The following is a 112,386-nucleotide window of genomic DNA, read 5'->3' as shown; positions in this document are numbered from 1 at the left end:
CTCCACAGCTGTTCTATCATGCACAGCTGCTAGGTGGCTTTCATCTGCAAAACAGAAAAGCCATCTGAGTTGTCTGGGTAGTAGACATTAATATTCAACCTTTCAACCTGACAGACCTAGACGCATTCTTGTCGATATAGCAGACATCCTTCTGGGGCAGTAGGGAAGCTAAGTCTAGAATACCAGTTGTATTTCCAGCTCATGGTCCCTAGTAGCCCTGTTGTAACTTCTGCTGCAGGGTGTCAGCTGTTGCCTTGCTGAGGGCCATGTTGGGCCTTGCAGTCATGCTACAGGAGTGGCTGACCTAAGGGACAGATTCTTAAAACCACCCACAAGTTTGAGAAATTTCAGGTTTTGTTCTTTGTTTTCAAAATCTGTAGTATCTCATTGGCCAAACTGTGTTCATGTCCACTTTGTGGCTTAAGATATCTCTGTCTTGCCCTGACTCCAAATCAATCTCTTCTTGAGATGCCTTTCATCTTATCTGGTCTATATGCACCTCATCCATGTTGCCTTTGTTCTTCATCATTATCTCCAGGTCTGTGTCTGACTCCTTCCAAGGATCTACTGTTACTATCTCCTCTTCCTTCTCCTCCTGCTCCTCTTCCTCCTCCTCCCCGCTCCTCCTCCTGGATGTATTCTAGAACCTCTATTTTCTCTTCTTTCCTTTCCTAGGGTTGGTCTTCATGGACCTGGAAAGCTTGGAATATCCTAGGAGGGTATCTTCCTCCAGATGGGCTTTCTTCACTTACCTGCTGTGTTCGCTGGAGCTGCCCTGCTTCCATTTCTGCCCCAAGGCTGCCTGCTCCTCAGCCTCCTTCTCACTATGCATCCATAAATACCATGTTCCACATCACACAGCCAAGGGTTCTGGACAAAGCAGGCTATAATATCCTGGTCCTTTCTTTCCTTCTTGTGTTTTTTGGCTTGCCAACTCTGGGTGCCTCCTCACCCAGTCTGGGGTCAGCGGAGATCTTTACCTCTGAGCCCTGTGATGTGGCCAAAGGTAAAGACTTTTTTTTTTTTTTTATTTCTCCCCATTGAAGGACTCTGAGTGGTCAAGGGCCTGCTTCTTGTGACTGAGTGACTTCTATGTCTGGCTCAGGATATGGGCTCAGATTCTGGAAGCTCCTCATGAAAGGTGCTATGGCCTGTCTTTTTTCTTTTTTTCTTTTTTCTCTGCACTAAGGGTATATGGGATGCCTGCTCTTGGCTTACAGTCCTAGAGAGGGATGTGGCCTCACAGAAGAAGTACCAGCAAAATAATTTCTATCATTTATAATTGTTTTTTAAGTATCTGGTTCTTTGATAATTCTGCTGCTGCTGCTGCTGCTCCTCTTCCTCCTCTTCCTCCTCCTCCTCCTCCTCTTCCTACTGCTCCTTTCTAGAAAGCCAAGGCCCACATGCCACATGTGCTTTCTGTGTCTTGGTGATCATTTCTTCAGGACAAACAACCCCATCTCTATGTGACAGCCTGTTCTACCATGACCTCTCTCTCCATTAAATTTAATAGTTTTGCAGGTACATTAATATGTGTTGGAAGCTGTTTTCCTTTAGGAAGTGAAATATCTCACTCCAAGCTCTTCTTGATTTGAAGGTCTGTGTTGAGAAATCTGCTGTGATTCTGATGTGCTTTCCTTTATAGGTGATCTGTTTCTTCTAACAGCTTTTTTGTTTGTTTAATTTTGAAACATAAAAGCAAAAGAACAAAAATCAGAAACAAAGACAGAAAGAGCAACATACAACAATATATATGTTACAGATTTTCAAACCAATGATAGCTGATTAGCAATAGTAGATATATTCTCTATTTTTATTATCAAATCTGTTAATCAGATTAACAGATAAAGTTATGTAAGACTGGACATATAGCTTCATGCTACTGCACGCTTTCAAGAAACCTTAAATTTTGGTTCTTTTTTTTTACCCTTTTTAAACAAATTTGTTTTAAAGATAGTAATAATTGATATAACATTAGAAATGGTACACATTTAAAAGACCAAGATGACAGGTATCAAGCATGGTTTTTGTATTACACATTGCTGTCCTTGATGTATTTGCCTAGATTGTAGATATCAGCATACAAAGTCAAGGTGAAAATTCAACACATTAATGCTATTTCAAAAAATTGGTGACTTTTACTACAATTACCTCAGCCATCCTGGATATATACTTGCATGCTTTCCCCTAGTTTTTTTTCTTATCTTTTCTCCTTTTCATTTTTTAATCCTTGAGTTCCATTTCTATTTTACTATATCTGTTATACGTTTCAGGTACCTCGTATAAGACCCTGAAAGAAGATATAAAATCTATTAACAGTTTTAATATTTTGTTCTTTTGCTAAATTTCTGGGATCTTCACCATTATATATCAGGGTAAAGATTTATTGTGATTATGGCTAGCTGGAGTTCTATATGCCTCACTTAACTGTATGTCAGATTCATTTCCCATGCTTGGGAAATTTTCTGCTACAACTTCCGCAATCTTTTCATGTCCATGAAACCTCCAGCTGTTTCATTAATATCAACTAGTCTTATAGTATTTTTCTTTGCATATCCTGTAGCTATTTTATTTTTATTTACTGCTTCCTTGACATCTTTAGGAAATTTTTCCTTTTGTGCTTACTAAGTGCCAGGCTATCATCAGGGTCTGAAATTCTACCTTTTGTCTCATCGAGCCATTTTGCCAGTTTTCAACGGAATTCTTAATGTCCTGGATAGCTGTTTGAATCTGTTTTCATGCATTTTAGTTCTTTCCTGTACTGTTCATTCATTTTTCATCATTTACCTATTCCCTTATTTTTTATATCTAAGTCTTAGATGTACTGAGAAATTCTTTCATCATTTTTGTCATTTCCTTTTTTACCTGAGATCTGATTTCTTCTATAGCCTGATGAGAGTTGTTTCATTTTACTTATCATTTGCAAAATTTCAAGTGTGTGGCTTTCAACTTTTCAAAATTTTTCTCTGATTTTGTCTCCTGTACATGTTTTGGGTGGGATAGAGGTCAGAGATTGCCTTCTATTCTTTCTGTTTGTCATTTTTGAAGCTCCCAAATGTTCTGATTTTGCAACAATGGTATGGAGGTAGGCTGTTGGTGAGCAAGATTCTCAGGAGATTGGGAGGGCAGGCAGGGTAGGTGCACCAAAATTCCCACTGTGTGGGGTTCAATGTGGTTTCCACCTCAGTGATGGGGGGACATACCACAGCTCAAGAAGTATTTGATGATGAGTGCAAGCTGAAGTTCTGCAAGGCTCTCTTGAGGATGGTTTGGTGCAGGCTAAGGCTCCCACTGGTTTCTGTGGCAGTTTTCTAGAACCTAGTTTCAGGTCCTGGAAGCAGTCTCCCTTGGTGATGATGGAGGCCTAGTGCTCAGCCAAGCTCTGCTGAGTGCAAGGAGGTTAGGGCAAGCCTTAGCAGGCGCCCTTGGCAATCCTCCAGGGAAGGGCAGGCTTCTGGGGCTCAGCAGAGATCCAAAAAGGGTGGAAGGGTGGGAGAAGCCCACTGGGTCTACCTGGAAGTCTTTAGGATGAGGAGGAGTGGGCAAGACTCAGGATCTTCAGAAATCCTACTTTCCTATCTCTGTTTTTTGCTTCCTGTGCTTTGGGAATATTGTCCAAAAGAAATCCTTCATTGGAGTGGGACAGCCCAGGGTCCTACAGACACTCACTCCAGGCAGCTCACAGAGTGGGAACACCCAGGGTCATCTGTACCCTCACTCCAGTCAGTACGCAGGCCCAGTGTGTGAGGGGGACCACCCAGGGCCCTCTGGATTTTCACTCCAGCAATAGGTCCAGTGTGTGAGTGGGACTGCCCAGGGCCTTCAGGATCCTCACTCCATCCAGCACCCAGGCTAGGTTGTGTGTGTGAAACTTCCTCCATCAGACTGGCCCAGTGTGTAACCCTGCAGCAGAACTCCCTGAAGAAAGGCTAGAGGCAAGACCCACCCAGCTGATCCAGAGGCAGAACATCTTACCAGAGTGTCACAGAGGAACATCTTCCAAGGGCTGCAACAGAAAGAAGTGGAGCAAAGCAGCCAAACCCAAGCCACACTCACCTGGACGAGTTTGAACTTGGTAGATCCAGACCAGGTGTTAAGGTAATAACTCTACTACAGCTCTGCACCAAAGGTCAGAAGACAGTGCTATACAAAATGACAAAGAGAAGGAACAAAATGCATGCTTAGGCCCCAAGACCACACAGAACAAATGCAGGAGACAATAGCATAAAAGAAATTGGAAAGCATACACCTGAAATAATAGTGTCTGAAGTAAAGAAACAACTGCAGAAAGATATAGAGGAAATCAGATCAGAAATAATTTCTAACATAAAAAAATGATAACTATAATGAAAGAAGTTCTAAGTGCTTCTAAAGAAGACACTGATTAAAAAATAGAGGAGAATATAAAAATGATGTACTCCTTGAATGAGCAATATAGGAAAGAAATAGAATGCATGAAGTAGATTCAAAGTGATATACAGGAAATTAAAACCTTGATCATAAGCTGGCAAAAACCGTTTGAATGGAAGTGAAAATAGACTTTCAGACCTTAAAGACACCACTGCAGCTAGTGAAAAGATACGAAAAGATCTCTTAAAAACAACTAGAATGCAGGAAAAAATAATTCAACATCTGCAAGATGATGCAAAGATGGACAACATAAGACTAATAGGCATCAATGAGAAAGAAGGAGTCAATACAAATGATTTAAAAAGAATATGGGCAGAAGTAATTTTAACTAAATTCAGAAATTTTAAGTCTTTAAATATTTATTGCTACCCCTTTCTACTTTGAAAATTCTAATTATATAAATATAAGTTTCTTGATTTGGGCACAGGGAGAAACTCTTTGTCTTTATGTTTATTTTAGACAATTATTATTGTTATATTAATTTAATTTCGTAAATAATTTTTACAAATGTGTAATCTATTATTAATCTCATGTTATGTATTCATTTCAGAAATATTTTTCTAAAATTCACTGTTTACATCTTGTATCTTTCACATTTCAGTATTTGTCTATAATTTTAATTTGCCAATTATTATTAATTTTCAATAGTTAATGAGAAAAAGAAAAAATCCTACACCAACCAAATGTCTTTAAGTATTCCCTCTGTGGTTTTTTTCCTAGTAGCTTCTTTTTTTAAAATTCGGTTTATTTATTTACAAATTTTTTGTAATTTTTTTAGGAAAGGGTCTATAGGGTGTTCAGGGTCTCACTAGATCAGACACATAGTGATTCACCTGTTTACAGCCTCCCAAGAGCTGGGATTACAGGCACACATCACCACACCCAGTCTAAACTGCTCTCTCAGCATGCACCAGGGGCAGGTTTGGCACAGCAGGCCCAGGGATCAAACCCCCAACCCATGTGTCTGTTTGCAGGTGCTTCAATCTGCTGAGCTATTTAGCCAGCCCATTTCTAGTAGTTTCATACTTTCAGATATATTTTTAAATAGAATCTCAGGAACTCACATCCAAGATGGGCATATTATGACTTATGGAGATAAGTGATAATCATGTATGACTGATGTATAGTATTTAAGATATTTAAATTATATAAGGGACTAGTGAAGAGTTCAGAAATTTAATGTAATTTAAATGAAATAAAATTCTCTCTAATTTAGCCATTGTCACAAGAACTGTCCTAATCAATGCCCCAGTGCTGAAGTTCATATATGATACAGTCCTTCTCCTACACAGAGATCTTGGAAAGGTCTTTTTCATTATTATTATTGTTGTCCTTACTATTTGGTAGTAGGTTATTTCCTAGCAGATACTATTTTATACTAACACTACTATAATCAAGCTTCATTAATTATAGAAGGAAGATTTATTCTGAAATTTTATGATGTTCTTTCTGTACTTTAAAATGATATTAAATCTATCTTCAAAGAATGTTTTACTTGTTAATCTTAAAATTACATTATAAATATTACTCATAGTCACAAGCATCAAATAGATTCATGTATTTTGGCCCTATTCCTTAATAGCCAAAAACCGTATTGACAAAATCAGATGAAATAATTATGCCTTAGGGGACAAAGTAATGGTTGAGTAAGAGGAATAGGAGAAACTGGGATGGGGTGATACAAATTGTGGTAGTTTCATTGATATGGATTTACTATAATTTCACATCTTTCCTTACAAACAAATTTTCCTTCAACTGTGTCCTTGGGTTTATCTAATTTAACACATTGCTTTATTCAACTCCAAACATTTGAGCAGAAATGATTCATTTCCTTCTGTATATGCCATAAACTCATGTCCAAGGCAGCATTTTGCATATGGATTATAAATTTTGATTTACAAGCAATGTGAGGCAGAAGGGACACAGCTTGAGTTTTCAGTTTGCAGGTTGAGTTTGCAGCAGGAGAGATAGAACAAATTTTGTACTTTGAAATAAATCTGACCTGAAAATCACCAAGAAAACATAAAATTGAAAGTTAGTAATTAAACCTTCCCAGAACTAACCTGCAGGAAAGCTGTGAAGTTTTTCACCTAAAGTCTTCAGTTTAGATACCTCCTGTCCCATAAAAGATTCTGCTCATAGCCTTGTAATGTCTGGTCCCTGATACCATTTTTTGTTTGCTTGATCTGTTAGCACTCTTTGCAGACTAGTCAATAACCCTTGCTAGCACCAATTTTCTAAAATCATCTTTCATCACATTTGTAGTTAATCCTATATGCATTCTAGCAGAGGACTATGCATTGTAATTCATTCTGGAATAGTGACTTTGACACTAATATTTTCATTTGGTCATAGGGGAAGCAATCTCCCAATAGGCTGATAGTAAAGGAACTGGTAAGGAGTCATTTTGAGCAATCCTGCTATTACACGGTGGTCAGCTTCCATACAGCAGGCAAAGGAAAGGATAATATGGTATTAATTTTCTCAAGTTATTTTGTTAATGATCTTTCTGTTAAGCAGAAAACAATACTGACACTGAATAATCCTCATTGTTGACATATACGGCACTATGTCATCAAAAAATTGTTTCTTGCCTCTTTGCCATGTTAATCTTGTAAGTCTGAGGACTAAACTGTGTATCATTATTTGATAGATTATATGCTTCAGTAATAAAAAACAATAACTTACAAAAAACTCAGGAAAATTTTAGATCCTCTTGTTCTGTTAGTGTTCAACTGTGGCAAACTATCAAATTTCTCTGAGTCTTAGATTACTCATCTGTAAAATGAAAATTTAAAACTGTATTATTAGGAATCGAAAGAATCAACATAAAAAAGGCTTTGTGAAATAAAAATTCTACATTAATAAATCACCAGGTATCCTATTTCTATCTCCAAAGGAAGTTACATTTGTACTAACGTATCTACTTCTCAACCAGTCCTTCTCCTTGAGAATGGTTTGTGTCACTAATTGGTAAAATAAATCAACGGACAGATATCCTAAGTTAGGGATATAGCAAGCATAAAGGTACTATACCAAAAAAGAATTGGATCTGTCACAACTTTAGCCAGTAAGACCACACAAGGAAGCAAGTGGTCTGACTGCCCTCATATTTACAGGTACACTTCACTTTATTATACTTCAATTTATCATGCTCAGAAATTGTTTTTATAAACTGGTTTATTGCAATTTTGAATCAACAAGTTTATTGGTGCTATTTTCCAATGGTATATACTTATTTTGTGTCTCTGTGTCACATCATTTTTCGCACTATTTCAAACCTTTTTATTATGAGTGTATCTGTTATAGTGACCTTTAATCAGTGACCTAGTGTGTTACTATTAAAATTGTTTTAGAGTACTATGCACTGTGTTTATATATGATGGTGAACCTAATAAGTGTGTTTGGACTTCCCTATGCACCAAATGTTTTCCCCTCTTCTTGGACTTCTCTATTTCCAGAGATAGAAAAAGAATGAAATTAGGTCAATTAGTAATCCTATAATAGCTTTTCAGGGCCCACATCAAAGAAAGTCTCACATGTACCTCACTGAAATCAAAAGTTGGAAATAGTTGAGCTTATTGAAAGACAGTCACAAGCTGAAATAAGATGAAAGGGAAGCCTCTTGTATTAAATAATTGAATTATAAACGTGAAAAAGTCCTTAAAAGAAATTAAAAACATACTACCTTAATGAACACTAGAATTATAAGTGAAATGGACATATTGCTGCTATGAAAAATGTTTTATTTATCTTAGCAGGTCAAAGCAGCCAACACATTCCCTTAAACCAAAGCCTCATCTAGAGCAAGGCCCTAATGCTCTTCAATTCTTTCGAGGCTGAGAGAGGAAAAAATCTGCAGAACAAAAGTTTGAAACTAGTAGATGTTGGTTCACGAAGTTGAAGGAAAAAAGCCATCTCTACGAGATAAAAATGCAATGTGAGGCAGCAGTGCCAATGTGGAAGCTGCAACAAGTTATCCTTGAAGACCTTGATAAGGTAATGGGTGAAGGTAGGTACATTAAACAGATTTTCTATATAGACTAAACACATCTATAAGAAGATGCTGCCTAGTGAACTCATAGAGAGAAGTCATTGTGTAGCTTCAAAGCTTCAAAGGACAGGCTGATGTATTGTTAGAGGTTAGTGACTCTAAATTGAAGCTAAATGCATATTCATTGACTCAAAGATCCTAGGGTCCTTAAGATTTATAAATCTACCAGTTCTTTATAAATGAAACAGCAAAGCCTAGGTCATAGGCCATCTGTTTACAATATACTTTTCTTAAATATTTTAAGTCTACTGCTGAGACCTACTGCCCATCAAAGAAAGTTTTCTTTCAAAATATCCCTGCTTATTAACAATGCACTTGGTCACTCAAGAGCTCTGGTGGCAATACACACTGAAATAAATGTTGTTTTAACACCTGTTAATATAAGATCCAGTCTTCAGCTGTTTTCACATTCAGGTCTTACTACTGAAGGAAAACATTTTGAGTGGTTTGATCTGCCTCAGAGAGTGATTTCTCTGATGGGCCTGTGCAAAGTAAACTGAAAGCTTTCTGAAAAAGATTTACCAATCTAGATGGCATTCATGATACAGGGAAGAAGTCTAACTACGAACATTAGTAAGTTTGGAAGACGGTAATTCCAATAGTCATATATGACTTTGATGAGTACAAAACATTAGTGGAGAAAGTATTTACAGGTATGGAAATATATAGGGAACTAGAACTAAAGGTGACTCCTGAAGATGCAGCTAAATTGCTGCAATCTCAGGTAAAACATCATGGATGAGAAGTTGTTTCTTGTGGATACGAAAAGTACATTCTTAACATATAATGTACTCTTGGGGAAGATATATTTCAAAATATGCTCTACTGTGGGTAAAATGCTATCAAGTACCATTGAATGGTACAGAGAAACCTCATGATACTGAATAGGCAAGAAAGGAATAAAGAAAATTTCTTTCTTTTTTCTTTTTTTTTTTTTCCCCCGGAACCGGGGATTGAACTCAGGCCCTTGCACTTGCCAAGGAAGTGCTTATTCTACTGAGCCATCACCCCGGCCCTAGCAAATTTCATTGTTGTCTTATTTTCAGCAATTGCCAATATTTGACAACCACTGTTCTGATCAGTCAGAAATCACCAACATTAAGGCAACCTGCTGCCAAAAAGAAGAGTATGATGCATTGTCAGGTCCAATGGTCATTACTATTTTAGAATATTTTAAAATTAAGGTACTTACACTATTTCCTAGACATATTGCTATTTCCCACTTAATAGACCATAGTATACTATAGACATATATATTACTGGGAAAACAAAAAATACTCTGTTGTAATACTCACTTTATTGCAGAGATCTGGAATTCAACACACAATTGATATGCCTGTATAGTTTGAAGAACCCCTTAAATTGTATGAACACTTAAGGGCTCACTAATAAAATCTGCTTATGTACAAACAGTTGGTTCTTATTTGTGTGATGTCTTTAGATCATTAACATCTAATAGTACATGAACTCAATGTCAGGGTGAACATGTGTCTCACAGCTGAGGACTGCCACAGAGCTGACATACAAACGTGAACCTTTTTCGGAACCGGGGATTGAACTCAGGCCCTTGCGCTTGCCAGGGAAGTGCTTATTCCACTTAGCAATCTCCCCAGCCCACAAAAGTGAACCTTTTTTTTTTTTTTCTGGAATAAGCTCTGTATCACTTAATGGTACATGATAGCATTAGAAAACTTCACTTTAAGAGAAAAATTTGTCAAATGCCTAAACAAGGCACTTAGCAAAACCAAGACTGAATATACCACTGGAAAAGTCAAAAGGGGGAATTTAGATTAAGTTTAACTAATGAGTGACAGTGCATAGAATTCAATATGAGAACCATAATTAGGTCTACACATTATCCCAAACAAAGTGAACAATCATTGCTACAATTACAATTAGTTAGCCCTGGCATTGAGTGGACTCAGCCAAACTAAAACTAAATTTTCAGCTCCAAAAACTATAAAACTATCAAAGATATCCTTTTAAAGCATAATATGCTTTTAAACGCTGAGTTCCAAATTACACTTGCAGAAGAAATGTTGTATCAAGTCTTGCATTTGGTAAAGCAATCCATTCTCCCATGAAAAACAACTTTACTTGTGCACTTTTCTAATAGCACATTTTCCAACTTGCTTTAAGATATCTTGGCCAAGCCAACTGATTTCCATCTAAAACGGCAGGGTATAGTTTACGTGGATAGTTTCTTTCAAGCTTCTTTAGAGATCTTCTAAAGTCTATGCTAGGTAGTGGGTATGTGGACTACTTGGATTGTCCCAACTACAATGGACGTTCTTTTGGGCAAGAATGTACTTAAGTGCTTCCGCAATCACACACTCCCAGATGGCAGTCCACAGGAGTCCGTTTTAGGTACACACTAATCATTATGCTCTATGTTTCCCCGGAGTTATTTTACTGGCTTTTGGCCCTGAGGCCTCAAAGTGTCATGGCAAAGTTAACTAAGTACAAAATTTAACTCTATGAAAAAAGGTAGAGGAGGAAAAAAAAAACAAAAACAAAAACAAAAAAGACGCCTAAAATACTGGAAAGCTAGCGTCACAGCTAGTTTTTCTCTTGAAATGTTGACTTACATTTCTGTTGAAAGTTTTAAACTTTTGAGGGAAATAGGCTTCACTTGTACCTCATTAGTAGTTGGTTTCTTACACCAATAAAATAAATATTTTTGAAGAACTCTTTCTTGTTCTATTATTAGAGCTACAAACCTTTTGAAGCCATCTCTCGCTTCAAGGGTACTCCGCCTCTCAGGCGAGGAGTTCCGCCCATACCTGCTTACTGCCCCGCCTCCGGCGGCATGGCAACCAATCGCGTAAGCCGTAATGGCGTGGGCGCAGAACTATCGCGAGACTTTCTAGGTTTCCTCGGAGGGCTTTAACTGAGCGCACTTGCGCAGAAGAGATTGCTGAAGCCCATGAGGGTAAGGAGGGGCGGGGCGCCCCGACGTGCGCGTTCACTTTGACCTCACGTTGCAGCGCGCGCCCGGTGTCAGGACGCTATGGTTTCTGGGCCCCTCCGGGAAGCTCAACAAAAACAACCTGCAGCTTAGAGCGAGCGCGCCCGCCCGAGGCGGGTGTTCGGTGGGTGGCGAATGCCCGCCCGATCTCTGCGGGGTTCTAGCGGGGCCCGGCCCGGCGCGGAGAGACTGGAGAGGTTTGGAGACCCAGCCTAGGTGGGCTCCCGGGTGATGGAGGGTCAGGGGTCAGAGGTAGGGAGGGAACAGGTCTCGGGCCTCCCCGTGCCCCGGCGGACGCTCGTCTCGCGCCGGCGAGCTCTAGGGCTTGAGGGAGCCGCATCCCGGAGTTGGGGCCTCGGCTCCCGGGTCGGGCGGGGACCGCGGGCGGGAGGCCGCGCTTCTCCCCGCAGCGTGCAGGGGCGCGCGGCGCGGCGTCAGCGGATCTGTCGCCGAGGTCCGGGGCTTCTCCAGAGCCTGTTTGCCTGACGCTCGGAGCCTCTTTGGGGTGTTTTCGGACGAATCCTAGATGGCAGTATCCTCTGGCATAGATTAAGCCCGGGAAGTTGGAAGCGGGCAGCCGCGTAGCTTCTTGTGTGGAGCTTAAGGTAGAGACTTCTAAGTTCGTCTGCTAGTTCACAGCTTTGCGGTCTGATTAATTATGTTGGCTTTGAGAGCCACTCTTGCGCGTTGTTCTTTTGGCTCAGGAGTAGTGCTAGGTTCCCGAACGAAGGGGTGAGTTGATCTAATGATTGATCGGCCCTATCAGAATTATTAGATAATCGCCATGGAATGGGTGCATTGTTCTAGACGGCTGGACATCAGCACCAAGTGGAAGCGCCAAGTGTTTCCTTGCTTGTACTTAACTTGAGGCTTTCACGTAATTTAATAACGTAATTTAAAAGTTAGTACTGCTGTTTTCAGTTTTTCCGGTGGGTGGTAGCAGGAGTGAGAAATGATCATCTTTCTTTGAATGTTATCCATAATGTCTCTGACATAGGAAAGACTTTATGATCGTAACCATGCTGCAAGCCTAGTATTGAGATAATTCAACGCTGGGTAACTGTTTCCTACAGTTTCGAAGACCAATTATATAAGCATTTGAGACTATGAGTTAATTTCTGAAATATAGTATTATATATTCTCTTTGACTAGCCTAAAGGAAATGAAGTTGTAAATTTATTAAAACAAATCTTTTATTAAGAGTTGTGGAAAACAAACTGATGAAAAAGCTTCTTATTAGGGCATTTTTCAAATTTGTATAACTAACATATATTTTAGAATTTGGGACCAGGGATATCTGTAGCTCAGTGGCATAAGTGCCTGCCTGGCAAGCACAGGGGCCTGAGTTTGGAATTAAAAAGAAAAGAAACACTTCCCTGCTAGAGTTATCACTACAGTAAAGGTAAAACACTGGGAGGTTGAGGCAGGATTATAGCAAATTCAATCCCAGCCAAAGCAATCTAGCAACTTCATAAATACCTGTCTCAAAGTAAAAAATCTACATTGGGAATGTAGATCAGTGTGAGGGCATGGATTCCCCACTAGGGTGGGGAGGGGATAGAAAAGAAAAACTTGGTTATGCTTAAGTGATTAGAGCTTTTCAGTCCTCTGTAATGATTGGACTTTGTTAGAACAGCCAACACTTTGGACAGCTTTGTGGCAAATGTGTGTACTCCTCATTGTCTGAACCATGATTTGTCATTCATTTGTTAGAAAATTCAGGACCTTGGATTATCTTTTAATAAAGATACAGTAATTATGGTGAGAAAACTGCATTTAAGTTGACACGCATTCACATGTTATATTCTCTTAATAACTACTACCCATGTTTGTCTTCAATTAAGATAAAGTTTGGTCATGTTTCTTTGGGGTTTGTTTGCCACATTTGGGGGCAGAAATTGTAAAGAATAGTTTCCTATTTGCAGTGGTGGCAAACATTTTAGTGGCTTCAGTGTACAGACAGCCTGTTGTGCCGTGCAGGCCATAGGTTCTCCACCGCTGATCTGCGGTCTAGTAGAAAGTGGATAAGAGACTTCTTTCTGTGAAAGGAAATTTTTAAGAAAGTTCTGTTAGCTCTTTGAAGTAAGGGGAGCTATTTGGGTAGTTAAGACATCATTGTTTCACCCTATTTTGTGCTGTGTGCAGTTGCATCCTGGAGCAGACCTGGCCTGGAGGGTACAATAGTGAATAAGATATGCTGTCTCAGTTAGGATCTGGGAGGAGAGTTCTGTTCATTTGAGGCTTTCTAGGAAAGATGAGAGACACAAGTGGCAGGACAGGCATTTACAGCAAAGGTCTTTCTGCATTTAAGTTGGAACATGAAGAACATTTTTATGTAATCGTGTTTTGCCCAAACACTAGATTTTTAAGAAGAAGAAAGAAGTAGAACCACCCAAGGTGTGATTTGTATGGTTTGGAGATAAAGAAGACGATGGGGTATATAAATGCAGAATCATAGGATTTTACCACTACTAACTGTCAATTATCATTTTGATTGCATGCTACTTTGGATAATATCTTCTTTAGTTTAAGAAGTTAACCCTAGATAGAGATCCCTTGGGGAAAATGTCAACCAGAAGTTTTTTTTTGTTTTTTTTTAATAATAAATGTTGCTCAGTTGAGAACTGGATAAAGGAAGAACTTCGCTATAAATGCTAGTGTTACTTTTATCTAACTTATCATTTTCATAAATAATACCCTTGAAACTCATAATACCAGAAAAGTCAGATTGAAAGGCAACATCTGAAAGAATGTGCAAATTATCATACATAATTTAAAAGACACCAGAAAACAGAATAGTTAAGGAATGTATGGTGATAATAATATCCGTGTTACAATTTTATTGTAAAAAATATAGCACATATTACTTCTGCACACATCCCATTGGCTAGAAAGAGTCTTGGGACTGTGCTAAGCTGGTCTGCCATTTCCAAACTGATCTATCCTTTGGAAGGAAAGAAATGGATTTTACTAGGCAACTGTGTATCCATAATGTAGTTTCTTTGGCTACACACTGGAATATTTTACAAAGCCTAAAAAAAAAAAAAAAATAAGGAAAATAGTGCCTGTGACCCCCCCCCCAGACATCTAATTTAATTGGCTAGGGTGCCACTTGGGCATCAGGATTTTTAAAAGTCATCTTTTAAAGATTTGTTAAATTTAACAAGCACTGGTCTTTGGTTCCTCGTCCTGTCCCATTAGAGTTTGGTTATTGTAAAGTGTAGCTTAGAGTGTTCTCAGGATGATATTAACTGCCACTTAATGAATATATATTTCTGGTACTCAGCTATGGTACTTCAGTTATTTCTAGCCACTATTTTCCTGTCTTTTTCATTTTAGCAATGAAAAAACTGGCACAGAGGAATGAGGTACTTTATCTATTTCAATGTCATTGCTAATAAATGTGAACGCTGGAATTAGAATGTAAGACTAAGAAGCCCACACTCTCCTACACACCTCGAGGCTTTGCAGATGTGAGCTTAAAAGCCAGTTGCTTTTGAGCTCTCAGAGTTATGGCTGTTGTGATTTTTGCAGCTGGCTCAGTTCCTTTCACACAAGCATACAACCCATATTCACGTACTTTGCATGTGTTGTTCTACCCAGGAAAGAAATGTGGCATATTTCCTTACCTCTTGATTTTAGGTCCATCAATGGGATTTATTGGCAAACCATATTTCCTGGTGATTTTTCTAAGTAGTTTTCACACACTTTACATGATTGGAGTTGCCCTTTAATTCTTCGCCCTTTGCCATAGGACATTTTGAGATGTTTCTTTGCTTCCAGAAGGATAAGAACTATAGTAAACAGAAAAACTTACTGTTGTAGAAATAGCTTGTTTCACCTGCAGATTCATCAGAGGAAAAAAAAAAATGATTGCTTCCTTAAAGCAGTGAGCTTTTCAGTGGTGTGTTATACAGCACGTTGTGGCAGTAATTAACTGATAAGCTGGTATAACTTAACTTCTTGACTGTTCGGCAGGTCACCCAATTCCCACATTCCAGTTAGTGCCCTCAGGATAACTGGACACATCTTAACACTTAACAAAAGTAGGGGAACTTTCTATATGTTACTTCTCTGAGATAAAATTACAGAGGATAAAATGTGTGCAAAGTAGTTACCCATTGCCAGAGACTAATTATAAACCTTTATTAAATTATAAATTATAAACCTGCATATTCATAAACTGAGCGTTGGCTAGGGGTCTGGTGCTCTGTTGATTAACTGAGACCAGCATAGACATTCGCAGAGACACAAGTGTTCTATGCATGGACCTTCTGGTAGTGCAGACACCAGTCACACATAACATGTAAACACTTGCTGTGGAACTGGTGAGATAGAGGAGTTGCATTTCTTGTAATATTGCATTTTATTATTTTAAGTTAGATATCCACAAACAGCCTTCTCACCACCTTTTTGGACTTGCTTTGGCCCGTAGTAGACAGAACTACTTCTTTGTGGCTCCTGAGGACAGCACACGAGGTGACCCCATGAAGCACGGGGTCACCAGCCACCATGTTCCTAAGTAAGAGATATGGGCCTTCAGCAAAGTGGGGTAGATCTTATGAAAGTAAGTAGTATTTTTATTTCAGTTTCTTTTATGGTTATCAATCTACTCAGATTTCCTATTTATTAGGCCTTTTCTTTTTCATGTATAGTATGTTAGGAAATTGCTTCATAAAGATTTTAAGTTTATTGAAATAAAGCTGTTTTTAATATTCTCTTATACTTGTGAAATCCCTCCTACGTCTGTTCTTTCATTTTGCTTTTTAAACTAACTCTGTTGAGACATAATTTATATATAGTAAAATTCAATGTTAGATGTACAATTTGATGAGTTCTGACAAGTGTGTAACATGCAATCATATAAACACCCTGCATAGAATATTTTTGTCTCCACAAAATCTTTCCTTCTGCTTGTCTGCTCTCAGTCACCTGTGCCCATATTGTGCTTTCTACTACTCAGGTTTGTGACCCTTCTAGCTTTCATGTAAATGGATGTCTGAGCTCTCTTCATGTTTCCTGTGATGCTGTGTGCATCAGTAGTTTGTTTCTTTTTATCATAGGATAGTGTTCCATTGTGTGACTATGCTATAGTTTTACCTTTTTACCATGTGACAGATAGTTGCTTCTAGTTTTCATCCCGTTTAATTTTATTAAAAACTGATAAACTTCCAAAGCAACTCAGCCATGTTGTAATGCTTGAAAATTCAGTTCTGGTTGCTACCCACCCCAATTGTAACTGTTCTAGGAGACAAATTGAGGCATCTTGTTGTGGTTTGTGATTGACTTCATGTTGTCTCACTAGCGATGCTGAAGATACCTTTATGTGCTTATTTGGCATTTATAAGTCATTTTTGGTATTTGTTCTGAATTTTGGCCCATTTTAAAAATAAGGTCATTCATGTCTTTTACAATATGCATTTTACAGTAAAATCCTGCCTCAGATACTTCTTTTGCTAATATTATTCTTCACATCTATGGGTTGCCTACTTATTTCCATAGTATCTTATGAGAAGTCTAATTATTTAATTGTGATGAAACTTATTGTCTTGCATAGTCCGTTTTGTGTCCTACTTAAATCTTTTGCCTTTTTTTTTTAACCTAATGAATATCACTTAAATTTTTATTTTTTTTCCTAGGAGGTTTATAGTTTTAGCATTATATTTTAGTTTTTGACCTTTTTTGAGTTAATTCTTGCATGTAATGAGATAAAGGCCAAGTTCTTTTTATTTATTGTTCATATGGCTACCTCTTATGAAAAGGGATAAGCTGTGAGAAGGCCACACACCACTGTGGTTTGCCTGTACTGAAAGGTTAAATGAGAAAACTCCCAGGCAAAACAGGAAGTTTGCTCAGCGTGTAGGGGAATTTGTCTGCTCTGTAGTTATACCCATTCTGCTATTGAATCAGTGACCCATTATTTTTCTTTTTCAAATTTTAGTAATATAGTTTGCTTTTCTAAAATTGCTCAGCATCCTAAGCAGGAGTTATTACTAGTTTCTGCTTCTCTGTGTTAAAAACAGCGTGTACTCTCCCTAAAGATGTGATGATTTTAACTCTGTATTGGAAAGTCTTATTGAAACTGCAACTTCTCGGGCCAGCGAGATAGCTCAGCAAGCACAGGGACCCAGGTTTGATCCCTGGTCCTGCATACTGCACCAGCCCCACCCCTAGGGCATGCTCAACTGGAGACTGATTCCAGGTGTGCATAGTGAGACCCTGTACCAAATACGTTAAAAAAACAGACTTCCGCTTCTGTGTTGTAGGTGACATTTGTATTTATTGATTGTTTTTCTTCAGTTAGAGATTCCCTAGAAGTCTGTCGTTCATTGTGAGTTCACTTTCATGGTCTGCTTGTAAGGTTTGCTTAAGCTGCTGGACTTTTTTCTGCTGTCTTTAGTGAGAGTAAGGATTGATGAGACTCTTCTAATACAGTCTTCTATCAATGGCTTTTCCTGTAGTAGTCAATAACAAAAGACAGCTAGCTCTCCAGTTAGCACAGCTTCCATCAGAAAATAGATGTTTCCACTTTAGCTACCTTGGCTAGGAAAGATAGAGTAGGTCCCCATGCTGAGCTTTGTCTCTGACCCCTCGCTTGGCCTCCCCCATGTGCACCAACATTGAGTGTGGAGATCTTCTTGGTGAGTTGTTCCTGTCTTTTACACTAATACCTGCCTTGGGGTTCCTTAGCGTTTTAGATTCATTTTGTATTCTTTAGGAATTTCTCAAGTTTCTGGGCAACTCAGATTTCTCCTGTACTTTAGTCCTTTTTTAAACAAGGCTTTCTGCACTCTTCATTAGTTTCTTTAAAAGACATCGCTCATCTTTCCTGGGTTTGGAGCAGATAAATAGGAGTACAGAGTTAGTAGGGGTACAGCCATATAGTCAGACTTCTCTGTCTGCTCTGTTTGTTATCAAGAAACCAGAACTTAAATTTTTTACCTGTTCTGTTTTACAGCCTATGATTTGATTTATACTTATTTTGATTCTTCTCCCAAAATACTGAACAGTGCTGACTCCTTGGTATAGACTCAGCAAATACCTAATGAGGTTTTGTTTAAAAAATGGAATTGTTCAGAATATGTTTTAAAGGGCTTGAAGCCAAATTTTAATTTTTACCCTCTTATGTCACCAGCTACTAGTCTGAAGTGGATACCAACCACCGAAAGAATTCCTTATTTCATTCATATGAGTTCTGTGTTTCATACACAAATGGCACAGTTTAGGGCTACATTTCAGCCTCTTTCCTCTTTTGAGATGACTAAGTCCTCTTTTCTTTCAACCTTTTTCTTACATTCTTTCACTCCCCCATTTCTCTCAACACCATCTATACTTTCTTGACCAATTGTCAGTCTTTTTTTTTAATCTTCTGATCCAAAACAAATATAATTTTTTTTTTCATTTTTCCACCTTTGGAATAAAAAAGATTTTTAGGGGTTTGTAAGATATATAAGGGTCAAGTGGAATTTTTTTTAGTATTTTGGGATTATAAATCCACACTGAAATTCTATAATAATTATGAGTTTAGATATTACTAACACATTCCATTTATCATTTCCATGCCATGTGAGAATTTTACTTTCTTATTGTATTACTTATCAAATTATTTTTAGAATGTACTTTACACAACAGATCATCTTTACTAGGTTTATCCAGTAGAAGCCAGTAAAATCATTAGAATTTGATACATGAGATTATGGATAGTATATTTCTCAGATATATCTAATATAAAAATTACTCACTGCTTTTTATGAATTCCTCCAAAGATTTTGTATTATGTGTATAGACAGTGACTTTGTAGTGAATTTTTCAGCTAGAAGCATTTACATATTAAAATCTTCACTTGGCGTTCCTGCTATTTCATTTCTTTTTTAGAATTCACATTTATTGAACAAGGAAACGTGAAAATGAGCAGCCGGCGGAAACGGGCTCCCCCAGTGAAGGTAGATGAGGAGAAGCAGCAGCAGCTTCGTTGGAACATGCACGAGGACAGGAGAAATGAGCCGCTGTCCCTAGCCGAGGATGAGCAGCACTGCCCAGGGCCCGACTCCTCTCCACAATGCATCCTCCTGGATGATGTGGATGATGGTCCTCAGGAAGAAGTGGTTCACAGAGATAAGAAGAGGTGTTCCAAGGCTGTGAGCTTCCCAATGACAAGTGAGAAAGAAGAAACTGATCTTCCCTCTTTGTGTGTGAAACTGAATATTGTGATTTTTCCGTATGACTTCGACACATGTTGGAAGGCATTTCTGGGAGAATTAACTCTTCGGCTTCTTCCTGAACAGAGTTTAGTTGAAAATTTTTCCAAGAGGAGTTTTACTTTGATGAGTTCAGAGTCAAGCAGTCAGTTCCTGATACATACTCATTCTGAATGCGAAGATGCCGAGAAACAAGAAAAGGGACTCAAAGAATCAGTCAACATTTGTGACGAGGGGGTTCGTGTGGAATCATCCTTCAGTGGTGAAATGTTAGAAGACCTGGGATGGCTACAAAAGAAGAAAAGAATAAAACTTTATCAAAGACCAGAAGGAAGTCACATTATCAAGGTACTGAGTTTCTGCAGTGTTTTGGGCTTCTGCTCTGTCGCAGCTCATTTTGAAGATAACTTGGAAGACCTGAAAAGCCCCTGGCTTGTTTGGTCCTCATCATGTCTTCTCGGATGGCAGCAGCCATGTCTCTCTCCTGACTGGCCTTTTCCAGTGCCTCCTCTACCTGATTTCCAGAGCAGTAGCCCATGATGCACTCCTTTCCTGCTTGCACTACTAAGAATGAGCTTTCTAGTCCAGCACACAGGTCACTCCTTTGCTAGGTCCTTAAGCCTCATCCCTTGTATCTTACCCCCGAAACTCCAAGGTGATGTTTCTTGCAGACATCCTGTCATTCTGTGTATTCGATGTGCTCACACAGTTCCGTCCACCTGGATTGTCCCCTTACTATCCTCCTGGAAACTCTTGTTTGTTCTTTAGTATTCCATTCAGAATTTACTGCATGCGTGGGGTTCTCTTTGTAAGTCCTATGGGTGGTAGTAGGTGCCCGTTCTCCAGAATACCTATTACTTAATGTGTGGTACTTCATTTTAGGTGCTTCTCCCTTGCTAGACTGTGAAGTCTTATCTTCATAGTCCATTAAATTGTCTGATAAGTAAGTGGACCTTCAGTAAATAAATGGATAAATATATAAATCAATTTAGGCTTTGCCATCTTTAGCCACTAGGCATATAATTTTATGCAGATCATTTAAATACTCTTAATTTCAACATGCCTCTGTATGAAAGATAATGTGTATTCTTTTTTTCTTAGTTTGTCAAAAGTCCTAAATAACTAAAGCTCACAAAGAGCTTGACATGCTTTCGTGATAAAACTTGAAAAAGTTTCAAATTGTTTATCTTTGTTTCAATGAAAATTGTTTCATATACATTTCTCACATTAAAAATAATTGGATCAGTAGTCTTATTCATATTTGCAGAATTAAGGAAAGGAGAAAATTTAGAATGCCAATTCTTCCCTGGGCAGTGATGTACCTGGCCAACCAATTCCTTGTCTTCTGATTGTTAGTGCCAAATCATGGCCTAGTGGTGCCAAGTATGTTAGAATTCATAGTTCTGTTTACATTCTGTCACTTTCCCACTGCAAACCAAGTCTTGATCTATTCCATTTTTATCTGGCCTTCTTTTCCATATTTAAACATTTATTGAGATACAGTAAACCATCTCTGAACACAAGGCAAGCACAATAATAAAATCTAGTTTTGTCACTCATTCCTATGTAATACTGGTGGATTCTTGTCCTCTGGCGAAAGAATATGAGAACTCAGTGGTTAGGGAGTTAGGCCCAGAAAATCTGAAGAAAGGATGGAAGCTCGTATTTACTGTCTGCTATTAGAACCTTTTAAAATTATATTATTTAGGCTTTCTCATTTGTGAATGAGGATATTTGGATTAAAATAAAAGTTATTTTATATTATTTCTGAGTTAATTTAAGTCCTAAATATGATTGCCATTACACAAATTTGAGTTTCAATTGCAAAACCTCATACTCTATTGTTTTACTAGACTCGAGATACTTAACATTAACCAAGGTTCTCCTACATATTTGACTATTAAATCCAGTAATAATATTTCCCAAGCCTAACTCTGTGCGAGAATCTTAGCTTGTGCATTGGAATCTTCCAGGGACGGCTACATTTTTAACAATCTTTGTTAATCATGTCATGCTCATCAGATTTAGGAGTGAGTGATTTCACTAGGTAGAATTTGTTCTTTCATTTCCTAACTAGAACTGAGGTTAGTTTGGTTCCACTTAGCGACATATTCTTTTCCAGTAATTCAAGTGGTACATCACACAGAGTAGGTATTTGCATTTGTGGGATGAATTATTGAACATGAAAATGTATAGAGATCTTGTAGGTATGTATCCGGTGTTTATGGGTACAAATACTATAAAATAGTTTCACTAAAAATGTTTTTTTTCCTCCCTGATCTCCTCATTAAGAATGATATATTTCAAGTGAAATTACTTTTATGTTGACGATTCTTTGTAGGTTGGGATTTATATCCTGGAAGATGGCCTAGCAAAACTGGATTCTTTCAGTGACGCAAGTTCAAGAATGAAAAAGTTCAATCAACTTATGAAGAAGGTGATGGAAAAGTTATATAATTTTATTATTCCAGGTAATTTTTAAAGTACATTTTAAAAATTGCTACTATTTGGAGTTGTGGATTTTTCTCTTAATACCTACACATAACAAAAAAACATAATAAGAACTGTATAAAGTGGCCTACATAAAATCCTCTATATATGGTATGGTTTGACTAATCTGAACTGTCCGCATTAAGGTCTCTTTACTGTGTTTGCTTCGCACTGTCTTAACTTGAATGCAGTCCGCATTCAAGAAGCGTGTGCAGGCAGCAAGCTCTTCCAAAGGCAGAGCTGAAATGGGCTGAGCTGGCTGGGCCATTTGAGTCACTCCTATGCAAAATTTTGTCACAGCCAGAGATCCTTGGTGGGTCCTGGTGCCCCCTCTCCTCTGCAGTCTGATGAACAATCTCAGCAGCCTCATTCCCAGAAAACCAAATAGCCTTGTACTTGATCAGAACTGCGGTTTCCAAGGTATCTGCCATTGGCGGCCAAGGGAGAGCACAGATGGCCTCTTGACAACTGCGCTATTTGGCAGACAGTTCAGATTCTCCAAACCATACTTGGGGTATGAGTAGGTTAGCATTATTTCTAGTATATATTATTGGTCATTTTTATACTGCAGTATTTGTTACATCAGTTTTTAAGCTTAGCCATTGAGTTTATTCTGTAGCACTTTATTTCAAAGTGTCATATTCTTAACAATACTGAATTATTTTTGAAGGTAAAAAGAAAAATCTTTGATTTCAAGTATGTCTAGAGCTTTGAAAAATTGTAAGAGGGGCCAGGGAGATAGCTCAGTAGAATAAGTGGTAACCTGGCAAGCACAGGGTCCTGAGTTCAATCCCCAGTACCACAAAAAAAGTCGTAAGAATTCCCTTTTGTCAAAGGCCAGCCAAATAGCTCAGTGGATTAAAGCACCTGCAAGCAGGCTCGGGCGGGGGCTTCGATCCCCAGGCCGTCCATGCCATCCATGCCAGGGCACACTGAGACAGCAATGCACACCAGTAATCCCAGCTCTTGGGAGAGTGTAAACAGAAGGATCTCTATGAGTCCCATGTAGTAGTGAGACCCTGAACATCCTGTAAACCCTTCCCCAAAATACAAAAAAAAAATTCCATTTTGTCTTTTAAAATTACATTATTTGGACCAGGGAGATGGCTCAATGGAATAAGCGCTACCCTGGCAAGCGCAAGGGCCTGAGTTCAGTCTCTGGTTCCGCCAAAAAAAAATAAAAATAAAATTACATTATTTGAATTATTAAAAACAGATTTCTAAGGAAAACCTTAAATTTAGATATTAATGCTAGATTATATAACTTGTAATGATATGAATAATTATACATTAATAATATGACAAAGTAGTATTATAAAGTTTTGAAAATCCTACATGGCATTTTTTTAATTGAAGAAAAGGATGTTATGTATTTGTTGCTTGAGCTCCTAGAACATACTAAATATATCCTATAAAATTATGTAGGCCTCTCTGGAAGCTACTCAGAAATATAGTACACTTCTTCAGCATGAAAGAATGATATTGTTAACACAAAATCAGCTGCTTTATTTAGGATTTTAATTTTTATTTTTTCCTGAGTGTTCCAGGGGGCAGTTGTGCCCACCAAGTGGGTCTGATAGTCTTATATATTTACATTGATAGTTTAAGCACTTGGAGGTAGACGTGGTGGTACATGCCTGTAGTCCCAGTGCTGGGGAGGCCAAGACAGGACAACTGCCACGAATTCAAGGCCAGCCTGGACTGCATAGTGAATTCAGGCCAGCTGGCATCATATAACAAGACACTGTCTCAAAAAGCAATCAAAAAATCGAAGTACTCAATTCCTAAGTAGTTCTCTTACTGCCTATACCTTGTCTTTATTTTAGAATGAGAAGTATAATGAGAACCCTTGTCCTTAATAGATAAAAAATTATATCTGCGTGTGGACTTTTTATATTCAGCTGTAGATATAAGTTAGCACTTTATGAAGTGCAAAAGCATATTCCCATTCACTTCCTCACACAGTTATTAAATACCCACAAGTGGGCAGGTATGTGTCATCTTCTCTGAGGCTGTGACAACAGAAGATTGCATTTGCTATCAGTGGGGAAGAGAGTCACATGGGTGACTCTAATACCAGATAGATTTCATTGTAGTATTGTATCTAGAGTATGCAAAGTATGTATAAACATGGAGGACAAACTTAGTTGCAGCCATGGAGGGTAAAAGAAAATGACATAAAAGTCAGCTGAAGGAGCTTGTAGTGCTCGGGATGTAGCTGAGTGGCAGAGCGTCTGCCTGACAAGCACAAGGTCCTGAGGTTGATTCCAGGTACCAAAAAATTAAAAAACAAAGAAGGTCATAAGTTTGTCCAGAGCTTTCATTTTTATTTTTTGGTATATGTATGAATCTTCCAGAGGGTGGTTGTGCCCATCATTTGAACTTTCTTGAAAAATGGATGGATAGATTTTCAATCTGTGAAGATTTTCATACATTAGACATATTGAGCAAGACACAGATTTGGGCGGGGGGAAGGTAGGTATCTTTACAGAATAAGAATTGTTTGTGATTATAAAAGGCAGAGCAAGTTATAAATGCACTGTTGATGGTTACACAGAAGTGTTAGAAGATGATGAGGAAGATTCAGATAGTGAGCCGGAGGGCCAGGACGTCGATGAGCTCTATCACTTCGTGAAGCAAGCGCACCAGCAGGAAACGTGCTCTGTGCAAGTAGATGTGCAGCATCCTGCCCTGACCCCCGTGCTGAGGCCCTACCAGAGGGAGGCTGTCAACTGGATGCTACAGCAAGAGCGCTTCCGCAGTGCTCCCACTGATGGCAAGTACCGATGCTTGGTTAGAGACGCAGTGTGAGAGAGAGGGAGGGCTAAGTGATCATTTAAAAAAGCAATGAGAAACATAGGCTAGGAAGGGTATTGCCATGACCAGAAGTATTTTTTTTCTTTTTTGCAATATTAGAAACTGAATCCAGGGCCTCACACATGCTAGTGTGAGGCCTCACACTCAGGGCCTCACACTCAGCCCTTGCCACTGACCTTACGTTATCAGCCCTAAATTAAAGTATTTTCTTTCTAAGAAGTCCTTCAAATTAAAGTCTAGAAAAATTATGACCTCTCATTATAAAAGTTTGGGCTGGCTTTTCCTCCCAAAATAAATGCAGCCTTGAATTTTTGAAAATCATGGTATTTGTTTATATAATTTACCAACAAGGAATTGTTTTCAAACGCAGATAGATAGGAATCTGTAGTCAGTGGCAAAAAACAATTTCATGATTAAGTTAGCAATAGCAAATTTATAAAAGGAAGTGACTTCCTAGATGTGCATTTTTCTTTGCTCTACAAAACAAAGTTATGAATAAATTGTCATCTGTTAATTTTTTGGAAGTTATAGATTTCTAGGGTCATTTATTCTTTTTTTTTTTTTCTTTTTGGTACTAGGAATTGATTTTGTTGTTCTGTGGCGTGTGTGTGTGTGTGGAGGAGGGTGTTTTGGTTTGGTTTTTGGGTTTTTTTTGTCTTTTTGAGACAGGGTCTTGTTATGTGGTTTAGGCTGGCCTTGAACTTAGCCTGGAGTCCGGACTAGCAGCTAGCCTCCTGCCTCAGCCTCCGCCTCCGCCCTCTCAGAGCTGGGGTCTCGGTGTGCCAGCATGCCTGGCAGTCGTTCACCTGTCATCTTTAGGGGTAGACACAGTTGATACTTATGCATAGTTCTAGAAGTAAAGTGTTACCTAGTTCTCATTCCTGTTTTATTTATGTATTTTGCATAATAACAAATAGCTGTTATTGCTCCCAAGTATTCCAGTTTATATGTTTTTATCTAAAATATTTCATTTTTTAAGCTCTTCAGTTTGGATAATAAACGTCAGTTCAAAACCAGTGTTATTCTCAATCCTAGTCTCATATTCTATTTTGAAGTAAATCCTACTATATACGTTAATATTTCAGTTTATTTCAAAGTTTTCAAATATGTGAAAATATGTACATATGTAGAGATTTTCAAAGCCCAGCTGCTTTAGTATCAATAAATCTCTTTCCTTCCTGTTCCTCCCTCCCTCCCTCTCTACTCTGCCACGTCTCCCTCACACGCACATGTGGACACACACATGCACACACAGAGTTCTAATCTGAAACCAAAAAGCATCAGGCATTATAATTGGTTGCTATTGATTAAGTTTCATAACCCATACATTGTGTCTCCCGTCTTTTTATTTTCCTTTCAATTCTTTGTTAAAGAAATTATTGGTTCTGTGAAATTTCCCACAGATCGTATATTTTTCTCTAAAGTAAAATATTTGCCTTCAGGTAAATGTTTAATAAAAATATAACTTGCAGTAAAAAGTGCTCGTCTTAAGAGCACAGATTGAATGCAGCTATCTGTGTTACCAACAGCCAAATTAAGCTAGAGAGCTAGACTTTTGTCCGAGTGCCATTAGCCACCTATGACTCCTGAAGGTTGAAACAAGATTGCCCAGAATCAAATGTACTTTGAGTATGAAAATACATCAGATTTCAAATAATATCCCCAAAAAAATCCCAAAAAATAAAAAATAAAACTACCCTATTTAACTATAAATTAAATATGTATCTCCATTATATTTCTGTCAAACAGTACTGCTGTAAAAGATTTCCATAGCCCTTGACAAATCTCTCAGCCCAGTCACTTCTCATCCTGCAAAGCCCTTCAGGAGCCAACAGCCATTGTCACCTGTGTTTCCTGCTTTTGGCACAGTAAATGACATCATAAAATATATACACTTTCCAAGAGAGATTTGTTTTTTTAAACAAAGTGATTTAGTGATGTATCCATGCTGTATGTATCAGTAATTCTTTTTTTTTTTTGTCCCCAAATTACATTTTTTAAAATTTATTTACTGCAGGGTCTATAGGGTCTCTCTACACTGATTGGACGTAATGATTCTCCTGTTTTCAGCCTTCCAAGCGCTGGGATTACAGGCGCACACCACCGTGCCCAGTCTCAGTTGCCATCTCAGTGCGCCACAGGGGTGGGGCTGGCACAGCACACTAGATTTTATTGATTAAATTTCCATGTGGCATTTTACATTTCTTCTATCCCTTATGGTTACCATAAATTTAAATTTTTTATCTTTTAATTCTTTTTTATTCTGTGATCAGTATGTATTTGTGTTGTATCTTTTTATTTGTTTTTTGTAATGTTTTTGGTTTTTTTGGTAGAACTGGGGTTTGAACCCTGGCCCTTGCACTTGCCAGGCAAGCACTTATTCTACTGAGCTATCTCCCAGCCCCGTGTCCTAGCTTTTTAATCCCTTATAAAAGCAACAAAAAAAAAAAAAAAAAAATGGCATTTCACGATTGAGTAAAGACACGTGCCCTATTTGGGGCAGTAGTTGGTTTTAAATACCTGAAATATGAAGGGGAAAGATAGTGAAAGATTCTGGTTGACTCAGACTGCGTACTTCACTAGTGCAGCTTCAGATTTGCCTTCCTCAGTGAAGTAATCCTTCCCTCCCACTCTCTGACCCAAATAGGGCAGATACATTTTGGGTAAATATGTGAGTCCGTTAGCAACATCTATGGAGTTATTTTAAAACTTTATGCAACTTCTTGACTTATAAAAGATAAGCTAGTTTCCATTATCAAGTAGGAGTTGCCTGTGTATAATAATTTTCTTTTCCTGTTAACCATCTGTGATCTTGCTACCCTCCTCCTCCCCTTCCTTCCCCTCCCCTCTCCTCCCCTCCTCTCCCTTTCCTTTTTTTTTTAATTTATCTTACAACTTGCTTATATAGAGTTGTGCCCAAAGCAAAGGAAGCTAAAGAATAATATTAGAAAAAAAGAATCAGAGGAGTCCTTAACCTTTTACCCATGTGTTACATGTATGGCTTTTCATATGTAAGATTTCTCAAAACTGTGGGTCTTCTGAATCAGTATCTCAGGGTATCCTAAGTGTTTACTTATTTTTAACTTAATCGCATCTGAAAGAAAGGGAGACAAACAAAAACTTATGATTATATTTTTCCTTAGAAAGTTCCCTGCACTTCTTGTGGCGAGAGATTATTACACCTGAGGGTTTGAAACTGTATTATAATCCATACACAGGCTGGTAAGGCAAAATTTTATTTATTTGCTTGATTTAAAAAATAAATACATTAACAAGCTGTATGAGATTTTAAGATATTGCCTTAGTTTCGTAGTACTTCAAAAAAGAAATACAAAGTGGAAGTCATTTTTTTAAAGCTAGAATGCACTTAGAATTAACAATTAGTCACTTTTCCAGCAAATAAATATTTCATAGTAGGTACTTACAAAGATTTAATAATTTTTTATACAAAGTAAAAATGTTACCTTGTTCATTATGAGATGGTTTTTACACTTTTCATTAAATTTGTCAATTTATGTTATAAGAAGTTTTAGGAATCATTGATAATATATTTATTAATTAATGAATAATAGTTACTCCTCTTTATACTTTACTCATAGATTGACAAATGTCATAGGAAGAACCCAAATATATTTCCTTTGAATTATAGGAAAAAGGATTTGACTAATATTTATCAGCACCACTTTCATTTCTGCAGACAGTTCAGCTCAGTTTTTATTTTAATTAGAATTCTTGTATTTATGAATAGGGATCTCTAATTGTTTCACTCAAAGGTTTACTTTGAGTAAACAGACTTTATACATTTCTCCAGTTATCTTTAACTAAGAAGAGTGTTTTTTATTTACACTCCTGTGGTGTACTGTGCTTGTTTTTCCGATTAGCATCATCCGTGAGTACCCGTGTTCCGGGCCACAGTTGCTTGGTGGAATCTTAGCAGATGAGATGGGTCTTGGAAAAACAGTGGAGGTTTTGGCACTGATTCTGACACATACTCGGCAAGACGTCAAACAAGATACTCTTACTCTTCCTGAGGTAGGAGTTCTGCAGTACTTGAAAAACCAGGAAACATATGTCCTCAAAAGGCATCAGATGGTGAACATTTGCTTGGTGCTGAAATCAACACTTTGTTCACTGTGGCTAATGATTTCTATTAGTTGACTTCAGTGGGCAGAGAGATTGGGCTGTTGATGGACCTAGGAGGTTTTCTCAAGTGATGTTGGCCAACTGGGGAGAGGATGTGCAGTCACTTAACCAGGCTTCCCACTAGTTGGCAGAGAAACCCCTTTGTGAAAGTACTGTACTAGTGACTCCTCAAATATTTTGTCATTATAAGACATCACTTTTACTAAATATTTTTAATGACTTTGAAAAAATTATACAAGTGTCAGATATGTAAATATTCAAATCTAGAAATTAGAACTCTGTTAAAGGGTACATAGCTTACTAGGAAGAATGTATGCAATGTGTTAATTATTGAAACTGTCCTACCAATTTAGTTTGAAACTGTCCCATTGCTACTTGTTTCTCAATAAAATTATGGGGGAAAAAAAGGGTACATAGCTTTGTAAATAGATTGTTAGATGAGACAGATTTTTAAGTCCTTCTACGAAAATATACCATTTTTTTTAAATATAAAGTTTAGAGTTTACTTCAAACTCTTGCCATACTGAGGCAAATACAGTTAATTCATGACTTGTATTTTCCATGGCTTGTATTTTTGGGTTTATATTGAAACCCAAAATCAGTATGTTAAAATCCTGCTGAAATGAGACTGGTAGTTAAGAGCTTGACTGTAATTAATCACCTCTAGCATTGCTCAGGCTTATAGTCTGTTTTATGACCTGTGGATAGGTCAAGTTTGTAAAACTAGTCTTTCAAACTTGAGTAGATGTTTTGGTCAGATTGCTCTTTGCCATGACACAAAACTGAACACCCATAACTTAAAGGAGATTTAATTTGGCTTATGATTTGGGAGTACTCCATCCAAGGCCCGAACATGATGGAAAGGTGTGAAGAAGCAAAGTGACTTAGTTCTTGGCTGCATAGAAAGAGAGAAGGGAAGAGTCAGGAAGAGTACACCCTTCCAGCTCCCATCCCAGTGACCCCTCCTTCTGACCGGCCCCACCTTCTACCAGGACATGTAGCTAGCTGTGAATGATCAGTGGATGAATAAATATTGCCACCCCACCCGCCCCCGATCCAACCACCTTCCAGATGCCCAACTCGGAACAGGGTACATTTGGTGGGCATGTTAGAGCTAAACCATAATAGGATTAAAAAAAAAAATACTTCTTTTGCAGAAAAGTGAGTCACAGTTTGTAGTTTTAATTATCAATTAATACTACCATTCCTCCTCTACTCATTATATATTTTAATTCCAAATTATTATCTTCAGTATTATTATAAATTCAGTGGACTAATTCTACTGTTAAGCATGACTTAAATATTTTATTTCAGGTAGTCCCACTTAATTTTTAGGTAATATAACATGAATAATTTTAGGTAATGTAAGACAGCATGAACAATTTGAAAAGCAATGACTACTTGTAAAGTTGGAAATAAAAAATAGGTTTGTGTATGTGAATAGTATAGTTAGCCCTTTCTTTTAAAATTGTTTACATCTATTTTATTTCCTTAATGAAAAAGTTTTAATAAATAATTCAGAATACTGAAAGCAAGTATGTGACTGAAAGTTGTTCATGTACCAGGGAAAAGAGGTGAATTATTTCATCCCATCCCACCGTTTTGGAGGATCAGTAAAAGACACAGAAGCACCGAATATGGAATTTGAACCAAAAGAAAAAGTTCAGTGCCCCCGTAAGTATCTCTCAAAAAATGCTTCTTATTTTGATCTTTGTTCCAGTTCCTTAATATCCTAACAAAAGCAAAAAAGTATTCTTTGACTTGGTCCAAGTAGTTCTGCTTCAGTATGTTATATTTAAGTTTCTTTAGCTTACAGTTTTAACTTGGTTTTGTTTATTCTCAAGTACAGCTACTTAAAAGTCTAGTAGCAAATGAATGTTTCCTCTAGTAATGATAGCATCCAGAAGATAGAATAGCTAGAGGAACTTTCTAAAGTAAGTTTGAATGATTATCTTTTTGGCAAACTAACATTAACTTGAATAATTCTTCCTGAGATTATTTCTATTATAGTAATCCGTTTAATATATTGAGATAAATTTTTATTCTCTGTTCCTCAAAATGGTACTGTCTCACAGTAAATTTTATGTTCTCTTAATTCCATCCAGTGTGGATTAACTGTTTTGTTTTCATTTCATTTTCATTATTTTGACTGAGTTAGGGTATCCTTTTGTATTTAGCTACACGTGTGATGATCCTGACAGCTGTGAAGGAGATGAATGGGAAGAAAGGAGTCTCCATCCTTTCCATCTATAAGTATGTCAGCTCTATGTACAGATACGACGTTCAGCGCAACAAGAGTCTTCTCAAACGCATGCTGAAATGTTTAATTTTTGAAGGTCTTGTGAGACAGACCAAAGGTCATGGTTTCTCGGGGACCTTTACATTGGGGAAGAATTACAAAGAGGAAGATATATGCAGCAAAATAAAAAAGCAGGTACTGGAGCATCTATTAAGTACTTAGGTCTGTATGTGATGCCTTACAGAATAAGTTGACAGATTCTACCGTGACACCTAAAGTCTTACAGTCTGAAGATTAAAAAACAAACTATAGATATTCCTTGTTTAATGACCAAGTTTTGTTCCTGCAACTAGGTTATTGAATAAATTGATCACGGGAAACTCCACTTTGATGACTTGGTTTTCATATGCAGTCCTGTAATATATAATAAAACCATACTACTATACTATACCACATAATCAGCAAAAATTACAGTTCTATATCATAGAACAAGCACCCATGAGGCTGCACTGCCGTTCCATTCCTGTGTCGTACATGGCAGTGTGGGTCATAACTCCGAGTAGCAGGTCGCAAGTCTGAACACTGCAGCTCAGTCATAAATCCAAATAGCTGTGAGCTACATAGGACATGACATGAGGAATGTCTGTAGTTAGAAGAATCTCCTATGCCTGTGACTTCCATTTTCTGCCTATTAACTTCAGAAGACTAATCTATTTTGGTTATACTTGATCCAGGACAGTGGTGTTTGGCACATAACAAAAATTATGTGCATTATGAAATTACCTCTTTAAGCATATTATAAAGTTTAAAATACCCCTACTCTTGTCATTGCTGCTATCAGCAGTTAAAAACTTTGTTCCACACCGGAGTGTTGTTTATTTAGTTCAGAAATATAAATGTGTTAAAATAAGTTAATTAAATAATTGGGTTTTTTCACAGGCAGTAGGAAGTCCAAGGAAATTTCAGAAAGACCCTAGAAAAGCAGGAAAGAAGGACCCAGACTCTGAATATTTGCCATCAAATACCTCTGATGATGATGATGACCCTTACTATTATTATTACAAAGCCAAGAAAAATCGTACTAAATGGAGGAGGAAGCCTATGCCACCCACGAGAAAAGGAAAAAGTCAGCCTGACCTCAATGCTGACATACTAGGTCACTGTGCAGCCACAAGTGACTGTGCGATTGCTGATGTTACCATGTCTGAAAGTACATGTGTCCCTGAAGTCAAGCACGAGCAAGAAGCTGAGGACCATGGTGAATCTCTAAGCCATGCTGGGAATGAGAGCCCCCATTCTAATGTCATGAGTCCCTATGACAATGCTGATTATCGCTTTGAATGCATATGTGGTGAATTTGACCAAATAGACCGCAAGCCTCGTGTTCAATGCCTGAACTGCCACCTGTGGCAACATGCAAAGTGTGTGAACTATGAAGAGGAGAACCTGAAAATTAAGCCTTTTTACTGCCCCCACTGCCTTGTTGCAATGGAGCCTGTGTCGACCAGAGCAACTCTGATCATCTCTCCGAGCTCCATCTGTCACCAGTGGGTAGATGAGATCAACCGGCACGTGAAGTCATCGTCTCTCCGGGTCTTGGTGAGGCCTCTTGGGCCCAGGGGGATAGCAGGATGCATAGTTGTGCTTCTTCACCACAGTTTTTATAATCTTGGTTGCTTTGCCGTGTAATTGCTGAAGTTAACTTGATATGATGATAATATTAAATCACAGCTGGAAGAGGAAATTACAAGAAATAGAGCAGTGGACGGTATTTATCCCGAGCTTCCAAATTTTAGAAGTTAGAGCACTCAAATGGGAAGAGGTGAAAACCCTTTTAAAAAATTCCAACCAATTAAATGTATAAATTAATATAAACTTTTATCGTTTCGGAGAAAAATATATCCCAAAGTTGTCTTTTGAAGTCTCAGTAACCACAGTGGTAAAAATAACATCTTACTCATTCAGCCCATTTACCCGGGACCTATTATATGCCAAGAACTATGTTAAATTCTGAATGAAAATACTATCTTATAGAATTGTTATGAAGTGAAGTAATTTGATATAATTCTGGCACACAGTGGTGGACCTTTCAGATTATTATTTGTTATTCCATCTTTTTCCATGCAAATACTATTTTAGGGTTTTTTAAAATTTCAGCCACTGTCACAGCATGGCAAATGCAATAATAAGTAAAGTATCATTTTTGCCATTGAGTAGCTGTGTTTTGTCTGTGTAGGCAGGCGTTGAGTCTCTGCCTCTGTAGTTTAGAGCAGGTCAGGTGATATTCCTGTATGTGTGAAATAGAAATAAAAGCAACAACTAGCAGCATTGTTGAAAGTTAAAGATAATGCTCAACATCATTGCTGAACCACAAAAGGAATTTCATGAATAATAGTTCTTTACTGTTCTAGTTGTTGATACCATTGTGCACTAACACAGCTAATGGCCTCAGTATACTTACCCTCCTCTTCCTTTTGCCACCTGTAAGAACTCCTGAATGTTCTTCAAGGTATACCTGGCATTTTAGCTCCTTTGAATTCACTTTTCAGCCACAGGATTGGTCTTCCCACTATTCTGCCATTACATTTATTTTTTGTTATAGTTCATTTCATATATTTCATGTTATTTGTCTTCTGCACCCAAACAAACCTTTCTCTAGATAATATGAGATCTGCCTTGTGGCTTGTATGGTCCTAAGTACATGGAAGGGATTCAGTAAAGCTTATATAAGTGAATACTTCATTTGTCTTTAATGAACTCTTTTATGATAGCTGCACTGGTCTGATTATTTCCTAGGTATATCAAGGAGTAAAGAAAGATGGCTTTTTACAGCCTCACTTTTTGGCAGAGCAGGACATAGTCATCATCACCTATGACGTCCTTCGTTCAGAGCTAAACTATGTCGATATTCCACATAGCAATAGTGAGGATGGGCGCCGCCTACGGAACCAGAAGCGGTACATGGCCATCCCCAGCCCTCTGGTCGCTGTGGAGTGGTGGAGAATCTGCCTTGATGAAGCTCAGATGGTTGAATGTCCTGCAGTGAAAGTGAGAGTCTGAAAAATCCTTTGAGGGCTGGGGAAGAGAGAAGGGGCTAGCAAAACTGATTAGTTTACTAGGTAACCCACAGTATTGATATTAGTCAAAAGTTTGCTGTTAAATGCTGCATATTTCATTTTCTCTTGTGCAGTGAACTGTGCAACCCTTTGGAGTCACTTTCAAGCCCTGTGCCTCTTGCTCTGTGTGCACTGCTCATAAATTTTTGGATACCATTTTATGTATGATACAAGTCAGAGTAAACTGTATTTAGGGATTTTTCAATCATTTATGCTACCTAGAAGCTCATGTGAGCGCCAATAACTTTAAGCCAGAATTGACACTTGTAGGTTAGTCAGAGGGAGATCAGATGGTTACCAAAGACGCTGCTTTGGAGAACAGAATTTGATGTCAGCTTTTGTCATACATCTTTCTCTGGTCTTGAAACAGTCTTGAGTTGAATGTATGCATCATGTCTGTTGCTGCAGAGGTTTATGTCTAGAGCATGGAGACTTAGCAGTACTTAATGGGATTATCCCCTCTTTCCATGCTCAAACTACCCATCCTTTTCAGGGTGGAACATGCCAGTGTCCTACTCATGACCGCTCGCCCTGTCAGGAGCTGGCCCCTGACTGGTACATTCCACACTGAGTGCAGTAGCTGTTAGATAAGAGCAAGTGCGTCTCACCTGAAGTATAGCTTTTCATGGTCTGGCTTTGAGTAAATGTAGACCTGGAGTCCACATTCTTCCTCTGACTTGTTTTCCTTTTGTTTCTGCTTCGTATTTCTCTCTCTCAAGGCTGCAGAAATGGCCCTGCGTTTGAGTGGAATTAATCGGTGGTGCATCAGCGGCACTCCAGTGCAGAGAGGCCTGGAGGGTAATGTACGCTTCCACACATACTGCACTGACTGATCAGCTTGCTGTGTATGAGGAAAGAATACTGTTATCCTTCAGTTTTTTAGAGCCTTACTTAAGTGAACATACATTTCCTTGTAGTGATTTCAAGCATTTATCTTTTTCAATGGAACTTGAGTGCTTTTTCTGTTTCTCCATGTGAAAACAGATGTGTAGCAATTGTCCCCACTGCCTGGGGTGAGTAGTCATTTGACTCACCAAACAGTGTGCACACAGGGGTCTGAAGTCATCTTAGATTTCCCCCCTGACAGGTGGGAAGCAGAAGCTGAGAGGAGAAAGAGAGAGAGGAAAGAAGGGAGGAGAGAGAAATTTCAGTTGACTGTGTCTGTTAAGAGAGACCATATTTTTGTTCCATTGTCTGAATTTATAGAAGGATCATCATTTTTCCAACTCTGAAAGTTAGAAAATATTAATAGCTTTATACTGTCACACCATACATGTCAGGTCACACTGTCGCCTCACACCGTGGCAGTGTTCCCTCAACCATCCCTTTTCTTGAATGATTGTCTAGCCTATTTCACTCCACACATAAATTTTGATAGCAAAGAGAGTGCATTTTGAAAATCTTTATTCAAAATATAAATATTTATTATTGTAAATAAATGTTTTATGCAAATTTCCTGGAAAGTTATCATTAACATGTAATTACAAATTTTAGATATATTTTCAGTTTCAAAATTTACTTTTATGAAAACTGAAGTTTTATATTAACTTCAAATGGAGCAGGATAACATACTATGTGCCAAAATAACATATGAACCTCTAGTCGTATGACCTGAGCAGTTATTGTTAGAGGAAAAACATTTCCTAAGGAAAGTATGTATCACGATAGACACATCACTTATGCAAGAATTAAGTTCCCATAAACCCTATACTGAGTTTCTCTTATTGGTACTCTTGGCAGCCACATAGGCTTAGACAGTCTGTGAAGATGTGTGTTTGGCTCTTTTTTTAATTCCACAATTTGGATGTTACAGGAAGATAGTTATTTAGAGAATATCAAACTCATTAAAAGACCTGATTCAGTGGTGTCCTTTCACATTTGTTAACTGTAGAAAAATGCAGCCAGACACGTAGCTCCTGCCTATAAGCCCAGCACTCAGGAGGCTGAGGCAAGAGGATCCTTGTGAGTTTGAGAGTAGCCTGGGCTCTCAAACTACATAGCAAGACCCTGTCTTAAAAAATTAAAAAGCCAAAAAAGAAAAAAATAGATATTAGGTGTAATAGCTCATTCACCTGAAAAGTTTGCTGAAAGGCTACAGTAAAAAAGAAAAAAAAAAAAAGAACATTACTATCCATTAATTATTTTCTCATTGTAATGTTGAAAGAATATGAGCCAAATAGGTTATTTTGGTAATGATAGGATGTTGGCGTGTACGTTGAGTCCTTGTTACCATTCAATAAATCCTTGAGTAATTTAGGATCTTTTTGACTGGCTCAGGCTGCCTTAAGGGCAGGGCTGGGGATTGAACCACGGTCCCCTGCACCTGACTGGGTTTGCCAGAGCAGACACTTAAACAACTGAGCTAACCCGCAAGCCCCTATCTTTGAGTAGTTTAAAAGAAATAACTTCTGAGTTGTTTGAGCTTTTTGAGGTCCAAATGACTTTATAAAATGTTAAGTATTTAAAATGTGAAACTTGAAAAGGTAATTGCGCCCAAGAGTTTCCTCATGCGCTGAGTCACTTTACAGGCAGCTTTGCCAAGCTTTCTGGAATTTGACTTGTCTTTTCTCTTTGCTTCCATGACTCTGGCATCTTTGTATGTTCTCCCCACTGAATCTGGTATTTTCCTAGTGTGGAAACATTAGTTTGCCCATGACTTACTATGCTGCATTTAGAAATTTAAGTTTCATTTATTTTCTTTTTTCTTCAACTGGTCTCTTGATCTTGGCATTTTGTGCCTGATAATTCTTTTTGGGGGCTGGGTCATTCGTTTTGGATGGGTACTCTCCTGAGAATTACCGTGTTAAGATACTGATACTAGCTGCTGGCTACACTAGTGTAATTCTGACACCCACAGATGTCTCCAGACACTGCCAGGTGTCCCCTGAACAGCAAAATTCCACCCTCCCATTTCCACCCCATTTAAGAAACATTATGCTAGCCTGATAGAGATAAACTGTATTTGATGTATTAATTAGTAACAACCCAGAGATCTTGTTAATTTCAGGCTGGCCATGGCTTGAGCAAAGAATGAAAGTAGTGTTTTCATTCCATAATTTGCCAGACCCTTACTGGGTGTCTCATGCCAGCCTGAAATACTCTAGATTAGAAAGATACTAATTCCTGCTGCCCACCCTATCTGTCTAATATGTTGGTATGTGCAAAGTTTTTGGAATATATGAACCTGGGTTTACATCTTGACTTACTAGTTCTAAATTTATAAACAAATTGCTTAAATATTCAAATATTTGATTTTCAAATCTTTATTTTTCAAGGCAGACATTTACAAATGTGTATGTGTATATATGGCACAGTACCCAGCAGGTGTTAAGTATGTAATGAATGATAACTGCTTTCACTTTTTTTTGGTTTTTATTTTCTGCTTATACATTAATTTATTTTAGTTTCTTTGAAAGTATTGACTTTAAGTAATTTCTCTGGTGTTTATTCTTTTATTTACTCTTTGTGAAATATCACAGTGAGCAAAAGTAGACAAGGCCTCTGAATTTACTGAGCTTACAGTTTAAGTGGGAAAATATATATATAATGCTTATGAGAAATATAAAGCAGAATCTAGATGACTGCCACAAAGGAGGAAAATAGGGAATTCTAAGTAAATCAGATTTCCTAAAGCAGGCATCACATGATAGGAAGGCAGAAGGAAGTGACAGCTGAATTGAGATCCTTAGAATACACAAAGCTGGGGGAAAAACATGCATTTTAAGCAAAGTAGCTGCTGAAAGGATTTGACAGTGCTGTGGGGTCATTGTGTGGTTAGGGATAAATCCTGAGGGTACTTGACTGACCTTATCAGATACAAAAGTTACACTTCTTGTTATACAGGTCTTGCTTTATCTTGGTCTTAACCATCCAGCAGAAATTATAAAAACGAGGTATATAAAGTAAAGCCATATTAATACGCTGAGCTGTAAAAGTCAACAACTTCTGCGGCTAACCCACTACTATTGTGGACTGCTGGACTGTTGTATTGTTTTGCTGAATTCACACACCTATAGTATTTAGATGCCAGTGGAATACCCATTTCTGACAGGACTAAACAAAAAAAGGGGATACAAAGGAAGGACCATATTGTATTTGTACATACAGATTAGTTAGGATATACAGCTACTTTTGCTTAATTCAATGAGAAGAAAGATTTGTAGTAATAGTGTTTGGACAGGATATCCTGTCTGCATCTTGTACTATGTTGTACTATGGATAACTACTAAAAAGATAACAATGTACAATGGATTAATTATTCAGACTGTCCTATTAATCAGTTTTGAAACTGTCTCACTTATATTTGTTTCTCAATACAATAAAATAAAAATGTAAAAAAAAAAAAAAAGCATTGTAGGTACAGGGTGAAGAATGGCAGGAAGAGGAGCAGCATGACATGAGCATGACAGTGATTGGCTGAGAGAAGTACTCTTGGGAAGTGATACTGTTCTTTGGGTTCAGACTGCTGTATCCTAGAGCAATGATGGGGAGTCTATGTGTGCTGCACCAAAGAGCCCTCTGTTAGCAGAAGCCAAGTCGCCCCAGCCAAGCTCTGACAGAGTCAGCATGCATGTGAAAGCAAAGATCAGAATTATGCAAAAGCATGTCAAATGCAAATGCCTATCTTTCACTAAAAAGTTGTTTATATTGTTAAAAGCTCTGCTGTTGTATTTTTAATACAAAAGATGTTAATGTATGGGTTGTTTTCTCTAAAACCTCAATGCTGGCACTTTAAAATAAGTAGGTAGGTTTTGGGTAGGCACTAGGGCTCTGAAAGGCTCACAATCACTGGAATAGAAAACTATGGAGAAGGAAAATTACCAAGGCTTCTTGGTAGATCAGGAGATGCCAAGATTTCTGATTTGCTTACAAGTATTGGTAGAAACAGTATTCATCAGTGAATAACACTAGAAGAAAAGCATATTTGGCCAAAAAGATTATGAATTTGATTGTGACAGAAATATTAACACTTTTAGAACCTCAAAGAACAGGTAGCATATAGACAAATTGAGCTAAAATATAAATCACGAAAATAGGCAGTGTTCTGTCAGCTCTTTCAAAAGTTATTAACTCCCAGAAGCCAGCAGAATGATTTGATTCAGCCTAAATTTGTTGCTTATCCTCAAGTAGATGTTATAGGTAGGGTAATAGTACCTTTTGAAATGATTGTTATGCCTTTTGAAAAGAATACTGTATATTATAAAACTTTAGTAATATAGAAAAAAAAGTGTAGCCATACCTGTACATCTTCATTTCAAGACAAAACCCTAATCTATGAATTCAATTTTTATATTTGAGTTCACATGCATAGTTTTATGTGAGGATTCATGTAGCATTGTACCCTAAGTTTCCATATGTTAAAAAATTCATCAAAAAAAATTTATGGAAAATGCCTAGGATATTTCAGGGAGATAGAATATGAAATTAAGTATGCTTAAATAAGAGATATTTTAAAAGTACACATGCTATAAAACTAATAAATGGAAGATTTGCTTAATCAGAAAACTAGTTTTATTTTATGAATGTATCCTAACATTCATTTGAATCATTTTTACTCTCTTACTCTATATCCTGCAAGTGAGTCTTGTCTATTTTTTGTTATTCTTTTAGTCTTGTTCATTAGAGTAGAATTACTTGATCAGATGTTGTAGAATATTGAGTCAGAGAATATTCTTCCTATCACGTAATTAGGATTTTTTTTCCTGATCTCTTAGATCATGTGTTGATGCATGTCATTTCTACATATATCTTGTGGAACCTAACCAAGTAGTTCTTTTTGTCTCTGAAGGTAATCTCAGACTTTTGGACTAAGTAAAGACTTTGTGATAATTCTGTAGGCTTTGTGATATTTCCATACCTGGAACAAGACCTAGATCGGCCTCTAAATGTAAATTCAGTTAAAATTAAATTTCAAATTCAAGAGACTCTAAAACTACATTTTAACTTATGAGAAGTACTGAGAATTTATGAGAAGTGCTTTGTAATGTCTGAAAGAGTTCATTTAAAATAGTAGTAAAGAAATACTGAGACAGTTATTTTTAGTGTGTTTTTGGTTATTCTTATTTTCAGATCTTTTTGGGTTAGTGGTCTTCCTTGGTATCGAACCTTACTCTGTCAAACACTGGTGGGTCCGGCTCCTTTATCGTCCTTACTGCAAGAAGAATCCTCAACATCTGTACAGCTTTATTGCCAAGATACTGTGGAGGTCTGCAAAGAAAGACGTGATCGACCAAGTCAGTGATAAGTTTTCATCAATTAAGGATATTACAAGAGGGGAAAAAAATATTGGGGTGAAACCTTTGTTAACTCATTACAGATTCAGATACCCCCGCAGACTGAAGAGACGCACTGGCTGCACTTTTCTCCAGTGGAAAGGCATTTCTATCACCGGCAGCATGAGGTGTGCTGCCAGGATGCTGTGGTCAAACTCAGGAAGATTTCTGACTGGGCCCTGAAGCTCAGCAGCCTGGACCGCAGGACAGTGACCTCCATCCTGTACCCATTGCTCAGGCTCAGGCAGGCCTGCTGCCACCCGCAAGCTGTGCGTGGGGAGTTCTTGCCTCTGCAGAAAAGGTCTTACAATCTACTTCTTTCTCCTATGGTGCAGTCAGCTGTGGATAATAGTTCCATAATAGCACATAATGTTTGAGTCAGTTACCTTTTGGGCTCCCTTTTTTTTTTTTTTTTTTTTTTTTTGTAATTTAGGGAAGGGTCTACAGGGTGTTCAGGGTCTCATTACTAGATCAGACTCATAGCGATATGCCTATTCACAGCTCCCAAGAGCTGGGATTGCAAGCATACACCACCATGCCCAGTCTCAATTACTGTCCTGGTGGCAGGGCCGGCACAACAGGGGGATCGAACCCCCAGCCCAGCAGGCACTTTAATCTGCTGTGGGTTCTCAATTTGATTCAGCCAGTTTTAGTACTGTCATAGTATTTCTTTATACGCAACCACATTTATGAAAGAGAATCACATCAAAATTATTTTTATGGTTTGAATATTTTTAATTTCAGTTAGGATTTGTTGGAGATTTTTGTTGCATTTGTTTTTGTCTAAACTCCAGATATAAAGTGTTTGTTCTTTCTGTATTTCTTGGTTCCCACATTGAGGAATTTGATTATAGTCAAATATTTTCTTTATAATTGTGCTAGCTGTATGTGATTTTTCCATTCAAAAACGTGAGAGAAATTGTGTCTGCAATGTTCTCTTGTCCCAGAAATTTGTTGTCTTAGAAACTGGCCTACTTTTAGCACCTGGCAACAAGAAGAAACCCTTCAGGTCCTGTAAGAGATAAAGAAAACTAGGTTTTGTCCTTGACTTTAAGTAAATTACAGACAAGTTGGGGAAAGAGCAAAGATGACATTTATATAATACAATGCAAACATGATACATTTCAAACGCACACATAAAAATTGCTGTGAAAGTCATTTTTATTTTAATGGCTAAGTTTAGATAGCTTTATGATAGAAATGATATTAGACCTGGTCTTTGAAAGATCTTTTTTCTTTGTTCTGAGCAGATTAAGTTCCAGAGGTGAGATTCAGACCAGGTTTTACTTTTTAAACCTGTACTCTTTTAAACATAAAATTCTGGTTTTGGATTTTTGAGATAGGGCCTTGCTATGTAGCCCAGGCAGGCCTTGAACTTACTTTGTAGCCCAGGCTGGCCTTGAAGTCGTGCAAACCTCCTGCGTCAGCCTCCCCAGAGTTAGGATTACAAGAATATGCTACTATGCCCAGCCTGATTTTATGTGTTGTATTTGATGGAGATTTTTCTAGTTCCTCTCTCCCTTAACTGAAGTAATAACAAAAAACTGAAATTGAAGAATGATGGGATTAGATAGAAGAATGTATGCAAAAATGGTAATAAGTAAAAAGTAATACTGATAAAAAATAAATGGAGCCAAAGCAAAGAACACAAAGGGTGTCACACAGACTTCATCTTGTCTCGCACTCCCACCTGGGAATTTACCAATAGGGTTCTTTTTCTTCTTTAAGCAGTCCACGTTTTCTTTCAGCACCATGACGATGGAGGAGCTGCTGACATCTCTGCAGAAGAAATGCGGGACTGAATGTGAAGAAGCACATCGGCAGCTCGTCTGTGCCCTCAACGGCTTAGCAGGCATCCACATCATTAAAGGTAGAAGGTGATGGCTTTGCTAGCTGCCGTTCTCCTGAGTAAAGTTCCATTATACTCAGTCAGCCTTTTCCTGCCAGGTGTGATGGCACATGAGTGTAATCCCAGCATTTGGGAGGCAGAGGCAGGAGAATAGCCATGAGCTCAAGGCCACCCCAGGCTACAGAGAGAGTACAAAACCAGCCTGAACTGCGTAGTAAAAATTTCTTCACATACTCCTGACTAATTTAAAATAGGTTCGAGTCTATGAAGACCAATTGGGCAGGCAAGATAGCTTAGTGGACAAAGCACCTGCTTACACAAGTGCAGGGACAGAGTTCGATCCCCAGCTCCACATGCCCTTCCGGCCCTGTCCCCCAGGCACACTGAGCTGCCCACAACATCCGGGCATGGTGGCACACACCTGTAATCCCAGCACTGGGGAGGCTGAAACAGGAAGATCACTAGGAGTCTTAGGTGCATAGTGAGACCCTGTACCAAATGCATAAAAATAAATAAAAAATAAATACAAATTTTAAAAAATAAAAATCAGTTATGCAAAACTTTTTTAAAACTTTCAAAGATACATTTCTTTTTAAAAGAATTCTAAATTTAACTTCAAATTATAGAAAAGATTTGTTTGTATTATATGTAAAGATACATGTGCTATGTAATGACTATTTGTAGTCCTTGACTATAAAACACATGCTGTTGTTCCAGTTTTGAACAATATGCTCTCTACAGGTATCTTTCAGAAAATTACAGTTTTCCAATGTAAAATCCTGTACATTTTGTTTACTTACAAGTTTTAGTGCCATCAAGTGGCTAAAAATGGATGTTTCCAAACTTGGCTTAAATTTATGTAACTTACTGAATATTTATATATTTTATGTATATGTGTACTTTCCCTCAGAAAGCATGTCCTTTTTTCCATAAACAAGATTATCTTGAGTAGTTCAAATTCAGCTGCACTAGATATAAAGCAGAAATGTGAAAACAAGTGTTTTATAGAATAGTGTGAATGTATGTCATGCTGAACTGTACACTTCACACTTGGGTGAAATGAAAGATTTATCAGCTTTCAGAGAGGGAAAGAACCAACTGCTAAAATATTTACAAACAGTGTATATATAGAAAGCTTATTATAGCTATGAACACAGTCAATATATATGATATTTATAAAACTAGTTTTAAAAGAGAAAGTATATGTGATAATCTGCAGAAAAAATTATCTGTCAAAAAATATCCAATTGATACCTTTGTTAATAAAAAAAAATCCCTCCCCAAATCATCACATTAGATTTTCATTGTATTTGTAATTCAGTTTTGAATTTTCCTACAAGCAACAAATAAAGTAGATTGTATCATTCACGTGTCATCTCCCTTTTTCTTTTAGGTGTGATTAATTTTTTTTTTTATAAACAGCCAGACTGAAAACATTCTAGGCTTTAATAGGATCACTGTGCTTCTAATTAGTTTGACCTTTGCAATGTAAAGCCAACCATGGATGGTACATGAATGAGTGTAACTAGGTTTCAGTATAATGTTATTCCTGGATCCTAATCTCAATTAATTTTCCAATGTCATAAAATATTACCATATAAAAATTTTTAAAACTGCTTAAAAAATGCAAAAGCTCAGTTATTATTGAATGGTAGAGCCCTTGCTTAGCATGCGTAAACTCTGGAGTTTGATCCCAACACTGCTTAAAATTAAAAATAAAGTAAAAATGCAAAAGCCATCCTCATCCGATGGGATCTATAAAATTTCAGAGTCAGATATGATCCACAGGGCTAGGGAGATAGCTCAGCAGAATAAGTACCTGCTTAGGCAAGCATAGGGACGGGGTTCGATCCCCCTTACCACACACTGCACGGGCTCTGCCCCTACCCCAGACCCAGGCACACTGAGCCAATGATGGAGTCTGGGCGTGGTGACGCATGTAGTAATCCCTGTGGTGGGGAGGCTAAAAACTGAAGGATCATTATCAGTCTTGAGTTGTGTAGTGAGAACCTGTACAAAATGTATTTTTTAAAAAAATAGATAAGATCCATGAACCATAGTTTGCCAACCTATGCTTTAATAGATACTTTTTGAATTGCTTTATGTGATTGAGCTGCTAATTAAAGAAAAGAAAACAGCATACATTTTAGACAATTATTATTTGTGTGACCAGAAATAAAAAGATTTTAAGTTTTTAAATGTAGTTTTTATTGGCAAATTATTGTGTCCCAGTGCTTACAGCAACAGTATCTACAATGAATAACTATGGTTTTTCTAAGAATTACATATATGTTGGACATACTATCATGAATAAGTATTTCTAAATGTTATAATTATGCCAAATTTATCCCTAATTTTAAATGAGAGTGGCTTAAAATGGACATCCTTTAACTTGCAAGACGAATACTGTCTAAATTAAAAGTTAATTCAGGTTGTTTTGGGTATAATTTTTAAAACATTGGAAATGTATTTAATTATAATACTGTATATTCTGCAATTTCAGGACATTGTAAATTCTGTGCAATTACAAAAAGAAACTGTGATTAGGTTTTGTTTCTTATACTGTAATAATCATGTTAATACCAGGTCAAATTGGTTTACTTGAAAAAATAGGAATTGAAAGTATAGCTCAGTAGTAGAATGATTATGTAATATCCACAGTGTCCTGGGTTTGATGTCTAGCACCAGACCCCAAAAGTGAGCTATAATCATTAGCATACTTTTTTATAATAGATGATTTTAGATTATAGATAATGGTTGCACTGGAGTTAAATATATTAGTTTCTTCTGCTTTTAATACATTGCATTTCTTTAGGCGAGTATGCTCTGGCAGCAGAACTGTACCGAGAAGTGTTACGCTCGTCTGAGGAACACAAAGGAAAACTGAAAACTGATTCACTTCAAGTACGTGAAAACCAAAACACCCAAGGGACCCAAGTTACCTACTCTGTTTTATGTGAAATAATTTCTCTGAGTGTTTAAGAAAATAAAGATTAGTTGAGTTACAGTCACTGGAGATAAAGCTTGGGGCTCATTCCTGCATGAAGCACCCAAGATGACGTGTTGTAGTAAAGCTGGACAGCCACCACTGTTCTGTCTTTGTGGTCATAAGTCTGACAAGATAATCTCTAATCTATGTCAGAAAAATAGTTCAAATGATTTGTACTTCAAAGAAGGACTTAGGTCAGTTTTAATCATTTTCGCACCTCAACATCACCGTATTTATTCATGTAGTTTTTACGAAAAAGATGAAAGATGAATTTGATTCAGCAGTGGAACTAAGACTACAAAGAGCTATCTAGTGCTCTGATTTAATTTTTAGAGTCACTCAGGGAAATCTAGGCCATTTCCTTGTTTATACCGACACCACTTTTGTTAGTTTTGTCCAGTGGACCAAAGACCAGGTTCTCTAGATAAAGGGGAAATAAAAATCCCTTTCACTAATTTTGACAAGTTTATACTTGAGTGCTAGGTGAATTGATTTCTTTGCTATTCAAAATAAAGACCTTAAAAATAAAAAATAAAAAAATAAACATCTTGGGGTTCACCTGTCACATAGTGGATATTTGCAGGAACGAGTGGAAGTGTAGTGTGAGCAGAGGAATCAGAAGTCTCCTCTAATTCTGCATTTGTCAGAAATACAGAGTGCAGGAGGACCTTGACCTCCGCAAGCATGTTCACCTCATAGGAGGAAGAAGAAGAGCAAATATTCTGCTACTGAATAAAGGAAACAAATCGTGGGCATGTGTATAAATACAGTACACCTGAGTTCAGAATTAAACAGAAGTTAGCCCTCTTTCTGGTTTTTAGTTGCAGTAACCCCACTGACCAGCACAGCATGGGTCACTGAGCACCTTAGCTGTCTAGGCAGTGTAGCCACACTGTTGCCCTAGGATAAAATGTTTACACATTTCATGATCATAGGGTGATGGGAGGAGACCACAAGTACTCTTTTCCTCCTGCCACTATGTTCAGAAAATAATGAGTTGTCTTCTGTAAGTATACATAGGGGAGAGAGGTTTCTACCACTTTGAGTTTCTCTAATGCCATTTGCACTTTTATTTCTGATATTTCTGCTGATTATATTATCTATGAAGCCATCTTGAAAATGCCTTAAGTGTGTGGCATTTTAAGTAACTCTTTTAAAATAAACCGTAGATTTGCACTGTGAACAGTAGTGTGTAGCCAGACAGAATAGACCCATAGTGGTTTATAGTACTGGCAGCAAATTAGAGCTTGTTTTTGTTTATTTTTTGCTGTGTGTGTGTGTGTGTGTGTGTCTTTTTCAGACAAAGTCTTGCTCTGCAGTTCAGGCTGGCCTTGACCTCAGTTTTACAACCCAAACTGGTCTCAAATTCTGCCTCAGCCTCCCAAGTGATAGGATTATAGGCATGTGCCACCACGCCCAGAAACCAAATCAGCTTTCAACAGAGTTCGTTCCCGGCATCCTTTAGCCTCAATTATCCATCCCAGTAAAATGTTAATTTGACAGGGAGAAACTGCTTTCATTTTATCTTTTCTCGTACCCCTTATTCTAGAGTAAGCCTCTAGGTACTTCCAGGAGAAAAAGAATCAAGTCTGTGCAATCACTTCATGGGATTTACTTGGCTTTCTTATATTTTCCTGTATAGACAAATGCATGAACAATAGGCAAAAATACACCTATGCTACATATTCTACTGAACACAGAGCTATACTTCATAAGGCTGTATGTTTTTAACTGAACAAAATTCAGGTCATTGTAACTTAAGACCTTTGCTGTGAAACTGGCATAATGCTTCTAAAGCGGTGGTACTCAAATTGTTTTAGAGGCAAACTTTTGGTTATGATGATCTCAAGTCTTAGTGCCGTATGCCATATGAACACAAGGGTCGCTGTAGCAGCCACTGTCTGCCTATTGTTCTTACTGCTTCTTGTGTGTTTGTAGAGACTTCATGCTACCCATAACTTGATGGAATTGCTGATGGCCAAGCACCCAGGGATACCTCCTACTTTGCGAGATGGGAGACTTGAAGAAGAGGTAATTACTGCTTTTCATTCTGTCTATAAGAGATTTTTTTTTTCAAATTTTCTGCTTCAGCTAGCTGATATTTCCTAGGGTACACATATAAGTAAATATAACTATGTTTTCCTGTTGCTTTGATGTTCCACACTTCGTTATGATGATGTTGATTGGCAGAGAATGGCAATATTCTATCTGATTTGCTTCTCCCGTAATTTTCTTACAGATATGTTACATGATTACTGCTTGTAGCTGGGCCATTGTTAAATTAAAAAAGAGGGCTAACAAGATAGCTCAGCTGTCTAAGAGCCTGCCTGGCAAGTACGAGGAATCAGAGGTTTGATCCTCGGTACCGCATGCTGTGCCAGCCCCTCTCTCCCAGGCATGCCAAGCCAGCCACCAAGACCTGACCAGACATGGTGGCACAAGGCTGTAATTCTGGCGCTGGGGAGGCTGAAACAGGAGGATTACTATGAGTCTGAGCTGCACAGTGAAGCCCTGTACCAAATAAATAAGTTTTTAAAAATTATAAATAAGTAACACACTTTGCTGGTCTAATTGCCATCTACAAAAGATAGAGTTTAGTAAATAAAAACTGTTGTGCTTCATCTACCTTGCTGTGTGTTGTAGAAGGTGCAAAATAGACTCAGATTTTCAGTGGCAGTTTGCTCAAAGAACTTCCCTGCCCAGTAAATGTTGCCTCTGCTTGATAGAGTGATGCTGAATTGCCACAAATTGTTCAAGGGTCATTATACCCCCAAGGAATTTTACCATTTTTATTTAAAGATCAAAGAAGAAGAAGAATACTAAAATACAGGTGAAGTGTATTGAACCTATAATTGGAGCCTTTATTTGAAACAATATAATAAAGAAAATGAGATTTTTAAAACTGCATAGTGCTTTTACTCTACTGCTGTTTTTTAATAAGCTTTTAATTGACAAAAAGTGTATGTACTTGCAATGTATAAAATAGTGTTTTGATACACATATACATTGTAGAGTGGCTAAATCAAGCTAGTTAACCTATCCCTATTACCCCTCATACTTAATTTTTATAGTGAGAACAGTAGGTCTCCTTAATTTCTTGTTTCTGTCCACTTGAAATTATCCTGTATTCTTCACCCTAGTCTTCCATCTTCTCTGCCGTCCTGGTAACTGCTTTTCTACCCTCTACTCTCCACATCCAAGTGAAATCATGTAGCATTTTTCTTTCTGAGCTTTTCTTTTATGTCATACAGAGTTCCTCAGGTTCTTTTGTGTTGTAAGAGGTCCTCCTTTCTGAAAGCTAAATAGAATCCCATCATGGATTTGCACTATATTTTATCAGTTTATCAGCTTATGAGCACTTAGTTTGATTCCATGTTTTGGCTATTGATAATCCTGCAGGGAACATGAAAGTGCAGCTGTCTCTAACATACTGATTACATTTCTTTTGGATTTATGTTTAAAAGCCAAATAGGTAAATAATGTGGTAGTTCTGCTTTTGAATTTTTACAAACCCTTCGTCCATATTTCTGAAATGGCTGTTCTTGACTTACAGAACCACCAACAATGGGTGTGAGGCTCCCCTTTTCTCCATTTCCTCACCCGCATGTGCTATCTCGTGTTTTCCACTGTGGTATTTTAGTTCCCTTATGGTTAGTGATATTGAGCACCCTTCATGTGTCTGCTGGCCATGTAGGTGTCTTCTTTTGAGAAGTGTCTTTCCGGGTAGTTGGTTCTTTTTTAATTGGGTTGTTTTCTTGCTGTTGTTTTGAGTTGCCTATTTTGGTTCTGTGTCCTTACTAGATACAGTGTATATGGTTACTGAATATTTTCCCTAGTCCGCAGGCTATATTTTCATTCTGCTGTTTCTTTTGCCATATGTGCTTCTGAAGACTCCATTCTTGAGACCCAGTGGCAGTCTAAGTATTAAGAGTTTTCAAAGGAAATCTAGTTCCCAGTAGACAAATCTAATGTGTCAGGTTTTGTAGTTCAGCTTCTAGTTTTCCTTCCACTATTCCATGTGCTAGCCTCTAATTCCTATTCCTCAGTCATATAATTGTTTTTCAAGCCAGTTGAGTATTCCACCTGTATGGAAGAAAGTGAAGAATATTTATGTGTTCTAATGTTGAATTTATAAGAATAAAAATGTTCTATTTAAAAAAAATAATCTGATTACCTAGAAATTACATCATTATTCTCTTGAAAAGGTAAACTAGGCTGGTACTGTCAAAACAGAATAAACAGAGTAGGGAGGCTTAAGCATCATGAATTTGTGTCTCACATTTCAGGAGGTTAGGACTCCAAGGTCAAGGTGTTGGCTGGCTTAGTTTCTCCTGCAGCTCTTCACGGCTTACAGATGGCTCACCCTCCTCCTCACCATATCCTTCATGGCCTTCCCTTCATGCTCCGATATCCATGGTTTCTCTCCTTCTTATAAGATACTACTAGTCATTAAATTAAAGCGCTCATCTTATACCCTTATTTAATTTCAGTTACCTCCTCAAGTGGTATCTAAAAACCATCATGTTGGGGGAAAAATAAAAGTAACTTAAAAGTAAATACACACCATTGACATTGCAGGTTAGGGCTTCACCATAGGGATCTGGGAAGAGCATATTCTGTGCGTAACACCTATGTTACTGCATATTTTCAAGTATTTTAAAACTATAATAATTCTAAGAAGCTATACTATTTCATAAAGTAAATAGTTCTGAAAGATGTCCTTTGCCTCATATTTTGAAAGTTTACTATTTGTTTTTCTTCTTTTATCTTTTCTCAAATAGAAATGTGAGGGAGAGGGCTGGGGAGATAGTTCAACAGGATAAGTGCTTGCCTGGCAAGCGCAGGGTCCTGAGTTCAATCCCCTGTACCGCAAAAAAAAAAAAAAAAGAAATGTGAAGGAGAAATCTTTAAGATTGCTTAAATTTGGTAGACTAAGTTGATCATTTTTGCTGTTCATATGTATCCTGGGAATTTCTAATATTATAAATTTTATGTTTTCTATAATATATTTGTAGTTGTATGTTTAAGTCAAGTGAAATACATGGAATAGCCATCTTGTTCTTGAAACACTCTATAAGGTTACTTTCTAAACATAGAATGAAAGTTTGTGTTTATTTTCTACTTCAACACAGGCCAAACAGCTGCGAGAGCACTACATGAGCAAGTGTAATTCGGAAGTAGCTGAAGCCCAGCAAGCTTTGCAGCCCGTGCAGCAAACTATACGTGAGCTCCAAAGGAAAGTATGTCCCTCAAGTGCGGTGTTTCTCACTGTGTTTATCTCCAGATAGCATTTTGCTTGTCTTCTGTGTGGGGGATGTCTTACTTACTTTCTCATCATGGAGACAATATCTGACACCTATAGCTTATAGGAAAAAAGTTCTATTGTAGCTCGCAGTTAGACTGATCAGCCAGACCAGGACAACGTGGCATGGCAGAAGGGCATACCAGAGGAAAGCTGATCATGTTGTGGTGGACCAGGAAGCAAAGAAAGAAGGGAGGAGCCAGGAGGAGAGATATGCATGGAACCAGTTACTACCACCTAACAGTCAGCTAGCTGTAGCACCTCCATATTCCCTTCCTCCTCCAGAAACCGCACCTCTGAAACATGAGGCTCTTAGGAGACATTCTCAGTCTAAACCACACATCCCCACCCTGGCCCCCAAAGATTCCTGTGCATCCCATATGCAGAATGAATTTGGTTCATCTCTAGAAATCACCAAAGTCTCAACAGTTTCAAGAATGCTGAGAAGTCCAAGTCCAAAGTCTCCCTTAGCTGTGAGGCCCTGTTTTAAAAAAAAAAAGAGTTGCATACTGCTACCAACATTGAATGGCAAAGAGTAAGCATTTCCATTCCAAAAAAAGATTAGAAACCAATGGGACCAAAGCAGGTGGGGGCAAACATTAAATCCCATGGTTCATGTTCAGTACCTGGGGCAAAGAAGTGAGTTCCAAACAGGATAGGCAACCCCACCTCTGTGGCAATACCCCCACCTGTGTAATGGAAACCTTATGACTTCTCTCTTGAGCTGACTTTTCTCACTGCTTATAACCTTAGACAGTCCCCATCCCTAGCTTCTCCAGCTTCCACCGTACTTCTTGATTTTACCTCAACTTCCCACACTGCCTCTCAAGAGGCACACTGTAGCCTGCTAGGCTTTCTTCTGAAGTCTAGGTGGAAGCCTCCTTAACTAACACCCTTGTCTTCATTACTCTTCTCTTGTTGCTGGGACAAATACCCGACTCTCAAAATTGGGGAAGGAAAGGTTAATTTAGCTCACAGTTACTGGAGGTTTCAGTCCATACTTGGCTGGCTCCAAGGCAGAGTGGCACATGGCAGAAAACAACCTTTCTGCAAAGAACAGAGCCAAAGGAGCAGCAGCAGTTCAGGCAGCTAGCTAGCCTTTCTCCCCTCCTTATATTGTAATGCACAGTATCTACCCCAGGGCATTCACACCCATAATCCCACCATTGGATCAAGAATCACTCATGGTGCTGGGGATTTGGCTGAGCAGTAGAATGCTTGCCTAGCAAGCTGGAAGCCCTGGGTTCGGTCCTCGGCACCAAAAGCAAAAAATTAAAGAATCAAACACAAACTCCAGAAGCCGCCCATGACTGCGTGAGGCTTTGGGGAGATAACCAGACACACCCATAACACCCATAGCACTTGTATTCTGCATGCCTGCAAAGTCGGCACCAAGGGGATGTTGCCAAGGCTACAGTCACCTCAAGCAGCCACTGGCTCCCTACATACCTGGACGGTTGGACTCAAGAAAACATTTCTGCACTTGGCCTGGAAAGAGCAAAGTGCCCGAGGGCTCACTTCAAAACAGTCTTTCACTTTTGTGGAACAAAGAGCAGGGCCTTTCAGTTTCTCAGGTGCCCTCAACACAGCTTTCCTATTTGTCCATCTCAAAATATGTGGCTTCTTTTTCTCTTTTCAGCAGCCTCATTCTCCGTGAAAATATTCCGGACCTGAGTTTCACTGAACCTTCCTTTCTGGTGAAACTCAAGATCTTTCTTTGGTTTCTGACTGCAAATCTCACTGAAAGCAGCAAGCAGTAGTGCTAGAGTCTGAACAACAGACTGCCCTGAAATTTCCTCCACCAGATGAATCAGACCACTGCCCTTAATCCCAGTCTGCTGCAGAGTATAGTGCATGAGCAAAAATGGAGACCTACTGTCTGCTAGGGTCCAAATGCAGCGGAATCCTTGTTTCTGACAGAAACCTCTGAAGTCTTGTTTTACTGTCTGCATTTTTATCAGCATTCAAAATTTTTCATCAAGCCCAGCTGACAGCATTCTAGGGCTTCTTGAGCCTGTATCTCCAAAGCTTCTCAAACTCTTCCTATAAACCAGAGGCTTCCAAGCCACATGCTCATGTAACAGACACAATATCCCCCTTCCAGTGTCACAATCTGTCCTTAGCTACTTTTTGTTAGTAAGACATGTATTACCAGACAGCACAACTTTGAGAAATCAAGGTGTATTTTGGTTTGTGGTTTCAGTGGATGGCTGTCTGCATCCAAGGCAGAGAAGCCTAGCAGAGAAAAGTTGCTCCTGCCATGGGAGCCAGAAAGCAGAGGGTGAAGGGAGGAGGCAGAGAAGGCACTAAACCCTTCCTAGTTGTCTTTCCCGAGACTCACCCCCCAGCCAGGCCTGACTCCCAGCAGTGAGCTGCAGCACCCACTTGCCTCAGAAGACCTTGCCTCAGAGCTGCATGTGCTCAGAGGCAAGGTCTTCTGTAGAAAAGGGTCCCTTTTCTACAGAAGACCTTGCCTCTGAGCACATGCAGCTCTGAGGGATATTCTCAACTTAGATCATAGCAAGAAGAAACTTGGACTTTCTAGTTTACCTAGGGATTCCTAACGCATGAGACACTGTAATTCAAGGTTATAGTTAGCTTTCTTTTTGGTTACTCTAGAAGCATAAATAAACTTTTTGAAGTTTTGACTTCTTTATGCTTATTTCTTTATAGTCAGTTATCTTGGAGAAAGTAGGCCTTAACAACCTTCTTTATATATACTTCCAAAATCTTTTAGGGTGCTGAAACATTAGAACTAAAAATTACTATTTTTCTTACAAACCATGTACCATTTATGCTTTAGAAAAATTATCCTTTATGATACTAAAAGCGAAGTCTTAAGGAGCCGGTTACACAAATACACTCTTTTAAAACCTTAAATCAGTAGCTCTACATGCTCCTAATTCATCAGTTATCATTTAGCGATATAATTTTGGTAGTTACTATAATAGACTCTAGTTCATCTAACCAAAGATCAGAAGGAAGGCTATTTTTATGCTGAGGAGACCTGTCATTTTTTCACATAGACAATGAGTACTGTATTTTTATTTTGATTGCTTAATACTTTCATTAAACATATGCATTACAATACATTTTCATTTATCCCAGTTCATTGAAAAATGTTTTTTTCTCTTTATGTCTGCAAAAGAGATACTCATGCAGTGTACACAGACTTGTGTACATGTGTCTCTGCTCTGTTTACAATCCCTTGGAGAATAGCAGTTGTTGTTTACTTTGAATTTTTGTCACAACCCTTCCCAGTGATGGAAACATTGATCACCTGTTACCTTTCACAGATTCGTTCTAATTCTCCTTGGTGGCTGAATGTAATCCACAGAGCAATAGAATTTTCTAAAGATGAGGAACTTGTTCAGCGAGTACGAAATGAAATAACCAGCAACTACAAGCAACAGACTGACAAGCTTTCTATGTCAGAGAAGTAAGAAAATAATATAATGAAAAAATTGAATAATCACCCCAAGTATTTAGATCATTTTGTATCAGGAGGTACAGTTAAGTATTGGGCTATATAATGGTTATGGGTTTTATCTTTGTGAAAACCACATTTCAAACAAAAATATTAGATACAAGTCTAAAAGGTAGGTCCTGGTTTCCATGTAATGTACCAGCCATTTTAAAATGTCTCTTTTTAGAACCTTTTAAAATCTTTTTAAAGTATTTTCTTTATTGGAGTTACATAAAGCCAACTTCAAGCACAAATTGAAGTAGACTTTTTCTTTGATATAAGATGTCATGGTTTCCATGTGGGATCTGTTCTCTGGAAGCTAAGCATAGTTGTCCCAAAGGCCCCGTCTTAAATCAGAATTATGTTCTTACCCCCTGTCCTTCTTCTCACCAACCCTTAGCATTCCCCAAGGTCCTCAGAGGCAAGTTGGTCTGTTGCTCTGGAAGTGGAAATGGTGAATAATTTTTCCCGAAGGACACATTAACTCCTTATCAGAAGTGCCCTAAGTGGCTGAGCCTGAAGAAGTGCCTGCCTAGGATGGGGAAGTGGGTGTTGTAGCAGAACACTTCGTGGTAGATAGCACATAAACCATGCTCAAAAACCCAAATGGGTGCACCCATAAATTTTCTTCCCAGCTCTTTCACCCACTGTTGATCAGAATGGTTAAGAGCACTATCTGGAGGATCAGGAGTGTAGCTCAGAAGTTCTTAATATGTACAAGGCCCTGGGCTCAATCCTCCCCCAGAAAACAAATTTTTAAAAAGTACTATATGGGGCTTTATCTTGTAACTTTGTCACGTAATTTTTAAAATAATTTTGTAACCCAGAACACCTTAATTTTTTCCATAATTTTTTCCACAATAATAATTCACAGACATCTTGGGCATACTTGGCAAAGTGCCTGCTATATGGTAAATGCTTAATTAGAATGTAGGGCTGGCCAGATAGCTCAGTGGACTAAAACACCTGCTTAGGCAGAGCGCAGGGGCTGGGGTTGATCCCCAACACCACAAGCCGTGGTGGCCCAGGCCTGTAACCCTGTGCTTGGGAAGCTGAAAACAGGAGGATCACTACAGATCTCATCTATGTAGTGAGACCCTATAAACCCTGCACTAAATACACTTAAAAAGAGAAAAGAATTGTAAGTCTCACCTGTAATCTCACTCAGCATTTTGGGAGGCTAAGGCAGGAGATTCACAAGTTTGAGCATTGCTGACAACTTAGTGATTTAGGAAGGTCTAGTCTCGAAATAAAAAATTTTTAAATGTTTGGAAATGTAATTTACCATGAAGGCCATGGGTTCAACCCCAGTGCTGAAAAAATCAAAAGCAAACCTTAATCAGAAATTAATATTTTTTATGATGTTGATTGACTGTTTTTTTTTCTTCCAATTTTGTCTTTATTTTCCTATAGTCATGTTTTTGTATGCTGCAAGAATGTCAAGAGGGACATCTGCAGGCATTGACCTTTAAACAAAAAAATGCAGAAATCCTGACCTTACACAGACAGTTGAGACAGAAACATATTTGGCACACATTTTCTGATCCTATCTTCTAATAGCTGCCCCAGAGTTGCCAAGGTGCCCTTAGCCACACTTCTGAGGGAAACGCCCAAGTATGGCTAGGAAAATGTACAGCGCTATTTCTTTTGACACTTTCCTTGGCAACCATGTTCTGAATTTGAGAAAATTGATCTAATCTTTTCTTTACGTTGTGTGTGTGCTGGTCATGGGAATCAGGTTTCATGACTGCAGAGGTCTTCAGTTCTTACTTACAACACAAATGGATGAGCTCAATAAATTCCAGAAGCTAGTAAGAGAAGCTGTCAAAAACCTAGAGAAGCCTCCATCTCGTAATGTTATTGAATCTGCAACAATGTGCCACCTCCGGCCAGCCAGACTGCCTCTCAACTGGTATGTTGAAGATACGCCATCATCCCATTAAGCTATAATGGCATGTATAAAATAGTTTTTCAGTTTAATTCAGACAAATAGAAAATGTGTTATCGATAATAAAAACAACTGACTAAAAAAACCATGTCATGTATTTTCTAAAATAGATACCTCTTTAAACATAAAATGTATGCTTTTGAAGTTGTTTGATTGCTTGTGTGTTTATAAATGTTCCCTGATAATCTCTTTCAGCTGTGTCTTCTGTAAGGCTGATGAATTGTTCACAGAGTACGAGTCAAAGCTCTTTTCTAATACGTAAGTTTTCCTTTTGATTGTTACCCATCAGGAAAATGAAACATCTTATGAGAGTTAGTATTTGATTATAAGACTGTTTTCCTTTATTGTATTTTTTCTTTTATTAAATAAGTTCAGGAGCGAAGAAGATAGCTCAGTAGACTAAGCGCCTGCTTAGGCAAGCACAGGGATGAGGGTTCGATACCCCACACCTGCCGTGCCAGCCCTGCCCTGGGTGTGTCAAGCAGCCACTGGGACCAGGCGTGGTGGTGCACACCTGTAATCTAGAGCTGGGGAGACTGAGACAGGAGGATCACTATGCGTCCGAGCTGAATAGTGAGGCCCTGCTCCAAATACATAAAATTAAAAAATAAGTAAATGTATTAATTCAGGAAACTTACAGTTAACATGGTCAGCTTTACCTATGCAGAAGTTTCCCCTAAATGCTTATGTCATATAGGGATATATAACTAACTGAGGAATAGTTAAGAAGATCCTGGGTTCTGGAGTCGATATATAAACTCAGATCCTAGCTCATTATTATGAATGAATTGCTTTTCTAACCTCAGCATCCTAATTTATGAAATACTATTTTTTCATTATGTTTTTTTCATTTTAAATAAGTATGATAAAATACTGTTTAGTAGAGTCCTGAGTAGCAAGTATGCTATATAAGTTTGAATACCTTTTCTTAGTGGAGTCTGTGTCCTTCCATGGGGATTAAACTAGTGAGTGCGGATAGTTGTGGCGCTGGCAAAACTACGTCTGCTTACGAACATGGAAATTTAAAAGAGGCTAAATTCTATCTCCCACCCCTTAAAAAAAAAGGGAGCTTGCGTTGTACTTTTATTTTTTTTTTCTTGTCTCTTGTTTTCTTTTATTACCTTTCTTTTTTAAACAAACATTTACTTTAAAGAGAGTATAGCAATAATTGATAGGACCTTAGAAGCAGTACTCATTTAGAAGACCAAAATGACAGATATTTCAAGCATGATTTTAGTATTACACATTGCTATCCTCAGTGTAGTTGCTTAGTTCACAGATATCAGCATATAGAGTTAGTCAGGGTGAGAGTTCTACCCATTACCTGCCATTTTCAAAAAGCTGATGGAGATTCTTAGAACCATTGCCTTAATCATCTTAAAATGTATGGTTTTGCCCTGGCCATATTTCCTAACTTTTCTCCTTTCTCTCTCTTCATTGTTTAATCCTTAAGTTCTCACTTTCCATTTAACTGTATTATACCTTCAATTTTTATTTCTTCTTTTGAGTTCTTACACTAGGGAGATGGCATTGTACTTTTAGATTGTAGTGTAGCTCTCTTTTTTCTTGTGTTTGTTTGATGTGTTTTGGGGCACAGCTAGTGATATGCTGATTTTTGTTTTAATTCTCAAGTGAAAGATCTTGGCTATCCCAGATTTCTGTCAAGAAACACTGAAGGGGCCGGGGAGGTAGCTCAGTAGAATAAGCGCTTGCCTGGCAAGTGCAAGGGCTTGAGTTCAATCCCTAGTTCTCCAAAAAAGAAAAAAGAAAAAGAAAAAGAAACACTGAATAAATTATGATGCTTCCAGCATTTTCAGAGTTGTTATTTTTCCAGACATGGAGATACATAATCTTGTAGACGTGACGCTGAAGGCTATTGAAAAGTTGCTCACTTGTTTCCTACTCATTCTGCCAGTATCATTCATTTCCAGTACTTGCCACCTGTTGTTGGCACAGTCATCACTGCTGTCATGCTCTGGTACGTTTTCAGAGTCAAAGGCCAGACTGCAATATTTGAGGAGATGATAGAAGATGAAGAAGGCCTGGTGGATGATCGAGTTCCCACCACCACCCGGGGGCTGTGGGCAATAAGCGAGACAGAGCGATCCATGAAAGCAATCCTGTCATTTGCACGATCACACAGATTAGATACTGAATTCATAGAGGAAGGCAGTGCTTCAATGGAACTCTTCGAAGCATGGAAAAAGGAGTATAAGGTACAGTGGCATAGGACTTCCCATGTTAAAACTCTGGTCCACGTTAATTTTGAGCTGCTGCTTTCTTTTTTTTCTCTTTAATTTTTCTAAGTCTGCTGGTACAGATTTGAAGTCTCATAATTTCTTTCCCTAAATGTTATTCAAATAAAGGATAATAAATGGATATTTAAATTCTGTTTATTAAGTTACTAAAAGCAAATCTTTTATTAAATGAAAAGTTCTATGAACACTTTTGTCTAGCTGTAAAGGTATTTCATTCTGTTCTTTTCTGGATCTTACATTGCTGTTCTATGAAACTAGAGTACAGTTTTGTTTCTTGTTCGTTTTTGTTTTGCTTCTGCTCATGAATAATGACCAGATGTTAGCATAAACCTTGAAAGTCAGGGAACATAAATATTTCTCAAGCTACAAGGCTGGAAACTATTCCAGTGATGAGAACACAAAATGGCCTTTTATGTTAAACTAATAATTCCATTGCATTTAGGCTCTGTTCTTGAGATTATAGTATTTATGAATTTTGAATTCTTTGAATAATTATATTCTTTTAATCTAAAGTTCTTAAAATGAGATAAAAGCTTTTGTTCAGAATGAAAATAAATGTTGTCTTACATATCAGTACATTCATTTAATAAACTGGGAAATGACACTTGTAGAGTCAAAATCATCAGTTCATATTTTTTACTTGTAATTCGCTATTACAGAGTCAAAGCTCAGAGCTGGGACCTAAGCACCTGCCTGGTCAGTGCAAGGTCCCGAGTTCGATCTCCAGTACCACATGCCTGTAATCCCAGCACTGGGGAGGCTGAAACAGGAGGATCACTATGAGTTCAAACTGCATAGTGAGACCCTGTATCAAAATAAAATAATAAAAATTCAAAGCACATTCATAGTTACAGTGAGCTATAAAAGAGGACAGTATTATAGATGGTGTCCAGTGACCTTTGGAGTCTTCATTTGGGCCCATTTTGACTATATCCCATGTGTCCAGAGGAGAGCTCACCATGTGCCCACCTGTATCTTTGTGCATTTTCTTTCGTAATTCTGCAAACTAAGGTCTTTCACAGAAAATCAAACAAATGAGCTATTGCTATGTATACTGACCTCAGCATATGCTAGTGAAGAAAGCAGGTCAAAATGTTTATACTGATATAATTTTAGAAATGTATATATGACCAGCTAATGAAGGACACATATTATAGTATTACACTTGAAAATGTAAAATGATAAAGCATAAGTAATGGCTGCCCCATCATCTGGCAGAAAATTGTATTGAAGGAAATACATATGAGGAAAAATGGTGATACAACTAAGGCTTTCCAAGGAATTTGTTTTATTCTCTGAAATTACATGGATGATATTGAGTTGTATATTTTAATATTCTCTTATTTTATATATATATATATATATATATATATATATATATTATTGTGAATATGTTAAATATGTTATAGTAAAATATTTTTTAAAATAAAACAGAGAAAAGGCCAGGGAGGTAGCTCAGCAGCATGGCACCTGCCTGGCAGGCGCAAGCTTATGAGTTTAATTTCTGGTACCCCCCAATAAATAAGTAATGCAGAGATTCTATCAATCTAGTGAGGCTTTTATTTGATCTTATCAAGAAAGCTTGTGAGTGCTCTGTGCGAAAAAAGCTAAAGAGGTGTGGTCCGTGGAAATTGTTCATGCCCACTGCCATATGTTGCTGAGGCACACATCTTTTGTCCTCCTTCAGTGGCTTCACGAGTACTGGATGACACTGAGGAATCGCGTGTCTGCTGTCGATGAACTTGCAATGGCTACAGAACGACTAAGAGTGCGGCACCCTAAGGAACCGAAGCCCACCCCACCCGTTCATCATATCATTGAACCCCACGAGGTAAACTGCAAGTGCAGGACAGGAAAGGGCATGGCAAGTTGGCGTCGCAAAAAACTGCAAGGTCCGCAGAAGAGGTAGAGTCAGGGCCATGCTCCCTTCTATTAAGTACGCTCTTAATAACTCCTAGCAGTGTGAGCCAGCGCGCATTGGCTTTATAGGTCAAAAGTGGTCAAAGGTAAGGCAAGGTCGTATCTAATTCATGTTTAGTAGCCACTACGTTGGTAGAGTTTATTTCTCTGCAGGTTGCACATCTTTTAGCACCTTCTGTCAGATCCTCTAGGTATTTTTGGTCATTTATTAGACATATTTTATATTACCTTAGCTTTATTAGAACTAGAAAAATTTTCCTCAAGAATAAATAAAACTTTTTCTTTTACTGTGATCTTTTTCTTGCTATTTATAGATACTTGCAATTTAGCTTCTAGTAAATCCCACTTTCTACTGTAGGATTACATCAACCTTTTCTATTCCACATTAAAAGTTTTTTTTTGTAATTTTATCCTGTGTTTAACGCTTTAAATCTTTTTCTTTTTTATAAAAGTTGGATAGTTATACTTTAGAAAGCCTTTAAAATATTCATATGATCACAGTTAAATATAAATTCTCAGTAAGTTTTTCTTTAAAAGCAGATTTCACATTTGATTCTTAAAACTGGAGAGAGAGAGAGAAAAAAAAGAAAAGGTATTTCTATTGCTTGAATCCTCCTTTCTGCTGGATTCTACCAGGGAAGAAGAGAAAGAAAGGCAGGGATAGTCTGATAAAATCACTTTGGTGGAAACAGCCTGTCATTTACTTATGTTTCATCCGCTCTATATAGAATTTGCACTGATTTTTAGCCAGTTTTAGGTGTATAATGCTTCCTTTTGAAAGAAACTCTATACTAAATTTTATCATACATTTCAAATGCTAGTTTTAATATGTAAGTGAATTTTCAGCCATTTTTCTGATTTGTAATAGTTTTTTACTTTTATCTTAGGTAGAACAGAATCGTATAAAACTACTAAATGATAAAGCCGTTGCTACATCACAGCTTCAGAAGAAACTTGGGCAGCTGCTTTACCTAACTAATTTGGAAAAGGTATTGTTTTTAAAATATGCTGTCTTTCCAGTACTGTTCTATCATAATATTACCATACTAATGACTTCTTCCATTTAAAATACTATTCCTGTAATTAATAGTACAGGTTTTTAAAAAGTTGCTCTTTTGTTTGTATTAATTATGAGTCCAAAAACTAACTTTAACATAGCTTCGTAAATCACAAAGCTATATATAGAAATTATAATTTACACAGATGATATAAAAAAACAGTGTATAGTAAACAGACTATAGTTCAAAATCTAAAATAGAAATATTCCAACCTACATCTAGGTGAAAATTGCATTATATGACATACAGATGAATTCATACATACATAATACATATTTTTCCAGTTTGTTCTTTGGAAATTTGAAATGTCCCAAAGCTGATAAATCAGAAGGAATAGGAATAAAAAGTAAAGTTCAATATTTTAATGTAATTTGCCATACTTTTTATGTGTTGTGATCCAAGTATTGTATAACATATTAGTGATTTGATAGATTGTTGATAAAAACTCCCATTTTCTGCAAGAATTAGGACTTGGTTGGCAGAGCATCTTATCAGAACAGGTAATTACATAGAGGCGTTTTCATTTAATATTGTTATAGTGGAATGACATCTTTGAAATGCTAAAAGAAAACCTGCCTGTCTCGATTTCTATATTTAGAGAACATAGCCTGAAAAAACAATAAATAAATAAATTGAAATGTTTTCAGATAAGCTAAAAGAATTCATCCCCAGTAGACTCTTTGGACTGAAGAAAATTACTCTAGATTGAAGGATAGAACTATAGGGAATGAAGAAAAAAGGAAAGCTTAAATTTGTAGGTAAACATAAAAGACTGTTGACTATTTAAAAGAGCCATGCTGTTGTGTGGAATACACATCTGTAAAGTAAAATATATAATAGCACAAAAGGATGAACTAAGCCAATTTAAGCTCTTACGAAGTTCTTCATTCTTTAGAGAAATGGCCAAGAATTCAATAAGGTTATCAAACTTCGAGCACTTGAATAAACACAGTCCAGTGGACACAGTTAGCTACAACCAATGACAGCAAAATGTACCTTTTTTTCAGTGTACATGGGACATTTACCAAAATCAAATTATAGTGATTCAAAACTAACTTAAGGGTCAGGGAGATAGCTCAGCTGCTTAAGCGCCTTCCCTGGCAAGCCCAAGGTGGTGAGTTTGATCCCCAGTACCAAAGAAAAAAAATAATAATGATAACAAAAATAACTTAAAATGTTCAAAGGATCAGCATTATGTAAGGATAAGTTTTCTTACTAAAGAGAAATTTAGTTAGAAATGAGTAACTAAAGATAAGTAGGTCCCAAAGTGGAAATTAGGAACACACTTCTGAATAACCCCTGACTCAAAGAAGTTGCATGAAAATAAAACATTCTGAACTGAGTCAAAGTGAAAATAAGCAGCAACATATAAGATATGCTTACAAGGACATTTTCCCTATTTCAGTTGACATGTAAAAAGAAAATGTCCATCTTTCAAATCAGGATTCTGCAGACCCCACGGAGGACCCACCAAGCCTACCACATTTCCATAAGTAAAGTATTGTGTTGGAACACAGCTGTGCATATTTGTTTTCCTGTTGCCCATGGCTGCATTTTACTCTATAAACACAGAATTAAGCAGTTGCAACACAGACCGTATGACCCAGAAAGCCAAAAAGATTTGCAGTCTGACCCTCACTGAAAGAGCACCAATTCTTTCTTTAAATATATCAGGAAATAAGAGATACTGTGAGGTATGTGTGACAGGTTGTTTACAAGCTGCTATAATACTGTCCCTATGTGTATTCATAGTTTCAGTCCCTCCACAGAGTCGAGGCTTGGTCAGATATCTGCCTCTGACCTTGTGACGCAGTGCAGACCTGGAAAGTCTGTGTGCACCAGGCTCTCCCAATCTTACTGCTCTCTGGACTTTGAGAATAAGCGAAGAAGACTAGATTAGCTTTTGGGGAGCTGAGCCTACAGTGCAGCCATTCCCACAGCCCAGCTGTAACCTGCCTGCTGCCAGACAAGAGGGTGTCTCTCCTGGACTGTGCAGCCTCAGCTAGGGCCAGCCATCCCCCGGTTGTGGGACCTGGAGGATCATAAGGGATGTACAGAGCTTATTTTACGCCATATGTTTTTAAATGATTCATTATTTGTCTGAGACACAGCAGTAATTCACAGGCAAAATCAGCTCAATTTTTTAAAATGCCTATATCCATTTTAATGAAGTTTTTGAGTCCTGAAAAGGGCTGAATCTGCACAGTTTTGAACAGTTATCTTTTATTTGAGTTTTATTACTCATAAATCAAAGAATAATTTTATAAATGTCTAACTTTGGTTAGGAAAGCCACAAAACCTCTAGTGATCTACCTAATTTACTTTCTTTGGTTTGCCTCAACATTAGAACTTGGTTAATGACTTTTTGAAAGCTCTTTCAGTATTTGCTATAACTTTAATAAGATTTTTTAAAGTAAGTTTTGATATAATTTCTAGGCATAAAAATCTCAATAATATTTCCATTAGTGAGCTATTTGCCTTTCTAGTTTTGCCTTATGAGATTAGGAAATGGGTGCTAAGCAGCAGCTGTTGTTAGTAAGAGGCAGAGTTACATAACTGTACGTTGTCTCTTCCTGCTTCTCTGACCATGTCAAGTAGGCATACATTATAAGTGCCCATTTTCTTGGAATGTTTAAGGAGCCTTTATTTCAAAATCACAGATTGTTTCTAAGTAATCTGTATTTCTTTTTCTTTAGTTTTTAATTTTTTAAAGAGTACAAAATAGTATTAAAACAAAAATTACAAGTGATACAGAATTTCACTTAACAAAATAATATGTATTTCACAATATTTGTTGTAATGCAGTATTGTCTTCCACCTAGTTGTTCATATTACCAGATATATGCATGCAAAATTGGAAGAAGGAAAAGCAGAAATAGCTATATATAAGAAATTAAGAAGAGAAAAAGGACACAAAGTGCTCTATAACAAAAATCTAACCTGAAAATCAAATTTTGAATATTTAGCATGTTATAGTTTGCTTTTAATTTTGCAATAAACTGCAATTACTGATAATATAGAAAGTATAATAATTGTTTCAGTTTTATTTTTCATGATATGTGTATGTTATGTGTATAACCCAAGAATTATAAATTAAGTAATAGATAAAGTATTGGGTCATCTCAATAACTGAATTACTTAAATTGCATTTGCCAATGTTCACTTTTTTGAAATGCAAAATATATATCAGATTGCATAAGTAAACATATAACTAACACGTTTTTGGATTCTCCTTTTTTGCATAGTCTCAAGACAAAACATCAGGAGGTATTAATCCAGAACCTTGTCCAATCTGTGCTCGACAGCTGGGAAAACAGGTAAAACTGTGTCTGAGCCACTCTTCTCTTTTTGCTGGGACAAATACTGGACACACAAAATGAAGGAAAGAAAGGTTTATTTAGCTCACAGTTACTGGAGATTTCAGTCCATACTTAACTGGCTCCAAGGCTGAGCAGCACATGACAGAGAGCAGCCTTTCATGTAAGTGACAAAAAGCAAGAGGAGTAATAGCAACCGTGGCTACAGAGAGCAAATCTGTCTCTTATGGTAGATTCAAGCTATCGGTCCCCAGGCTGGGTGTAGCACTCACACCTGTAATCCCAGCAGTATGCAGACCCATAATCCCTGCCTTGGATCATGAATTAATCACAAACTATAGAACTGCACCTTGGGCCAGGGAGATAGCGCAGTGGAATAAGCTCTTCCCTGGCAAGTGCAAGGGCCTGAGTTCAATCCCCGGTTCCGGAAAAAAAAAAAAAAAGAACCGCGTCTCAATGACTGCATGAGGCATTGGGGGGATGAAAACACAGACCGTAACAAATTGTAACTGTCGTTTACTTACATTCTTCAAAGTCTTCAACATATAATCTTTCCTTCTTTCCCTTCTCTTTCCCCTTTCTTCATCACAACTGCATAGGAATAACAAGTTCTTACCTTCTATGATAAAGTTAGCACTAGAATCTCAAAGACATGCGTGGGCATGCATCTGAACAATCTTTATCTTGATTGATACATTAAAAGAAAAGATGTCATGCTAGGGGTGGCAGCATACTCCTGTAATGCCAGCACTTGGGAGGCTGAGGCAGGAGGATCACTGTGAGTTCAAGACCAGCCTAAACTACGTAGACCCTCTCAATGAGATTTGTGTACTTGGGTTGTCTCTGGAATTTACTTCGTTTTTGTCTTAAAATGTTTATAGTTTATAAGGTTGTTTTAAATACATTGTTTGATTCAATTTTAGTGTAACATAGGTCTCCTACACTTCAAATACCCTGGATTCTTCTGTAAGGGTAGAAAACTACACTGTGCAAACTGTTCCTATCCACAGTCTGTAGGACCTCCACACTTTACCCTTAGCTTCCCAGTTCTCCATCCTCCTCTTTAAGTTATGGCTGTTAAGTTAGGATATATCAAAGGTAACTCACGTACCTAATTATGCTGCTGCAGGTGTTGTCATTTGTTCCTGTTGGGGCCATTTTGCTGTAGCCTTTTCCACATGCTCTGGTGCAGGGTGGCTCTGATTTCCCCTCCACTGTGAATGTGGTTGGACCTTTGGGCTCTGTAGCTTGTCCGTTCTGAGTTCCAGTCACAGAAATCCATTCAAATGAAGGAAGTACCCTTGCTCCTCAGTGGCCCTGGAGGTACATAGTGTACAAACAGGGCTGCTCTGAGACAAAAGTGCGAGAAAGCAGCTCCTTAATTCTGTTCCAACTTCAGCTCCAGAGGATTCTGACACAAACCCTTAAGAACAGAGCTGCAGCTAGAGGGCAGTAGAAATGGTGTCAGCCAACCAAACTCCAAATAACCCCTATTCCTTTTGAGTAACTATAAAACCAGTCTTGTCTCCCTCAAATTTTCTCTCCACTAGCATGAATTCGTGTGTGTGTGTGTGTGTGTGTGTGTATTTAGTACAGGGTCTACAGGGTCTCACCATACAAATCAGACTCATTGTGATCCTCCTGTTTTCAGCTTCTCAAGGACGGGGATTACAGGCGCACGCCACCAGACCCATTCTCATTTGCTCTCTCAGTGCACCCCAGGGGTGGGGCCAGCACAGCAGGCTGGGGATCACATTCAGATCCCTGCATCTGACCAAACAGGCACTTTAGTCTGCTGAGCTATCTGGCCAGCCCTAGCATGAATTCCTTTCTCAGACCCTTCTTAAAGCCGCACAGCGCCTTGGGTAGGCCCTGGTGTACACTTTCTTTCTATACAGGTCTAAGCACTGGAAGAAACAAAGCTGGAAACTGAGCAATCTTGCACTCATAACACCATTAAGTTTTCATTGTTATTTGTTTTACCAGGTGAAAAAAGTTAAAAGATTTCATAAAAAGCCATAGCTTTTAGAGAGACTAAATATAATACTTGTCTATACTTTGGTTACCAAGGACAGGCGTATGCTTAGTGGTATACACAAGGATTTTGGCATTATCATTTTCTTTTAATAGTACAAGCTATCTTTCAGAAATGTCTGTGAGTTTTTTAAATGTATAGAATACATCAGATACTAGTTACTAGTTCATTATCAAAAAAATTATGGGAAAAAAGATACTAGTTCATCTTATTTTATATACAACTGCTTTAATAAATGAAACTAGGGGGCCGCCAAGATAGCTCAGTGGACTAAGCAGCTGCTAAGGCAAGTGCAGGGACCCGGGTTCAATCCCCAGCACCACAGGCCATGCAGGCCCCAACCCCAGCTGCACATGGCCACTGAGACCAGGCGTGGTGGCACACATGTGTAATCCCAGAGCTGGGGAGGCTGAAAACAGGAGGATCACTGCAAGTTGAGCAGCATAGCGAGACCCTGTACCAAATACAAAAAAAAAAAAAAGTGACAATAGCAGTCTACTTAGTAAACTGAATAGGGTATATTCTCTGAAAACTAATGTTCTCAGTTTTTCGATTAGAGTGCTGAAAGGCTAGGAATATAGCTCCGTACTATAGCACCTGCCTGGCAAGCACAAGAACCTGAGTTCAATTCCTACTTCAAAAGTGCTGAAAGAATAATTTACTTTTTTTTTTTTCCTAAATCTGAAATGAGAATACGGGGCCCGGGAGATAGCTTAGTGGCATAAGCGCCTGCCTGGCAAGTGCAAGGTCCTAAGTTCAGCCCCTGGTACCAGAAAGCTGAAACGAGAATGCCAGCATCTTACAGCATAATGGTGACTGACTGACTACAGTGGCTAGAACCGAACCCTGTGAAAGCTTACTCGTTAGACTTGAAATTATTAACAGCATGTGTTCATGACTGTTAATGCCAGAAAGTTCATTAATTTCACTTCCATTAATTTCAGGAAGTGAAATTGTGAGTCTCCTCCTTTGTTACCTTACAGACTGGAAAGGTAGCATCTCACCGAGCGTGTGCCCTGTGTTTCCTTGCAGTGGGCAGTACTGACCTGTGGGCACTGCTTCTGTAATGAGTGCATCGCTATCATTATCGAGCAGTATAGTGTGGGCTCTCACAGAAGCTCCATTAAATGTGCCATCTGCCGCCAGACTACAGCTCACAAAGAAATCTCCTATGTCTTCACCTCAGAGCAAGCAAGCCAAGAGGAGGACATTCCTGTGAAGGTAAGTTGCTCAGGAGCACACTGAAGCATAGTTATGGCAGCCGAATGGGACTAGGAGAGCATTGAAGTCAGAACAAGGTCGTCACAGTGAAGATGCGGAAACGCCGTGTCCATTAAATCCTGCCTGAGCTTCAGCGTTTCCACCCGCTCCCTCGTTGTGGGAGGGTCACAGCAACACTTACGCTGACAGGGTTGGCAGCAGTCAGCGCCTCCTGGGCGAGGAAGAGCTCCGCTCCCAGGCCATCCGTTCTGGCAGACCTTTTATAGGTTTTGATAACAAACAGCTGGCCGCAGCACATGTGCTGTAGCGTCACCATGGATTTACACTGTTTCTGTCACTCAAATAGATACACTTCTGGCTTATTTTTAAAACGATGTATTTAAAGAAAACTTTCTCTTTTTTGTTTTATTCATCTTTAGTTATCAGGTAAAAAAAAAAAAAAAGATGAAAGGTTGTGCCAAACAAAATTGAAGGGAAAAATAGATTGGCTGCTCACATTAATGAAGACCCCACAGGAAAGACGCCATGTGCATTTGAACACCATTTACTGATATTGTAGGGAACAAGCAAAATTTCACTTTATTTTCTTAATTTTTTTCCTATGCTCATTCAGAATTTTCCAATAATTACTAATTTGAGAAAGAAACTTGATTGATAATAGGACTTTCTGCCCAAGAAGTACTTAAATGTTTAATGAAAATTCTTTGCTAGACATTTTTGTTTCTTGTTTTTCTTAAATATGCTTCTTAAACTATTTCTAATCAAATTTGGACAAAGGAAATTGGTATACGAATGTGGTGGGGATGTGGCTTATGCCTTGGGAGTGGCAGGGCAGACTGCACCAGCGGAGTCGTCTTCCTCCGCTCTTTCTGGGTTCCTTTTGGGTTCTTTGTGTTCTCTTTTCATGTATTTGTGAAGAATATGTTTTGTGAGTAGAAGTAACTAACAAGTTGAAATTTCCTGCAGTTTCTGAAATGTCCCCCCAACAAAACTGTAGTTGGACGAAAGAATTTTTGATTGCTCTTATTCTCCCTCTTTGTTTGAGTAAAACCTGAAAATATCAGTCACACTGCTGTGTAGTATGTACACAGAAATCAAAAGTCAGAAAAGGCATTCATTTGTGTTCTCATTCCTCTTGAAACTGTTGAACAAGCGCTGCATGGCAGGCAGTGTGCCAGGCCAGGCGGGTGCAGCGTCCTCGTAGATGCTGCCCTCATGGGTTGTACAGTTTGCTAATATGGTATCTAAAGGGGTGATCTTGTGGAAAAGAAGTGCCCAGACAGAAACATGCTCACACACACACAATGCGCACACAGGCAAGCACACACAGTGCATGAAAAGACTCCAGATGGCAGTCAGCTGGAGAGCAGGTGTGGAACTCGGTGAGCCCTTAGGCTTCAGCAGGTTGGAGGTATTGAAGGGCCCCCTGAAAAGTTCAGAATTTTATTTTCACTGTAAGCAGAAAGCCACTAACATGTTACAGGCAAGAAAAGATTATATCAGCTTTAGATTTTTAGAATTCTTCTTGCTACAGTGTAGAGCACTCCACAGATTAATAAGTATTATGGTTTGTGTCTAGTTGTTCCCCCAAAACCTCATATAGTTTGTGATTAATTCATGATCCAGTGCTGGGATTATAGGTGCGAGGGCTGCTGGAATTATGGGTGTGAGAGTTACACCCACCCTGGGGAAGATAGCCTGAAGGCGACATCAGGAAAGGAGAGAGGCTTGCTCTCTGCCACTGCTCCTGCCATTATGCTCTTGCCGCTTTGCTGTGTTCTGCCCCCATGAATGATTGCCCTCTACCATGTGACACTCTTGGAGCCAGCAAGTACAGACCGAAACCTCTGCTGACTGGGAGATAATAAACCTCTCCTTCCTTGATTTTGGGTGTTGGATAGTTTGTCCCAGCGACAAGAGAAAAGTAACTGAGACAATAAGGGATAGAAAAGAACAGAGTAGAAAAACTTCAGAGATCAGCTTAGAAAGCCACCACAGTCCAGTTGATATCTTTGAGGAGGTAGTGGCAGTGGAGATGATGAGGGGTGGATATATTCAAGAGGTGTACGAAGGAGGAAGATAGAATGTTACGAGACTCAGGTGAAGATAGACTTCGTAGGTGATCGCCTAGTTTCTGATGTGAAAATCAAGTGGATAATGGTGTACTTACTGGTAAGATTTTGAAGAGAAATACATTTAGCACATAGTGTATTTGAAGTTTTTAATGTGGAGTGGAAGATAGAAAGTTCAGAGTCTGTGACTAAATGATGTTTGAAGCCATGGATTGAGTGAGATAACCTAAGGAAAGAAACAGGTTAGCTTCAGGCAATTCCTACAGCCCTTCACTTTTTAAGTAAAGAGAAGAAGCTAATGACAGGGGCCGCCCAGGATGGTGTGCTGTGCCCCCCGCCCCCAAACTCACAGGAGCACTCGCCTCTCTGTACAGAAGCATTTTGCAGCTGGAGGTGGATTAGCTGTACATAATGGGGACTTTGTGGCTAGCACGGTCACCGTGGAATGCATGTAGAGGAGCAAAGCACATTGGAAGAGATTGAGGAGTGAACAGGAATGAGTGGATACAAAAATCCCCAGCTTCCATAAACGTGGCTGTGGAGTAGAGTTGCAACCAGAAACATAAAGTACAGAAAGACGATATTTTTGTTACATTTTTTAAGAGGTTAAAGACTCTTAAGCGTGCTTACTCTCCATTTAAAAAAGAAGAGCAACATAGCCTAGCCTGAAGTTGTAGGAGAGAAGGGACGGTCGGTAGTGTTAGGTTTCCTGAAAAGGTAAGGCAAGTGCTGATACATGGAGAGGAAGTAGAGGTCTCACAGTCAGGTGACAGCTGTGGCCTGAGCTGCTGAGCAAATGGCTCACTAGGATAGCTTTTCTGAAAGTGAGAGACCTCGGTGATTTCAGGATGCTCTCAGTGTGATTGTAGAAGGTTGTCCAAGCGAGGTAAAGGGGGAAAGGTGCTCAGAGATGAAGAGGTGGGGCATGAGTGTTGGCCAGGTTGTCCAGGTATAGTGCGTAGTATCAAGAATTGAGATTTAGAGGTACAGGTTATAAATTTGGTGCCACAGCTTTGTAGAGAGTGAAAGTTAGTTTTCAGCAAATGATACCAAAGACTAGAGTTAGAGGATAAATGGGTTTCAGAAGGCTCAAAAAGAATGGGAAATTTTACAAAAATGAAAAGTACTGACCTGAAACCTGCATTAGGAACCAAAAAAATAATAATATTGATAGTCTAATGCAAGGATACATGACAAGAACCTTTTCCATTCACAAAGCGCTGCTGAGAAAATAGTATGCTCAAAGGATAGCCAGGTTCTAATCAAAGTAAGAAGGTTGAGAGCAGTATTTCCCCAAATTTAAAAAAATAAATTTAAGCTTGTTGATCTTAGAGCACAAGTTCTGTGAGGTAGGTGGAAAAGGAAAATCAGGAGGACAAACAAGCAGGAGTGAGCTACAGAGCCACGCAGTCACGGTATAGGCAGGGACAAGTGAGGACATGGAGACTGAAGGCTCATCTAGTCTGTTCTTATCTGAATCCCCTGGATGAATGTGTATTTTTAAAGCAGATGCCAAAGAGTTGTGGAGCAAAGAGGTCAGTGACCTTGTGTGCAATCTCCCGCCCACCCCGAGGCCTTCAGTACTATCCACCACCCCTCTCCAGGCCCTTTTCCACTTTCTTCTCATTCCTTTCTTTCCCCTTTCTTTCTCTTCCTTCCTCTAAAGATAGTCTTTCTTAGTTGTTTCTGGCTTTTTCTCTCCAATCTCTGACCACAGGCATCCCACGGGCCACAGGTGGCATTTGTGGCTACAAAGAGGTGGCTCACCGTTAGGTGGTGAAATCATTTCTCACAGTGCAAGCAGCCAGCAAGTGACAGAACTGCTGTGTCAGGCTCAGGCAGCGAGGCAGAGGGCAGGATTGCTCTGGCTACCAGTAAACAGCACAGCCTGTACAAGACTTGAGTCACCAAGCAGCAGGCCCGACACCTGTTCCTTTGGTGGCAGCTTCTCTAGACACCCAGGAGAGAGGTCAGGGCAGTTCCATTTGCTGTTCTGTTGGGACAGGCATACTGTTAATTGTGCTCTCACTTCTTCCTGCCTTTCATGGGTTCTGAGGAATACATGAAATAAGTGAAGCACTTATGTTACAGCGTTTGCTAGCGATAATAATTTCCCTCTTGGCTAAGACGATTGTATGGCTCCAATTCTTTTTTATGGAACACATGACTGAATGTTGTACCTATTACGTAAATAAGTTGTATCCCTTCTTCACTTTCTTAGACTTCTTTTTGCACATTTGTGTTTGTTTCTTCTTTTGTGTCACCTTTTGTGTCTTCCACTTCTGCCATTTGAGCCCTGTTACTTCTCTGCCTTGTGTGTGTTTCTGCCCAACTGTCACTTTCTCCTTGAAGCATCTGCTTACATATTTTCACTTTTCACCTCAGTCTTCAGCTTCTGCAACTTCATCATTGAATAGTCATGTCACCCATCTTGAAGTGGGGGAAAGAGTGATCACGTGTAAAATAAACTAAAGATGGGTTCAGGTAAATAATGAAGGTATTATTTTCAAATTTTAGAACTGTTGATTCAAACTACTCTTAAACCTAGAAGTACTTTATATTATTGCTGTTATCAAACTCCTAATATTTAGTGAACAATATTGAGAGAATGTATTTCATTCAAATCTTTGTTTTATTTGAAATGTGTACTTCATTGGAAGTATTTATGTCAAGCCTCTTGGACATGGCAAACAATATAATGTGGTTTTCTTAGTGTTTATGCATATAGTTGGGTGTCAGACAAAAGATACTTGAAGAGTATAAAAATACTACTAAGCAGTGTCCAACCTTTCTATTAGTACTTGTAGAAATTAGATACTATAGAATGTAAGAAGTCTTACTGACTAACTGCAGAAGTAACACGCACCTGGGGTCACAAACATCCCCTTGGGGGGTGCATTTGAGTTAGACTGTATCTTCACTAACACAGTGTGACAGTATTCCTAAGTGACCTTTGGAACCTGCTGGGAACGTCATAAAGTAAACAAAATTCCCCTTGCAAGTTCTGACAACTGCCAGGCATTTGGGATGGTGAAGTAGGCCTCTTGGCAGAACATATGCCCCTCGTGGCATGTTCCCTGTGTCTTGTGTTTGGCGAGGGTTCACACAAAGCCTGTTTGCCAGTAGAAGCCCTGTCCCTATAGTGGGTGAGACTCTTACATCATAGGAGGCTTCTGTCGAGGAGAGAGGCTGCTACCCAGACACGGCCTAGCCAAACGGCACCCTCCCTCCCCCTCCCTGCCACACGAGCACAGCTGCTTTGTCCTCTTAGAGCCTTTGTGGGGCTGGTAGTCAGCTGCTTCAGCTTTAAAAATCTGTGGACTCGTTACATGTGGGATGTCGTCCTCGATTCTGATTTACCATTAAACTAGTAAAAGTCTAAGAATTCAGTTACAACTCCCCACATTTGTAGGTAAATGGATGCAACTTGAGAATATGCTGTTAAGCGAAATAAGTCAGACACAGAAGCTCTAACACTGCTTTATTTCTCTTAAGTGAGAAACACCACATTTTTGTTTCATGTAACACACACACACACACACACACACACACAAATAGTAACAAACTAGAAGAGCGATAAATAGGAAGAAGTTCAGATACTTCCCTAAATTACATACTCTGCTGCCTTTAAAAAATATTTCAATATATATGCTGATTTGTTTCATCTACATTGCAGGTTTATTTTAGTTCCTTGAAAAGGAAGTTTGTGTTACATAGTTTGTTATAAGAATCATTTTGGTTTATGTCTTGTACTGAATAACTAAACAATAATATCCAGTGTAATAGCTATTGTTATTCTCTCATTATTTAGTTATGCAAAAGAAAAAAATAAGTTACTGTCCTTCCATCCCAAATAAAACTCTTTATTTGTGTGTAAGAAATAAGAGTAGAAAGAATAGATTGACTGGTTGATTGATTTTGGTGGGGAGAGAGCCTGGGAATGAAAATGAGGGCCTTCGGACTAAGCTACATCCCCAGCCCTTTCTAAACTTTTTTTTTGTTTTTGAGCCAGGCTCAGTAAGTCACTAAGTTGCCAGAGTTGGGCTCAGACTTGTAGTACTCCTGCCTCAGCCTCCCACAGTGCTGCGATTGTAGGCAAGTGCTACCATGCCAGTATGTGCTACCATTCACTAGAAAGAAAGTAACAAATTCAGAAAAAACAAAATGTGCCAGTAGAAACTAATGTTTACCTCTATTCTCTTTTTTGCCTTAACATTGAACAAGTTTACCTGTCGGACTTTCAGTAAGATACATGAATTTTTAAAAAACTAGGATGAGGCAGAATTTTCCTACTTCCTACTCTACAAGTACACAGAAACTAGTATATCTACCTTTCCTTTGATTATTCTTTCTACTGTATCCTAATTTATATAATAACATCCATTATACTGTACATAATATTCATACTTGATTGTCTAATTATGCACATGTCTTTCAGTGTCAGAAAAGAAGCAGGAAACATGTATATAATAGTGCACTATAATCACTGCTTACCATAAAGCCAAGCAGAATGAATATAGTCATGTTGAAAGGAAAGCGATCCTAATCCTTTGTCGTTTAAACTTTCCCTTTCGGGTCTGTGCTAATATTGTTTGTACAAGACATCATGCCTATATCTTGTACTCAATAAGTACTATGAAGACAACTTATGCAGTGCATCAGGCATTGTAACTGTCCTACTAACCAGTTTTAAAACTTTTTTTCTCTTTAAAGTAAAAAGTAACTATATAAACTTTCCCTTGCAAAGAATCTTCTGCCTTAGGCTAATAAAGGAGGCTAGCCTTCCTCATTTCTGTGTCAGTTTTATCTACCACCATTATTCATGTAATCTTTATTTTAATTTCCTTTTTCACTGCGCTCTAATGCTTCAAGAAATTGTTGCATGACTTCTATATAAATAGAAAATTCCAGAGTTCTTAACACTTCTGATAATACTTTCACTGTAGAGTGACTGAATGTCCCCTTGATGACAGATTTCACAGATTTTATATTCTGTCGATCCCATATATATCAAATATATATTAATATATAACGTTTGAAAAATCTCTAAAGCTGTGTATTGCCTGTTGACATAAGGTAGTCTCTACACATGACAAAAAGTAGTCTCCGTCTTCTGTTTGGTGAAAACTAAGACTAAATCCATTCGCCATGCTCACTGCACTGACTTCTCTGTGACGTCCTTCAGGACTCAGCAGCCCTTTTAGCCCTTCATCTGCAAGTGGAGCTAAGAACGTCCATGGGAGCCCATGGACGCAGCTCTAAAAAGGCTATTAGAGAGCTATGACCAGATTAGGTAAACAGAAGGACTTGTATAAAAATGCTGTTGAGAACACTGAGGGAGGGCTGCTGCTGCTGTGAAAAGACTTTGCTGCTTTTTTATTAGAGCTGCTTCTGCAGCATAATCTGAGTCATTGTAATACTCCTGAAAGTCTCAGAAGGAGAGTAATAAGTTATTGAGTGTTCACTTATTGCCTGGTATGAGGCTAAACATTGTGCATGCATTTTGTCATGGAATTGTCACAGCCACCTTTGGAAGTAGATGTAATTATCATCCTTGCTTGACAGATGAGGAAAAAGAGGCGTAGCAAGTTAGAATGTGGCACAGGAAAGAGAACAACTAGACTGAAGGAGTAGAATGGACAGGCTCCTGGTGGAGGGCAATGATGGCGTGCCTTGCCCCAGGGAAAGCAGTAGTGACTTTCTAGTCATAGAACACTGCTTTGCTTTTATATAAATTAAGCATAAGTAACCTTTGTGGCTCTAGCTGCCACAGCTGTTGTCTGTCCTTCAGCCTCTTCCCCAAAAAAGGGTTCTCAGCAGACAGAAAATAGATGTGAAATAGAGTGAAGCCAGCTCTATTGTCTTTCTGTACCATGCTGAAAGATTTTACTGAGTGTGTTCCCTTCCTTTTCCCAGTGCTAAGACTTCCTGCAATGAAACTCCAGGCCATAGTCTAGGATTGCGTTGATACGATAGGTTTATCACGGAGTAGAAAGAATGATCACATTCTAGATCGGTGGTGCTGCTTTGTTGGTTTTTGCTAGAATTCTTTCAGTCTAATAAATACATATCAAAGAAAGCAAGCAGTTTTCTTTCCATCTTTCTAATAGATTTAATATCTCTCAGAGCTTAGTTAGGGCTGTGACTGCGGAGCTCGCTATTGCCATCAGCTTTCTGTGCCTCTCATCTGGGCTGTAGTCAACTGTGGTGAGCATCAGGTAGTGGCTCAGAGGTCCCAGAGACACAAGGGAGTGAAGGCAGCAGGATGCTGTGTCTTGATTCTGAAACTGGGTTTTGGTCATTGATGCTTCAGAAGCACACACACAAACCAAGTATAGATCCCAGAGGTAGGGTTTGCAACTAGCCCTCAGGAAATTTAATAGAAGAAAAGAAGGAAATGGGCAAAGGTGCGAGAGCTTCAGAAGTTGCAGTTGTGTTTAATGAAATGCAGTGCTTCAACCTAATGTGTTCAAAAAGGATCTGGCAGTGTTGTGAACTTCAATTCCCATGCTCCCGCCTCCCTAATACTTACCATTCTGGGATAACTTTGTGTTATTGCCTCTGCTAACACAGCTAAGCCAGCTTGGACTGAGGCTACCAATTTCTCTGTCTTCTTGTACTGTGTGAACACCTTGGACAAGAATAAATCGAGCCCCCTATTTCTTCACCGTTATCTCCTTTGCTTTTCCTTATCCAGCCTTCATAGTTCATTACCCACTCACTTTTTCCTAATTAATATTTTTTAACAAAGGGATTATTTATTTTCTGTAGCAGTAACTACTTTGAATAGTCTTCTCAGAAACTAGCAGATTTGAGTCCAAGTGCATTTATGTATTTCAGATAGAAACATTAGAGCAGCAGAATGCATAAAATAGTATTTAAGATGCTCTAAAAGCATTCATTTAAATTGCTTTCAGGCCAAAACAGCACTATAAACAATCCTTTGTGTTTATTGTTCTCCATTATCTATAACACACATTAGGTTGCATGTATTTGGAGATAAGAGAGTGTGCCTTGTTTAGTTGCATTTTAATTAACAAAGCAAAAATTATGTATATTTATGATGTACAGTGTTTTGATGGATATAGATTGTGGAACGAGTGGGTCAAGCTTATTAACATAGCCAGTGCCTTAGGTAATTATTTCTTTCGCATTGAGAACATAGCAGTTTTTAAGTGTGCACACGTCGCGATGCAGCACAGTGGATCTCCAGAACTGACTCTTCCTGAGGCTTTGAGCCCTCTCCCTAATGCTTCCTCAGTCCAATCCACCAGTTGAGCCATGTTGTCCCAACTGATAGGGTTTCCTTCTTTATTAAGTATAAAGTTCATCCCCCTGTGTCTATACCACATGTTATCTACTCATTGATTGCTTGATGGATACTTAGGCCAAGTCGTATCTTGTATCTTGGCTTTAGTGGCTAGTGTGCAGTGGACACAGAAGGCTGGTGTCTCCTGAGCATACTGAGTTGAATTTCTTTGGGTATATTTAGGATGACTGAAAACTGTGGGGTGTATTTAAATTTTTTTCAGTTATTTAGCAACTTCCATAAGTGTTTTTTGTTTGGGTTGTAAAGATTTACTCTCCACCAGTACCATACGAGAGTTCCTGCTTCTCTATGCCCTCATACTTACTATCTCTCGTAAGAGATCATAGTTTTCCTGATGTGTCCCTGAAAGTGTTTTGAAAAGGGAGGCATTGCAAGAGAAATTCATGATTCTATCTAAATTTTCATTTTTGTATTAATTTCCTGAAATAATTGTTAGATTGAAGCTGGTCCCTTTATAATACTTTTTAACCTTGCAAGTATATAGAAAGTCCTATGTCCAGAGAAATAAGCATATACTCAGGATTTTAGCATGAGGATTTTAAAACTTACTCCATGATTCTGTCTTGCCAACTTCAAGTTAGCATTACTTTCTTCCTTTTGCCTTTGAATGTTTCCTCATGTAAAACTGCTATTGAGAAGATGGAGGGAGGGCTGCTGCTGCTGTGAAAAGACTTTGCTGCTTTTTTATTAGAGCTGCTTCTGCAGCATAATCTGAGTCATTGTAATACTCCTGAAAGTCTCAGAAGGAGAGTAATAAGTTATTGAGTGTTCACTTAATGCCTGGTATGAGGCTAAACATTGTGCATGCATTTTGTCATGGAATTGTCACAGCCACCTTTGGAAGTAGATGTAATTATCATCCTTGCTCGACAGATGAGGAAAAGGAGGCGTAGCAAGTTAGAACCTATATGACGAGTGAGTTATGCTTAAATTTATCTCATTCAGACTCCCATACCATTAGTATCCATCATACCATTTCTCTGCACTCCCGCAGGAAATCTCATAGGTGCAACAGAAACACTCGATAAACTTTCCTCCTTGCCTGATTTCTGTATTTTTTTTTTATCATTTTCCTCTTCTTTTGAGGGAATAGTTATAAATGAGGTAAAAAGTGTTTATTTTGTTCAAATCTGCCTCAGTCTGAGTGTACATCCATCATCGTCCATGGTCATGCCATTTTAAGAAATTTATCATTGATTGCATTCCTCATGTTACTTAGTTTGGAGTTTTGAATCCCATGACATCTAAAATAAGTGAGAGTAACTGATAGCTACAAAACATACTGCTTAACTAAAACAATTCTTATCTTTGCTATATTACTGTTTAAATTTCTGGTTATGCCTTTACATTCAGTTCTCTCTGATAGAATATGCCAGAACTTCTACAGTTTGAAGCTAAAGAAAATTTCCAGAAAATATGAAATACAAAAGAAATACCTGAATACCTACCTGCTCACTGGTTTTGAGCCATGTAAGAATTCAGTCATTTCTTTCCCATTGCTGTGGGTGCTGTTTGGTAATGCTGTGTTTTCTTCTTTGTGTTCGAAGGGCAGCCACTCCACAAAAGTGGAAGCAGTGGTCAGAACGCTCATGAAAATCCAGCTGACAGATCCAGGAGCGAAAGCCCTTGTTTTCTCAACGGTACCATTTGTCTTTCCTCTGCAGTATTAATGCAAGCCCTTTTTCCTGCCTCTAATCATTTTTGTCTGAGAACTAATTTCTAATGCCCTAATACAGTTACAAATTAGAGTTAGATTCTTTTTCAGTTTTTTTCCATATCCTCTTACTAGAGAAATTAGATAATACTTTACAAGGCAGTTTCTGTGTTACGATTTCATATTAATTTCATTAAAGATATTCTTCAATATTTTGAAAATTGGAATCTATGACCTGGAAAGTCTTGTTTCACAAATGAATTTGGTTGTTTAAGAAATTTACTGAATAAAGAATAGAATTTTGGGGCCAGACAGATAGCTCAGTGGATTAAAGTGCCTGCTTAGGCACATGCAGGGAATGGCTTCGAGCTCCGGAGTGCCATGCTGGCCCTGCCCCCAGGGTGTGCTGAGACAGCAATTGAGACTGGCTGTGGTGGCGCACACCTGTAATCCCAGAGCTTGTGAGGCTGAAAAACCGGAGGATCAGTACGAGTCTGACCTGTAGACTCTGTACTAAATACATTTTTTAAAAAATAGAAGTTTGAAAGATAATGTAAATAAATCCACCAAACACTGCATTACTCATTTTCTGTGATTTATCTTAAATTTTTAGAGATGCTCATGTTATTCTGTCAACTAAATTTTGATGCAAAAGAAGAAAATTATGTTATAGCTCAGCTGTGCTTGCATTACTTGTATCTGAGTTATACAAGTCACTATGATTTAACTCCCTTACTTCATCCTTAGACAAAAGCTGTGTGTAAGGATTGGCTTTCTTGTGTTTTATGTGTTCCAGTGGCAAGATGTATTAGATATTATTTCAAAAGCTCTTACCGACAACAATATGGAATTCGCACAAATCAGCCGTGTTAAAACATTTCAGGTATGTTACAGGTTCACTCTTGTTTGTTGTAGTGAATTCAGTGCAAACTAAAACTGCTAACTAGTTTACTTACATTATTGTCATGTATCATACAGTCCCAGAAGTGGGATTTGAGTTTTTGACTAATTCTGAAGTTAGCATGTTAAAGCTCCGTAAAGAAAATAGGTATTCTCAGTCTTTTTAGTACTTAAAAAGACTGTCTTTGTTTCTTTAAAGTCTTCTGACTTGTGGTCCTTTAATGCAGGAGAAGACTGTCTACAGCTGTACCTCTTGAACAGCGTCTTGGAGCGCTGGGATTGTGTAGACTCTATGTCAGGCAAAGTACTGTGACTCAAATCGATCTCACGTGACATTCAGCACAGTGACAAGCGCACTTTGTAAGGCACACACACACAGTTTAACAGATTCATGTCTCTAATCTCGCATCATTCTAGCACACTTTTCTTTCTGGTAAACTCATATAATTTATGTATATCACATGCATTTACCTTGTGATATCCGCTATATTTTACAGAGCACAAGAGAACTTAGATGATTATTTTCCTCCCAATGAAAGATAAGCAGCAAGTTTCCATTTTCTGAAGTTAGTAATTTTATATTTAATTTTCTTACCTGTTATACATCACAGTGACCTAACGTACCATTAAAATCTTTACCGTGAGCAATGTCATTCTGCTCTTATTTTAACTACTCCAGCTAAAATTAAAATGTGCCTTTCTTTTTTAGGAGAACCTCTCTGCATTTAAACATGATCCCCAAATCAACATTTTACTGCTGCCCCTGCACACGGGTTCTAATGGACTAACTATCATTGAAGCAACGCACGTTCTCTTGGTGGAGCCCATCCTGAACCCGGCCCACGAGCTGCAGGCCATAGGGAGGGTGCACCGAATTGGCCAGACCAAGTAAGGATCCCGGTCAGCCCCAGCTAGAGACCAGAGCAGTACTTAAACTTCTCCTTTGTGTTCATTGTTGTCTGGGGTTTTTTTTTTAAAAAAAAAAAAAAAAACAGGTTGAACATCTCTTATCTGAAATTTTTGGAACCAGAAAGAAAGAATTTCAAATTTCAGATACTCTTATTTTGGAGTATTTGTGTATAGGACTAGGATCCATATATAGTTAGGAAATTCCTTTATATTTTACCTTATACATGTAACCTGGGATTGATTAATTTTACAATAATTTTAGTTTACATGGGTTTTAACTATGACCCATCCCATGAAGTCAGGTATGACAGTTTCTACTGGTGTTATATCTATTTAAAGAATTTTAGATTTTTGGATGTGCAACCTGTATTTAATCAAATTTTAAGGATTATTATATGACCAAAGCATGTGGCATTTCCAACGGTGCCTCTTTTAAGCAGCAAGCCCTTGAATCGTCCTGAGTTTTTGTCTTTGTTCCCTCAAAAATCTGATTGTTTCATCTAAAAATAGTGTTAAGAATTCTTCAAGATACCTGTGGAGTGAAAGGCACTCCACTGTGACTTCGAGGAGACTCAGACTTGCATATCCCCCCTCAGCCTCCCGGGCTGCTGGGATTACAGTGTTGCCACCTGGCAGGCTTCTGCTATTATTGTGGACATGGGGTGTAAGAGAGGCCAGAGTAGGACTCTTAGCTTTGACCTAGAGGACTAGAAGGATGACTAAAAGCCTGCAGCTAAGCCAGAATAGACTACAGGAGATCAGACTTGGTGAGGGAAGAGCAGAAGTTTTCCGCTCCTGGTTATCTGATTAGATATCCAAGTAGAGATTTCCATTCTAACCTTGGACATTGAGTCCAGACTTTGGGAGAGAAGTCCAGACTTGAGGTACTAATACAGAGGTCAGAAGCAAAATACAGGTCCTTCAAGTGAGGAGACTGAGTGGGGTTTCCTAGAAGAGAGGGCCAAGAACCAAACCCCAGGGCATCCCAGAGTTAAGTGACTCTGGGAAGAGGTACATTGATAGACGGGCAAAGGCCACAGGTAGAGATCACACCAGTAAAGCGGATGTGGCCAACTGTTATGTGCTATCAGCTGTCAAGATGAGGCATCTTATCATTGTGGTTTCATCATTTTTTAGCAGCTTGGAGATTAAAACTAGCTTCAGTGGCATAGTAGAAGTGAGTGCTTATAAGAAAGAATGTGATTTTATATATTCTAAAATCAATGAAGAGAGGGACTGGCACAGGTTCAAGAAAGTGGTGGCAGAGTAGGGCTGCAGTCCATGCCACTCACTGCCCCTTCGTACCTCAAATGGCCAGGACTTTAGTGAGCTTTGCCGCAGAGAGAAGAAAGCAACTAAAATTGAGACAGCTTTTTCCCCCTTCCAAATGGGAAAAATAAGAAAATAACTCATGAGGGGTCAGAACAAAAGGGAAAAGAATGCTGGTTCAGTATCCTTGGGAAGGCAGTACACAGGCCCTAACACTGAAGTGTGGGGTTGGTGTTAGGCAGGAGCACGCAGGGGTCATCTTTAGTAATGAGTACGAGGGCACAATGTGCACCTCCCTGTTATCACATACAAGTATCTGCTTTCAAAAGCCAGCCACTCCCATTTGTCCCATCCATTCTCACATTCTCAGGGACTTTCCTTTAGTAATACTCACCACATAAATATATCTCAATGTTATTTATCTATAACATCTTCAGTGACAGGGCCATAGTTTGTATATCTGTCAAGTAGCTCTGAGTCCCCAGTACATGCGTGACTGTCCCAGGGGGCAGCATGGATAATCCTACTGGGTGGCTAGTATCGTCTGCGGTTCAAGCCAGTGGGAATGTGGTAGTTAAATGTGTGTCCTTCCTTCTACTGCTCCCTCCTGCTCCTACTGCTCCCGTTCTCTGTCAGCCTTTCTATTTGGCTTTTTGGCCTTTCCATACCACTGAAAGGAAGGTTTTAACATCATTGATGACCTACTTCTTATCAGTCCCTGGACTGATATACGTGACTCAGTATTTCCCTTGCCCCAGAAATGCCCATTTAGCCTCTTCCTGAGCTTCATATATCCAGTTTGCTACATGTGTCCATGGACTCAGCCTTCCCCCAAGATGCCTAGCTAGTAAGTACCTTGAAGTTAACATGGGCAAATCCCAGCTGCTTTCCTGCTGCCCTCTCAAACCTTCCTCATCTTAGAATCTGGTGCTATCATCTATAATTGACTCAGCTAAGAAATCTAGTGCTCTTCTGTATTTCATTTGTCACAACTCACACTCATCATTTAAGTCTTGTCAGCTTTACCTCCAGAGTATTTCCATTAATGTACTGACAAATTACTCTCCACTCATGCAACCAAAGGACCACCTTTCTTGTGGGTATATGGACTTCTTCACCGGCTTTTCTGTCTCCACCACCACCCTAGAGTGCAGATCCTAGTCATGTCCTGCACAACCTGTTGTGCTCTGACCCCTACCTTTCTCTCCATCCTTGTAATCACCTCTGTCCCTCATGAACAGTAATACTTCCATCACACTAGCTTTTTGTCACCCCCTACTCATTTTAGGCTTGCTCCAAGTGTGTTCTCTTCCCAGAAACTAATCCTGCTTCTTCTGTTTGGATGCTTTTCCTGCTCTTCATTTCCTGACCTCCCCTCCATCTCTAATGTTCCAGCTCCTCCTGACACTATCTCCGCATGAAATTGTCTGGCTTCTTTGTTGTCTCTTTCCTCAGAGAGGTTAGTCCACTGAGCTCGAATAGTGCTGAGCTGCTCTCCGTTCAAGCTCATTGATGAGTACCTGCCCCAAGCAGGTACCAATGGACTGGTGAATACAGCATATAGAATGGAGAGCCAGTTCCTATAATTGTTTATTTTAGTTTCTTTTTCATTTGTTTGTTTGGATACATACCTGTTTACAGTTGCCGTCACCTTGGAGGGTCCATGTTCCAGCATTTACTATTTAGCTGTTGTGAATCATGATGCTGTGAGCACACGCGTGCGTGTATCACTTTAAGGAAGATACCAGGAGAGGTGTAGCTGAGTCAAACGGAGTTTCCATTTTTAGTTTTCAACAAATCTCCACACTAATTTCCTTATTGGCTGTACTAGCTTACAGTCCCACCAGTCACATAAAATAGTTCCTTTTCTCCAAAACCTGCCAGCATGATTTGTTCTTTGTCCTTGATAATAGTTGTTTTTCTGGAGTAAAATGGAGTCTCAGTGTTGTTTTGATTCACATTTTCTAGTTGCCAAAATGCTGAACATTTTTGTGTGTGCTTACTGGCCATTTGTGTTTCTTCTTTTGAGAAGTGCCTACTAACTTAAGGTGTTTTTAACCTTATAATTGTCATGTCCCTTCCAGGCCTACTATTGTACACAGATTCTTAATTAAAGCAACAATAGAAGAAAGAATGCAGGCAATGCTGAAAACTGCAGAGAGGAGGTAGGGATGGATTTCCTGTTTACTTCTGTAGGATGTGTTGGAAACTTCTTCATGAAGAAGTCAACAAAAGTACCAATACAGATACTTTTGTAAAGTAAGAAAATAACATTTTACCTATCTGGTATTTCCCAGTTAATGTTTTGCACTTCTGTATTTAAATTATTAATAGGTTATAATATGTAGGAACATTTTCAACTCTCATGCTTTTCTTTACCACACTGGGTTAGTTTTTTTAAAAAAAAAAATGTCATTTTGAGAGGCCAGGATGGGGGCCAGGGGGTGTGTTTGAACCCAGGGCCTTCACTGAGCTGCATCTCCAACCCTTTTTATTTTGAGACAGCATCTCACATTTCCCAGACTGAGCCCAAACTTGTGAGCCTCATAAAGTTCAGGATTACGGCACTATAACATGGCTCTCAAGTATAGATCCCTTGACCTGGAAATGCCCCTTTACCTCCTGCCTCAGCTTCACATATCCAGCTCTGTCTATACATGTGTCCATAGACTCGACCTCCCCCAAGATGCCCAACTAGTGTCTTCAGTTGCACACACCATCACAACCGAATTAATGCAGTGCATCTACGCCCTACCTATGCCTTAAGTTTTACAGCTGTAAAACTCAACTTGTATTGCTGCATAGTACTGGTCAATAACTTCGAAATAGGCTTAATTAGCAATAATCATGCCTCAGATAAACTCACTAGCTGTGATTATGGTGTTGCTCCAGAGCAAAGAGACCTAAACAGCCTTGGATTTAAGATTTGGCTTTGAAATCCTTAAACTACTGATATTCACAAACTGATACCTTTGTGCCTCTGTGCAATAGAATTGGGGACCGCAGAGCAGAGGTAACTGCCCCAGGGACAGGGTTTCACAGTCGCTCTGCATAGCAGAGAAGTGGATGGGCAAAAACCTCCTCCCATGTGTGATTATGGTCAGGAAAGGGCTCCACAGGGACAGGAAGGTTCTTCTGTGTGACAGACCTTGGTATTTAAGCTAAGTAAATTTTAAAAACAATTAGAAAAGCTGCTGAATTCTTTCTAAATTAGCTTTTCTTGGTCAGAGGTACATTGTAGAGGTTTGAACCTTACAGCAAACGTTACAGGGCACTTCTCATGACCTGCTTTCTTCTGGGAGGCTTGTTGTTTGGCCCATTACCACAGCTTAGGTGTCTTATCTTTTATTATAAATATGCTCACTGATTTCTTGTGCTTTCCTTCTGCCTGGACCCCCTTGGATGACTCTGCAGTCACATGAACGGATCAGGGAAGCATTCAGAGGCCTCCGTGCTGACCGTGGCTGATCTGGCGGACCTGTTCACCAAAGAACCTGAAGAGCTTGAATGAGCACCGCTTGCTTCATTCCACACTTCTCTCATGTATTAACAGACTTCATAGATGTAGGTAGAAAAATGGTACACATTTTGAAAAACTCCAGTAGACATCAGTAAACACTTCCTAGTCAAAAGAATTTGTTTTCTTTTTTGGTTATACACTGGCCTACTATTTATTGAGTCTTCTTCAATTTACCATTTTCAAAAGATTATAAAGATTTTAGATTGTCCAGCCCTAATAAAACATGTATTTTTGTTGCAAAAAATATCTGATGGAGCAAAAATTAAAGAGCAAAAATGAATTTTTTTTTTTTTTTTTTTAATAAGACCAGTGAATCAGGATAAGAGAGAAAAGCAGTAGTCTAGTTCAGTATGACCTGGTTTTTTTCCACCTACATAGATCTCAGTTTTGGAAGAGGCCTTGGTGTCTTTAGTACATGATTTGCCAATAAATATGTTGTCAGAAGTATTTTAAGTAAACTATACTGAAGTGTAAGAACTCCTAGTCGTGTAGGTTTCAACTATAACATCTTGCATAGTGACTTCACAGTAACTCAGCTTCCACAGTAAGTCAGTGGTAGGAATCGTCTCTCTGCATCTTGCTACTAAAATGAAAATATTTTACCTATTTTTCTGTTAGGTGTTAAGTGGTGTCAGTGTTAATTGATTAGCTCTACATAGCATTTTTAAGTGTATCAACATTTACCTTACAATTAACTGTTTTCCACTCTTTAATTTTTTATTGTTTTTATATATTTTAATTGATATATGTAAATATTGCAATTTTTATGATTATTGGTCCTACCATTATAACATGAAATTATGGCAGGTTTTTTAAATCGTTCTTATACTGATGTCTTGGTCCGTTTTCCTTTCTTGTGTTCTTATGTAGCTGTAGCTTTTAGCCACTAACACTTAAATTCATAGTAGTTTTTGGTTTTTTTTTTACCTCAGTTCAGTCATTCTTTCCTAAAGGAATAGTATTTTATCTTTTCATCAAGAGACTGCTTTGTTCACATAAGCAAATAGTTGTAGCGATGAACTCCAACTGGTAATTCTTCTGTGAAGAGCTAATGGACTGTGAATCGGTAACGGAGGAGTGGCTCCCCGCATCGAGCCGTTGACATAGTACAAGTGCTCTTGTTTTGCTTTGCATTCTCCAGTCCCTCAGAGTTTAAGTGGCTGTAGGACTCACTGGCTCCTACTTAGCCGCCCAGACAACTGTAATAGAAATACCACTGGACCTCCTTAACTGAGAGGCTTTGGTGCTTAGCAAAGGTGCATTTTCTTACTCCAGGTTCATGGTGTGACCATTCAGCTGAAGAAAACACACATTTCTGGTGCTTATTCTTTAGTTGAAGGGAAGTATGCGTTTATTCTTTTATATGAAATTAACCAGAATTATTATTTTTGTAGCTCTTTACATATCATGAAGAGCTGTTGTGTATATTTGTGGGTTTATTTCCAAGCAACCCTATAAAATTGGTGTAACTAATAGCATTCCTCTTCTGACAATAAGGAGCGGAGAGGTTCAGAAGTACTGAGAGACCCACCTGTAACACGTAGCAGGGACCCAGGGCTCAGCGCCCAGCTCCACGGCTCACGTGCTCCCACTAATCCGATGTGATGCTGGGACTCAGAAGCCCGTAGCTGTGCTTTGATAATGAAACTTTCCGTATGGTTGGTTTGCTTCCTACTATTCTTTTATGTGCTGTGTTTCAAGGAAAAAAATTTGGTATGCTTCAATTTTGTAAAAATATATGTATACTGATAGATACACTGATCTGCATTAGAGAAAAACTACTCTTATTTATTTCTGTAAGATAGCTTCAATTAAATAAATATTTTAGTGGAAATTGAAACTGTGGAATTGTTTCATTCCTCAGCCATAGACCGTATGGATTTTCTTACCTCAACAAATGATGTCAGAATTACTAAATGCTAAGGAATTGCATATTTTACTTGTTTATTACTACATGTTTGTAGTAGACCAGCTTTATATTCATTGTAGGGAGTATGTACATTTCTTGATTGTTTTATTCCCTCTTTCCTTCCACTCACCTCCCCCCCTCGAGACTATTCCCTTTCCTTATGTTTATTATTTTTATTTATTAACTTAGTTCTTTTTAGTTCATGTTTGCCACATATAATGATTACATTCCAGCTGGGCATGGTGGTGCACACCTGTATTCCCAGCACTGGGGAGGCTGGCACAGGAGGATCCTGTGAGTTCGTGGCCAGCGTGGAGTTGAAGGCCAGCTTGAACTGCATAGTGATACCCTGTCTCAAAAGCACAAACTCAAAAAATGACTACTACACTCGTGGTTTGGTTCATGTGTGTGATACCCGTGAGTCCTTTTGCACCTGCTTCCTCCCTCTGCTCCCTCACCCTCAGTCTCTTCAGCCCCTTCCTGTTTACAAAAGGAGCTCTTTCCCTGATGCCACTCACCAGTAGTTTCTCAGAAGACATAACCAAAAGTGTTTAGCCATGACCTATCCATAGGAAAAATGAAAGTTGTGTGGAGAATAATACACTCTGAGATACTAGAGGTAAGAACTCAACCATGAATTTGGAGGAAGTAGAACACAATTTAGCCCATAACAGTACCTCAGACCAATGAAAACTTAGGTCCACTTACATAAAAAACCTGTAAGTAAATGTTTATAGCAGCATTGTTTATAGTAGATGAACATAAATTTCATCCAAATCCCTGCCAAATGATAAATATATAATAAAATGTATTTCCAGTGGATTATTTGAGCATAAAAAGAAGTAAAGTGCTGACACTGCAACATGGATGAATCTTGAAAATATGCCAAGTGTTTAAGCTAGTCAGTAGTGTGTGCTACTCGTTTGTCTGAAATGACTAGAAGAAACCAATCCTCAGTGGTAGGAGGCACATTAGTGGTTGCCTGTTTCTAGGAAAGGAATAACTACTAATGAATGTAGGGTTTCTTTATGGGTGATGAAAATGTTCCTAACTTACATTGTAGTGTAGGTTATATCTCAATAAAGATACAGCATTCTTGAAATTTTTTAATGTGGCCCAATGCTTTATTTTTAAAAAGTCACTTGAGATTTTTTTATACAATGGAGTACTACCCTGCGACAAAGGATAAGCTGGAGACATTTCTAGTTAAACAGGTGCGCTTTAAACCATACTCAAGTGAAATAACTCGGACACACATTTAAATACCGCTGAGAAACCTAAAGGGTTAACATACTGGTCCCTCACTTATCCTGGACATTATATTCCAGACACCCCTGCGACAAGTGAAAATCAGTGAGGTAGCGACATTATATTTATTTTAATATCCACATTTTTATAAACACTTCTAATATTCTTAACCATTTCCTAAACTGATAAACTTATGTAATTTTATCAACATATGTATACTGTGCAGTACTGCAAAATGCCACAATACAGTGAAAAATCTATAATAATTATATTAATATTTTTGAAAACAAAACAGTCTGCAAAAGTCAAACTATGAAATAGCGAGGAACTACTATAAGGACCAAAATGTATAACAGACATTGGGAAATGGGAAGAAAATGTTCAAATGAGGAGAACAAAAGAGGAGGGCAGCAAAAAAAGAACAAGAAAAAAAGAGTAATAGGGAAAAAAGGAAACATTTTATAATAAGGGAGTAAGAGGAGCTGAACAGTGGGCACAGGAATGAGAGAAAAAGAAGCAAGATAGATCACGTACAGATAACAAGTCCCCATGATGAATGTTACCATTTTGTGTATCTAAAATGTACCAATGAAAAAAAAGTTTAAAAAGATAAATAAGGGGCTGGAGAGATAGCTCAGTAGAATAAGCACTTGCCTGGCAAGTGCAAGGGCCTGAGTTTAATCCCTGGTTCCACAAAAAAAAGATAATTAAGTTACTAGGCATACAAATGCTTTGGCAGAGGCCATTATAAATGAAAATGAAAACCACACATGAAAGAATAGCTGATTATTTTTTAAACACTCTCTAATACTTTAAATATTCATAGCTGGTGTCTTGATATGGAATATTTTTCAGTTGTGGTAAAGAATCAAATAGCTTTCTAACTCAAGTAATCACTGACAAAATGTGCACCCTCCAGGCAGAGGGTTCTCATCCCAGAAATAAACCATGAGCACTGTCTTCCTCCTTTCACCAGGACTGTCGCGACACGGGCTGGCACCCCTCCCACCTCTTACTGTGGTGCTGCTGGGGAGTAACCACCAGGCAGCCTCTCCCTGGTAACAGGAAGGGGAGAGCTTCCTGCAGTACCTCTTTCCCTAGTTCCTATTTTGGTATTTTATGTAAAATGCACACCTTCCCAAACAATCCTCCCCTTTCAAGCTTTTTATTTAAATCAGTTCAACCCTGAAGCAACTTAATTTTGTCATCCATAGATTTCAACTCTAAAGAGAAAACAAGAAGGTAACCAAGATGAAAGAAAATGTAAATTGTCAGTAACATCTTACCAGCTTACCTCTGAAAGAGCCTGGTCATTTATTTCATAATCTCTGCAACTCATTGGACTTATCAGATACTCCTAAGAATGTCCATACATTGCCAACAAGTACTTTCAATGTATTGTCTTAAGACCCATCTCTATTCTGTAGTTGTATCACATTTAACATGATCATGCAGCAAACTCAAAACTCAAAACACAAGACTATTACTAAAAATATATTTCAGAGGATTGGCCAAATAGCTCATCAGGCAAGGAGAAAAGCAAGGGAACATGAAAGGGGCAAAACCATACATTTATATGCACAAGATAGTTAAGGCAGTGATCCTGAGAATCTTCAGCAGGTTTTTGAAACTAGCAGTTAATTGGTAGGATTCTCACCCTGATTAACTATATATGCTGATACCAGTGAACTAAACAACTGCCCTGAAGATAGCAATGTGTAATACTAGGGTCATGCTTGGAATGCCTGCCATTCTGGTCTTCAAATAGCTCAGCAGACTTAAGCTCCTGCTTAGTGTTCAATCCCAGCACCATATGCTGTCAGCCCCGCCCCCTGGGCACACTGAGCCAGCAACTAAGATTGGGCGTGGTGGTGCACACCTGTAATCCCAATTCTGGGGAGGCTGAAAACAGGAGAATCACTATGAGTCCAATTTGTGTAGTAAGACCCTGTAGTCCCCGTACTAAAACACATTTAAAAAATTATATATATATATATATATATATATATATATTAGTTACTGTAAACAACATAATAGTTACCTAAGGCTGAATAAGAAATCTCCCCCAAACTTAGTGACTTTAAAAAACGATCAATTTATTTATATTTGTCATGATTACTTAAGGCTCAGAAATATGGTAACAACTTATAGGGTTGGGGATGAAGGCAGTTTAAAGCTTAACTGGCACACACTCTGCCTTTAATTTTGTGCACAAAGTTACTTGCTATCTGCCCTACTTCACTACAATATAGGCTTTTGTAGAGATCCTTTTTCTATGTAGCATAACATTTACAGGTTCCACAAGTAGAACTTGGCTGTAGGTTGAAGTTTCCACCAAAATCTGTGTTAAAGGCTTGGTCTTGAGCTTGGTGCCATTGAGAAGCAGTGAAATATTGAAAAGATGAGGCCTTAATTCCTGGGAAGGGGTGAGGTCTTCCAGTCCCCTACATGCTACCTTTCTGCCTCATGCTGCCATGAAGTATATTTCTCAGCACCATAATATCTGCCTTGCTGCAAACCCAAAAGCAATGGGCCACTGATCCTTGATTGACCCTTCTAGAACAGTGAACCAAAATAAATCTTTCCTGCCTATGTGTCTGTTATTTGTGGCTAGCTGTCCCCCCAAAGCCTCATGCAGTCATGAGGCAGACTTCTATAGAGTTTGTGATTAATTCAGGATCCAGTGTTGGGATTATGGGTGTGAATGCTACTGGGATTATGGGTGTAAATGCGGCTGAGAATATGGGTGTGAGTGCTCCACGCAGCTGGGTTTAGATAGCCTGAATACAACTGCTGTTGCTGTGGTTGCTGCTACTCCTCCCTTTTGCTCTTGATATTTTGCTGTTCTCCGCCTCCATGAACTGCTGCCCTCTGTCATGCGCTGCTCTGCCTTGGAGCCAGTGGAGTATGGACTGAAATCTCCAGTAACTGAGCTAAATAAAACTTTCCTTCCTTTTGATTGTCGGGTACTTTGTCCCAGCACTGAGAGAAAAGTAACCGAGACAGTGCCCATTTATCTCAGGCATTTGTTAGTGTAATGGATCTGATACCTTTAGGGCCATTATCTTACTGCTGTGTAAAGGAGTTCAGATGCTCCGTGAAGGCAGGTTATCTGCCTATGAACTTCCAGTTAGCGACATGTCATGAGCAAGATGCTGTGTGTACCTCATTTTGAGCACGGGGAGAGCTGAAGAATGAGACAGGCTAATCGTAAGAGCACAGCGGAAAACTCTCAGAACATTTCCACAGTGACCTAAATTGCGAACGTTGGCTGCCTAACTTAGAATTTAGCTTTCATATTTGAAAGTGAAGTATTTTGAGCCTAAAGAGTAGAATACACACTCAGCCAGTCGAGGTTGTTTGGCTGACTGGTAGCATTTTGCCAAATCTTTATATTCCCTAGAAGATTGCGCATATCAGAAATCCTCTTCTCTACCCTCCTCTCCCTTCACCCTCCCACATTAGCAGACAAAGGCCAGGACAAGTGATGAGTAACTGTGTGTGAGTCAAGCTAATGTTTGTGCGCGGACAGCACTTGTGACCTCCGAATCCCTGGTGGCAAAGCACTCAAAAGGAAGAGGCAACTCTGAGTGTCCTTTAACCTGTCCCTTCCACAGAGGCCTCCTCAGTGGAATCAGAAACTATCGCCAAGTGTCTATGTCCCCATTTGCCCAGCTTGGGACTGCTGCACCTTTGGCACTCTGAATGCTACCTGAGATGAACCTTCTGCCCACTTGCAAAATGAGGTCAGAGGTGGCCAGTTCCTGCGCTGCCAATAGCATTCCATAGTAGTCCCGGTTGCTCCTGTTAGTGCAGCATTTTATAATAAAAAAGCACTTTTTTACTTTATGGAAAAATGATAAAACAAAATTTCATAACAAAATAATAGCATAACAATAGTCAATACCTCACATGGCGGCATCTTTAAATTAGCTGTTCAAGATACAAGATATGGGCATAATAATTTCTCCAATCAAATTAGCACAAAGCTTCCTTTTTAATGAATGAGAAGACGCAGTGGAACGGACTTGCATTTTTCCCTTTTCCCTACTGTCCTTTCCCGTTTCACCTATCCTAGTTTCTTTTTCCTTTTGAACAATTTCTTCCCATTTCACAATATCTATTGTACATTTTAGAATTTTTTCCTCTTAGGACTGCTTCCAGTGCATCCCACAGGTTCCAGTATGTTATAACTGCCTTTTCATTTGTTGGAGATACCATTTAATTTCTTCTTTAATTTTATCTGTCACCCATTGGTTGTGCGGGAAGGAGCTATTTAATTTCCCTGTGGTTGTGGAGTTTTTGTGGTTTCTTTTGCCACTGATTTCTAATTTTCATGGCATGGGGTCACAGGTGCCTCTCCAAGCTCAGCCTGCTCTAAAAAAATACCATAGGCCAAGGACATCTGCCACAGGACTGATTTTCTCATACTTCTGCAGGCCAGCATGGTTGGGTTCAGGAGAGGGCTCTTCTCTATCTCATTTGTAGACTGTTACCTTTTCACCCTCTGTCCATGTCTCATGTGGAGGAAGAAAGTGAAAACTCACTACAGCTTCATTTAAGGTCAGTAATCCTTCAGTAAGGCTCTATCTTCAGGACCTTTTCCAAACCTAATTATCTCCAACTACCATCACTCTGGGTGTTGGGACTGCAATATATGAACTTCGCAAAGGCACATGGTAGTCCACAGCAGTGCCAGTATGTGAACTCTTTCTACAGGGTTTTAAGTTGAGAAGCTCAAATTGTCGCAACAATAGGGAAGAAACTTGTCAAGCCACAATAAGTACATTATAGCAGTTTGCAAAAATGTGGCAGCTTGGGCCAGCAAGTTAGCTCAGCAGTCTAAAGCACCTGCTTAGGCAAGCCGAGGCAAATACACAGGGACCATGATTTGATTCCTGGTACCACATGCCAAGCCAGCCCCACCCCCAGGGTGAGCTGAGCCAGCCACAAGAACAAAAAAAAAAAGTGACAGCTATGGCCCTAAATGTTTATACTAAAAATAATTAAGAAAATACTACTGCTTTTCAATGTGTGCATGTGTATGTTTAAGGCTTATTCCATGGTTTGGATTTACTGGGATAAATGAAGAACATTAATAATAATAAAAATAGGGACATTAAGAAGCTCACCTGTCAGTAATGACCTAAAAAATGTGTCAACTCAAAAGAAACAAATAGTTGTTTCAGAGTAGCCCATCTCAGAAATCTAGGGCATCATCAAGACTTGGTCCCATTGGGCTTTCTGCTTGGAAAGAATGCAGTGTCTTTTTCTTAAAACTTGCCTTTATTTTCCAAACCTTTTCAAATCTTACTCATAAGGTATATCTTGTTCATTACCTAAATCACTTTAATGAAATGTAACCACTCCCATCTTTCCACGGTATTCAACACAGTTTCCTTACAGAGCCTTTATTGTGCTTGGTTTGTTATTATTACTGTTTTTATTTTTTTAAAGTTTTCAATTTCTTTTTCAAAATCCTTTTCAGTTTAAAATTCCAGGGATTGAACTCAGACCCCTCTGCTTGCCAGGCAAGCGCTTATTCTACTGAGCCATCTTCCTGTCCCCTGGAGATTTTAATAGCAGTTTTTCAACTTGTCTAGTCACATGAAATCTCTCCCTTATTTGTGTCATTCTTAAATTTCTTTCATCAAATATTTTATACTTCCCAATATACATACCTTTCAGTTGCTTAGCTGAGTTTATTTATTAGTGCTTTATGCTTTAGATGTTACTATATATTAAAATTTTGTAATTTATTCTTTAGCAGTTTGTTCTTAGTATACAGAATTGCAGCTGAATTTTATATACTAATTTTATATCCCACACATTTGTTTAGTTCAGATTCAGTATATTTGTTTGTTTTTGTTTTTGTTTTATTTGTTTTTGTATTATACAGGTTTCTTTTCTACTATTTGAAATTGAAGTCACTCCAGAATTGTTTTGTGGGGGAAAAGTAATTTATATTTATATCTCTAGCCACTGATTTATCTGCATAGGTAAGTTATTCTGAACCTAATAATGATCTATAGATCAATATGCAGGTAGGTGCTACATTTATGGCAGAGAACATTACAGAAAAAAAAAAAAAGATGAGATGTGATCGAAGTACGTGGTCAATATTTACATTTTTTAAAAAATTAAAGTAAAAAGCACAGTGCTATGAATCCTCCTCAAAATATTCCCTTTGCTTTGAACACAATGCACGCTTGACACTTTCTGAAGCAGTTGTAGAAGGCTTTACTGACGGCCATCGGGAGGGAAAGCCAGCCCATAAAAGCATTACCGTGCGTCCTCATCCACCGTGTTCATTGGAGCTGGCACCACGCAACCTCTGACTCTTCCTCAAAGTCAAGATGACTGTGAAAGGTAAACCTGATTCAGAACGCTGAGAAGCCATCCATGACAACACAACTAAAGACACTCAGAAAAAGACTTCTAGAACTGCCTCCGAACATAACAAGTATGGTCGAATAAGTGTGTTGAAAGCCCAGGGTAGCATTTTGAGAGGGATTAATGACAAGGTGTCTTTTACTTTAATGATTAAACATTCAGTGTATTCTGCCATCATACCTTGCATATTAAATTAAATGTTGGAAATACATTGATTTTCTTATTGAAACAATGTTATAAGAGGGTCCTAATAGGGAACCTCATCCCTAAAATTTTTAATAGGGAGCTTTTTTCTAGAAGCGCTTTATTTTATTTTATTTTATTTTATTTTAATGTATTTAGTACAGAGTCTACAGGGTTTCACTACACAGATCAGATTCATAGTGATCTTACTGTTTTCAGCCTCCCAAGCACTGGGATTATAAGCACACACCACTACACCCAGTCTCAGTCACTGCCTCAGTGTGCCCTGGGGGTGGGGCTGGCATGACATGCTGGGAATTGAACCCCAGTCCCTGTATCTGCCTAAACAAGTGCTTTAATCTGCTGAGCTATCTGACTGGCCCCTAAAATCTTTAAATAATATCAAATTACATACTAAATAAAATAAATCATGTATTTGCCATTGGAACCATATACTGAAAAGTGAAAATACATCAATTAAACAGTTATATCTAATCTTCAAGAACAAATTGATCTCACTCACCAGTGAGTGAGATCAAATTGTTAGTCTTTTTCTTTGAGTTAAAATTAGGATTTATTTATTGAAAATTGGCTGTGTTTTGTTCATAGCTTATCTTCTACAAGCACATGAATAGGCAAAAACTGCCTAAGCAAAAGTGTTCAGGGTAGTCTGTGATTCATCTGGTGGGGCTCACGTGGTGTTTTTATACTACACAGAGTTCCAAGCCTATGATCGTCTGATCATCACAGCGCCCTGTGTCAATATCAAATCGACTTACTTGCTAATGGGCTTTAAGTTTCTTAGCAACACTGAACTTGAGTTATAGCACTGGCTTTGCTGGGTCTCTAACTTGCAGACTGTGGGACTTTGGAGGCCTCTAATTACATTCTTAGTAAGCAGAGCCAATTATACGTACGTTTATAGGCCTGTCCTAATCCAACCTGAAAAGCGCTGCAGTACCCTTCTTGAACTGACACGTTGGATGACATGTGCAAAGCATGCTAGAGAAGTGAAGTAACAAAAATGTGACAAATAAAACATAGCATACACGGTGCTCTAATAGAAGAAATCCTAATCCATCTTGGGGTGAGGAAGACCACAGGATGTGAGCTGGAACCTGAAGGAGGATGAGGCCGAGTGAGCCAGATCTGGGCAGAAGCTGGGGGAGAGGGGAGAACACTGGGTCAGAAGAAACAGGCTTTGCAGGGAGCCAGAGGCAAGAAGACTCAGGCGTGATTGGGATTAAGTATAGTGTCTGGGGAACGAGAGCAGGTACGTAGACTGGAGAGGCGAGTATGGCCAGACCCAGAGGGAAGGGCACGTCCTTTGGGCTGAGATTCCCACTTGCCACATGTGGACTGACCTCCATTTCATCTCTATGACAAACATGCTTAGAAAGCAAATTGTTACTTTTGTAAAAAGCAGATGAAGGCTGAAAGTAAAAGGGACTAAGTTTTCCTCATAACTCTCTTCTAGCTCCTGTTCATGCGACTGTCCCTGTTGGGCCCAACGTGGCGCTATGTGGTTTGGAGGAATTCCAGGAGCAGATGTTCTCATGCCTCTCATTCTGTAACTCACAAATTGCCCCTAAGCCCCAGGTTTCCACGCCCTTCTGCATCATCCATTAGGACATTAATCCACGGCTCTTACAGGATTTAAACCTTAGGCTGCTTCCCTAGGGAGTCGCTGGCAGAAATAAAACATGACTCATTTGACAGAACTGGGATCTTGGGATTCTTGCTTCTATTTTTGATGGTACTAGATCCAGAGAAGTCATTAATGACAAGCTTTGTGGGTAAGTTAACCGAGTAAGAGTGACAAACCAAAATTTCCCTGGAGTATAAATTGTGTAAAACTTGGCAAGATTAGGAGCAGTATCACGGTGGCCTGGCTGTCCTCTCTTTATGAGTTGGTGGTCAAGGGGTGTGACATATGCTAAACCAAATCCAGATACAAGAGGCTTTTAAATAATATGAAATCAACACTTGAACTCAACTGAGTAAATTATTGCTCATTTGTCATGTTACAACTAGATGAAGCAATGCCTTTGACATTAAAAGTCAGTATGTGCTGATCGCAAAATTCCTGATTTTGCTGATGTAAAATCAATAGTTTCAAGTCATCTCAATTCTTTTTAGGTGCCTTGAGTTGGCAAACATTAGCACTGTTGAAAATAATGAGTAAAAAGCTCTAGAAGAAAAATCCATATATTCAGCTATGTTGAGATTTCCTACGGTAATCTGAAGTGCATAGCGTTCTCCAAATATATGACAGTTCTGCTACTAGCAAATTGATAAGCTTCCTCTATAGAAAAAGTTTGGGGCACTGGATGCAAAAATAAATAGAATCATATTCTGTCTTAAAAAAAAAAAAAAAACTATGACAGTGCATGTTAATGAAAGGTTAATGGATGTATTAGGACTTTCTCAAAATTACAAATCCATCTTAAATCTCCCAAAGTACACAAACATAAAGGAGGTATGGTGGATTGACAACTGGTGGTCAACTGGTAACTCCCAGCCGAACTGAATCAGAAAGGTGCTACATATCTAAGACCTACCTGAGGATTGTTGGCCCCGCCAAACAAAAAGAAAAGAAAAAAGAAAACTGGAAAAGATGAAGAGGTGTTGTGAGGGCATTGTTTTTCTCCTGGGGTTGTTGGTTCTCCTGGAGGAGCTTGTCATACTGGCTTTGCTGACATGAATTCTCCTGTTCTCACGATCAGAGGAGCATGGGACCCCGTTGTCACTGTGAATGGCTATGAATCATTTGGGGGGAGCTCTGGTCCTTACTTTGAATGTTGCTTCCTGGCTTTAATGCAGATCCCTTAGCCTAGTGGCACAAATCCTTCATCCCACTGGCACAGACTTTCTAGCTTCCACCACTGACCTTTGGGCCTTCTCAGCACAAACCCATGAAACAGACTTGCGTGAGACACTGTCATGGACTCTCGGGCTCCATCTGGCTTGTGGGCAGCATTATTATGGGCTCTAGGTCTTCAGCTGGACTCCTAGAGGACATGGCCATTATATCCAGGCGCTCAGCTGGATTCTTTGGGTCTTTAGTGTGTGAACAGATTTCTTGTACTCTTTTGGACTTAATTCTTTGGGTAACTATTACAAAATAATCCTATAAGTTGTGTGTCCTGCATTGTTTCCCTTACAAACCCTGACTGCAATGGGAGGAAACTTTATCATCTTACATAACTGCATAGTCCATCACAGACTGGTTATGACTAGGAGCAGACCATGCATGTAATCAGGCTCTTGTCTCCATCTCTGGATCTGCCTGCCGCTTCACTCATTATTAGGCTTTGTGAGTCCAGGCCAAGATGGTGCTGGGATCCTGCAGGATCCATTACCCCTGTGTGTGCAGACTCCTCTGAAAGTGAGCACCATCCTCCCTGAAGATCAGAACATTCAACAACCTGACGTGAGCTAAGGCCCATCCTTGATCTCTCTGTTCAGAGAAGTAAGGCTCTCTTCACTAATCTGGTTTATAACACTCCCCGCTCTGAACTTGGTTGACCTGGGAGTAGAGAATGAGGGGGGTTCTCCAGAGGGAAATGTCCAGGGTGAGCAAAAGTAAAGTATCCACTGTAAATAGCTTTTCCATAGACAAATAAATTTTTATATAAAAAAGAGGTCTTCATTTATTGCCAAAATATAGAAACATCTCTAAAACATAATTTGGGGCAATACTTCTACACATTTGAAGCCCACAGTATAGCGCTATTAGAAAAAAAAGGTTTACTTTGTCTCTTTTTTTTCTTCCAGTAAAAATAGGAAAATCGTAAAACATTTTCCCAGTATCCATGAATGTTAAAATACATTTTAATGAGCATAGGTACTGTAAGTTAAAATGGATATGAGTTAACATACTATCTGTAGGAAAAACCTTTTTTAATCAGAATATCTTATAATTAATAGAATTTAGTTGGCTGGCACAACTGGCCAAAACAACAAATTAAGTAAGAAACAGAGTGACACATGTAGAACTAACTAAACTAAACTGAAAGGCAGACCTACATGACTTCAAACTCTCAAGTCTATGGGTGAAAATTCCTAGAATTTATCAAAACTGCCCATATATCAGGTGCCTTTAGTAGGTAAAATGTTGATGCATTTGTCATTATATCCAACTCGAGAAATAAAATCCTTCATTTCATTACTGTTAAATAAATAGATATTTAATCTGTTGGTTTTTAAAAATTACTTTAAGGCATAGCATTTACAAAAATGTTAGGGCTTTACATCCATTTATTCTATTTTTCTTTTTATTATACGTATTAATGTATAATATACATTAATTAGTTTCACTGTAACCTATCCATACTTACATGTATCATGCTTTGTTGTACTTTTGGCATATTACCTTTCCTTATTTTTCTTGTAACTAACTTTTTGTTTTGTACTAAGAATCAAACTCAGGATCTTGTTCTTGCCAGGCTTTGTAGCTGACTTTAAGAATGGAGGTGGAGGGGCCGGGGAGATGGCTCAGTAAAATAAGCACTTGCCTGGCAAGTGCAAGGGCCTGAGTTCAATCCCTGGTTCTGCCAAAAAAAAAAAAAAAAAAAGAAAAAGAAAAAAAAAGAATGGAGGTGGAGGGGCCAGTGATATAGCTCAGTGGTATAAAGGCCTACCTGGCAAACACAGGGTCTTAAGTTCAATTCCTAGTACCTAATAATAACAATAACAATAATAATTACGATGAAAATGGAAGAGAACAGCAGGAGCGGGAGGGAGGAGGGAAAAGAGGCTATAGATATAGCAAATATTTTCTGTTAGGCATTTCAAAAAGAAAAGTCAAGTCACAAAAGCTGGCGCAACATCATACCATAAGCAAAATGCCTTCCTGAACAGACTGGATGAGCTGTATTTCACAAGTTATTCTCCTAGTCCTCATGGCTGTGAAAAAGAACAATTACAAAAGGAAAATCTCCCTTTTTTCTCTACCAGTGAAGAAAGAAACTCCTAATCTTGGGGAGGGTGAGTCTAACTGTGAGTGGATTTCCCAGCATTCTCCCCCAGCCCACTCCATTTCTTCTAGAAGTATGAGATAACATCTGTCTCTTCTGAAATTAAGAGGAGTTTATTTCAATTCTCAGTCCCAAATGCTGCACCGGCCCCACCTGCTGAGCTGACCACCGAGTCTGGGCGTGGTGGTGCACGCCTGTAATCCCAGCAATGGGGAGGCTGAAAACAGGAGGATCATTATGAGTCTGAGCTGCATAATGAGAGCCTGTACAAAATACATAAATGGAAAAAAAAAAAGAGTTTATTTTTTGACATACTTTGGTGCCGTATTTTGGGTCAGCTGAGCTACACTGTGAGATCTCTCTTCAGAAAGCGAGTTCCTGGGCTAAGTGCAGGGAGGTCCCTTCCCGACTTGTTCCTTTTTCTACTGCATAGACTAATGGTGGGCAAGTGTTATTACCCTCCAGCTGACCTTCTCTAACTACAGATGTGTCTCTAGATCAGAAACAGCTTGTGCACACCATTACTTTCTTGGAGGCTGTTTTGCATATATAGACTTTGGTGATTAGACTTTTTGTCTTTGATTCTCAACAAAAGACAGTGGGGAAGTGTAGATACCACAATACATTTCTACTCAGAGCCACTTAAGACACCATTAAGACAGAGGAGAAAGCTGAGTTAGGTTTGCCTGGAGTAATTATTAATAGTGCCCCTTTTTAATTCCTAGGGTTCTGGTGTGGATAATACAATATTTTATCATCCTACAAATAACCAGTACTTCGCAGGTAGTGTTACAGTATGTAGACACATTATATGCAGTGACATACACAAAAGTGCACTGATAAGGGAATAGTGGAATTGTAATTAATTGAAAGCTTAAACAGCCGTGTTAAATAATTGCTGATCCATTATCTTGTTCCACTGATTCAGTTTTCCACTTGTCTATCCACTTCACTAGACTCACTAGATAATGGACACAGTGCATGATGAAGTCAGGCTGGGCTGGGAACCCGGCAAGGGACTTGCACTGATCATGGGGCCTCGGAGAATAGCCGCCCCTCCCTGGGAAGGAAATGGCATATTTTGGAACATGTTGTTCAATTTAAAGGTGATGAGCAGGAAAGGTGGGCAAGAGGTGGGAAAAAATCAAAAGCCACCCTTGCTTGGCTCTACTCCTGCTAATTTTACCCCATCCTGGGGTAGGGGTAGAGAAGTTAAAACCATTTGTCTGTTGGAGTTGGGTCTACAGTAAAAAGGCCTAACATCATGCCATCTATCCAGGGCCTGGTTTGCCTCCTCTACTTTTTTGAGTAGATGGGCAACTGAAATGCAAGCAATATGCAGGATTGTTGGGGGACAAGTTCCTGATGGATCCATAGCCATGAGCAGATCATTTTTTAAAAAATTTTATTTATTTATTTATTTATTTTTTGAATTTTTAGAGAAGGGTCTACAAGGTGTTCAGGGTCTCACTACTAGATCGGACTCATAGTGATCCGCCTGTTTACAGCCTCCCAAGAGCTGGGATTACAGGCATGTGCCACCATGTCTAGTCTAAAGGGCATTTTTTATTGTTTGTTTGTTTGTTTGTTTGTCACCGGGGATCAAACTCAGGACCTTGCACTTGCCAGGCAGGTGCTTACGCCACTAAGTTATACCCCTGGCTGAGCGGATACCATCTATTGTCAAACTCAGTGAGAATGCAAACGGCCACAACCCAAAATATTCCTGGATGCTATGACTTAAATGTGCATATCCCTCCAAAATTCAGCTTGCAGTTTAAACTTTGAGGTGATGGCATTACGTGTGGCTTTGGGAGATGATTAGGCCAACAGGGCTGTCTACTCATGAATGGACTAGTGCTCTTACGAAAGAGGCTGAAAGGGGCACTTGGGTGCCTTTTTGACTGTCCATTGCTTCTAATATGTGGGACAAAACATTTGTCTTCTCTCCCATCTCCATGAGAGGACACAGCAAGAGAAATAAAAATTGAATAAGCAGCCCTTACTTGACACACTCTGCCAGCAGCTTAATCTTGGATTTATCACCTTCTAGAACCGTGAGAAGGAGCTTACTGTTGATTACAGTAATTGTAGATTACTTAGTCTGTGGTACTTTAATCTAGCAGCAAATGGACTAAGGCACTAGCTTTAAATAAACTATTCCTTGGTACTTACTTAGTAGATCATATTATTAAAGCAGATCAATAAAATGAAGATACCACCCGGCACAACACTCCTCAAAGCTGTTCAGATTCCACTGATCAAACAGGATAAAGGGTCATTATATTAAGCCAGGATTTGCCAAAGAAGCAGCTCTAGTAGGAGATATAGATTACATACAGATACAGATATAGTACATATATAGTCATATACAGAAAGATTCATTGCAAGAAATTGGAATATGTAATTGTGGAGGTTTGGCAAGTCCAAACTGCTGCCAAGAACCAGAAGCTGGAGACCCAGGGAAGAGCTGATTTGGCAGTCTGACATTTTAAGGGCATGTGCTGGCAGAATGCTTTCTTGGGTCCAAGTGAGTTATTTTCTACTAGAGCTCCCAGTGAACTGAATAAGACCATCCAGTTAGTGGACGGTGTCTGTTTTATTCCAAGTCTACTGGCTTAAATGTCAAACTCATCTTAGAAAAAAATGCCTTCACAGAAACATGTAGAATAATGGCTGAACAAATATCTGGATAGCACAGCTTAGCCAAGGTGCTAAAAAAGAAAGAAAAAAAAAAAATCAACCTGCCAGATATGATGACGCGCCTATAATCACAGCACTCTGGGGGCTGAGGCAGGAGAATTGCTGTGAGTGTGAGGCCAGCTTGGGCTACACAGTGAGCTCAAGGACAGTCTAAACTACATAATGAGACCCTCTCTCTCAAAAAAAAAAAAAAAAATCAACCATCACAGTCACCGTCCTCCACATAATGCTATTCGGGTCCTGGTCATACTTTAAAAGCCAATTAGCAGAAGTGAGAGACTAGGATATATTTGAAGTTGAGAGAACATATTTTGTAATGTAAATCAAAACAAAACACCTATGCAGTGTGACTTGCAATTAGCAAAGCAGAGCACAGTTCTCTCCTAAAATAGTAGAAAAAAATTAATTAATTCCATCAAGTTTTCACTTACCATTTCTTGACCTATACTTTGACGGATGAGGTCTGTGGAAAAATAATCATATTCACTTACTCCTTCCAAGTGAGGCATATAATGAGAGTCAGATAAATAATACCAGTAAAGATTCCATTGATGAATTCAAACTCCTTGCTTCAGACCTAAATAAGAGACTGTGGTTTATTTATATTAGAAAATGGGCAGAAAGTTTCTAAAATTGAAAATGTAAAACTTTTTTCTTAAACCTTACTTAAAAGAATATGATGCCCCGCTCAGGCGCACCCGGAAAGAACAAACGAAAGGTCGCAAGGTCGGCAGCCAGCTCGGCAACGGTCTCCCTCTCAGGAGGGAATAGGTGCTACCGCGCCGCCGGGAGCTGATTAGTAACAGCGGCATCAGTGTCTTTTAAAAAGCCAGTAGTTACCTTTTTCTCATTGCTGAGACAAAGTACCCGAGACCCAAAATTAAAGAAGGAAAGGTTGATTTAGTTCAGTTTGTGGAGCTTTCAGTCCATGCTCAACTGGCTCTAAGGCAGGGTGGCACATGGCACAGGCGTAACAGCTCAAGCTGAGAGAGCACAGCAAAGCCAGCGGAGCAAATGGCAGGGGAGAGCGAGCTCTTTCCTCCCTCGCATTGTAAGCCAGGTGCCACCCCCTAGGGCTGCACAGCACGCCCACCATCCCTGTGCCCACCTCTTGCACAGGAGGAGGGTGTTTTCACCGGAGGACGATGGCCCCTGCTGAATCCTTAAATTTCTCAACTTCTTACGTTGACACAATGTATCAATCTACTGCTACGAAAGTGTTCAAAATATCTTCACTATAAGGATATCATAAATGTTTGAGGAGATAAGTTTAACTATAAGCTGGGCTGAACATTATATGTATGTATGTATGTATGTATGTATGTATATATGTATGTATAAAAAGATCACATGCTACCCGACTGTCTATAACTTTTATTTCTATGTATCAATTAAAAATAAATTATAAAGAAAAAAAAAAGAATATGAAAACATGCTCTACCTCACCCCTAAGAATGTACTGTCTTTTTTTTAGTACAAGGAATCAAACTCATGACCTAGTGCTTGCCAGACAGGCACTGTGCCACTGAGCTATATCCCCAGCCCTGTACTTTCTATTTTTATACAAAGAGCATTACTGTACGCAACCCCAAAGGCAGCCTGGGAGTGGGATAGAAACTAGACAGCAACTGTCTGACAAGGGTCTCTAGGGGGTGGCATATCTTAACCCCAAATAGAAACTACTGGCCTGCCGTATAGTCTGATAGTGACACAGAATATTTTAAGCAGTAACTTAAAACCTCCTATCCCAGAAACCCTTCCACGCTTCTAGTTTTCTACCACATATTTCCAGGTATATCAGGACATTGACAAAGTTAGTTTAAATTCTTATATACATTATCTTCCTTTAAATGCAAAACATTACCCTGACATTAAATGTCACACACACACACACACACACACACACACACACACACAAAATCTTACTTCTGGAAATGAGAACAAAATACCTCTGTGATGAATACTTTCTGTTTTCTTCCTGGGAGCAAATAATGATGTCCAGATTTTACCTCTTATATTTGAGATCATTGCAATATATGTAGTAGTCACTTGATGATTGCTTCATCATGCTATGCTGAAACCATCCTCAATAAAGAAAATTGTCATGCTTTTATTTCCACACATTCTGAAGCTATGTTCTGGCTTATGTAATATGCTGGAAGGCCACACTTTCAGTGATTTCTGTAGTGGTCTGCTGGAGATTCGGAGAGTACAACATAGACACTAAGGTCAAGGAATTCTGCTCCAGTAGGGGAAGCAGGTAGTGCTATGATTTGCATGGTTTTTTTTTTTTTTTTTCCTTTAAAATTCATGTTGAAACTTGATCTTCAATGCAAAAGCTTTCAGGGGTGTGACTTTCAAAACTGACTGAATCAGGAGGATCGTGCATTCATCAGTGGGATTAGTTGCCCATCTCAAAAGGCTTGATGAAGAATATTCAGTTTTCTCGGCACCTTCCATAATGTTACGGTTTTTACCTAGAAGTCCCCCAACCCCTATGTGCTCACAGATTGGGCTCCAATAGGTTACTCCACTAAGGATTTATAGCTACGTGTGATGTTGGGAACTGAAGCTTGGTGAGAAGATTTGGGTCACTGGAGGTGTGGCCTAGAAGGGTTTGCTTCCGTCCTTCACCCTTGAGCCCTCTCTGTTTCATGCCTGCTGCTCCATGGACTGGTTCTTTTCTTCCATGCCACTCTGCCATGCTGCCTTGCCTTGGAGCCAGGGCACTATGGACAAAACCTACAAACTGTGAGCCAAAATAAATCTGTCCTCCTTTAACATACCAGTGCCGGTTGCTTGTCCAAGCAATAAGAAAGTGACTAAGATGGATTTCGGTGCCAGAGAAATGAGGTTGTGGTGGTGGCGCTACTCACCATTTAGTTTAGAAGCCTTTGCAAATGGCTTGTGGGGAGGGTTTAAGAAGGTTTGGAGATGCCAGCCAGAGAAACATTCCTAGAATCCTGTGAGCCAAGCTTGATGAGAAATTCTGGCCAGGGCCTGGAAGACCAGAATACTGACTGTATGGCACAGGAAAAGATCAGATTGAAAAGATTTCAGTGGGAAAAGGACTGCAATGGCAGTTAGACTCCAAACCATGTGTGTTATGTTTTGGCAGAAACCTTGCATTTTGCTCATACCCAGAAATATTCAAGGAGACTGAAATTAAGAACAGGGAACTAACTAATTGGTCAGAAGGAATTTCAAGGCAGTCTAATGTTGAATCAATGGCGTGGCTCCTTTTGAGGATTTTAAGCCAGCTCTACCTTGGGAATCCAGAGCAATGGAATGATTTACAGTTTTGATTTTGGCAAGAAAGGAAGCTCCAGTAAAGTTGTGGCCTGCAAAGGTGGAGCAGAGTAGAACTCAGTTGCTGAAAAGATTAGCAATTAAAGGTCAAGAACTTTGAACAGGACAAAAGAAAAGTTGGCCTGAGGGTGTCACAAGAACCAGCAATATCCCACCCTTTGTAGCCTCAAAACTGCAGGTAAAAGACCGCTGTGAGAAGAATAGTGACAGCCTAGAGAATGGAAAGTGATTCCCTAGAATTCAGTTCACTGTGCTCAGGTCCAGCCATCCAGGTACTCAGAAGCCTCTGTAACCACCAGCAAGATGTAGAAGGGCTCAGCTACTGCATTGGTGGTTCAGTGGTAGAATTGTCACCTGCCAAAAGGGCTCAGCCAGTACTGAAGCTGGCAGTAGACTTTGGCATCATTCACATGGTGCTAGTTTTAGATACACGCAGAATGCAAGAATTGTGATGTCAGTGCCAGGAATATAACTCAGTGGCACAAGCACCTGCCTGGCATGCTTAAGGGCCTGAGTCTGATTTCCTACACAAAAGAAAAATTGTGAAGCCAGGAAGGCTTCCACCCAGATTTCGGAAGACATCCTTGGAGATTAAGGAGTGTACTCTGCTTGTGAAGTTGTGAGGGTAAAGTCAAAATTGCAGACATCAGAATGTCTGAAAATCCAGGAACATAAAATGTCTGAGGAAAGCTGTAAAGAGGAGCAAAGCTGAGCCAAGGAGAGGCCAGAAGGCCACAGAACTGGTGGTGCCACAGAGGCAGGGACATCCAAGCATTTTGGAGTTCACATCTTGCCACATGTACCTGAGTGCTGGACATGTGACTAGGAGACTTAATGTTTGTCCTGATGCCTTTTGTTCTTGCTTTGGTCCCGTGCCCTTCTGCCCTCCTCCTGCTACCTTTTTGAATGAGAACCTTTATCTTGTGCCTTTGGGTTATAGAAGCATTTAACTTTCTTTTCAGTTTTGTTTTGTTTTGTTTTTTTAACAAGGGCTTGAAGCTAAGAGTTTGTCTTAAATCAGAAGAGACTTTGGAATCAGAGTTTCCTGCAATGTTGAAATGTTTGGACTTTGGCCACTATTAGAGTTAGACTGAATGGGTTTTAGATAAAGGGATATGCAGGAGTATTCTGGAGGCCAGAGGCAGAATATGATGGCTGATATCTAGATGTCACCCCACAACCACATGCTCCTGGGGTGGTGATTGGATCATGAGTGTGTAGCACTCAAAACTGGATTAGCCTACTAGTGGATTAATAGCTGAGTGCAATATGGCAGGTGAAGCCTGATGGGGAAGAGGTGGGTCACTGGGGGTGTGGACTAGAAGTGTACATACTCCTCTTCCTCCCTTCAGCCCTTTCTGCTTCCTCTCTGCTCACTGAGGACTGTTTCCCCTGTCCTGCCATCCTGCCTTGCAGCCAGTGGACTGAAATCTCTACAAACTGTGACCCAAAATAAATCTCTTCTCCTTTAACTTTTGGGTGTTGGGTGTTTCACTCCAGTAATGAGAAAGTAACTAGGACACATACCTTCTATCAGTGGAAGGCTCAACCTATGTCTCTTCCAGAAGATGTAGGAACAAGGTACCATTTAGAAAGCAGAAAGAGCAGTCCTCACAGGACACCAGGCCTACTGGAACTTTGATCTTGTACTTCCTCACCTTTAAAACTATGCAAAATTAGGGCTGGCTAAATAGCTCAGCAGATTATAGCACCTGCAAGCAGGTGCAGGGGCCTGGGGGTTCGATTCTGAGGCCTGCCCTTTTGGCCCTGCCCCAGGGGCTCCCTATGAGTCCAATCTAATAGTGAGACCCTGAACACCCTATAGATCCTTCCCGAAAATACAGAAAAAATATGCAAAAATAAATTTCATTTTTAAATAAATTTTTCAGTCTATCCTTTCTTTCTCCTACGGCATCACAAAGAAACAAAGCCAGGTAGATAAAGAAGACATTTAGTTGTCATGGAAACAGAGGACAAAGACAGGGAGGGTTTAACCGTCAGAGGGGGATAATGAGAGTCCTAGTCAGTAAGAAAGATGTACATTCTCTAAACATTTACTTTGCATTCCAGCGATAGACATGGCCTTCCCTGAGCCTGGTGCTGCTGTCAACGCTAGATATCTTCAGTCAACTTGAATAAGGTTTTTACCTCATGGGTCCTCTCCATGTTAGGTTTTTCTGGCACAGTAAAGAGACAGGAAAGATAAAGAGGCCCTTATTGACTCTGAGGACATAGAGAAAATGCAAGCGAGACAGGGGGATCCCCTGACCTGAGACAGAAAGGCTGACACTCTATAGACTTTTGCTAAGGGTGGAGCTTGAGGGCCAGTTTCAGTGATATGGAAGAGCTGACTAGGGTCTCCCTGTGTGCACAGGAAAGGTATCACGGGCTGGGTGGGAAAAGAGAGGAAGTGGTCACTAGGAAGATAAGCTGTTGTTTTTTGGGTTTCGGTCATGTTGAATTCGGGCCATGATAATTTAGCAGTTTGTACGCAGGCTGGAACCTATCACTCCATAGATGGAGGAGGCACTGGGCTGCCTGGATATGGAGTTTGAAAGAAAGGGGTCGACTAGAAGTGAGGACGAGAGGCAGCCAGTGTGGACTCACTGAAGGGTGACTTCAAGGGAACTGAAGCACACTGTGCAGCAACTGTCAAGCACAGAGGCAGCGCTCCTGCTCCTGGCTCAACCAGTCACCCTACAATGGCTGCTGGAATAGCACAGGCCTTCATTGTACTTATGTTCCATGCATGCTGCCTGTTTCCAGGAAAAATTTGGGAATACCTAAATAATTCACACACATATAACCACTGAAAGACTAAAATAATGAGCAAAGTAAAAGGATGAAATTAGTGTATAGTCTAGCTTAGTTTTATAAAATTGAGCATTATTCTTTTCTCACAAAGAAAAGGAAGGAAGGAAGGAAGGAAGGAAGGAAGGAAGGAAGGAAGGAAGGAAAGAAGGAAGGGAGGGAGGGAGGGAGGGAGGGAGGAAAAGAAGGGACAGAGGAAGGAGGAGAAGGATTAGGGAAGGGGAACAGTATGAGCGCATGTAAATTTTTTAGTAGATAAACAAAATCAGCAATTCAGAAATATATATGTTCCAAATGAAGTCCAAAAGGGATATAATCTAAAGGTATTTTTGTAAAGCAGACTAATCAAAAAAAAAAAAAAAAAACAACAACAACAACAACAACAACAAAAAAACCCTTCTGCCATTTTTGGGGGCCTGCCCATTAGCTCATGTGTTTAAGTAGCTGCTGAAACAAAGCAGTCAGGTTCAGGATGCTGTGGTTCATTCCCCTTATCCTCAAGCCAAACCAGACCTGCCCTGAAGGCACCCTGAGCAGCTCCCACCCCCCCAAAAAAAATCCTTCTGTAAAGCAGACTAGTAATTCATAGTTGTGCAGAGGATGTAGATGTATACATATAGCTTGTTCGTTTCTAAATAAAAACAAGGCAAATTAATACAGCTTTACAAAGGCATTCCATAGGGAGCATTACAGTGAGAATAGCTCCTGCTCTTTAAATTTTATTTATTTATTTATTTATTTATTTATTTCTATAGGATCTCACTACATAGTTTGGACTCATGGTGATCCTCCTTTCTCTGATGTTCCAGCACTGGTTTTACAGGCATGTGTCACCATGCCTGGTTTCAGAGCTTATTATAGGCCAAGTACCCATGACCTGAAATGCTTGAGGCCACAAGTATTTGAATTTATAGTTTTTTTTTTCAGAGTTTGGAATAATTGTAGATAGATAGATAGACAGATACATACATACATACATACATACATACATACATACATACAGACAGACAGATGAAGGGACCCAAGCTTACACATGAAATTCATTTACATCTCATTTATACTTAGACCCATTGCCTGAAGGTACTTCTACATTTTTAGTATGCCTGCATTTTGACTAAGACCCTTCCCATGAGACAAGGCGGAGAACTTTCCCACTTGTGGCATCATGTTAGCACTTCAAAAGTTTAAGATTTCAGACAATTTTTGGATTTGGGGACTAGGGATGCTCAACCTGTTGACACTGTGTTGGGGCTTTACTAATATTTGTTTTTCCCAACAATGTATTTAAGGAAGAGGCTGCTGTTCTAGCAGTGCCCAAGGAAGGGTGAGAGAGGAAGGAGCTTGGTCAAGCTGTAAAGCTAAAAAGTAGGTCTGGGCTGCCTGGGTGAAAGCCACATTCTTTCCACGTCACTCACCTGGTCACCAGGCTGACTGTTGATCTGCTGTAGAGACAGTGATCGAACCCTGTAGAAAATGCTAGTTGCCATGTCCCTGCATAGCCTTGGTGCATTTTGACACTAACAGGAGAGCAAACAATTTGATCTGGAGGTTACTGACAAGTGACTGCAATATTGGCATTTTGCAAAAGAAAATTTAATTATTTTTATGTCAGATCGATAAAAGAAAATGCTGCTTTCTCTTTTTTTTTTTTTCGGAACAGGGGATTGAACTCAGACCCTTGCACTTGCCACGGAAGCGCTTATTCCACTGAGCCGTCTCCCCGGCCTGCTTTCTCTTAAATAAACTTTAGAACCAGATGTAGACCCTCCAAGGTGAAGAGCAAAGCCTGTTTTTGCACAGAGATGGACCATGGGTTGATGAGGATCAGGGACAGAGCTTTCCTAAGGAAGCCAAATGATGTCTCCCCAATCTATACTGTAAGGTTTAAAATAAAAATACCCAAGTGCTCTTTCTTCTTGAAAGTGACCAAACCTGAGTCAACACAAAAAAAATTTGTTACCTTGAAAAATCTAAAGAAGGGGTGAACATGTAAACCATACGAAAGACAAATTTTCCTTGGATTGCAACAATCAAACAGTACTAGGAACCTGAATGATGCCTGGTTTGTTTCTCACTTAGCTTTCACTCACTTGGTATCTTTTTCCTCTGTGCCAGTGTCTTTCTCACTCTGAGCCAGGCTTTCTCCACAGGGCAGAAATATGATCACTGACAGTTTCCAAGTTTCACATCTCAATTCCATCATGGGATGAGACTACCTCACACACACTCCCACCAACAAACAAGCTCCCCAAGGAATGTCTCTCACTAGAACAGCTTGCTTAGTTGCTGTCCCTGCATGGTTGCATATTTCCTCGGGAGCACAGTTACAGGAGTCTCAGAAAATTAAGTTGCTTCCTTCAGAATCAGTCAGGAGATGGTAGGACAAAAGATACATGTATGGCACAATATTGTCTTGACCAGTGATTGTCCAGGATTTTGCAAATCACCAACTGTCCAGTTCTTTTAAAAAATAGATTTAATGTTTCATTTTCTTGATAGATCAACCATTCACTTGTTATCTGACTGAAAAGGAGATTTAAGATAAAGATAATTCATAAAATATACCAACAAGCTATTAATAAAATATGCCAATAAATCGTAAACTACAAATTATGTGAGTGTAGAAAATGAAAAATATTTATTTATTTATTTATTTATTTATTTTATGTGGAGCCAGGGATTGAACTCAGGCCCTTGCACTTCCTGGGCAAGCACTTATCCTACTGAGCCATCTCCCCGGCCCCAAAAAACTTTTAAGAAGGGAGAACTAGATGTAGAAATGAGTTAAATGAAAAAATGCAGGCACATTATGCTTTTGAAAGACTGCAGCCACCAGGAAAATGGAATGCTGATTGGTAGCATAATTCATGATATTCATAACATAAAAATAAGTCACTTTCTCAAGATAAGTAAGTCTATTCCTTATAAACTAATACCAGGAATGTTGAAGTATTTTACAAAGAATGTGAAATACAGTAATGTCAGTTCCATAAAATTTGCAGAGAAAACCAAGACAAGCACAGAACAAAGCACCAAATATAATTTAAGAACAATATGTATTGTCCAAAGCAATACATTTTAGAAGAATCTGCTTTAGCTCTATAGAGACTTCACCTAATAACAATTT

General features: G+C 38.9%; 1 protein-coding gene across 3 annotated transcripts; it reads left to right on the top strand.

The window, feature by feature from the left end:
• The first annotated feature begins 11,461 nt into the window (after positions 1 to 11,461).
• Shprh (SNF2 histone linker PHD RING helicase) lies at positions 11,462 to 87,551 on the top strand. 3 transcript variants are annotated; one of them, XM_004628556.2, is made up of 30 exons: positions 11,462 to 11,648; positions 19,308 to 19,978; positions 21,972 to 22,101; positions 24,678 to 24,896; positions 28,081 to 28,159; positions 28,819 to 28,969; positions 30,646 to 30,754; positions 31,258 to 31,514; positions 32,259 to 32,918; positions 34,116 to 34,367; positions 35,155 to 35,233; positions 40,505 to 40,668; positions 40,752 to 41,008; positions 42,456 to 42,577; positions 45,372 to 45,460; positions 47,484 to 47,576; positions 50,678 to 50,785; positions 54,144 to 54,286; positions 56,052 to 56,225; positions 56,457 to 56,519; positions 58,252 to 58,477; positions 60,207 to 60,350; positions 61,327 to 61,428; positions 64,743 to 64,814; positions 67,882 to 68,070; positions 79,020 to 79,112; positions 79,923 to 80,009; positions 80,736 to 80,914; positions 84,289 to 84,369; positions 85,619 to 87,551. In XM_004628556.2, exons 2-30 carry the CDS (start codon positions 19,340 to 19,342, stop codon positions 85,713 to 85,715), a joined length of 5,058 nt encoding a protein of 1,685 aa, XP_004628613.1. In that variant the 5' UTR covers positions 11,462 to 11,648; positions 19,308 to 19,339; the 3' UTR covers positions 85,716 to 87,551. The 3 variants fall into 3 exon arrangements, with proteins under 3 accessions (XP_004628613.1, XP_023567976.1, XP_023567977.1); XM_023712208.1 differs by lacking the exons at positions 84,289 to 84,369; positions 85,619 to 87,551 and adding an exon at positions 80,524 to 80,592 and having other exon boundaries at positions 80,736 to 80,814; XM_023712209.1 differs by lacking the exons at positions 64,743 to 64,814; positions 67,882 to 68,070; positions 79,020 to 79,112; ... (2 more) ...; positions 84,289 to 84,369; positions 85,619 to 87,551 and adding an exon at positions 62,903 to 63,190.
• Positions 87,552 to 112,386: the final 24,835 nt, after the last annotated feature.

Source organism: Octodon degus, unplaced genomic scaffold (assembly GCF_000260255.1).
Source record: "Octodon degus isolate 3935 unplaced genomic scaffold, OctDeg1.0 scaffold00024, whole genome shotgun sequence".
NCBI lineage: Eukaryota > Metazoa > Chordata > Mammalia > Rodentia > Octodontidae > Octodon > Octodon degus.
The sequence above is the reverse complement of the archived record's forward strand: the minus strand, read 5'-3'. Positions and strand labels throughout refer to the sequence as shown.

Excerpts from the sequence above, each read along its gene's own strand:
- Shprh (XM_004628556.2), top strand. The coding sequence starts at position 19,340 with ATGAGCAGCCGGCGGAAACGGGCTCCCCCAGTGAAGGTAGATGAGGAG. Across the intron at positions 47,577-50,677 it reads ATGGGAGACTTGAAGAAGAG|GCCAAACAGCTGCGAGAGCA; the intron begins GTAATTACTGCT and ends ACTTCAACACAG. Across the intron at positions 56,520-58,251 it reads TCAAAGCTCTTTTCTAATAC|AGTCAAAGGCCAGACTGCAA; the intron begins GTAAGTTTTCCT and ends GTACGTTTTCAG.